This window comes from Coloeus monedula (genome assembly GCF_965178545.1).
Source record: "Coloeus monedula genome assembly, chromosome: 29".
NCBI classification, from domain to species: Eukaryota; Metazoa; Chordata; class Aves; order Passeriformes; family Corvidae; genus Coloeus; species Coloeus monedula.
In genome coordinates, this window is record NC_138809.1 from 3,120,073 (window position 1) to 3,254,018 (window position 133,946).

Below are 133,946 nucleotides of genomic sequence, written 5' to 3' on the forward strand. Positions count from 1 at the left end.
GGCCTTTGAGCTCTCCATTCCCTGCCCTCCCTCCCTGGAATGGTCTTTGAGCCCCTCCATTCCCTGCTTTCCCTCCATGGAATGGTCTTTGAGCCCCTCCATTCCCTGCCCTCCCTCCCTGGAATGGTCTTTGAGTCCCTCCATTCCCTGCCTTCCCTCCCTGGAATGGCCTTTGAGCCCCTCCATTCCCTGCTTTCCCTGGAATGGTCTTTGAGCCCCTCCATTCCCTGCCCTCCCTCCCTGGAATGGTCTTTGAGTCCCTCCATTCCCTGCCTTCCCTCCCTGGAATGGCCTTTGAGCCCCTCCATTCCCTGCTTTCCCTGGAATGGTCTTTGAGCCCCTCCATTCCCTGCTTCCCTCCCTGGAATGGTCTTTGAGCCCCTCCATTCCCTGCCTTCCCTCCATGGAATGGCCTTTGAGCCCCTCCATTCCCTGCTTTCCCTGGAATGGTCTTTGAGCCCCTCCATTCCCTGCCTTCCCTCCCTGGAATGGCCTTTGAGCCCCTCCATTCCCTGCCTTCCCTCCATGGAATGGTCTTTGAGCCCCTCCATTCCCTGCTTTCCCTGGAATGGTCTTTGAGCCCCTCCATTCTGCTCCAGGTAGAGTGAGGGTCACTTCTTGTGTTTGGACAACGCTCTCAGGCACAGGGTGGGATTTTGGAGTGTCTGTGCAGGGCCAGGAGCTGGATTTGATGATTTGTGGGTCCCTTCCAATCTGGGTATTCCACAATTCTGTTATTCCCTGAATGGCAGGGACTGGAAGGTGTGGGAGGAAGCAGGAGGCACCTTGTCCTCTTCTGCACCACCAACCACTCGACAACCCAACACCTGAGCAATGTTGTCCCCTGCCCGATGTCATGAGGCACTGTGAACTCCCGAGCTGTGCCTGCATCTCTGCCATCCCTGCTGACCACTGCAGAGGGGACAGGAGGGCATGGGGGATGGTGTGGTGGCAGGAGCGAAGGGTGACAAGTCCTTGGTATTCTGTCACCTGCAGGACATGAGCCATGGAAGGTGTTCCAGGAAACATTTTTCTACTGAGCAGTGAAACACATGGACCAGGGAGGTTATGGAGTGTCCATCCTTGGACAGAGTGAGAAGTCATTGGCATCTGGCTCAAGGTTGTCCGACCTGAATTGAGGGTTGGGCCACATGACCTCTCTAAGTGTATTCCAACCCCAATAACTGTGATTTTGTGACTTCCCATTTAGCAGCTTTAGCTGGGTATCCCAAAATGGGAGGAACTCCAGGAGACTCCAGTTCCAATGCAGAGTCAACTTTATTGAGTGTGAAGACAGAAACAAAGCAGGGGGGTGGGCAGGGCCTGGGGCCAGGCTGCCCCAGCAGCAGGGACAGGCAGGCAGCCCTGGGCAGCAGTGGGACACACGTCTGCCTCCCCCAGGCACGGGGACAGCGGGAGCAGCAGGACCCCGCTGCGCTGGCTTGGGGCTGAGCCCCTGGGCCACGAGAGCAGGGGACAACAGGGCCTCGGGAGGCGCAGAAGAAAGCAGGACAAGCAGAAGCCTCAGCTGGCCACGTTTCCCTCCCTCCTTGGCAGGAGGGCTCGAGGAGCCCCAAGGCCTCAGGAAACGCTGGCCAGCAGCTCCAGCCTCAGTCCAGCACCTGGCTTGGGGCTTCCTGGGGGAGGCACTCGCTGGACGTCCGGCTCGGCTCTAGCAGGGCAGGCACCTCCGGCCACAGTAGCGGCCACCAAGGCCAGAGAGCCCAGAGAGCCCAAAGCCCCCCGAGTTGATGGGGACACCGGACTCGCTCAGGATGCTGCCCACAGCAGCGGAGGTGGAGGATCCCACGGCGGTGTTCTGGGGGAAGGAGCTGAGGATGGGCCCGGGCAGGGTGACCACCACAGGCGAGGGCTGGATGACCACACGGGAGTCCTGGCACTGCCGGACGCAGGGCTCGTTGCAGCTGTTGGCCAGCGGGGTGGGGCCGCAGGGCCGGCACAGGTCGTAGCAGGACATGGCTGTGGCTGGAGGAGAGCCTGGAGAGAGGGCAGGGAAAGAACCAGGAGCGGAATGTGAGGCACAGCTGGAGATGCTGCTGGGCAGGAGGAAACACAGGCTGGGGAGAAGGGACAGCCTGGATAGGAAGATAGAAAGGACAAGGAATTGAAATCCCCTACAAACACAGACAAGGCCTTCTCCCACCTCCCTCCAGGGTGGCAAAGAGATTGGAGACGATCACCAACTGTCCCAGCAAAACATAACTGAGGCAAAGCCTCAGTGGAAGCCAGAAGAGACAGAGGAAAGAAAATAGAAGCTGAGGAAGGCACTCACCTGTTTCACAGAGCAGGAGAAGGCAGGAGAAGTGGATGAGGGATCCTGCGCTTGCTCTGCCTTTTATACTGTCCCACTCCGCCCTGGGCCCAGGGACAGCCTTTGCACATGGAATGTGTTTACCAAGCTCATCTTGCATGCAAAACATCCCAATTACAAAAATTAGTGGTTTTATTTTTGCCCTGCAACGCTGCCTTTTCCTTTCCCTGTGCAGGACGTGCCCAGTCAGCTTCCCAGCCTCCTTTCAAGTGCCAGGATTAGAGGCCTAAACATTTCCAGGGAAAATGATCTGTCAGCAGGGATGGGTGATGCAGCCAGGGCTGAGAAGTGTCCCACTGACCATCTGGTGCCAGTCCCTGGCCCTTCAGGGCATGACTTTCAGGTGCAGAGGCAGACCCATGGATGTTGGCACCATGGGACAGGACTGAGGATGGTCCCTCATCTGAAGGGATCCCTGAAGCATTAGATTGGAAAAGATCTCCCAGACCATCGCGTCCAACCTGTGCCTGATCCCCACTTTGTCACCCAGCTCAGAACACTGAGTGCCACGTCCAGCTTTTTCCTCGGACACCTCCAGGAACGGGGACTCCAGACCTTCCTGGGCAGCTCCTTCCAAGGCCAGAGCAGCAGTGCCCAGCCTGGAGAGGTGATGCCTCATTCAGGGTGAGGGATGGAGCCGACCCTTGCAGGGAGATGACCAGGCTGGAGCCTCAGGGCCCTGAGGAGTCTGGCCCCATTAGCAGGAAACACTTTAAAGTCATGCCCTGGAGGGCCAGGGTTGGAATTATTTGGGGTGTTGGACGCTCCTCAGCACTGGCTGCATCACCCATCCCTGCTGACGTGGCATTGCCCCCAGACACATTTTGGTCTCTAATCCTGGCACTTGAAAGGAGGCTGGCAGGCTGACTGGGCATGTCCTGCACAGGGAAATGAAAAAAGCAGCGTTGCAGTGTCCCCATTTCTCTAATTGGGATGTTTTGCATGCAAGATGAGCTTGGTAAACACATTCCATGTGCAGAGGGTGCCGGTGGGCCCGGGGCTGTGTGGGACGGTATAAAAGGCAGAGCAAGTGCAGGAGCTCTCATCCACTTCTCCTGCCTTCTCCTGCTTGGTGAAACAGGTGAGTAGGAAGGGTCTTTGCCTCACTCTTCTCTTTCTCTTCTGGCCTTGCTACAGCTTTTAGTGAGATTCTTGCTCTTTGATTGTTCCTGAGTCCTGGCTCCAGGTAACATCCATGGGAGGTGGGAGAAGGTCTTGGCCTTCCTTTGCTGGGAACACTTTGGGGCTGGGGCTGTTGAATTCCTCTCTTCCTTCCTATCCAGGCTGTCCCTTCTCCCCAGCCTGTGTTTCCTCCTGCCCAGCAGCATCTCCAGCTGTGCCTCACATTCCGCTCCTGGTTCTTTCCCTGCCCTCTCTCCAGGCTCTCCTCCAGCCACAGCCATGTCCTGCTACGACCTGTGCCGGCCCTGCGGCCCCACCCCGCTGGCCAACAGCTGCAACGAGCCCTGCGTCCGGCAGTGCCAGGACTCCCGTGTGGTCATCCAGCCGTCCCCCGTGGTGGTCACCCTGCCCGGGCCCATCCTCAGCTCCTTCCCCCAGAACACCGCCGTGGGATCCTCCACCTCCGCTGCTGTGGGCAGCATCCTGAGCGAGGAGGGAGTGCCCATCAACTCGGGGGGCTTTGGGCTCTCTGGGCTCTCTGGCCTTGGTGGCCGCTACTGTGGCCGGAGGTGCCTGCCCTGCTAGAGCCGAGCCGGACGTCCAGCGAGTGCCTCCCCCAGGAAGCCCCAAGCCAAGTTTCCCATGGAGCTGCTGGCCAGCGTTTCCTGAGGCCTTGGGCCCCCTCGAGCCCTCCTGGCAAGGAGGGAGGGAAGGGAGGTGCTGTCTGGACTTGTGGCCAGCCTGTCTCAGCCTTGAAAATCCTGCTTTTGAAGAGTTTCCTTGTCTCTGTGATTTTGCATTTCACCCTGACGTGGTTTAATGCTCTAATTGCCAACACTGAGTGGAGGGGTTTTACTCAGGAATTAAGGAAAGGTGGAGTCTTGCTTGCTGTCTCTCAGCTGGAACGGTTTCAGTGGCTTCTTTTCCCTTCATAAATATATATTTTCCTTTTGTTTTTGCTGAATGCTACTTGACTTTTTATCATTAAACTGATGTTGCATCTGATTTTGAGTTGCATTGTGGTTTTTCCCTCCTTTTTACCTCCCCTTGGGGCAGAATTATGTGAAAATCTGTGCAAGGATTTCGCAGAGGAAAATGTGAATCCAAAAGTCATCACAACCCACCTGATAAAGATAATTTCCTCATTGTTTATACTCTTGAGAAGCACTGAACAGGTTCACAAATATATTTCTCTTTTTAGGATTTTTTTCCCTGATTCTTTAATCCCACCTCTGTGTGTCCCTTTTTTTACCAAAAAACCCACTTTGAAACTCCTGTGTATCTGAATGTGAATATTAATATGGCAGAAGCAACACTTGCCATTGTGGCAACCAAAAGACATCTAAGAATAATAAAACTGTAAAATAAATTCTATTTGAAAATTAAATTATCCTAGAGCTGAGATATAAATATTTGAGGAGCTCAGGGCAAGGCATTCGGGTTCAGCATGGAGCCAGCCCAAATGTCCACAGAACAGGGAAAATAGGTGGGGTTCTTCTTCTCAAATGTTTCACACTTATGTTTAAAGTTTATTGAGAATGATCTACTTGCGAATTTACAAATTTGGGGGGAGCAGAGTTTAGCAAAAAGATCACATAGAATCCTAAACATCCTCATTGGAAGGGACCCTCAAGGATCATCTAATCCAGCTCCAGGTCCTGCACAGACCCATAAGAATCCCCAAATGCCCCTGGCAGCGCTGTCCAAACGCTCCTGGAGCTCTGGCAGCCCTGGGGCCGTGCCCATTCCCCGGGGAGCCTGGGCAGTGCCCCACCACCCTCTGGGGGAAGAATTTTCCACAAATATCCAGCCCCAAACTCCCTGGCAGAGCTCCAGCCATTCCCAGGCTCCTCTCCTTGGTCACCCAGGGCAGAGATCGGAGCTGCCCCTCCACTGGGTCCCCTTTTTAGTCTGTGGCTTGAGGCAGCAGAACCAAACAATGAAAGATGGCCAAGGAAAACGTCCCAGACTGAGAGGAGTCTGGGCTTGAAAAGAGGTGGGTGAGTTTTCCAAACAAATAATTGGAGGGGCTGGAAAGCCTCCACGAGCCCTGCTGGCGAGACTGGCGGGATGAGTTATTCTCCAGGATCCGGGAGGAATCGTCGAGCGCTCCCCCAGGGACATCAAAGGGTGGCTTCGTTCTGCATGGCAGGAAGGCGCCGTCCCGTGATGCAAATGGACACGGAGCTCAAGGGGTGGAGGAGTGGAATTTGGGAGAATGAAGAGTCTGGGTAAGGGGAAATAAACCCCGAAATTTTCCCCTTGCTGATCTAAAGGGAAAAAAGGGAGCCACGTCCTGGAGCCTTCCCAGCCCAGCATTGCAGGGGGTTGTGCAGGATGTTGATGTTTTTATTAAATGGAGGTGCTCATTAATATTTTGGGCAGAATTTTATACCTTTATGGGTCTTCTCCATCTCCTGGAGAGACAATTCCTGAAGAATGTGGAGATGATTTGGGAGCCACGTCCCCTTTGGATGTTCAGGTGGAGAAATGGGTGCAATAACTCCACAGAGATATTTATGAATTTATCAGGTTATTGAGGCATATTTGTTTTGCATTAATTAGTTCCCACGCATATTTTTGCAGGTGGAACCTTTTCTTGATAAAGAAATTGTCCTGCTTTTGTTTTCCAGTCTAGGTTTAGGCTGGCATTGCATGAGAAGCATCATCCACCCATTAAAAATTCTTTCATCTTCCCAATTTATGGGTACCTTTAATTTCTGGTACTTTTATACCAGCTCTAATAATGTCAACGTGAAATTACTCCAAGCACAGTCTAATAAAGAAATTTTTTTTCCAGCTCCTCAGCAATTTGTTCGCTTGTGGCTGCCTTGGGATCCAAGAGCAAATCCAAGAGGTGCCAAAACTCTTTGTGTGCCATTCCCAGCCTGACCCAGTTACAAACAATTGTCAGTTAAAATGTTCACATCTCCAAAAAAACTCTGAGGACCTTTCCAAGCCTGGAGAAGAGAAGCTTTGGGGTGACCTAATTGTGGCCTTCCAGGACCTGAAGGAGCCAACAAGAAACATGAGGAAAGAATTTCCAAAGGGCTGGAGTGACAGGACAGGGGAGAAAGGGGTAAAACTGAAAGAGGAGAAATTTAGGTTGGGTATAGGGGAGGAATTTTTCTCCATGGGGGTGGTGAGGCCCTGGCAGAGGTGATTCCATGGATTTCCCATCCCTGGAAGTGCCCAAGGCCAGGCTGGATGAGGCTTGGAGCAACCTGGGATAGGGGAAAGTGCCCCTGCCCGTGGATTGGAACACGATGAGCTTAAAGATCCCTTCCCACCCAAACCATTCCATGATTCTGATCAATATTTGTGAGCTGATACAGAAGGGCTTTATAGGTTCCCTTTCTAAAAGAACTGATAAATCAGGATTAAATGTCCCTTTGCTCTTGCAGCTGTCCCTCAGACTCTGTTACCCAAATTTAACACAATAAAACCATCTCCATTTGATGTGATAAAGTGGGAATTCGTCTCTGAGTTCCACAATTCTGGCGCTTCCTCCCTGAGTTCTGTGGGATTTCAGGGGTGGACGTGCTCTTTTGGCAGGGCCTTCCCCAACCCCAGAACTGAGATTGCTCTGACGCTCGGCTGGAGGCAGAGCCTGGTCAGTGGAGACAGGAATTTATTAAGGATTTACACTCATACCCTTAATAAAAGGACACCTTGGAATGATGAATTATGTATTATAGACATTCTTGGTATTTTTCTTTATGACTAAAGTCAAACATACACCAGAGTCTAGGTTTTGTTGTGACTGAAAGGTGGCCCTGAAATAAATTTGGTCCCTAATTCCCGAGATGAGAGAAACCTGCGGGATGGAATCTGTCTGTCAGAAGATAAGGAAATAAAAACAAGGTAAATAAGCACCGAGGAAAAGACATTTAATCAGGTGGAACATTTGACATTCAGGACATACTCGCTGGGAATTAATTCCAGCTACAAAGGCTGTCTGTGGTCCCCAGGCCATCAGGGCTGAGGTATAAAAACCAACTCGACCCAACTCCTTCCCACCACTTCTCTTCCCTCTTTCCTCTTTTGTGAGCAAGGTTAGTTCAAATCCACTTCTCTTTCTCTGTTTGCTGAGTTCTTGCCTTTTAATAATCTGGCTTTTTCCCCACAGTGTTCTGCTGGTTGCTGGATTCGTTGGGGGGAGATTTTTTCTGTTTAAGAAGTTGGGGTTTGCTGTTGGAATCATGGAATTTCAGAAGTCCTGACTTGGTTATAGAGATCCTTGAATTGGTGATAGAAATTTATTCAAACGTGGGATTTCAGACAAGTTAAGTGGTGTAGAAAATATTGGAAATAATAAAGATTAATAAATTGAATGGGTGGAACGATGGTTGGAACGATGGCACAAGGGGTTGGAACTCTAGGATCTTTAAAGGTCCCTTTCAACTCCAACTATTTATTAAAACAGAAAATCCAGGAGCTCAGTTATATTTTCAGCAGCATTTTATATCTTTGAGGGTCTTTTCCATCCTGGAATGCCAGCTGGGTCACCAAGTGCAGAAATTTTGTTCCAGAATGCAATGACATCTCCTGGAATGTTGAGAAATGGGATGAGGGATTGTGGGGATAAAGGGAAAGAAGGGGAAAACCAGAGCAGAGCTGAGCACCCACCAGACTGTGACGGGTGTAGGAATCAGAATTTTGTTTTCATTGCCGTGGTGGGACCAGACCCAGGGAGCGTGCAGGGGATTCCTGCCTTTTCTCACATCCGTGGACGAGTTGTCTGGGAAAGATTTCAAAGACCTCCTCTTCAAGGCTGCTTAATGACATTGAAATTTGTACCTCTTTGTAGGCAAAGTTGGAGCCTTGAAATGAAGTCTCCCTTTCATTTTTCCAGCTGCCCATGGAACTCTCTCCACAGGTACATTTGTGGTTGGGTTTTACTCCTAATTGCTGCTCCTACAACGCTCTGGGTGCACGGAGCTGGATCTCTCCAGACATGGAATTGAAATCCTACAATTAAATTAATGATACAGGTTTGTTTCTTTTGTTCTGCTGCCAGCTCTTCCCTGGATCAGCGTCAGCACAGAGGATGCTTCAGCCTCTGTCTCCTTGTAACATATTTAAGGGTTTGGTTTCCTTCGCAGCTCCTGGTTCAGCTCCTTAAAGGCTCCTTAGAAAGTTGTTGTCCTGATAACTGAACTGAGTAAATGTAGGTGCAACACGACTCCCACCTCGCACTCAGGTGTGGTCCTGTATTCCAGACCTCATCCCGAGCCATGTCCTGCTACGAGCGATGTCCCTCCACCTCCTGCGGCCCCACCCCGCTGGCCAACAGCTGCAACGAGCCCTGCGTCCGGCAGTGCCAGGACTCCACCGTGGTCATCCAGCCCTCGCCCGTGGTGGTCACCCTGCCCGGGCCCATCCTCAGCTCCTTCCCCCAGAACACCACCGTGGGATCCTCTGCATCCGCGGCCGTCGGGAGCGCTCTGAGTGCCGAGGGGGTCCCCATCTCCTCGGGCAGCTCCTTGGGGCTTGGGGGCTTTGGCTACCCCGGGCTGGGCAGTGGCTACAGCCGGCCCTACCGGCGCTACAACCCCTCCCGCAGCGGCTTCTACGGGCCCTGCTAAGGCGGGAGGGAAAGCGGGAGGAAAAGACCAGGAATGCTGAATCCCACCCCGTCCCTGGAGCAGGACTGAGCTCACGATTTGCAAAAGCGATGTTAGATCCCCGCAGCTCCACCTGAACGGAGTCAGTCAGCCCCTGGAATGAGGCCACTACTCCTGGTTTACTCCTTTCTGTTTCTAATCCATTTTGTAGCTCTGCTGCTCGGTGTATTTGGTACTACCTGGTATAAAAGTTTAAATTTAGGAAGTAGGTGGGGCTTGCTTCTCAGGGTGCACTGGAAGAAGAGCTCTGCCTGTGGAACACGTCCCCCTGAACCGAGCCTTTCCCCCCACACTGACCCCTGGTGCTTTGCAGGGCTTTAATCCTCTCGTTGGGATTAATAAAGCGATGCTTTTATTGTAACTCCAGTCTCCTGCTGGTTTTTTCCTTCCCCTCCTGTTTTCCTTTGAAACTTTCTCAGGGTGAAATTTATCACCGAGTAGATCATCAATAGTCTGAGGGAGTTGGGAATGTTGGGAATGTTCAGCCTGGAGTGTGGAGAGCTCAGAGCACGTGCAGGATATGATTTAGATTTGCAACAGCCACTGAAGGCACTAAACCAGTCGATTTTGAGGAAAAAATGTAGACATTCTCATGTTGGGAAGGTTTGGGTCATTCCAGTAACTCCAGTTATATAAATAATGTCTGCAGCACGTTGTCCCCAGGAGTTAAATTGCTCCCAGGAGTTAAATTGCTCATGGTTTATGTACCAGTCTGGCATCAGATGAAAAACCTCCCTCAAAGCTTCTTTCATCTCCAGGACCTGGGGTTCATTTCAATCCTTTGTTCCATCACACCCAGGACTCCGGAGTCAACACAAGGCTACAAATTTCAATTCACGCAGTAATTTGTCAACTCTTTGGTGCCTCTCCTGTCCTGGGAGCTCCGTGTTGTCGCACAGAGGTTTTAATTGAGGGTGGAGAGGGTGCAACTCCATTGCCGATCCATGAACGGGAGCTGGTGTGTCCTGGTTCCCCATCCAAAGGCTCCCAAGCTCTTGGATGAACTCCGGGTGTTAATTACGGAACTGGCAGAGTATCATTGCCAGGCTACTAATGAGGCTTTTTCCAAAATGTGATCTCCCCTCCAAGAGCAGCAGTTTCTGTGCCTGGAGGGAAGGATGAGGAGGAGGAAGCATTCCTGGCTTATCTCAGTTTTACGATGAAAGGGACACGTGAATTTTTCTTGGGAGTGATTCCTACTAGAAGGAATGAATTTTTTTAAATATCTAAAAAGATTACAGGATGTTGGATCGTAGAGATTTTGAGGAAAGGGAGGAGACAGACTCTCCTTTTAGAGAAAAACCTTTTGTAGAAAGGACTCTAATAGAAAAGAAGAGAATTTCTTTGTGGAGAGTTAAAGGGTTTTAGAAGACATGAAGATTTGGGCTTATTTTTTTCTAAAGATAAATTATAGAAAGGTTTAACAAAATAATTAAAGTTTCTGAAGGCGTTTACCTTGAATTAGGTGAAGTCCTTTGAGTGCTCCTGACTCACACACTTCGATTGAAGTCCTTACCCAGGGGATGTGGGCGCTGAGATCTCGCGTCCCTTGAACCTGGGGAGCCAAAACTTTGCATATTTGAGCCATTAGCGAGAAGTGCTGGGAACTTTGAAGTCCTTTGTTCCTCTGAAGGCCGAGCCCAGTCTTTGTACAAAGCCTCTTCGTTTGGAGTTAATTCCTATCTTTTGCTGAGTGCTCCCGATCCCAGCTTTTTGCATCCTTTCCGTGCAGGATTTTCCAGCAGGGACAAATCAAGCCATGATAAATGGGATGAAGAGCCGGGTGCAGATTCTCCTGACGCTGTCGTTTGGTTCAGACACAATACAGCCTCTAAACCCCAAAATTTGAATTAATCTCAAACATCCACCTTCACATTTAATTTGTTGTGAAAATTGCCTGCACATCCTGGCGACTTCCCGGGATTTCGGGCAGGAGTGGTGGTGACTCAGGCATGGAAATGATATTAAAATTCGTGTTTGGGTAAAGAAATGCATGTTTGTGGGTGCTTGGATTGGCTGAGTCCATAAAAAGTGGGAGAGCTGTGGCTTGGCCCAAGCAATTTCAGAACGTGTTTTGTTGCTCAGCAATTCTGGGTTTCATTTTCTTCCAGCTTTGCAGTCCTCAGGGAAAAGTGCTGCTCCTCTCAGCCGTGTGTTTGTGTGGGAAGTGGGAAATTTGGGAATATCCACTCTGCATCTTGTGGTAAAGCTTGGAACGAAACGCTGAGGCTCCACCTCAGAAAAAGAAAGGGATTATTCACCTAAAGGAGTGAAGTCTTGAATGAGGGCTAAACATCACAACACGCCCCTGAAGCAGTGTCTTAATGACTAAAACCAACCCTAAAACGTCCGCTGGCCTCAGGACTCGACTTAATTAATGCTGCCCTTCACCCGAGTCGCCACAGCCTCCCAAGCAATTAATTGGGAGCACAGGAATGAAGATGAAAGCTTCGGAATGGGAATGTAATAAGGGGAGCAGGAAAAGGGAGCAATCCCAAGGGGAGATTTCGAAACAAACAACAACAGGAGCCGATCAGTTTGGGGGGGATTTTTGCATGCAAAAGGATGGATCATTAAGGAATTCCATGCATAGGAGATGGCTCGGGATCACGGTATAAAAGCCTATAGGACAGAAGCCTTTTCCATCCACTTCTCCTGCCTCATTCACCCCGGGAACAGGTGAGTCTGAACCTCCCTGGTGCCTTTTTAAATGCTAAAGTGCCACTTTGATGGCTGCTTTTATTGTATTTTTTTGCTGTTGGGTGTTCTTAGTCCTTTATAAATATTTCTAGGTTGGTTTTTGTTGTTTTTTTTTTTTTTTTTTTTTTTTTTTACCTCGAAGGGAAATCAGAAAGGTTTCTTTCTACCAAAAAAAAAAGGCTTTATTTACCCGTGAAGCAGAGGGTGACAGGACAGGACTTGGAGGGTGCTGGGAATGTTGTCTCTCCAAACAAGCAGCTTTATCCTGCAGCAACATCTGCTCCAGGAACTCAAACCCACCTGGATTTCCAGGCTGGTGATGGATTTAAAAGTCCAGTTTTATGGCAATCAGCAGCTGCTCTGAATAGAAATACTAAATAAATGCTCCAAGCATCCTTTTCCAGCCTCCAAACACTCCAGTTCCTGGGAGGCCAGGGTGTCACCAGCCCCTTTTCCAGCTGGGGTGGCTCAAAACTGACCCTGGAGGAAGCTGGCAGCAGGAAAACCTGGATCAGCATCCTTCCTGCCTCTTAATTTGGAGGGATATAAACAATCCTTTCCCAAAAGAGGAGGATTTGGGTCAGGTTTAAGGTTCCTGGGACCCTGCAAGCGCTCAAGAGTCTGCAGGGAGGCAGGGAATGTTTAATCACTGCTCCTGGAGGCAGTAAAAAAGGGCAAAAATGAGTTTAATGCCTTGTCCAGGGGGAAACAAAGCCCAAATCCTGGGAAAGGATGCTCAGGGGGAGCAGAGGGAAGGAGAATACTGGCAATAATCCACATCCAGCCCCAAATCAAGGCTTTTCATGGCTAGCAGGGGATGGTGGGGGGTTTGACCTGATGAGTGACGACCTCTCCCCCCACCTTCTGTGTGTGCTTGGCTCTCTCTCACCCTCCTGGATGAATTCTAGAAATTTGCTCCAGCTTTGAAATCGGGTTTGATTTCTTCCCTGCATTCCAGACCTCCTTCCATCCCAAGAAATGTCCTCCTACGATTTGTGTTGTCCCACCTCCTGCGGCCCCACCCCGCTGGCCAACAGCTGCAACGAGCCCTGCGTCCGGCAGTGCCAGGACTCCACCTACGTGATCCAACCCCCACCCGTGGTGGTCACCCTGCCCGGGCCCATCCTCAGCTCCTTCCCCCAGAACACCGCCGTGGGATCCTCGGCATCCGCGGCCATCGGGAGCACCCTCAGCTCCGAGGGGGTCCCCATCAACTCGGGGAGTTCCTCAGGATTTGGGGGATTTGGGGGATTTGGGTACAGCCGGCCCTCCCGCCGCTACAGCTCGCGCTTTGGGGAGCCGTGCTAAGGGAAAAGTGGGATAAAGCAGCCCGGAATGCTGGAGCATGACCCGATGCAGGACTGAGCTTCTGCTCCAGATGTGATGGGAGATGGCCACAGCTCCGCCTGAGCTGTGGGAGCTCCTCAATCCAGGCCTTTGCTTGTCTTATTCTTTGATATTTCATATTTCTGATGAAGTATTTTTATTTCCTGTCGCTTTGTTTTCTCAGTCCACAGCAGCTCCGAGAGAAGAATCCCAGGATGAAAAGCCATAAGAGTCCTTGTTGAATCCTAGAAATATTTACTTACACTTTTTACTTTTTTATTCTGCTGTTTTGCTCTCATTAAAGTCCCAAAGTTGCATCACACTCCAAGTCTCCTGCTGTTTATTGGAAAAACTTGGAAAACTTTTAGCAAAAAGCTCATTTTCCGCAAAATTTTCTTATTGTTCCTCTGTTTTATACAGTGAAAGGGGGCAGCAGAGGTTGCAGGAATTCAGCCTAGAGAAGAGAAGCTTTGGGGTGGCCTAATTGTGACCTTCCAGGACCTGAGGGTCCTGGAAAAAACATGGAGAGGGAGGGCAAGGGCAGGGAGTGACAGGACAAGGGGGGATGGGTTTGGAATGACAGGGAGGGCATTTAGATGGGATATTGGGGAGGAATTCTTCCCTGTGAGGGTGGTGAGGCCCTGGCACAGGTGATTCCATGGATTCCCCATCCCTGGAAGTGCCCAAGGCCAGGTTGGACAGGTCTTGGAGCAAACTGGGATAGTGGAAGGTGTCCCTGCCCATGGTCCAGATGATCTTTAATGTCCCTTCCATGATTCCATGATCTCCAGAGTTCAAGGACAGGCTGAATTTTCACCTGAAATCCTTCCTCATTTTCCCGGGATGGAAAAGTGTTCCAGGAATCTGTCAGTCCTGGCTTTGCAGCTCCAAACAAGCCGGCCACAATCTTTTCCTTCCGGAATGAGTGAAGGAAAGAAACGGAAAGTCAGGGACCTGGGATGTGATTGCAGCAAAAGGCAGGTGAGGGGTAAACCATGGAAAAGAAAAATGCCTTGTGCACAGGGTTTATCCCGAATATTCCTGGCAAATCCTGGCTCCGAGTGGACGGATTAGAATCCCACATCCACCAGCCTTGGTGGCACCAAACGTTGTTCTGCAAGGAAGGTGGAGCTGACACCCAGGGCAGCGCTAATTGCACTCATCCAATTTGAAACATAATTAAAATCTGCATTTGAAAGCTCACGCAAACAGGTCTGAAAAAGAAACAAAACCCTCCCGTTCTGGGTGTGTTGTTTTGCCGAGCTTCTGGTGAGTAAATAATTTCTCCCCTCGAGTGTGAATTAATTTTTGGGGTTGTTTTCTGCTGTTCCCAGCAGAATTCCAGCCGGGAATTCCACACGACCCCAGCTCCTTGCAGGAATCCTCTGCAGATCCATCCAGGAGTGAGTGACATTTATTTCTGGACAAAACCAGAAGTCGTAACAGAAATTGTATATTTGCCACAGGAAGATGCCGAAGCAAACCTCGAGCCTGAATGATTTTAACATAGTTCGTGACAGAATTTGAATAAAATTAACAACTAAATGAGCTCCAGTCAGGTGTGAACCTGGAGGATTTCAGATCTCCCTGTGCCTTCAGGGGGGCTGTTTGAGGAGGGGTGAAATCCCAGGCTCTGCCTACCCCGAAAACCATCTCGGATCACACGTCCACAGCTTCATCTGCCTGGGTTGGGTGACAAATTCCAGCCAGGAACAAGGGGTGCCTTCGATAAACCCAAAATTCCAGACGGACATGGCCAGAGGGGCTGAGTGAAACGCCTTAAACCACAGGAACATCTTGAGGTTTGAACAATTCCCCATTCAGGGGGATCTGGGCAGGTTGGAGAGGTGGGACTGGGCCAACCCCAAGGGCAAAGTCCCAAAGCCAGGTGAGGGCAATCCCAGGAACCCAGAGAGGGGATTCTCTCCCTTGGCTCTGCTCTGCTCTGAGGACATCGACCCGGAATTGTGTCCAGTTCTGGAATCTGGCCAGATTATTGTGGGAACCTCAAATGGCTCCAGAAGGTCCACATGAGCTCAGTCCAGAATTAGGGTTGAGACAAAAGCAAAACCCAGCAGAGAAGGGAACTCGGGAGTTGCAAGGATTTTACAGAGGCTCCAAGCCTTTGAGGAACTAATTCTTCATAACGAGCTAATTAATTACAATTCAAAATGAATTGCAGATGCCACTCTTGCCAGGGAAATTCCCTCTGCTTCTCTGTGGATTTTGGGGTCACTCTGTCCCTGGAGACTTTACCCAGGGATGACTGTGAGTAACCTCCCAATTCCGTTTTGATTAAAAATCTCTTTTTTCAGACGTTCAGTCACTCACAGGTGTCTCAGGAGGATGTTCTCACATTATGCAAGAAGTCTTAATTATAATCTGAATATTTAGGTCTGGCCTTGATGGCAAAAATCTGTGAACTCTTAATTCACTCACTTTAATGCATCTCAAAATCAGGCCATTAAGTCATTCTGAGTGTACAATCAAATAAAGGCTGGAGTTAGAACAATATTTATTGCAATTATTTACCAGAAAGGCTCCAAACAGCTCTGAAAATGTTGCCAGATATATTTTTAAATTCTCAGACGGATTTTAAATGTGTTTTGTGTTATCAAGCAAATCTCGCACGAAGGAAGAATTTTAAAAATTGAGGAAAATAAAATAATGAAAATAAACTGTGGATGGTGTTATGCAAATTAATTCCTCAGCTAACTCCTTGAGAGGAAATAATTTCTGAAAACAGCTGCTAATTCCTTACAACATGGAGAAATACTGAAGAATGCACAACCAAAAACAGCCAAGGAAATATTTTTGAGAATCCCCTTGAAATAGGAGATGGCTCAAACCAAACCTTGAACTTTTCTTCTTGATTTAAAAGAAAGCAGCTGTAATTCCAGCAGATAGAAACAATGCCATCAATTTCACAGCCCAATCACTGCCCTGCACCCCCAAATCTTCAGAACATATGATTAAATAAGATACAAGAATTCAGATCTAGGTCAGGCATCTGAAATGTGCCAGGGACGGGACATTTGCATGGTGGCACTTGAATAAAGCTGCTGATAAACTTTGAAGTTCTCGGGAAGCTCTGCCCAAGCCAAACAAGTTTCTGTTCCCAGGGGATCCCCACAAAGCCAGCCCTAATTTAGGGGTGATTTACATGTCTCAGGAGTGGATGTGCAAGGAGAGCAAGAACCTCGGAGGTAATGCCTGGATCCAGGATTGCTCATGGATTTGGGGTTGGAAAAGAGCTCCAGGATCAATCCCAACCTGTGATTGATCCCCCCCTGGTCACCCTCGATGTCTCCTCGTTCCTGGGGCACCTCCAGGGATGGTGACTCCAAACCTCCCTAGACAGTCCCTTCCAAGGCCTGTCCGCCCTTTCCATGGAAAAATTCCTTCTTCCTTCCCTAGAGAGCCTCTCCATGCCTGGAGGTGTCCAAGGAATGACTCTATGTTGGGCTGGTGACAAGGCTGGGATTGGGAACAGCTTGGACTCAATGATCCTGGAGCTCTTTTCCAACCTCAGGGATCCTGGGATTCTGTGAAAAGCAGCTCAGACCTCCAAATACTCATGGCTTGCCTTCCAAAATCTGCAATTCTCCATTAATTCCCCCAGGATTTACCTTGCAGAGGAGTGCACAAGGGACTGCATTATGCAAATGAGGCTTAATCTCCTGTAATGACACCAAGCAGATCCCAAAGGGGTTTGAAGGCTGAATAAATCCTGCTGAATTAATCACTGTAGTGTTCCCAGGAATGAACCTGACCCAGAATATTTTAAGATGAAAGCAGCTTGTGGTCAGATAGACAAACCACAAGATAAGGAAGTGAGGCAGTAAAAAACACAAATACTGAGGCAAAAAAACCTGTAATCAGTCGTGGCCCATAAATCACGTCTGGCACAAAGAGTGGCCCAAGTTGTTGGGCAACTCAAAACTCAGTATAAAAACCCGACCAACTCCAGGCTGTCCCAGCCATTTCTCTTCCCTCCTTTGCCATCGTGAATAAGGTGAGTTTGAACCTATTTATTCTCTTTATATAGCCAGCTTTTGCCTTGATTTTGTAGTTTTCCCTCCCTCCTGTTGCGGCAGTTTTTTCTCAGAGGGAAGAAGGGGTTTTATTCCAAAGAGGGGGTTTTCTGTTGGTGGCGAGTTGTAAAAATCATTAATTAGCTGTGCTGGCCATTTAGGGTTATTTGTTCAGTTTTGGGATCCAAGCAAGTTTTAAGGTTGTGCAGCTGCACTTAAATATCAGCAGTGAATTCTTGGGCCTGTTCAGAGTCCTGTGACTGCGTCCCACCACAGCCCAAGCGGAGAATTCACCTGAGGCCAGAACACGAAGAGCATTGAAAATTCAGTTTCCTTCTCAATTTTCTCCTTGATCAACTCCTAAACATATCCTTGGGAAGCTGCTCTTTTCCTGATAAATGTGGGTGTAACACAGTACAGAATATTCCTGTATTCCAGAATTCCCTCCGGCCACAGCCATGTCCTGCTACGACCTCTGTGCCCCAACCTCCTGCGGCCCCACCCCGCTGGCCAACAGCTGCAACGAGCCCTGCGTCCGGCAGTGCCAGGACTCCACCGTGGTCATCCAACCCTCGCCTGTGGTGGTCACCCTGCCCGGGCCCATCCTCAGCTCCTTCCCCCAGAACACCACCGTGGGATCCTCTGCATCCGCGGCCGTCGGGAGCGCTCTGAGTGCCGGGGGGGTCCCCATCTCCTCGGGCAGCTCCTTGGGGCTTGGGGGCTTTGGCTACCCCGGGCTGGGCAGTGGCTACAGCCGGCCTTACCGGCGCTACAACCCCTCCCGCAGCGGCTTCTACGGGCCCTGCTAAGGCGGGAGGGAAAGCGGGAGGAAAAGACCAGGAATGCTGAATCCCACCCCGTCCCTGGAGCAGGACTGAGCTCACGGCTGTGGTTTTTGGATGCCGCATGAGACACCCCCAGGCTGGAGTTTAAGGAGCTGTGGGAGTTTGGCATCTCCCCAAACCAGGCCTTTGCTTGTTTTTTGTTGTGCTTTACTTCATATTTCTGATCAAATGTCTTTTCCTGCTTTTTTGTTTGTTTGTTTTTGTATTTGATAATAGGCAAAATATTAATTGTTAGCAATTGTTCTGCATGGCTGGATTAGCACAGGTCATTCATCAATGAAGAAGGAAGATTTCCGCTTGCTGAGTGTGCCACTGCGAGAGGGATGAGTGGGTTCTGTCCTTACTGGACCATGGAAATGTGTTCCTGACTTTCACATTGCTTCCTTCCCTTCCTCCACCCATTAAATTGGTGCTGCATCACACCCCGAGTCTGCCTGACCTTCTTTGCTCTCCCAGCCCCTTTTCCAGTGCCTTTGGAAGTCCCCACTTCCAGAAAACACGACGCAAATAATTAATTCCAACTTCAAAGGAGAATGAGTCTGAGTCCAGTGGTGGAAAATGTTTAAAATCAAGCCTGAGACCCATTACCAAAGGTAGAAAGGGACGACCTTCACCTGCAAGGGGTGTCTCCTGCTGGGACATAAACAGGGAATATTTAAAGATGTGATACTTGGGAGCTCAGCTGAGATGCCTCAAGAAAAAAGTGGAGGGAGAGGCAGCAAATGGGGCAGCCCTTTGGGCACAGCCTGGAGCTGTTTGGGTGCAGCATCTCCAGGCAGCTGAGCTCAGCCCCTGGCGAGTCTGGGAGGGGACGCAGAGAAGGACGGGAAGTACTCCTGCAGGGGAATGAGCCTTTGGAATTTGCTGGGTTGGGAAACAAGTCTGGGACAGGAGATGGGAAACAAGTCTGGGATAAAGAGATGAAAGGAGTAAAATTTAAAGAATTTTTAGTTCTAACCATTTCTTAGGGTGTTTTCTTAAGCGGTTGTGTCTGGCAGAGCTGAGCTTTATCAGGCACTGCTTTACTCCTCCTGGACTGTCTGTGCTGGGATCAAGGTGCTGTTTAGACACCAGAGCTTTGCTCCCTGAAGGAAGAAGGTTTGGAAAGCTTCCCCTGAAGGCTCTGGATGACTCAGTCTCCTGTCAGCCCATAAAACTCCTGATATCTCTGAAAAGTCTTGCTTGTAGTCTTTGTCTGCCTGTCCAGACTGAGGCTGAACTGTAATTAAAGATGTTGATGAGGTTGTACTGACTGCAGTCATTAGTGGAACGAAATTAAAGGAGGTAAACAAAAGAATTATTAATTTTAAGGAAGAGGTTTCCTTAATAAACAACAAAAGACAGTGGAAAGTTGGCAGTTTGATGTTCTATTACAGGAGGAGCTTGGTCTGGATTAAATGCTTAATTTAATATTTTTTGCCATCTCAGCCGAAGCTGTTCCCTGACCAAAGGTGATGAATTCCAAAAAGTCAATGGCTCCAAAGGGTTGTGACTGAGGCACTGCTGAGAAGGTGCCTTGGACATGTTAAGGTGGATATTCCTCATGACAATATTAATTTCCTTTACCCTTTCAATTCCCTTCTCATTAATTGAACCAAACTCCTTCCCAGATTGCAAAAAAACTCCCCTCAAATTTGGGGTGTTTCCTCCAAGCATTCGGAAATCACATCACGAGCATCTGATATGCAGCAAGCTTTACAAAACAAAATAAAAGACAATCCCCAAGCGTCACTTCCCCCCTTCATTCCTGTCACAAACGTTGTTTTTGGGTTAAAATGTGGTGCGGCAACAAGTAAAGCACAATTCTGAGGAAAAAAGGGAAATGTGGCTGGGTTTGCAGTCAATTAGAAAGTGATATATTCAGTGCTGCAGAAAATGAGTGGGATTTTTGTGTTAGACAGAATGTTTTTCACAGGGAAGAATTTTCTCTGAAGAGCTGGAACAACTTGGTCCCACAGAAATAAAAATAAACCCACGAGATGTTTTCGCAGTCCCCTGAAATATTTGCTGTCAGTGAAAATCCATTTCAACACCGAATTCTGAAAAGCTGAAGCCAGAGCTGCAGCATCTCCTGGGTTTACAGGGAGTAGGGAAGAGGCAGGAAGGCTCTGGAGAGCTTTTATGGCTTTCTGGGGCTGCCTGGAGGATCTGAGCCATTCCTGCACCTTTATTAAGCAGTCCCTGCAGGAATTGTTGGTTTGCTTTGCATTTGGCTGGGTTCCCAGCAGGGAAATTGGTTTATGTTTATTAGGGGTTTATCCTGGCCACGGATGAAACCCACGATCCACGAGGCCGCTTTCATCTCCTCCGTTTGCATCCATTAAATATTCCCGACTCCATCATGCCAACTCCACCTTCCAAAGTGGGGATGAGTCAAAATCCGATTTGTTTAGGAATTGGCTCTTCTCTCTGGCATTTTGGGCACACACCTGGGAGCAGCCCCTGCCGCGGCAGCGAGAGTTTTAATTGGAGTCCTGAGTGTGCAATTTCAGCCTTGATAAGCACCCAGGAGATTTTGGATCGCTGCTTCTTGTAATATTCCAATGAGCAACATCCTGAAGCTTTCGGCTCCAGGGAGGGGAGGATGGAGCCAGCCAGACAAGTGGGACTTAGGAAGTAGAATTGGGGCTCTTTTTATCTTCTCTGTGGTTTTTGATGAGTTGGCTTTCAAACTACACTCTTAGAGTCAATAGTTAGTTATTGTTATAAAGGAATGTCAGAGAATCAGGGAATGGTTTGGGTGGGAAGGGGCCTTAAAAATCATCTAAACCACAGGCAGGGACAACTTCCACTCTCCCAGGGTGCTCCAAGCCCCGTCCAACCTGGCCTTGGACATTTCCAGAGATGGGGCAGCCACAGCTGCTCTGGGCAACCAATTCTTTACCATTTCTGTGTGCAGTGAGAACACTGGGAAAGTCTGGTCAAGCTTAAAGGCCAGGAGAGTTTCCATCCATCGTGTCACTGGTGGGGGTCATCCCGAACTGGGGACATCTAGTGACTCATGGCTGAAATTGTGCAAATTCTGATTTGTATTTCAAGGGCAAGCTCAAGAAGAGCTGGAGCTGGTGAGGAAGTTCGTGACATCCATCAGGAACCTTGGCCACCCATTTGAACCCCTGGTCATGTTCAAAGAGTCCATCCCTGTCCATTTGCTGCTCACTCCCCATTTGCATGTCTGAGTGGTCGAGGGAAATGTTTTGGGAACTTGGAACACTTTTGTTCTTCAAAAGTCTCCAACCAGGGTTTCTTTCCCAGGAGATGTTGGGGAAGATACTCCCAGCTCAGGACTGATTTGCCTGTCTCTGCCTGGGAGATTAAACATGAGGAGGGACTGGAATGCTCAGCCCTGCCCTTCAGTCTGCTCCTGCATTGTCTGCAATAACTTTTTAATCTGGAAATTGCCTTTGAAAAGGAACTGGAATTGCTGCACACTGAGGTGCTCTTTGAGACGTGCAAAGTGAAAGCCAGGATTGGCTTTCAAAGAGGAAAAAAAGGAACAAGAACATTACAAACGTCTCTAAGTAACTGCTATTAATTTGGGGAACAATTTTGCATAATGGTGCAAGGCCTAGCAGGGGAAAGTAATAATTTAGTGGCAGATGTAAAAGGGTTTGGTGTCTTTGATGACCCCAAAGATGAGCTTGGGCAAGGCTTTGAGTGCCTCTGAGCAGCCTCAAATTCCCAGCCGTCCTCCATTTGACCTCAATTGTTGTCCTGGAGTTTGATGGAGGGAGAAAACCCAACCTGGAGACTCCTGAGATGAAGGACTTGGACACTCAGTTCCCAAATTGTGTCTCAGATTCCATCAAAGTGGAGTGCTTTGATATTAAAGGAATAGATCAGGCTGCTGATCCTCTTTCATCCTCTCTGCTGAGTCAAGAAAATAAAATCTATTCCCTCAAATAATCCATTTCCCAATACCTTTGAGAGTGGTGGAGTTTGATCAGCTCTAAATGCTTTCAGTAATAAAGTTATTTCCTTTATTTCCTCTGTTTGAGAGGAATTGGGCAAAATTCTGAGGCAGAAACAGAAATTTTCTGCCCTTTTCAGAGCAAGATGTGCCAAAAACTTATGCCCTCCATGCAGAGGCAAAGGGATTTCACAGGGAAGTTCACTGCATCTTTCCTGATGGTTTTATTCATCTGTGTCATGGTTCCTTAGGATGCAAAATAATTTCCTGAGTAACCCAGATGATTCAGCTTCTGACTGGGAATTAACCAGTCTTGTAAGATTTGAGGATAAAAGAAACCTCTCCAGAGGAATGCATACATTACAGGGAGGAAATGAAATCCAGGCAAGAAACACAAACAGAGGGGAAAAGTAAATCCCCTGCCGGGGGTATTTTGCATATGAGGAATCGTTAGCAATTGCCTGGTAATGGGCTACAAGCACAATTTGTGTCTCAGGTCCTCGGGCTCTCTGGGCTGGTATAAAACCAGCCCGGTCAGAGGAGCTAAAATCACTCCTGTTTTATTCTCCTTGGAGAAAAGGGTAAGTCTTGATCTGTTTCCTACTTTTCCATGTCCTGCATTGTTGTTGGTCTTGTATTTTCTTTTTCTACTGTTTGTCTGTAGCAGTGCAAGGTTTGTGCCCTTTAAAATTGTGGGGGAGGCCTCGAAGCAGCTTTTTCTCCAGGGAGGGACATTCTGTGAAGGGGTGGAGGTTGTTCGTGCTCTGACCCCGGATTCGGCCTCGTTTGGCATTTGCGTCACCCAAATCTTTTGGTTCCAAGGGGTTCCAACCTCTGCCTGGCCATTGCTCAGCATCTGGGAGTGGATGTGGGGAATCCCTGCAGAGGTTTCGGCTCTCAGAATGGAATCACAAAACATTTGGGGTTGGAAGGGACCTCTGGAGATCTCCCAGTCCATCCCCCGGGTCAGCCGGAGCAGGTGACCCAGGAAAGACTCCAAGTGGGTTTGGAACGACTCCGGAGAGGGAGACTCCAGGGCAGGAGGGTCTGAGTGTCTCCAGAGGGAAATTCCCTGAACTCCCTTGCTCAGAGCAACCTGTGCTGGGGCCTCACCTCTCTCATGGTGAAATTTCTGCTCCTCACTTTTACTTGCTGAGGAATTGTTTATTTTTCCCTCTCTTTTGGGGCAAAGCTTTCCCCTGCTTTTCTGACAGCCTGGTCCTCACTTCCCCACTTATTTCAGAGCTGCAGGAGGAGTGTGGTGGGAAAGGAGCTCTCAGAGCTGCTCAGGAGGAGGTGGAGCTGCCCTTTGTAGTGTGGAGAGGTTTGGGCTTTACTGAAATCTCCTTTCAAGCCAAGACCAACCCTTTACTCCATTCTCCACGTAGTCCTTTGTGCTCTCCATCACCGTAGCAGCTTAATTACGTGACTAATTACAAGCTGTTCCTTGTATTCCCTTCTTCCCTGTGTTCCAGACTCGCACCCCACAGCCATGTCCTGCTACGACCTCTGTGCCCCAACCTCCTGCGGCCCCACCCCGCTGGCCAACAGCTGCAATGAGCCCTGCGTCCGGCAGTGCCAGGACTCCACCTACGTGATCCAGCCCTCACCTGTGGTGGTCACCCTGCCCGGGCCCATCCTCAGCTCCTTCCCCCAGAACACCACCGTGGGATCCTCGGCGTCCGCGGCTGTCGGGGATGCTCTGAGTGCCGGGGGGGTCCCCATCTCCTCGGGCAGCTCCTCAGGGCTCGGAAGCGTGGGATATTCTGGTCTGGGGGGCCTTTATGGGAGGTCCTACCGGCGCACCAACCGCTGTGGGCCCTGAGGAAGCCTTGGGACAGCCGGGAAGGAACAACCAGGAGACGGAAAGCGCGATCCGGATGCAGGACTGAGCCCGTGCCCACTCGCTTGCTGACCCCCCGCAGCTTTGCCCTGAGCTCATGGGGCTGCAGGAGCTTGGCATTTCTGATTCGATGCCTTTCTGTGGTATCAGGGAGGTGAAAAATGTCACTCGATTGTTGCTGGGTGTCCAGCTGTAAAGCACTGCCTTGAAATGGGTGATTAATTTTAATCCATATTCAACCCTTCTGCTTTCTTACGCTGTACATTTTTTTTTAAATTCCACTTCTTGCTCATTAAATAGATGGTGCATCACAATTTGTGGTTTGCAATGTTCCTTCTCGCTCTTCCTCTTTGGAGCCTTCTCTGGGAGAAATTTGCCTGTGCAAAAATTGTGAGTACCAGGCAGATCTGCATTTAAGTTAGACCACGCTAATTACTGAGGACTTAAATATTCACAGATAAATATAAGCAATGAATAATATCCTTTTTTTTTTGGTAGGGAATATTTTCCCTTTGTCTCATTTCTGGAAGAACAATTTGAAATAATCACCCCTGGCTAACAACAAAGGGAGGGAAAGAGGTGGGAAAGCTAAAGCTGCTTTACAGACAAAGCAGGGAGGAATTTGCTCCCAATATCCCATCTAAACATCCTCTCCATTAATTTGAACCCATTTCCCCTTGTCCTGTCACTCCAGGGCTTTGGAAACAGTTTCTTCCCACATTTCTGGTGGGCTCCTTCAGACACTGGAAGGTGAAATTAGGTCACCCCAAGTCTTCTCCTCTTCAGGTTGAACAAACCCAGGCAGAACATTTAAAACCCAACAAATAAAATAAAAACTTAGGCCTGGTTCTTCCTTTGTTGTCTTGCTAGTTTAGAAAGGCTGCAATTATGTTTTAATTGCTTGCTAAATGATGTGGTGATTGAGGAGCCTTTCGGGTGCCACCAGAAATCCTCAGAGCAAGAACAATTACTCAGAACCTCGGGGAAGATAATGACGGCTAAATTGCTAAACAAACATTCCTCAACATCGTGTTGAGTACCCCAATTAAACTCCCATTCCACATTTTAAAGACATGCAGCAAGGGCAGATCCTTTGAAAAGGCTCCCTCAGCACCCTGGGGAGTTTTGCTCCCGGAGGAAAATAAAGAACAAATGAAAACCAGAGAGGCTTTTGTGCAACACAAACAGGGGTTTATTGTCAGAGAGAAGAGCAGCAGTGGAGCACAGGGAATCCAGGCAATCGCAGGGGCAGTAGGGGATGCAGGACTCCTGCTCTGGGAGCAGGGCCTCGCTCAAGACCAGGATACAGCAAGGGGATGGAGGGCTCAGGGCATTCCCGAGGGGATGGGGAGCTCAGGCCATTCCTGAGGGGATGGAGGGCTCAGGGTATCCCGAGGGGATGGGGAGCTCAGGGTATCCCGAGGGGATGGAGGGCTCAGGGCATTCCCGAGGGGATGGAGGGCTCAGGGTATCCCGAGGGGATGGAGGGCTCAGGGCATTCCCGAGGGGATGGGGAGCTCAGGGTATCCCGAGGGGATGGAGGGCTCAGGGCACACCTGGCACAGGAGCTCCTGCCCGGTGTCCCCATGGCCCGGGCTGAGCTCCAGGGCTGCCACTGCCCCTGGGGACTGCCACTGCCAGGGGGGCTTTAGAAAACCCCACAGCTCCCTCGGCGGGACCTGCCCCATCTCTGGAAGCCAGGCAGGGAATAGCCCAGGCCCCGGGAGGAGAAGCCGGAGCTGCAGGACCTCCCGCCATTGCCAAAGGAGCCCCCATAGCCCCCGAGGGAGCCCCCATAGCCAATGTCACCTCCATAACCCAGGGAACGGCCGTAGCCAAGGGAGCCCCCATATCCAAGGGAGTCCCCATAGCCCTGGGAGCCCCCATAGCCCTGGGAGCCCCCATAGCCTGAGAAGCCCTCATAGCCCCGGGAGCCCCCATATCCAAGGGAGCTTCCATAACCCCCATAGCCCCCATAACCTCCTAACCCAAAGTAGCCTCTATAACCACGGGACCCCCCCAACCCAAAGGAGCCCCCATAACCCTGGGAATCTCCATAAGGTCCCCACCCAAAGGAGCCCCAGTTGCCCCGGGAGCCCCCATAACCTCCAGAGCCAAAGGAGCCCCCATAGCCTGAGGAGCCCCCATAGCCCCTGTAACCCCCATAACCTCCCAGCCCAAAGGAGCTCCCATAGCCCTGGGAGCTCCGGGAACTGAAGGAACGCCCCAACCAGGCTGGGCCTGACGATGCCACAACGCTCTCCTGAGGGAAGGTGCTGAGGATGGGGCCTGGGATGGTCACCACCACGGGCGGGGGCTGGATCAGGGCTCTGGAGTCAGGGCACTGCTGCACACACGGCTTGTTGATGCTCTCGGCGATGGGCTGAGGGCAGCTCACCCCACAGGACTCACTGGAGCAGGACATTCTGCTGTGCTGGAAGGCTGCAACACATACCAGAAAGGACTTCTAAGCTAAATTGGCTGAGAGGAGATGAATTAAAATTATTAAGCATTGGCTCTGTGTCTGAAATATCAGAGGGAAACAGATAAATTCAAAGATGCTGTCAAAGAAATCTCACTCTTGTATCAACTCCACTTTTAACCTTCCTCTCACCATGATCATCCTTACGAGCAGAAATTCTGTGATGGATAAATGAAATAAATCTGTAGCAACCTGTGGCAAAGATTCACTCAAAAGTTTAAGACCAGCGAGACAGAAGCCAAGAGGAACAGAAAAAAAGACCCATCGACTTTATGTAGCAATTCAGATTTAAGAGGATGAGTGACCCCACTTACCTTGTTCGCTGCAGGGATGGGAACAAGAGCAGTGGATGAACGGCTGAGGGTGATCTGAGCTTTTATATCCTCCTCAAAGCCACCCTTTGTGCCTCTCATCCTCATTTATTACAAAACCAACGCGATAGTGGGTGCTCGATTCTGTCACCTCAGCACTGTCCCTCCCAAACTCGTGTGGGTATGATGCAACAGGTGATGGCAATCAGCTCCCTCTGAGGGCAACTTGAGGGGCTCTGAGGAACTTGCAGCTGAAGGGTGGTCACGGAGACATCGATTAAAGCCAGTCCTGCTTTAGTCCCATTTTAATGGGACATTTTAACGGTCAAGGAAGTACTTCCATGGTGTGAAGCCCTTTGTGATCCCACCTTCACCAGGTGAAGGTCACCCAACTGGACCTAAAATTTTGGCTCTGAGAGGACACAAATTCTCCTTGTAGCTGAGTAGGGATCTATAAAAGTTGCCCCCAAAGAGGCAGAAATTGGTACAGCCAGAATAGGCCTTGGCCTGGAGGTAATTCCAAACTTGTCAGTATTTAATTTGAAATCTCTACTTCCAGAAGTTCAGTTAGAAACACATTAAAAACCATGATTGTCTTTCCCCCACCCCCAAAGTACCAAGCACTATAGAAAAAGAGAGAATTTAATAAAGTAGTATTAAAATAAAAATAAATTTTATTAGGATGAGTCTGGGACATCCTGCAGTTATTTCTTTTCTTTCGTCTTGCAATTGTTTTCTAATTTTACAATATTGCAAAAGAGAGGCAATAAATTACTTCTAAATTGTAAAATAGCTCTGCTTGTGAAGTGTCATCAGGATTTGCTGATAATAATGAGAGGTACCTGGAGATAATGACTTTAAGCTGCCTCACAAATACTCATTAATAGTCAGTGCTTGCAATTTCTGTTATTATCCTATTAAATGAGGGCCAGGAGTTATGAGGATTTATTCTGAGTTAGGAGCTCGTTGTTATGAAACAGCATAATTTAAAAATACGCCAACCAATGTCACTCCTCTTGATTCCCTGATCAGCCTCTAATTAATAATTTCCATGCTGGCAATGATTTGATTTTCACTCCTGATATGAAATTCTTTATTTTATTAAGTGTTAATGCGTTGTGGGTGATTATGACAAGTCCATGGTCTGGACTATTGAATGCAGCTTCTTCTTAATGTATGAGGCAGCATTTTGCTGAAATGCCTTAAATTTTAGGAGAGAAAACAGAACCTAATTGCAAATTACCTGAATTTTCAGGCTTAACTATCGATGTTCTGCAAAAAGTGGTGTCAGACTGCTGTTCTAAAATCTCTACTCTTGGACTCTCACCTGGAAATGTTTTGTCTGTGAAGTTGCACCTCATGACACAGAGCCCTCAGCTCACACATCTCTCAATCGGCGCTCCTGCCCAAGCTTTGGGTGCTGACATTTCTGTGCTCGTGTCTAACACACCAAATACGAGTTTCCAGTGAGTGTTCATAAAGCCTCTCATCGTCCTGGAAGGATCTGGAACATCCTCGAAGTGTCCCTGCCTCCATGACATTCCAAAGCCAGCAGGGAATGGCACAATGGAACCCACCTTGGAATTCACGAGTAATTAGTGGTGTTTGAGCTGCAAACAGATCTTAAACCCCCTCATGTTTCTCAAGCATTTGGAGATAATTGATATTCTCTTTCTTTTTTGATACCTATTTCCCTCTTTTTGTGCAGCTTCTGTGGATTTTCACAGGATTCACTTAAAAACCACCGTTTCAAAAAGACAGATAAATTAATTAATTTGAGCTCATCGAACCTAAAGCCAATGCTCATGATGGGGATTACTATCTCATCATTCACCAGCTCGATGCCCTCAAGTCTGTCCTGACATCGTCTCACGCCCATTTTTGCGCGTGGGGAGTGGCAGTGCAAAGCCAGCAGAATTAAATCCCTCCATGTGAGGGTTGTTTTGCTGCTCTGTGGGACCTGAGGCACGGAGGGTGTTTCGTCCCTGTAAGCACTTTGGGAAATGTATAAAAGCTGTCGCGACTCGGAGCCTCTCCATCCACATCTCCCGAGTTATTCGCCTTGGTGAACAGGGTAAGACCAATTTGAACTCCTCTATCCTTCTCTATCCTTTTTTCCCATCCAATTCATTAATGTTATGGATTGGTAGATTAAAAAACCGTGGGTCTCAGAAGGCTGTTAGAGAATAAACGGTAAATTCTTACCATGCCACCGGGAATAACCATTTCCCAGTCACGCATTCCCAGTGCGTGACTATAAAATTTAAAAGTATTTGAGTGATCATTCCCACCTTGTGAGAATATTTCTTCCAGAAGGGTAAATTTTCTGGTTTGGAAGCTGAGGGCTACTTGGGAAGGAATATGAAACAATAAAAACTGCTGGTTTGTATCTGAAACTTCTTAACGTGCTGTAGATACATTGCTAGATTTCAGCTGCTCTTAATAAATTTATAAAGAGATGAAAGGAGACTTGTCACGGTATAATTAGTGTAGGAATCACCAGAGATTACACCAGACGTCTTCATCTGTGAGTGACATCTCAGGGATCCTGACAGCAGAGTCTAGAAGGTGATTTTTGTGGTCAGATAAAGGTCAGATTTGGAAGGCAATGAACTCTGAGCCCTCAAAATTTCCATTGGAAAGCACAGGCAGAGTCAGGTGCAAATTTCAGGATCTGAAATCTGTTTCCTGGTGTGTGTTGCAGCCTCCCAGCACAGCAGAATGTCCTGCTCCAGTGAGTCCTGTGGGGTGAGCTGCCCTCAGCCCATCACCGAGAGCGTCAACGAGCCGTGTGTGCAGCAGTGCCCTGACTCCAGAGCCCTGATCCAGCCCCCACCCGTGGTGGTGACCATCCCAGGCCCCATCCTCAGCACCTTCCCTCAGGAGAGCGTTGTGGCATCGTTGGGCCCAGCCTGGCTGGGGCGTTCCTTCAGTTCCCGGAGCTCCCAGGGCTATGGGAGCTCCTTTGGGCTGGGAGGTTATGGGGGTTACAGGGGCTCCCTGGGCTATGGGGGCTCCTCAGGCTATGGGGGCTCCTTTGGCTCTGGAGGTTATGGAGGTTCCCTGGGCTATGAGGGCTTCTCAGGCTATGGGGGCTCCCAGGGCTATGAGGGCTCCCAGGGCTATGGGGGCTCCCTTGGATATGGGGGCTCCCGGGGCTATGGGGGCTCCTTTGGCCTGGGAAGCTGTGGGGGCTATGGGGGCTCCCAGGGCTATGGGGACTCCCTTGGATATGGGGGCTCCCTTGGCTACGGCCGTTCCCTGGGTTATGGAGGTGACATTGGCTATGGGGGCTCCCTCGGGGGCTATGGGGGCTCCTTTGGCAATGGCGGGAGGTCCTGCAGCTCCGGCTTCTCCTCCCGGGGCCTGGGCTATTCCCTGCCTGGCTTCCAGAGATGGGGCAGGTCCCGCCGAGGGAGCTGTGGGGTTTTCTAAAGCCCCCCTGGCAGTGGCAGCCCCCAGGGGCAGTGGCAGCCCTGGAGCTCAGCCCGGGCCATGGGGACACCGGGCAGGAGCTCCTGTGCCAGGTGTGCCCTGAGCCCTCCATCCCCTCGGGATACCCTGAGCTCCCCATCCCCTCGGGAATGCCCTGAGCCCTCCATCCCCTCGGGAATGCCCTGAGCTCCCCATCCCCTCGGGATACCCTGAGCCCTCCATCCCCTCGGGATACCCTGAGCTCCCCATCCCCTCGGGAATGCCCTGAGCCCTCCATCCCCTTGCTGTATCCTGGTCTTGAGCGAGGCCCTGCTCCCAGAGCAGGAGTCCTGCATCCCCTGCTGCCCCTGCGATTGCCTGGATTCCCTGTGCTCCACTGCTGCTCTTCTCTCTGACAATAAACCCCTGTTTGTGTTGCACAAAAGCCTCTCTGGTTTTCATTTGTTCTTTATTTTCCTCTGGGGGCAATATTCACTCTTGCACAGGGAGGAAGTGCCTGGAGTTCCTCAGCTGGCCAAGGCCCTTGGGTCTTTGGGAAAAAGAGGCAAAGAGACACAACTTGTATGCAGGAAAACTTTATTGTGAACAGAGGGGCAGGAGAGGCTGGGAGAGAGACGGCGGGCAGGCCGCAGCCAGGCCGGGTGTCAGGGGCTGCAGGAGGCCAGGGCGGCTTGTGCAGAGCTCAACTTCTCCATGCTGGGCCGAGGCCGCCGTGGGTGTTTGGGGTGCGGGGCTGTGGTGGGTCTAGCAGGGCCCGCAGGTGTCCCAGAGCTTCTTGCTGTAGCGGGGCAGGACGCAAGGGCTGCAGGCGGGAGCAGCGTAGGCTCTGCCAAAGGTGCAGAGGCCCCCCGAGGCCTGGGTGGCGCCGGCGCCGTAGAGGCCGCCCAGCCCCAGGGAGCCGCCAAAGGCCGGTGCTCCGGAGGAGCCCACCACGGCTTGCTGCGGGAAGGAGCTGAGGATGGGGCCGGGGAAGGTGACCACCACGGGGGGCGGCTGGATGAAGGCTGAGGAGTCGGGACACTGGCGGGCGCACAGCTCGTTGCAGCTCTCAGCGATGGGCTGGGGCACAGCCACGCTGGTTTTGGGTGGGCACAGGTCGTAGCAGGACATCTTGGCGTGGGGTGAGAGTTGGTTTGCCACAAGCGGGGAACTTTAAACTATAAAAAGCAGAAAGTTTAGAGAGAAATTTTCAAAATCACTGTGTTGTGTTTTATGTTCAGCCTTGATCAACATGGTGAGCACCCAATAAGCACCTTGATCAAAAATTCCTGCCTGTGTAAAACCATCCCCAGAATGACTAGACCCCACAGACTGGTCTTTGTTCTGGCCCCACATTATCGTCTTTCAGCTCCTGGAAATGCACTCCCTGAAGAATATAAAAACCTCAGTCCCATGTCCCACAAACTTCCCCAAAGTGGGGAAATAGCCCTGATCTAGATGCAGCTTTGCTTGAAATAGGAGGGTTTATTATGACTCTCAGAATGTCACTGAACCCACCTGAAAAGGGTCTCAATTCTTGTCTTGAATTTTATAAAATACTAAGATAATCATCTGAAATAAATGTTTTAATCTATGCCTTTTTAAAGCTGCTAATTGGCTTGGAACACTCAAATTTCTCAGTTTCTGTGCTCATACTCAGACTTCCAAATCCTACATTTCCCACTGGTTTCATTAAGAGTAATGCCAGACAGAAATGGTGTAAAGCTGTTCTAAATCTCAGCATTCCTAAAGGAATATTCTACAACTGCTCTGGTACAGGCTCTGTTTAAATAAATAGAAAGAAATTAAACATTCATACTCACCAAGCTTCACAAGGCGAATGAGCTGCGAGAAGCGTCTGGATGAACCCAGACACTGGAGCTTATATAGAGGATCCCAACATTCCTGAGGGGCTGGAATCTCGCTTGGGCTGGGGGTTCTGCCTAAAAGAAATTGTTTACCAGCTTGAGTCACGAAAGTTTGGAGTTTGTGGCAGTTCTGATTTCATTCACATTCTCCTATCGTGTGATGTCGGCGTTTCACCATCCTGATTTCTTTAATCTTGGGTCTTAATTGGTGCTGGCAACTCCTGGCATCATTAGAGTGACCTCACTGGAATTACCATGTTCATTAAGCTGACTCCACATGTTGCTTCTTCCTTTACAACCTTGTCATGAGCTTGTCTGCGCCGAGATTTTGTAAGACTCGTCTTTGGCTGACATGGACATTTTTCCTTAACAGCCCTTTAAAATTATCTGATAAATTAATTAGAAGCAGAAAACATCTTATTCCAGAGCTACCCAGGAATAAATGTCTTTTCCCGCCCTAATTAAAGACACCTTGTTGGTCTGAGATGGATTTAAGGGGTCATGAATATCTGCTGAGATCGTCCAGGACACTCAGCAATTCCCCAATAGTTTTCCATTGAGAGGAAGGTTTGGAATCAATCCCACATAAAAATCACTTTGTTTAACTAAAAAAGTCTCAGTGGGAAATGGAATTCAGTTTTAAAAGGGTCTGTGGTGCTGAATGTTCCCGTATCAAGTCCTGTGATTCACAAAGGTCCAATTTTGAGGAAATATCAAAGAGGCAGATCAAGGTTTTTCTTTAATGTTGTGAGTGTAATCTCTTACCAAGCATGTTCTGGGCCTTCTTGAGAAAAATACTTTGTAATGATTTCACAAACATTCATTATCTGCTGTTCAACCCAGCTAATGTTTGCTGTTGTATGACATGAGTGATTTAGACATTTCACTCTTACACAACCCCACCTGCTTTAATGTGCAGGAAACAAGGTGGTGCCTGCCATTACTTTAATTAAATCGTGATTTGTGCCATTGGAAGTCAAGGGTTAATAATTAATGCAGCTCTTCTTTTCTTTCTTCAAAAAAATCCTTTCAATATCTGTGGTTGAATCCTCTGTGAGTTTAAGATGCCACCTTTGCTGTATTTGTCTTATTTCAAACTATACTTTCCATAAAAAAAGAAACATTTGTGATTATTTGCCCTTTTTCTGTGATTTTTCAGAGAACAGCCAGTATCTTTTATTCTAACTTTTAGGTTTTTACCTGTATCCAGTGCATTTTAGAGACCCTTCTTGTCATTCCTGAGAAATCCCCCCAGAGATGAAGTATCTGCTCTTAATTCCTACACTGAAGATTTGTTGTTGTGGTCCATGTTCACCCCAATATTTTCATTTTCTCTGCAAGTGATAAAGGATTTAGGTTTAGGTCTGTGTTTTGTTTGTTACCCCGACAAATTTCCCAGTATTTGCTGCAGGGGAAGGAAAACAAGATTCTCCAACCACAGAAAGGGATTGAGTGGTTCCCACATCTCCCAGCCTGGGGGTGTCTTCCTTGCCTTGAGATGTATTTTACATAAATCTCACAGTCAGAACAAGCTGTGCCTCATCCCTGGCTCAGGGCACAAACTCCCTTCAAATCCAACTCCTTGATTATTCCTGGGCTGTATCAAAGGCCCCGTGGGCAGCAGGGGAGGGGGGGATTCTGCACCTCCACCCCACTCAGGTGAGACTCCACCTGCAGAGCTGCCCCAGCCCTAGGACGTGGCACAGGGAGGACGTGGAGCTGCTGGAGAGAGTCCAGAGGAGGCTCCAGGATGGGATCCGAGGGATGGAGCAGCTCTGGGGGCTGGGGGAGCTGGGATTGTTGTTTGGAGAAGGGGAAGCTTTGGGGTGACCCAACTGTGGCCTTGCAGGACCTGAAGGGGCTACAAGGAACGTGGGGAGAGACTTCTCCCAAAGGATGGAGTGCCAGGACAAGGGGGAACGGGTTCAAACTGACAAGGAGGAGGTTTAGATGGGATATTGGGAATAAATTCTTCCCTGTGAGCGTGGGGAAGCCCTGGCACAGGTGATTCCATGGATGCCCCATCCCTGGAAGTGTCAAGGCCAGGCTGCACAGGGCTTGGAGCAACCTGGGGTAGTGGAAGGTTGCCTGCCCATGGCAGGGTGTGGAACAAGATGATTTTAGGATCCCTTTCCACACAAATGCTTCCATGAGTCCGTGATTGCCTCTCTCAACTTTGTATTAAAAATAAGCGCACTCTGAACTACAAAAGGTATTTTGGGGGTTCTTGTGAGGGAAACCCCTCACTATTTGCAGATTTTCTCGAGCCTCTGAGGAACAAGGACTGTGAGAGCACTTTGGAAGCACTGGGTAATGATCTCTGCTCCCTGTTTTGTTGTTTTAATGGGCCTTGCATATCCCAGGGCTGAGTAACAGCATCAGTCAAAGCAGGGAGGAGCTGCCAGGAACCTCAGCCCTGATCAGATTGTTCATAGCCGCTGGGTTTGGGCAAACCTGGCCCTGCCCTGCTCTTACTTTCCCTTTTGTGTCATCCAGGGCAGACTGCTCCTCTCAGAGTGGCTCCCAGGCCCTTTTCAGTGGCCCTCCAGAGCTTTAAGCAACCAGAAATGGTGAAGTTGAACAGTTCTGTTACAAGCAGGTAAAACCTCAAGTGAATAGTCATCATCATATAAAATAAAAAGAGATGAAAACAACAGAAAAATTTGATGCATAAAAGATTTATTGCAGGAACAACTTGAATAAATCACACAGAGAATACAAAGGACAGGATGGGAAAAGAAGAGGCACAAAGAGAATTGAAAAAATGAAGCCAAAAATTTAAAGTCATGAAGTTGTCAACAAGCAGAGTTAAATAAAAGCAAATATGACATGAGGTTGATATAAAAGACATAAAAAAGAAAGATCAAACCGACGGAAAGAAAACTGAAACTGTAATAGAGAATTTACAAAAGAGAACACTAAGGGTGAGATCTTCAAACTGGAGAAAAAGAAGAATAAAAAGAATCGTGAAAGAAAAGGTTTAAAGGAAAGATGAATGGCTGCAAAAATTGGGACAAATAAATTCAAGATTTCTCTGTTTCTGACAGATAAAACAGGCTTGGGAGTTGAGTCTAGCAGGGCCCGCAGGTGTCCCAGAGCTTCTTGCTGTAGCGGGGCAGGACGCAAGGGCTGCAGGCGGGAGCAGCGTAGGCTCTGCCAAAGGTGCAGAGGCCCCCCGAGGCCTGGGTGGCGCCGGCGCCGTAGAGGCCGCCCAGCCCCAGGGAGCCGCCAAAGGCCGGTGCTCCGGAGGAGCCCACCACGGCTTGCTGCGGGAAGGAGCTGAGGATGGGGCCGGGGAAGGTGACCACCACGGGGGGCGGCTGGATGAAGGCTGAGGAGTCGGGACACTGGCGGGCGCACAGCTCGTTGCAGCTCTCAGCGATGGGCTGGGGCACAGCCACGCTGGTTTTGGGTGGGCACAGGTCGTAGCAGGACATCTTGGCGTGGGATGCGAGGGTGCTCTGCAAGAGAGGCCAGCGATGGTGGGAGAGCAGCAGAGGCCAGCGGCCGAGCCACAGAGGGTTCGGGGCTGGAGCAGGGAGCTGCGAGCTGAAGCGCTCACACACTTACCCTTGTCCCCGAGGAGGAGAAGGTGGCCAGGGCAGTGCTTGGCCGAGTCTGGCCCCAGCAGGGCTTTTATAGCAGCCCCAGCATTGCTCAGTTCCAGCTGGGCCAATCTGCTCAGGGGACACTCCCTGCTGCTGCTGCTGCTGCTGCTGCTGCTGCTGCTGACAGCAGGGCTGTGCGGCCCCTGCCCCTCCCTGAGTCAGCATCCCCCAGGTGCCACCCCAGCACATCCCGCTGCCCAAGCCATCCTGTCCTTCCTGCCACGTGAGGGACTCAATAGCAGGGATGTCACCCAGAGTGGACTCCATGGACACCTGGAAGTATTTGGGTGGTCTGGGACAGGAGTGGAAGGACCAAGAACTTTGTGGGGATCTGTGCATCACTGGTCAGCGTGGGAGAGGCAGAATTCATTTATTTCTTGGCACTGCCCAGGCAGTTCTGCCAGGCTGAGCACAAAGAATCCTTGTGTCAGGCCTGAGAAACATTGGGCAAGGAGCAGAGATGTCCATCTGGCCCAGGCTGATTCCAGCCCTACCCCACCCCTTTGGACCATTAACGTTGTTCCTGGAGCCCATTCCTGGGTGACATCCCTGATATCAAAGATCTGACATGGCAGGAAGGAGAGGATGGCTTGGGCAGCGGGATGTGCTGGGGTGGCACCTGGGGGATGCTGACTCAGGGAGGGGCAGGGGCCGCACAGCCCTGCTGTCAGCAGCAGCAGCAGCAGCAGCAGCAGCAGCAGCAGGGAGTGTCCCCTGAGCAGATTGGCCCAGCTGGAACTGAGCAATGCTGGGGCTGCTATAAAAGCCCTGCTGGGGCCAGACTCGGCCAAGCACTGCCCTGGCCACCTTCTCCTCCTCGGGGACAAGGGTAAGTGTGCGAGCGCTTCAGCTCGCAGCTCCCTGCTCCAGCCCCGAACCCTCTGTGGCTCGGCCGCTGGCCTCTGCTGCTCTCCCACCATCGCTGGCCTCTCTTGCAGAGCACCCTCGCATCCCACGCCAAGATGTCCTGCTACGACCTGTGCCCACCCAAAACCAGCGTGGCTGTGCCCCAGCCCATCGCTGAGAGCTGCAACGAGCTGTGCACCCGCCAGTGTCCCGACTCCTCAGCCTTGATCCAGCCGCCCCCCGTGGTGGTCACCTTCCCCGGCCCCATCCTCAGCTCCTTCCCGCAGCAAGCCGTGGTGGGCTCCTCCGGAGCACCGGCCTTTGGCGGCTCCCTGGGGCTGGGCGGCCTCTACGGCGCCGGCGCCACCCAGGCCTCGGGGGGCCTCTGCACCTTTGGCAGAGCCTACGCTGCTCCCGCCTGCAGCCCTTGCGTCCTGCCCCGCTACAGCAAGAAGCTCTGGGACACCTGCGGGCCCTGCTAGACCCACCACAGCCCCGCACCCCAAACACCCACGGCGGCCTCGGCCCAGCATGGAGAAGTTGAGCTCTGCACAAGCCGCCCTGGCCTCCTGCAGCCCCTGACACCCGGCCTGGCTGCGGCCTGCCCGCCGTCTCTCTCCCAGCCTCTCCTGCCCCTCTGTTCACAATAAAGTTTTCCTGCATCCAACTCCTGTCTCTTTGCCTCCTTTTCGCAACTTAAGAGGACCCCAGGGCTGGGCATGTTCAAAGAGTGGGAGGGGAAATGGTGTTCCTGGGATTGCCAGGGGGAATCGGAAATGGAAGGGGACAGGGAAGGGGAAAGTGAAATAGAAGGGGGAAGTGGGCAGTGGAGGTTAAAGTGGAGAAGAAAATGAAATCAAAGGGGAAATAGCAGTGGAGGAGAGAGAATGATGCAAATGGGTTTGCTTAGGAGATGCAGAAAGAGAAGAAGGGGACAAAAGATTGGGTGAAGAAGAGGAAGGAGAAGGAGAAGAGGAAACAGATGATGAGGAGTGAGGAGAAATATAAAGAAGACAAAGACAAATGGAAAGAGAAGGAGCTGACGATAAGGAAATTCAATGTACAGGGCATGGTGAGGCTGAGGTGTCCCTCTGATTTCAGTCCCAGGTCCTTTAGGAGAGCCATGGTGGCACAGAGGGGCTGGAGGCTGGTTTGGAGCCCTGGTCCTTTGCCCCTGAATGGCTCCCAGCTCTGGGGCCCACTCCACTCTTTGACAGCACGGGTGCAGGTCTGCAAAAGCCTGTGGTCTCCGGGCCTACAAGCAGGGGATCTGTCTTTCTTCAGGAAGAGTCCTTGATGCTCCTTCTCCTTCTCCTTCTCCTCCTTCTCCTTCTCCTTCTCCTATCCTGTCCCCTTCCCCCTGTTCTCTTTCGTACTCTCCCACTTCCCCTTTGATAACATTTTCTTCTCAGGTTTAACCTCCACTATACCCGTCTGTTTTCTATTTTACCTTCCACTCCCCCGCCTTTTTCATTCTCCTGGACCATCCGTAGATCAGCAATTGCCCTCCCACTCTTGGAACTCCCCCATGCCCAGGGTCGTCCTGATTTCGGAAAAGGAGGCAAAGAGACAGGAGTTGGATGCAGGGAAACTTTATTGTGAACAGAGGGGCAGGAGAGGCTGGGAGAGAGACGGCGGGCAGGCCGCAGCCAGGCCGGGTGTCAGGGGCTGCAGGAGGCCAGGGCGGCTTGTGCAGAGCTCAACTTCTCCATGCTGGGCCGAGGCCGCCGTGGGTGTTTGGGGTGCGGGGCTGTGGTGGGTCTAGCAGGGCCCGCAGGTGTCCCAGAGCTTCTTGCTGTAGCGGGGCAGGACGCAAGGGCTGCAGGCGGGAGCAGCGTAGGCTCTGCCAAAGGTGCAGAGGCCCCCCGAGGCCTGGGTGGCGCCGGCGCCGTAGAGGCCGCCCAGCCCCAGGGAGCCGCCAAAGGCCGGTGCTCCGGAGGAGCCCACCACGGCTTGCTGCGGGAAGGAGCTGAGGATGGGGCCGGGGAAGGTGACCACCACGGGGGGCGGCTGGATGAAGGCTGAGGAGTCGGGACACTGGCGGGCGCACAGCTCGTTGCAGCTCTCAGCGATGGGCTGGGGCACAGCCACGCTGGTTTTGGGTGGGCACAGGTCGTAGCAGGACATCTTGGCGTGGGATGCGAGGGTGCTCTGCAAGAGAGGCCAGCGATGGTGGGAGAGCAGCAGAGGCCAGCGGCCGAGCCACAGAGGGTTCGGGGCTGGAGCAGGGAGCTGCGAGCAGAAGCGCTCACACACTTACCCTTGTCCCCGAGGAGGAGAAGGTGGCCAGGGCAGTGCTTGGCCGAGTCTGGCCCCAGCAGGGCTTTTATAGCAGCCCCAGCATTGCTCAGCTCCAGCCGGGCCAACCTGCTCAGGGGACACTCCCTGCTGCTGCTGCTGCTGCTGCTGCTGCTGCTGCTGACAGCAGGGCTGTGTGGCCCCTGCCCCTCCTTGAGTCAGCATCCCCCAGGTGCCACCCCAGCACATCCCGCTGCCCAAGCCATCCTCTCCTTCCTGCCACATCAGACATTCGATAGCCGGGATGTCACCCAGGAATGGGCTCCAGGAACATCCTTAATGTTCCAAAGGGGTGGGGCAGGGCTGGAATCAGCCTGGGCCAGATGGACATCTCTGCTCCTTGCCCAATGTATCTCAGGCCTGGCACGAGGAGTTTTTGTGCTCAGCCTGGCAGAACTCCCTGGGCAGTGCAAAAAGTAGATGGATTCTGTCTCCCCCACGCTGACCAGTGATGCACAGATGCCCACAAAGTTCTTGGTCCTTCCACTCCTGCCCCAGACCACCCAAACACTTCCAGGTGTCCATGGAGTCCACTCTGGGTGACATCCCTGCAATTGAGTCCCTCACGTGGCAGGAAGGAGAGGATGGCTTGGGCAGCGGGGTGTGCTGGGGTGGCACCTGGGGGATGCTGACTCAGGGAGGGGCAGGGGCCGCACAGCCCTGCTGTCAGCAGCAGCAGCAGCAGCAGCAGCAGCAGCAGCAGCAGGGAGTGTCCCCTGAGCAGATTGGCCCAGCTGGAGCTGAGCAATGCTGGGGCTGCTATAAAAGCCCTGCTGGGGCCAGACTCGGCCAAGCACTGCCCTGGCCACCTTCTCCTCCTCGGGGACAAGGGTAAGTGTGCGAGCGCTTCAGCTCACAGCTCCCTGCTCCAGCCCCGAACCATCTGTGGCTCGGCTGCTGGCCTCTGCTGCTCTCCCACCATCGCTGGCCTCTCTTGCAGAGCACCCTCGCATCCCACGCCAAGATGTCCTGCTACGACCTGTGCCCACCCAAAACCAGCGTGGCTGTGCCCCAGCCCATCGCTGAGAGCTGCAACGAGCTGTGCGCCCGCCAGTGTCCCGACTCCTCAGCCTTCATCCAGCCGCCCCCCGTGGTGGTCACCTTCCCCGGCCCCATCCTCAGCTCCTTCCCGCAGCAAGCCGTGGTGGGCTCCTCCGGAGCACCGGCCTTTGGCGGCTCCCTGGGGCTGGGCGGCCTCTACGGCGCCGGCGCCACCCAGGCCTCGGGGGGCCTCTGCACCTTTGGCAGAGCCTACGCTGCTCCCGCCTGCAGCCCTTGCGTCCTGCCCCGCTACAGCAAGAAGCTCTGGGACACCTGCGGGCCCTGCTAGACCCACCACAGCCCCGCACCCCAAACACCCACGGCGGCCTCGGCCCAGCATGGAGAAGTTGAGCTCTGCACAAGCCGCCCTGGCCTCCTGCAGCCCCTGACACCCGGCCTGGCTGCGGCCTGCCCGCCGTCTCTCTCCCAGCCTCTCCTGCCCCTCTGTTCACAATAAAGTTTCCCTGCATCCAACTCCTGTCTCTTTGCCTCCATTTCTGAAATTCAGAAGAACCCAGGCATGGGGGAGTTCCACGAGTGGGAGGGGAAATGCTGACCTACGGATGCCCATGGGGAATGGGAAATGGAAGTGGAAAGTTAAATAGAAGAGGGAAGGGGATAGTGGAGGTTAAAGTGGACAAGAAAATGTTATCAAAAAGGAAGTATGAAAGGAGAAGTGGGAAGGGGTAGGATGAGAAAGGTAGGATAAGGAAGAGAAGAAGAAGGAGTTGCAATGATTCTTCTTAAGTCAGATCCCCTGCTGGTAGGCCATGAGGCCACAGGCTTTTGCAGACCTGAAGCCGTGCTGTCACAGAGTGGAGTGGGCCCAGAGCTGGGAGCAATCCTGGGGCAAAGGACCAGGGCTCCATCCCCTCTGTGCCCCCATGGCTCTGCTAGAGGACCAGGGACTGAAATCAGAGGGACAATTCCCCCTCACCATGCCCTGTACATTTATCTTCCTCATCTTCAGCTCTATGTCTTTGTCTTTGTCTTTGTCTTTGTCTTTGTCTTTGTCTTTGTCCTCTTTATATTTCTCCCTCACCTTGTTCCACATCTTCTGGTTCCTCTTCTCCTTCTCCTTCCTCTTCTCCATGTCTTCCTCCTTCTCCTTCCTCCTTTTCTTCCACTTTTCCCTCTTTTCCTTCTCCTTCCTCTTGTCCTTCTCCCAATCCAATCCCTTCCTGACATTTTCTATCTTCTGCTATTAATCCACTTTGATATAATTTTCTTCTACACTTGAACCTCCATGGTCTCCTTCCTTCTCCTATTTTACTATCCCCTTCCCTTTCCATTTCCGATTCCACAGGGCCATCAGAGCAACACCATTTCCCTTTGTAGTGTTGGGGCGCCCCCAGCCCTGGAGTCTTCCTGGTTTTGGAAAAAAGCTGAGGGAGACAGGAGTTGGATGCAGGAAAACTTTATTGTGAACAGAGGGGCAGGAGAGGCTGGGAGAGAGACGGCGGGCAGGCCGCAGCCAGGCCGGGTGTCAGGGGCTGCAGGAGGCCAGGGCGGCTTGTGCAGAGCTCAACTTCTCCATGCTGGGCCGAGGCCGCCGTGGGTGTTTGGGGTGCGGGGCTGTGGTGGGTCTAGCAGGGCCCGCAGGTGTCCCAGAGCTTCTTGCTGTAGCGGGGCAGGACGCAAGGGCTGCAGGCGGGAGCAGCGTAGGCTCTGCCAAAGGTGCAGAGGCCCCCCGAGGCCTGGGTGGCGCCGGCGCCGTAGAGGCCGCCCAGCCCCAGGGAGCCGCCAAAGGCCGGTGCTCCGGAGGAGCCCACCACGGCTTGCTGCGGGAAGGAGCTGAGGATGGGGCCGGGGAAGGTGACCACCACGGGGGGCGGCTGGATGAAGGCTGAGGAGTCGGGACACTGGCGGGCGCACAGCTCGTTGCAGCTCTCAGCGATGGGCTGGGGCACAGCCACGCTGGTTTTGGGTGGGCACAGGTCGTAGCAGGACATCTTGGCGTGGGATGCGAGGGTGCTCTGCAAGAGAGGCCAGCGATGGTGGGAGAGCAGCAGAGGCCAGCGGCCGAGCCACAGAGGGGCCGGGGCTGGAGCAGGGAGCTGCGAGCTGAAGCGCTCACACACTTACCCTTGTCCCCGAGGAGGAGAAGGTGGCCAGGGCAGTGCTTGGCCGAGTCTGGCCCCAGCAGGGCTTTTATAGCAGCCCCAGCATTGCTCAGCTCCAGCCGGGCCAATCTGCTCAGGGGACACTCCCTGCTGCTGCTGCTGCTGCTGCTGCTGCTGCTGCTGCTGCTGACAGCAGGGCTGTGCGGCCCCTGCCCCTCCCTGAGTCAGCATCCCCCAGGTGCCACCCCAGCACATCCCGCTGCCCAAGCCATCCTCTGCTTCCTGCCACGTGAGGGACTCAATAGCAGGGATGTCACCCAGAGTGGACTCCATGGACACCTGGAAGTATTTGGGTGGTCTGGGACAGGAGTGGAAGGACCAAGAACTTTGTGGGCATCTGTGCATCACTGGCCAGCGTGGGAGAGGCAGAATTCATTTATTTCTTGGCACTGCCCAGGCAGTTCTGCCAGGCTGGGCACAAAGAATCCTTGTGTCAGGCCTGAGAAACATTGGGCAAGGAGCAGAGATGTCCATCTGGCCCAGGCTGATTCCAGCCCTGCCCCACCCCTTTGGACCATTAACGTTGTTCCTGGAGCCCATTCCTGGGTGACATCCCTGCTATCAAATGTCTGATGTGGCAGGAAGGAGAGGATGGCTTGGGCAGCGGGATGTGCTGGGGTGGCACCTGGGGGATGCTGACTCAGGGAGGGGCAGGGGCCGCACAGCCCTGCTGTCAGCAGCAGCAGCAGCAGCAGCAGCAGCAGCAGCAGCAGCAGGGAGTGTCCCCGGAGCAGATTGGCCCGGCTGGAGCTGAGCAATGCTGGGGCTGCTATAAAAGCCCTGCTGGGGCCAGACTCGGCCAAGCACTGCCCTGGCCACCTTCTCCTCCTCGGGGACAAGGGTAAGTGTGCGAGCGCTTCAGCTCGCAGCTCCCTGCTCCAGCCCCGGCCCCTCTGTGGCTCGGCCGCTGGCCTCTGCTGCTCTCCCACCATCGCTGGCCTCTCTTGCAGAGCACCCTCGCATCCCACACCAAGATGTCCTGCTACGACCTGTGCCCACCCAAAACCAGCGTGGCTGTGCCCCAGCCCATCGCTGAGAGCTGCAACGAGCTGTGCGCCCGCCAGTGTCCCGACTCCTCAGCCTTCATCCAGCCGCCCCCCGTGGTGGTCACCTTCCCCGGCCCCATTCTCAGCTCCTTCCCGCAGCAAGCCGTGGTGGGCTCCTCCGGAGCACCGGCCTTTGGCGGCTCCCTGGGGCTGGGCGGCCTCTACGGCGCCGGCGCCACCCAGGCCTCGGGGGGCCTCTGCACCTTTGGCAGAGCCTACGCTGCTCCCGCCTGCAGCCCTTGCGTCCTGCCCCGCTACAGCAAGAAGCTCTGGGACACCTGCGGGCCCTGCTAGACCCACCACAGCCCCGCACCCCAAACACCCACGGCGGCCTCGGCCCAGCATGGAGAAGTTGAGCTCTGCACAAGCCGCCCTGGCCTCCTGCAGCCCCTGACACCCGGCCTGGCTGCGGCCTGCCCGCCGTCTCTCTCCCAGCCTCTCCTGCCCCTCTGTTCACAATAAAGTTTCCCTGCATCCAACTCCTGTCTCTTTGCCTCCATTTCTGAAATTCAGAAGACCCCAGGCATGGGGCAGTTCCACGAATGGGAGGGGAAATGCTGATCTACGGATGCCCGTGGGGAATGGGAAATGGCAGTGGAAAGTTAAATAGAAGAGGGAAGGGGATAGTGGAGGTTAAAGTGGACAAGAAAATGTTATCAAAAAGGAAGTATGAAAGGAGAAGTGGGAAGGGGTAGGATGAGAAAGGTAGGATAAGGAAGAGAAGAAGAAGGAGTTGCAATGATTCTTCTTAAGTCAGATCCCCTGCTGGTAGGCCATGAGGCCACAGGCTTTTGCAGACCTGAAGCCGTGCTGTCACAGAGTGGAGTGGGCCCAGAGCTGGGAGCAATCCTGGGGCAAAGGACCAGGGCTCCAGCCCCTCTGTGCCCCCATGGCTCTGCTAGAGGACCAGGGACTGAAATCAGAGGGACAATTCCCCCTCACCATGCCCTGTACATTTATCTTCCTCATCTTCAGCTCTATGTCTTTGTCTTTGTCTTTGTCTTTGTCTTTGTCCTCTTTATATTTCTCCCTCACCTTGTTCCACATCTTCTGGTTCCTCTTCTCCTTCTCCTTCCTCTTCTCCATGTCTTCCTCCTTCTCCTTCCTCCTTTTCTTCCACTTTTCCCTCTTTTCCTTCTCCTTCCTCTTGTCCTTCTCCCAATCCAATCCCTTCCTGACATTTTCTATCTTCTGCTATTAATCCACTTTGATATAATTTTCTTCTACACTTGAACCTCCATGGTCCCCTTCCTTCTCCTATTTTACTATCCCCTTCCCTTTCCATTTCCGATTCCACAGGGCCATCAGAGCAACACCATTTCCCTTTGTAGTGTTGGGGCGCCCCCAGCCCTGGAGTCTTCCTGGTTTTGGAAAAAAGCTGAGGGAGACAGGAGTTGGATGCAGGAAAACTTTATTGTGAACAGAGGGTCAGGAGAGGCTGGGAGAGAGACGGCGGGCAGGCCGCAGCCAGGCCGGGTGTCAGGGGCTGCAGGAGGCCAGGGCGGCTTGTGCAGAGCTCAACTTCTCCATGCTGGGCCGAGGCCGCCGTGGGTGTTTGGGGTGCGGGGCTGTGGTGGGTCTAGCAGGGCCCGCAGGTGTCCCAGAGCTTCTTGCTGTAGCGGGGCAGGACGCAAGGGCTGCAGGCGGGAGCAGCGTAGGCTCTGCCAAAGGTGCAGAGGCCCCCCGAGGCCTGGGTGGCGCCGGCGCCGTAGAGGCCGCCCAGCCCCAGGGAGCCGCCAAAGGCCGGTGCTCCGGAGGAGCCCACCACGGCTTGCTGCGGGAAGGAGCTGAGGATGGGGCCGGGGAAGGTGACCACCACGGGGGGCGGCTGGATCAAGGCTGAGGAGTCGGGACACTGGCGGGCGCACAGCTCGTTGCAGCTCTCAGCGATGGGCTGGGGCACAGCCACGCTGGTTTTGGGTGGGCACAGGTCGTAGCAGGACATCTTGGCGTGGGATGCGAGGGTGCTCTGCAAGAGAGGCCAGCGATGGTGGGAGAGCAGCCGAGGCCAGCAGCCGAGCCACAGAGGGTTCGGGGCTGGAGCAGGGAGCTGCGAGCTGAAGCGCTCGCACACTTACCCTTGTCCCCGAGGAGGAGAAGGTGGCCAGGGCAGTGCTTGGCCGAGTCTGGCCCCAGCAGGGCTTTTATAGCAGCCCCAGCATTGCTCAGCTCCAGCCGGGCCAATCTGCTCCGGGGACACTCCCTGCTGCTGCTGCTGCTGCTGCTGCTGCTGCTGCTGACAGCAGGGCTGTGCGGCCCCTGCCCCTCCCTGAGTCAGCATCCCCCAGGTGCCACCCCAGCACATCCCGCTGCCCAAGCCATCCTCTCCTTCCTGCCACATCAGACATTTGATAGCAGGGATGTCACCCAGGAATGGGCTCCAGGAACAACGTTAATGGTCCAAAGGGGTGGGGCAGGGCTGGAATCAGCCTGGGCCAGATGGACATCTCTGCTCCTTGCCCAATGTTTCTCAGGCCTGACACAAGGATTCTTTGTGCCCAGCCTGGCAGAACTGCCTGGGCAGTGCCAAGAAATAAATGAATTCTGCCTCTCCCACGCTGGCCAGTGATGCACAGATGCCCACAAAGTTCTTGGTCCTTCCACTCCTGTCCCAGACCACCCAAATACTTCCAGGTGTCCATGGAGTCCACTCTGGGTGACATCCCTGCTATTGAGTCCCTCACGTGGCAGGAAGCAGAGGATGGCTTGGGCAGCGGGATGTGCTGGGGTGGCACCTGGGGGATGCTGACTCAGGGAGGGGCAGGGGCCGCACAGCCCTGCTGTCAGCAGCAGCAGCAGCAGCAGGGAGTGTCCCCTGAGCAGATTGGCCCAGCTGGAGCTGAGCAATGCTGGGGCTGCTATAAAAGCCCTGCTGGGGCCAGACTCGGCCAAGCACTGCCCTGGCCACCTTCTCCTCCTCGGGGACAAGGGTAAGTGTGTGAGTGCTTCAGCTCGCAGCTCCCTGCTCCAGCCCCGGCCCCTCTGTGGCTCGGCCGCTGGCCTCTGCTGCTCTCCCACCATCGCTGGCCTCTCTTGCAGAGCACCCTCGCATCCCACGCCAAGATGTCCTGCTACGACCTGTGCCCACCCAAAACCAGCGTGGCTGTGCCCCAGCCCATCGCTGAGAGCTGCAACGAGCTGTGCGCCCGCCAGTGTCCCGACTCCTCAGCCTTGATCCAGCCGCCCCCCGTGGTGGTCACCTTCCCCGGCCCCATCCTCAGCTCCTTCCCGCAGCAAGCCGTGGTGGGCTCCTCCGGAGCACCGGCCTTTGGCGGCTCCCTGGGGCTGGGCGGCCTCTACGGCGCCGGCGCCACCCAGGCCTCGGGGGGCCTCTGCACCTTTGGCAGAGCCTACGCTGCTCCCGCCTGCAGCCCTTGCGTCCTGCCCCGCTACAGCAAGAAGCTCTGGGACACCTGCGGGCCCTGCTAGACCCACCACAGCCCCGCACCCCAAACACCCACGGCGGCCTCGGCCCAGCATGGAGAAGTTGAGCTCTGCACAAGCCGCCCTGGCCTCCTGCAGCCCCTGACACCCGGCCTGGCTGCGGCCTGCCCGCCGTCTCTCTCCCAGCCTCTCCTGCCCCTCTGTTCACAATAAAGTTTTCCTGCATCCAACTCCTGTATCTTTTTACTTCCTTTTCTAAATTTAGGAAGACCCCATGGCTGGGGGAGTTCAAAGAGTTGGAGGGGAAATGTTTTTCCTGGGATTGCCAGGGGGAATAGGGAATGGAAGGGGACAGGGAAGGGGACAGTGAAATAGAAGGGGGAAGTGGACAGTGGATGTTAAAGTGGAGAAGAAAATGAAATCAAAGGGGAAATGGCAGTTGAGGAGGGAGAATGATGCAAATGGGTTTGGTTAGGAGATGCAGAAAGAGAAGAAGAACAGGACAAAGGGTTGGGAGAAGAAGAGGAAGGAGAAGGAGAAGGAGAAGGAGAAGGAGAAGGAGAAGGAGAAGAGGAAACAGATGATGAGGAATAAGCAGTAGGAGAAATATAAAGATGAAAGACTAAGACAAAGGCAAATGGAAAGAGAAGGTGCTGACAATAAGGACATTTAATGTACAGGGCATGGTGAGGGTGAAGTTTCCCTCTGATTTCAGTCCCCGGTCCTTTAGCAGAGCCACGGTGGCACAGAGGGGCTGGAGGCTGGTTGGAGCCCTGGTCCTTTGCCCCTGAATGGCTCCCAGCTCTGGGGCCCACTCCACTCTTTGACAGCACGGGTGCAGGTCTGCAAAAGCCTGTGGACTCCTGGCCTACAAGCAGGGGATCTGTCTTTCTTCAGGAAGAGTCCTTGATGCTCCTTCTCCTTCTCCTTCTCCTTCTCCTTCTCCTTCTCCTTCTCCTTCTCCTTCTCCTTCTCCTTCTCCTCCTTCTCCTTCTCCTTCTCCTATCCTGTCCCCTTCCCCCTGTTCTCTTTCGTACTCTCCCACTTTCCCTTTGATAACATTTTCTTCTCAGGTTTAACCTCCGCTATACCCGTCTGTTTTCTATTTTACCTTCCACTCCCCCGCCTTTTTCATTCTCCAGGACCATCCCAGGATCAGCAATTGCCCTCCCACTCATAGAACTCCCCCATGCCCAGGGTGCCCATGATTTCGGAAAAGGAGGCAAAAAGATACAGGAGTTGGATGCAGGAAAACTTTATTGTGAACAGAGGGGCAGGAGAGGCTGGGAGAGAGACGGCGGGCAGGCCGCAGCCAGGCCGGGTGTCAGGGGCTGCAGGAGGCCAGGGCGGCTTGTGCAGAGCTCAACTTCTCCATGCTGGGCCGAGGCCGCCGTGGGTGTTTGGGGTGCGGGGCTGTGGTGGGTCTAGCAGGGCCCGCAGGTGTCCCAGAGCTTCTTGCTGTAGCGGGGCAGGACGCAAGGGCTGCAGGCGGGAGCAGCGTAGGCTCTGCCAAAGGTGCAGAGGCCCCCCGAGGCCTGGGTGGCGCCGGCGCCGTAGAGGCCGCCCAGCCCCAGGGAGCCGCCAAAGGCCGGTGCTCCGGAGGAGCCCACCACGGCTTGCTGCGGGAAGGAGCTGAGGATGGGGCCGGGGAAGGTGACCACCACGGGGGGCGGCTGGATCAAGGCTGAGGAGTCGGGACACTGGCGGGCGCACAGCTCGTTGCAGCTCTCAGCGATGGGCTGGGGCACAGCCACGCTGGTTTTGGGTGGGCACAGGTCGTAGCAGGACATCTTGGCGTGGGATGCGAGGGTGCTCTGCAAGAGAGGCCAGCGATGGTGGGAGAGCAGCAGAGGCCAGCGGCCGAGCCACAGAGTGTTCGGGGCTGGAGCAGGGAGCTGTGAGCTGAAGCGCTCGCACACTTACCCTTGTCCCCGAGGAGGAGAAGGTGGCCAGGGCAGTGCTTGGCCGAGTCTGGCCCCAGCAGGGCTTTTATAGCAGCCCCAGCATTGCTCAGCTCCAGCCGGGCCAATCTGCTCAGGGGACACTCCCTGCTGCTGCTGCTGCTGCTGCTGCTGCTGCTGCCACTGACAGCAGGGCTGTGCGGCCCCTGCCCCTCCCTGAGTCAGCATTCCCCAGGTGCCACCCCAGCACATCCCGCTGCCCAAGCCATCCTCTCCTTCCTGCCACGTGAGGGACTCAATAGCAGGGATGTCACCCAGAGTAGGCTCCATGGACACCTGGAAGTATTTGGGTGGTCTGGGACAGGAGTGGAAGGACCAAGAATTTTGTGGGGATCTGTGCATCACTGGCCAGCGTGGGGGAGGCAGAATGGATCTACCTCTAGGCACTGCCCAGGGAGTTCTGCCAGGCTGGGCACAGAAACTCTTCGTGCCTGGTCTGAGATACATTGGGCAAGGAGCAGAGATGTCCATCTGGCCCAGGCTGATTCCAGCCCTGCCCCACCCCTTTGGACCATTAACGTTGTTCCTGGAGCCCATTCCTGGGTGACATCCCGGCTATCAAATGTCTGATGTGGCAGGAAGGACAGGACGGCTTGGGCAGCGGGATGTGCTGGGGTGGCACCTGGGGGATGCTGACTCAGGGAGGGGCAGGGGCCGCACAGCCCTGCTGTCAGCAGCAGCAGCAGCAGCAGCAGCAGCAGCAGCAGCAGCAGGGAGTGTCCCCGGAGCAGATTGGCCCAGCTGGAGCTGAGCAATGCTGGGGCTGCTATAAAAGCCCTGCCGGGGCCAGACTCGGCCAAGCACTGCCCTGGCCACCTTCTCCTCCTCGGGGACAAGGGTAAGTGTGCGAGCGCTTCAGCTCGCAGCTCCCTGCTCCAGCCCCGAACCATCTGTGGCTCGGCCGCTGGCCTCTGCTGCTCTCCCACCATCGCTGGCCTCTCTTGCAGAGCATCCTCGCATCCCACGCCAAGATGTCCTGCTACGACCTGTGCCCACCCAAAACCAGCGTGGCTGTGCCCCAGCCCATCGCTGAGAGCTGCAACGAGCTGTGCGCCCGCCAGTGTCCCGACTCCTCAGCCTTCATCCAGCCGCCCCCCGTGGTGGTCACCTTCCCCGGCCCCATCCTCAGCTCCTTCCCGCAGCAAGCCGTGGTGGGCTCCTCCGGAGCACCGGCCTTTGGCGGCTCCCTGGGGCTGGGCGGCCTCTACGGCGCCGGCGCCACCCAGGCCTCGGGGGGCCTCTGCACCTTTGGCAGAGCCTACGCTGCTCCCGCCTGCAGCCCTTGCGTCCTGCCCCGCTACAGCAAGAAGCTCTGGGACACCTGCGGGCCCTGCTAGACCCACCACAGCCCCGCACCCCAAACACCCACGGCGGCCTCGGCCCAGCATGGAGAAGTTGAGCTCTGCACAAGCCGCCCTGGCCTCCTGCAGCCCCTGACACCCGGCCTGGCTGCGGCCTGCCCGCCGTCTCTCTCCCAGCCTCTCCTGCCCCTCTGTTCACAATAAAGTTTTCCTGCATCCAACTCCTGTATCTTTTTGCCTCCTTTTCCGAAATCATGGGCACCCTGGGCATGGGGGAGTTCCAAGAGTGGGAGGGCGAATGCTGATCCTGGGATGGTCCAGGAGAATGAAAAAGGCGGGAGAGTGGAAGGTAAAATAGAAAACAGACGGGTATAGCGGAAGTTAAACCTGAGAAGAAAATGTTATCAAAGGGGAAGTGGGAGAGTACGAAAGAGAACAGGGGGAAGGGGACAGGATAGGAGAAGGAGAAGGAGAAGGAGGAGAAGGAGAAGGAGAAGGAGAAGGAGGAGAAGGAGAAGGAGAAGGAGAAGGAGGAGAAGGAGAAGGAGAAGGAGAAGGAGAAGGAGAAGGAGCATCAAGGACTCTTCCTGAAGAAAGACAGATCCCCTGCTTGTAGGCCAGGAGACCACAGGCTTTTGCAGACCTGCACCCGTGCTGTCAAAGAGTGGAGTGGGCCCCAGAGCTGGGAGCCATTCAGGGGCAAAGGACCAGGGCTCCAAACCAGCCTCCAGCCCCTCTGTGCCACCGTGGCTCTGCTAAAGGACCTGGGTCTGAAATCAGAGGGACACCTCAGCCTCACCATGCCCTGTACATTGAATTTCCTTATCGTCAGCTCCTTCTCTTTCCATTTGTCTTTGTCTTCTTTATATTTCTCCTCACTCCTCATCATCTGTTTCCTCTTCTCCTTCTCCTTCTCCTTCCTCTTCTTCACCCAATCTTTTGTCCCCTTCTTCTCTTTCTGCATCTCCTAACCAAACCCATTTGCATCATTCTCTCTCCTCCACTGCTATTTCCCCTTTGATTTCATTTTCTTCTCCACTTTAACCTCCATGGTCTACCTCCCTCTTGTATTTCACTTTCCCCTTCCCTGTCCCCTTCCATTTCCGATTCCCCCTGGCAATCCCAGGAACGCCATTTCCCCTCCCACTCTTGGAACTCCCCCAGCCATGGGGTCTTCCTAAATTGAGAAAAGAAGGCAAAGAGACAGGAGTTGGATGCAGGGAAACTTTATTGTGAACAGAGGGGCAGGAGAGGCTGGGAGAGAGACGGCGGGCAGGCCGCAGCCAGGCCGGGTGTCAGGGGCTGCAGGAGGCCAGGGCGGCTTGTGCAGAGCTCAACTTCTCCATGCTGGGCCGAGGCCGCCGTGGGTGTTTGGGGTGCGGGGCTGTGGTGGGTCTAGCAGGGCCCGCAGGTGTCCCAGAGCTTCTTGCTGTAGCGGGGCAGGACGCAAGGGCTGCAGGCGGGAGCAGCGTAGGCTCTGCCAAAGGTGCAGAGGCCCCCCGAGGCCTGGGTGGCGCCGGCGCCGTAGAGGCCGCCCAGCCCCAGGGAGCCGCCAAAGGCCGGTGCTCCGGAGGAGCCCACCACGGCTTGCTGCGGGAAGGAGCTGAGGATGGGGCCGGGGAAGGTGACCACCACGGGGGGCGGCTGGATGAAGGCTGAGGAGTCGGGACACTGGCGGGCGCACAGCTCGTTGCAGCTCTCAGCGATGGGCTGGGGCACAGCCACGCTGGTTTTGGGTGGGCACAGGTCGTAGCAGGACATCTTGGCGTGGGATGCGAGGGTGCTCTGCAAGAGAGGCCAGCGATGGTGGGAGAGCAGCAGAGGCCAGCGGCCGAGCCACAGAGGGTTCGGGGCTGGAGCAGGGAGCTGTGAGCTGAAGCGCACGCACACTTACCCTTGTCCCCGAGGAGGAGAAGGTGGCCAGGGCAGTGCTTGGCCGAGTCTGGCCCCAGCAGGGCTTTTATAGCAGCCCCAGCATTGCTCAGCTCCAGCTGGGCCAACCTGCTCAGGGGACACTCCCTGCTGCTGCTGCTGCTGCTGACAGCAGGGCTGTGCGGCCCCTGCCCCTCCTTGAGTCAGCATCCCCCAGGTGCCACCCCAGCACATCCCGCTGCCCAAGCCATCCTGTCCTTCCTGCCACGTGAGGGACTCAATAGCAGGGACGTCACCCAGAGTGGACTCCATGGACACCTGGAAGTATTTGGGTGGTCTGGGACAGGAGTGGAAGGACCAAGAACTTTGTGGGCATCTGTGCATCACTGGCCAGCGTGGGAGAGGCAGAATTCATTTATTTCTTGGCACTGCCCAGGCAGTTCTGCCAGGCTGGGCACAAAGAATCCTTGTGTCAGGCCTGAGAAACATTGGGCAAGGAGCAGAGATGTCCATCTGGCCCATGCTGATTCCAGCCCTGCCCCACCCCTTTGGACCATTAACGTTGTTCCTGGAGCCCATTCCTGGGTGACATCCCGGCTATCAAATGTCTGATGTGGCAGGAAGGAGAGGATGGCTTGGGCAGCGGGATGTGCTGGGGTGGCAACTGGGGGATGCTGACTCAGGGAGGGGCAGGGGCCGCACAGCCCTGCTGTCAGCAGCAGCAGCAGCAGCAGGGAGTGTCCCCTGAGCAGATTGGCCCAGCTGGAGCTGAGCAATGCTGGGGCTGCTATAAAAGCCCTGCTGGGGCCAGACTCGGCCAAGCACTGCCCTGGCCACCTTCTCCTCCTCGGGGACAAGGGTAAGTGTGCGAGCGCTTCAGCTCACAGCTCCCTGCTCCAGCCCCGAACCCTCTGTGGCTCGGCCGCTGGCCTCTGCTGCTCTCCCACCATCGCTGGCCTCTCTTGCAGAGCACCCTCGCATCCCACGCCAAGATGTCCTGCTACGACCTGTGCCCACCCAAAACCAGCGTGGCTGTGCCCCAGCCCATCGCTGAGAGCTGCAACGAGCTGTGCGCCCGCCAGTGTCCCGACTCCTCAGCCTTGATCCAGCCGCCCCCCGTGGTGGTCACCTTCCCCGGCCCCATCCTCAGCTCCTTCCCGCAGCAAGCCGTGGTGGGCTCCTCCGGAGCACCGGCCTTTGGCGGCTCCCTGGGGCTGGGCGGCCTCTACGGCGCCGGCGCCACCCAGGCCTCGGGGGGCCTCTGCACCTTTGGCAGAGCCTACGCTGCTCCCGCCTGCAGCCCTTGCGTCCTGCCCCGCTACAGCAAGAAGCTCTGGGACACCTGCGGGCCCTGCTAGACCCACCACAGCCCCGCACCCCAAACACCCACGGCGGCCTCGGCCCAGCATGGAGAAGTTGAGCTCTGCACAAGCCGCCCTGGCCTCCTGCAGCCCCTGACACCCGGCCTGGCTGCGGCCTGCCCGCCGTCTCTCTCCCAGCCTCTCCTGCCCCTCTGTTCACAATAAAGTTTCCCTGCATCCAACTCCTGTCTCTTTGCCTTCTTTTCTCAATTTAGGAAGACCCCATGGCTGGGGGAGTTCCAAGAGTGGGAGGGGAAATGGCGTTCCTGGGATTGCCAGGGGGAATCGGAAATGGAAGTGGACAGGGAAGGGGAAAGTGAAATACAAGAGGGAGGAAGACCATGGAGGTTAAAGTGGAGAAGAAAATGAAATCAAAGGGGAAATAGCAGTGGAGGAGAGAGAATGATGCAAATGGGTTTGGTTAGGAGATGCAGAAAGAGAAGAAGGGGACAAAAGATTGGGTGAAGAAGAGGAAGGAGAAGGAGAAGAGGAAACAGATGATGAGGAGTGAGGAGAAATATAAAGAAGACAAAGACAAATGGAAAGAGAAGGAGCTGACGATAAGGAAATTCAATGTACAGGGCATGGTGAGGCTGAGGTGTCCCTCTGATTTCAGACCCAGGTCCTTTAGCAGAGCCACGGTGGCACAGAGGGGCTGGAGGCTGGTTTGGAGCCCTGGTCCTTTGCCCCTGAATGGCTCCCAGCTCTGGGGCCCACTCCACTCTTTGACAGCACGGGTGCAGGTCTGCAAAAGCCTGTGGTCTCCTGGCCTACAAGCAGGGGATCTGTCTTTCTTCAGGAAGAGTCCTTGATGCTCCTTCTCCTTCTCCTTCTCCTTCTCCTTCTCCTTCTCCTCCTTCTCCTTCTCCTTCTCCTATCCTGTCCCCTTCCCCCTGTTCTCTTTCGTACTCTCCCACTTCCGCTTTGATAACATTTTCTTCTCAGGTTTAACTTCCGCTATACCCGTCTGTTTTCTATTTTACCTTCCACTCCCCCGCCTTTTTCATTCTCCTGGACCATCCCAGGATCAGCATTCGCCCTCCCACTCTTGGAACTCCCCCATGCCCAGGGTGCCCATGATTTCGGAAAAGGAGGCAAAAAGATACAGGAGTTGGATGCAGGAAAACTTTATTGTGAACAGAGGGGCAGGAGAGGCTGGGAGAGAGACGGCGGGCAGGCCGCAGCCAGGCCGGGTGTCAGGGGCTGCAGGAGGCCAGGGCGGCTTGTGCAGAGCTCAACTTCTCCATGCTGGGCCGAGGCCGCCGTGGGTGTTTGGGGTGCGGGGCTGTGGTGGGTCTAGCAGGGCCCGCAGGTGTCCCAGAGCTTCTTGCTGTAGCGGGGCAGGACGCAAGGGCTGCAGGCGGGAGCAGCGTAGGCTCTGCCAAAGGTGCAGAGGCCCCCCGAGGCCTGGGTGGCGCCGGCGCCGTAGAGGCCGCCCAGCCCCAGGGAGCCGCCAAAGGCCGGTGCTCCGGAGGAGCCCACCACGGCTTGCTGCGGGAAGGAGCTGAGGATGGGGCCGGGGAAGGTGACCACCACGGGGGGCGGCTGGATGAAGGCTGAGGAGTCGGGACACTGGCGGGCGCACAGCTCGTTGCAGCTCTCAGCGATGGGCTGGGGCACAGCCACGCTGGTTTTGGGTGGGCACAGGTCGTAGCAGGACATCTTGGCGTGGGATGCGAGGGTGCTCTGCAAGAGAGGCCAGCGATGGTGGGAGAGCAGCAGAGGCCAGCGGCCGAGCCACAGAGGGTTCGGGGCTGGAGCAGGGAGCTGCGAGCTGAAGCGCTCACACACTTACCCTTGTCCCCGAGGAGGAGAAGGTGGCCAGGGCAGTGCTTGGCCGAGTCTGGCCCCAGCAGGGCTTTTATAGCAGCCCCAGCATTGCTCAGCTCCAGCCGGGCCAACCTGCTCAGGGGACACTCCCTGCTGCTGCTGCTGCTGCTGACAGCAGGGCTGTGTGGCCCCTGCCCCTCCTTGAGTCAGCATCCCCCAGGTGCCACCCCAGCACATCCCGCTGCCCAAGCCATCCTCTCCTTCCTGCCACATCAGACATTCGATAGCCGGGATGTCACCCAGGAATGGGCTCCAGGAACATCCTTAATGTTCCAAAGGGGTGGGGCAGGGCTGGAATCAGCCTGGGCCAGATGGACATCTCTGCTCCTTGCCCAATGTATCTCAGGCCTGGCACGAGGAGTTTTTGTGCTCAGCCTGGCAGAACTCCCTGGGCAGTGCAAAAAGTAGATGGATTCTGTCTCCCCCACGCTGACCAGTGATGCACAGATGCCCACAAAGTTCTTGGTCCTTCCACTCCTGCCCCAGACCACCCAAACACTTCCAGGTGTCCATGGAGTCCACTCTGGGTGACATCCCTGCAATTGAGTCCCTCACGTGGCAGGAAGGAGAGGATGGCTTGGGCAGCGGGGTGTGCTGGGGTGGCACCTGGGGGATGCTGACTCAGGGAGGGGCAGGGGCCGCACAGCCCTGCTGTCAGCAGCAGCAGCAGCAGCAGCAGCAGCAGCAGCAGGGAGTGTCCCCTGAGCAGATTGGCCCAGCTGGAGCTGAGCAATGCTGGGGCTGCTATAAAAGCCCTGCTGGGGCCAGACTCGGCCAAGCACTGCCCTGGCCACCTTCTCCTCCTCGGGGACAAGGGTAAGTGTGCGAGCGCTTCAGCTCGCAGCTCCCTGCTCCAGCCCCGAACCCTCTGTGGCTCGGCCGCTGGCCTCTGCTGCTCTCCCACCATCGCTGGCCTCTCTTGCAGAGCACCCTCGCATCCCACGCCAAGATGTCCTGCTACGACCTGTGCCCACCCAAAACCAGCGTGGCTGTGCCCCAGCCCATCGCTGAGAGCTGCAACGAGCTGTGCGCCCGCCAGTGTCCCGACTCCTCAGCCTTGATCCAGCCGCCCCCCGTGGTGGTCACCTTCCCCGGCCCCATCCTCAGCTCCTTCCCGCAGCAAGCCGTGGTGGGCTCCTCCGGAGCACCGGCCTTTGGCGGCTCCCTGGGGCTGGGCGGCCTCTACGGCGCCGGCGCCACCCAGGCCTCGGGGGGCCTCTGCACCTTTGGCAGAGCCTACGCTGCTCCCGCCTGCAGCCCTTGCGTCCTGCCCCGCTACAGCAAGAAGCTCTGGGACACCTGCGGGCCCTGCTAGACCCACCACAGCCCCGCACCCCAAACACCCACGGCGGCCTCGGCCCAGCATGGAGAAGTTGAGCTCTGCACAAGCCGCCCTGGCCTCCTGCAGCCCCTGACACCCGGCCTGGCTGCGGCCTGCCCGCCGTCTCTCTCCCAGCCTCTCCTGCCCCTCTGTTCACAATAAAGTTTCCCTGCATCCAACTCCTGTCTCTTTGCCTTCTTTTCTCAATTTAGGAAGACCCCATGGCTGGGGGAGTTCCAAGAGTGGGAGGGGAAATGGCGTTCCTGGGATTGCCAGGGGGAATCGGAAATGGAAGTGGACAGGGAAGGGGAAAGTGAAATACAAGAGGGAGGAAGACCATGGAGGTTAAAGTGGAGAAGAAAATGAAATCAAAGGGGAAATAGCAGTGGAGGAGAGAGAATGATGCAAATGGGTTTGGTTAGGAGATGCAGAAAGAGAAGAAGGGGACAAAAGATTGGGTGAAGAAGAGGAAGGAGAAGGAGAAGAGGAAACAGATGATGAGGAGTGAGGAGAAATATAAAGAAGACAAAGACAAATGGAAAGAGAAGGAGCTGACGATAAGGAAATTCAATGTACAGGGCATGGTGAGGCTGAGGTGTCCCTCTGATTTCAGACCCAGGTCCTTTAGCAGAGCCACGGTGGCACAGAGGGGCTGGAGGCTGGTTTGGAGCCCTGGTCCTTTGCCCCTGAATGGCTCCCAGCTCTGGGGCCCACTCCACTCTTTGACAGCACGGGTGCAGGTCTGCAAAAGCCTGTGGTCTCCTGGCCTACAAGCAGGGGATCTGTCTTTCTTCAGGAAGAGTCCTTGATGCTCCTTCTCCTTCTCCTTCTCCTTCTCCTTCTCCTTCTCCTTCTCCTCCTTCTCCTTCTCCTTCTCCTATCCTGTCCCCTTCCCCCTGTTCTCTTTCGTACTCTCCCACTTCCGCTTTGATAACATTTTCTTCTCAGGTTTAACTTCCGCTATACCCGTCTGTTTTCTATTTTACCTTCCACTCCCCCGCCTTTTTCATTCTCCTGGACCATCCCAGGATCAGCATTCGCCCTCCCACTCTTGGAACTCCCCCATGCCCAGGGTGCCCATGATTTCGGAAAAGGAGGCAAAAAGATACAGGAGTTGGATGCAGGGAAACTTTATTGTGAACAGAGGGGCAGGAGAGGCTGGGAGAGAGACGGCGGGCAGGCCGCAGCCAGGCCGGGTGTCAGGGGCTGCAGGAGGCCAGGGCGGCTTGTGCAGAGCTCAACTTCTCCATGCTGGGCCGAGGCCGCCGTGGGTGTTTGGGGTGCGGGGCTGTGGTGGGTCTAGCAGGGCCCGCAGGTGTCCCAGAGCTTCTTGCTGTAGCGGGGCAGGACGCAAGGGCTGCAGGCGGGAGCAGCGTAGGCTCTGCCAAAGGTGCAGAGGCCCCCCGAGGCCTGGGTGGCGCCGGCGCCGTAGAGGCCGCCCAGCCCCAGGGAGCCGCCAAAGGCCGGTGCTCCGGAGGAGCCCACCACGGCTTGCTGCGGGAAGGAGCTGAGGATGGGGCCGGGGAAGGTGACCACCACGGGGGGCGGCTGGATGAAGGCTGAGGAGTCGGGACACTGGCGGGCGCACAGCTCGTTGCAGCTCTCAGCGATGGGCTGGGGCACAGCCACGCTGGTTTTGGGTGGGCACAGGTCGTAGCAGGACATCTTGGCGTGGGATGCGAGGGTGCTCTGCAAGAGAGGCCAGCGATGGTGGGAGAGCAGCAGAGGCCAGCGGCCGAGCCACAGAGGGTTCGGGGCTGGAGCAGGGAGCTGCGAGCTGAAGCGCTCACACACTTACCCTTGTCCCCGAGGAGGAGAAGGTGGCCAGGGCAGTGCTTGGCCGAGTCTGGCCCTAGCAGGGCTTTTATAGCAGCCCCAGCATTGCTCAGCTCCAGCCGGGCCAACCTGCTCAGGGGACACTCCCTGCTGCTGCTGCTGCTGCTGACAGCAGGGCTGTGTGGCCCCTGCCCCTCCTTGAGTCAGCATCCCCCAGGTGCCACCCCAGCACATCCCGCTGCCCAAGCCATCCTCTCCTTCCTGCCACATCATACATTCGATAGCCGGGATGTCACCCAGGAATGGGCTCCAGGAACATCCTTAATGTTCCAAAGGGGTGGGGCAGGGCTGGAATCAGCCTGGGCCAGATGGACATCTCTGCTCCTTGCCCAATGTATCTCAGGCCTGGCACGAGGAGTTTTTGTGCTCAGCCTGGCAGAACTCCCTGGGCAGTGCAAAAAGTAGATGGATTCTGTCTCCCCCACGCTGACCAGTGATGCACAGATGCCCACAAAGTTCTTGGTCCTTCCACTCCTGCCCCAGACCACCCAAACACTTCCAGGTGTCCATGGAGTCCACTCTGGGTGACATCCCTGCAATTGAGTCCCTCACGTGGCAGGAAGGAGAGGATGGCTTGGGCAGCGGGGTGTGCTGGGGTGGCACCTGGGGGATGCTGACTCAGGGAGGGGCAGGGGCCGCACAGCCCTGCTGTCAGCAGCAGCAGCAGCAGCAGCAGCAGCAGCAGCAGGGAGTGTCCCCTGAGCAGATTGGCCCGGCTGGAGCTGAGCAATGCTGGGGCTGCTATAAAAGCCCTGCTGGGGCCAGACTCGGCCAAGCACTGCCCTGGCCACCTTCTCCTCCTCGGGGACAAGGGTAAGTGTGCGAGCGCTTCAGCTCACAGCTCCCTGCTCCAGCCCCGAACCCTCTGTGGCTCGGCCGCTGGCCTCTGCTGCTCTCCCACCATCGCTGGCCTCTCTTGCAGAGCATCCTCGCATCCCACGCCAAGATGTCCTGCTACGACCTGTGCCCACCCAAAACCAGCGTGGCTGTGCCCCAGCCCATCGCTGAGAGCTGCAACGAGCTGTGCGCCCGCCAGTGTCCCGACTCCTCAGCCTTCATCCAGCCGCCCCCCGTGGTGGTCACCTTCCCCGGCCCCATCCTCAGCTCCTTCCCGCAGCAAGCCGTGGTGGGCTCCTCCGGAGCACCGGCCTTTGGCGGCTCCCTGGGGCTGGGCGGCCTCTACGGCGCCGGCGCCACCCAGGCCTCGGGGGGCCTCTGCACCTTTGGCAGAGCCTACGCTGCTCCCGCCTGCAGCCCTTGCGTCCTGCCCCGCTACAGCAAGAAGCTCTGGGACACCTGCGGGCCCTGCTAGACCCACCACAGCCCCGCACCCCAAACACCCACGGCGGCCTCGGCCCAGCATGGAGAAGTTGAGCTCTGCACAAGCCGCCCTGGCCTCCTGCAGCCCCTGACACCCGGCCTGGCTGCGGCCTGCCCGCCGTCTCTCTCCCAGCCTCTCCTGCCCCTCTGTTCACAATAAAGTTTTCCTGCATCCAACTCCTGTCTCCCTCAGCTTTTTTCCAAAACCAGGAAGACTCCAGGGCTGGCGGCGCCCCAACACTACAAAGGGAAATGGTGTTGCTCTGATGGCCCTGTGGAATCGGAAATGGAAAGGGAAGGGGATAGTAAAATAGGAGAAGGAAGGGGACCATGGAAGTTCAAGTGTAGAAGAAAATTATATCAAAGTGGATTAATAGCAGAAGATAGAAAATGTCAGGAAGGGATTGGATTGGGAGAAGGACAAGAGGAAGGAGAAGGAAAAGAGGGAAAAGTGGGAGAAAAGGAGGAAGGAGAAGGAGGAAGACATGGAGAAGAGGAAGGAGAAGGAGAAGAGGAACCAGAAGATGTGGAACAAGGTGAGGGAGAAATATAAAGAGGACAAAGACAAAGACAAAGACAAAGACCAAGACAAAGACAAAGACAAAGACATAGAGCTGAAGATGAGGAAGATAAATGTACAGGGCATGGTGAGGGGGAATTGTCCCTCTGATTTCAGTCCCTGGTCCTTTAGCAGAGCCATGGGGGCACAGAGGGGATGGAGCCCTGGTCCTTTGCCCCAGGATTGCTCCCAGCTCTGGGCCCACTCCACTCTGTGACAGCACGGCTTCAGGTCTGCAAAAGCCTGTGGCCTCATGGCCTACCAGCAGGGGATCTGACTTAAGAAGAATCATTGCAACTCCTTCTTCTTCTCTTCCTTATCCTACCTTTCTCATCCTACCCCTTCCCACTTCTCCTTTCATACTTCCTGTTTGATGCCATTTTCTTGTCCACTTTAACCTCCACTATCCCCTTCCCTCTTCTATTTAACTTTCCACTGCCATTTCCCATTCCCCATGGGCATCAGTAGGTCAGCATTTCCCCTCCCACTCGTGGAACTCCCCCATGCCTGGGGTCTTCTGAATTTCAGAAATGGAGGCAAAGAGACAGGAGTTGGATGCAGGAAAACTTTATTGTGAACAGAGGGGCAGGAGAGGCTGGGAGAGAGACGGCGGGCAGGCCGCAGCCAGGCCGGGTGTCAGGGGCTGCAGGAGGCCAGGGCGGCTTGTGCAGAGCTCAACTTCTCCATGCTGGGCCGAGGCCGCCGTGGGTGTTTGGGGTGCGGGGCTGTGGTGGGTCTAGCAGGGCCCGCAGGTGTCCCAGAGCTTCTTGCTGTAGCGGGGCAGGACGCAAGGGCTGCAGGCGGGAGCAGCGTAGGCTCTGCCAAAGGTGCAGAGGCCCCCCGAGGCCTGGGTGGCGCCGGCGCCGTAGAGGCCGCCCAGCCCCAGGGAGCCGCCAAAGGCCGGTGCTCCGGAGGAGCCCACCACGGCTTGCTGCGGGAAGGAGCTGAGGATGGGGCCGGGGAAGGTGACCACCACGGGGGGCGGCTGGATCAAGGCTGAGGAGTCGGGACACTGGCGGGCGCACAGCTCGTTGCAGCTCTCAGCGATGGGCTGGGGCAGAGCCACGCTGGTTTTGGGTGGGCACAGGTCGTAGCAGGACATCTTGGCGTGGGATGCGAGGGTGCTCTGCAAGAGAGGCCAGCGATGGTGGGAGAGCAGCAGAGGCCAGCGGCCGAGCCACAGAGGGGCCGGGGCTGGAGCAGGGAGCTGCGAGCTGAAGCACTCACACACTTACCCTTGTCCCCGAGGAGGAGAAGGTGGCCAGGGCAGTGCTTGGCCGAGTCTGGCCCCAGCAGGGCTTTTATAGCAGCCCCAGCATTGCTCAGCTCCAGCCGGGCCAACCTGCTCAGGGGACACTCCCTGCTGCTGCTGCTGCTGCTGACAGCAGGGCTGTGCGGCCCCTGCCCCTCCCTGAGTCAGCATCCCCCAGGTGCCACCCCAGCACACCCCGCTGCCCAAGCCATCCTGTCCTTCCTGCCACGTGAGGGACTCAATAGCAGGGATGTCACCCAGAGTGGACTCCATGGACACCTGGAAGTATTTGGGTGGTCTGGGACAGGAGTGGAAGGACCAAGAACTTTGTGGGCATCTGTGCATCACTGGCCAGCGTGGGAGAGGCAGAATTCATTTATTTCTTGGCACTGCCCAGGCAGTTCTGCCAGGCTGGGCACAAAGAATCCTTGTGTCAGGCCTGAGAAACATTGGGCAAGGAGCAGAGATGTCCATCTGGCCCAGGCTGATTCCAGCCCTGCCCCACCCCTTTGGACCATTAACGTTGTTCATGGAGCCCATTCCTGGGTGACATCCCTGCTATCAAATGTCTGATGTGGCAGGAAGGAGAGGATGGCTTGGGCAGTGGGATGTGCTGGGGTGGCACCTGGGGGATGCTGACTCAGGGAGGGGCAGGGGCCGCACAGCCCTGCTGTCAGCAGCAGCAGCAGCAGCAGCAGCAGCAGCAGCAGCAGCAGCAGCAGCAGCAGCAGGGAGTGTCCTCTGAGCAGATTGGCCCAGCTGGAGCTGAGCAATGCTGGGGCTGCTATAAAAGCCCTGCTGGGGCCAGACTCGGCCAAGCACTGCCCTGGCCACCTTCTCCTCCTCGGGGACAAGGGTAAGTGTGCGAGCGCTTCAGCTCACAGCTCCCTGCTCCAGCCCCGAACCCTCTGTGGCTCGGCCGCTGGCCTCTGCTGCTCTCCCACCATCGCTGGCCTCTCTTGCAGAGCACCCTCGCATCCCACGCCAAGATGTCCTGCTACGACCTGTGCCCACCCAAAACCAGCGTGGCTGTGCCCCAGCCCATCGCTGAGAGCTGCAACGAGCTGTGCGCCCGCCAGTGTCCCGACTCCTCAGCCTTCATCCAGCCGCCCCCCGTGGTGGTCACCTTCCCCGGCCCCATCCTCAGCTCCTTCCCGCAGCAAGCCGTGGTGGGCTCCTCCGGAGCACCGGCCTTTGGCGGCTCCCTGGGGCTGGGCGGCCTCTACGGCGCCGGCGCCACCCAGGCCTCGGGGGGCCTCTGCACCTTTGGCAGAGCCTACGCTGCTCCCGCCTGCAGCCCTTGTGTCCTGCCCCGCTACAGCAAGAAGCTCTGGGACACCTGCGGGCCCTGCTAGACCCACCACAGCCTCGCACCCCAAACACCCACGGCGGCCTCGGCCCAGCATGGAGAAGTTGAGCTCTGCACAAGCCGCCCTGGCCTCCTGCAGCCCCTGACACCCGGCCTGGCTGCGGCCTGCCCGCCGTCTCTCTCCCAGCCTCTCCTGCCCCTCTGTTCACAATAAAGTTTTCCTGCATCCAACTCCTGTCTCTTTGCCTTCTTTTCTCAATTTAGGAAGACCCCATGGCTGGGGGAGTTCCAAGAGTGGGAGGGGAAATGGCGTTCTTGGGATTGCCAGGGGGAATCGGAAATGGAAGGGGACAGGGAAGGGGAAAGTGAAATACAAGAGGGAGGAAGACCATGGAGGTTCAAGTGGAGAAGAAAATGAAATCAAAGGGGAAATAGCAGTGGAGGAGAGAGAATGATGCAAATGGGTTTGGTTAGGAGATGCAGAAAGAGAAGAAGGGGACAAAAGATTGGGTGAAGAAGAGGAAGGAGAAGGAGAAGAGGAAACAGATGATGAGGAGTGAGGAGAAATATAAAGAAGACAAAGACAAATGGAAAGAGAAGGAGCTGACGATAAGGAAATTCAATGTACAGGGCATGGTGAGGCTGAGGTGTCCCTCTGATTTCAGACCCAGGTCCTTTAGCAGAGCCACGGTGGCACAGAGGGGCTGGAGGCTGGTTTGGAGCCCTGGTCCTTTGCCCCTGAATGGCTCCCAGCTCTGGGGCCCACTCCACTCTTTGACAGCACGGGTGCAGGTCTGCAAAAGCCTGTGGTCTCCTGGCCTACAAGCAGGGGATCTGTCTTTCTTCAGGAAGAGTCCTTGATGCTCCTTCTCCTTCTCCTTCTCCTTCTCCTTCTCCTTCTCCTTCTCCTCCTTCTCCTTCTCCTTCTCCTATCCTGTCCCCTTCCCCCTGTTCTCTTTCGTACTCTCCCACTTCCCCTTTGATAACATTTTCTTCTCAGGTTTAACTTCCGCTATACCCGTCTGTTTTCTATTTTACCTTCCACTCCCCCGCCTTTTTCATTCTCCTGGACCATCCCAGGATCAGCATTCGCCCTCCCACTCTTGGAACTCCCCCATGCCCAGGGTGCCCATGATTTCGGAAAAGGAGGCAAAAAGATACAGGAGTTGGATGCAGGAAAACTTTATTGTGAACAGAGGGGCAGGAGAGGCTGGGAGAGAGACGGCGGGCAGGCCGCAGCCAGGCCGGGTGTCAGGGGCTGCAGGAGGCCAGGGCGGCTTGTGCAGAGCTCAACTTCTCCATGCTGGGCCGAGGCCGCCGTGGGTGTTTGGGGTGCGGGGCTGTGGTGGGTCTAGCAGGGCCCGCAGGTGTCCCAGAGCTTCTTGCTGTAGCGGGGCAGGACGCAAGGGCTGCAGGCGGGAGCAGCGTAGGCTCTGCCAAAGGTGCAGAGGCCCCCCGAGGCCTGGGTGGCGCCGGCGCCGTAGAGGCCGCCCAGCCCCAGGGAGCCGCCAAAGGCCGGTGCTCCGGAGGAGCCCACCACGGCTTGCTGCGGGAAGGAGCTGAGGATGGGGCCGGGGAAGGTGACCACCACGGGGGGCGGCTGGATGAAGGCTGAGGAGTCGGGACACTGGCGGGCGCACAGCTCGTTGCAGCTCTCAGCGATGGGCTGGGGCACAGCCACGCTGGTTTTGGGTGGGCACAGGTCGTAGCAGGACATCTTGGCGTGGGATGCGAGGGTGCTCTGCAAGAGAGGCCAGCGATGGTGGGAGAGCAGCAGAGGCCAGCGGCCGAGCCACAGAGGGTTCGGGGCTGGAGCAGGGAGCTGTGAGCTGAAGCGCTCGCACACTTACCCTTGTCCCCGAGGAGGAGAAGGTGGCCAGGGCAGTGCTTGGCCGAGTCTGGCCCCAGCAGGGCTTTTATAGCAGCCCCAGCATTGCTCAGCTCCAGCCGGGCCAATCTGCTCAGGGGACACTCCCTGCTGCTGCTGCTGCTGCTGCTGCTGCTGCTGCTGCTGACAGCAGGGCTGTGCGGCCCCTGCCCCTCCTTGAGTCAGCATCCCCCAGGTGCCACCCCAGCACATCCCGCTGCCCAAGCCATCCACTGCTTCCTGCCACGTGAGGGACTCGATAGCCGGGATGTCACCCAGGAATGGGCTCCAGGAACATCCTTAATGTTCCAAAGAAGTGGGGCAGGGCTGGAATCAGCATGGGCCAGATGGACATCTCTGCTCCTTGCCCAGTGTATCTCAGGCCTGGCACGAGGAGTCTTTATGCCCAGCCTGGCAGAACTGCCTGGGCAGTGCCTTGAGGTAGATCCATTCTGCCTTCCCCACGCTGGCCAGTGATGCACAGATCCCCACAATGTGCTTAGTCCTTCCACGCCTGCCCCAGACCACCCAAATACTTCCAGGTGTCCATGGAGTCCACTCTGGGTGACATCCCTGCAATTGAGTCCCTCACGTGGCAGGAAGGAGAGGATGGCTTGGGCAGCGGGATGTGCTGGGGTGGCACCTGGGGGATGCTGACTCAGGGAGGGGCAGGGGCCGCACAGCCCTGCTGTCAGCAGCAGCAGCAGCAGCAGCAGCAGCAGGGAGTGTCCCCTGAGCAGATTGGCCCGGCTGGAGCTGAGCAATGCTGGGGCTGCTATAAAAGCCCTGCTGGGGCCAGACTCGGCCAAGCACTGCCCTGGCCACCTTCTCCTCCTCGGGGACAAGGGTAAGTGTGTGAGTGCTTCAGCTCGCAGCTCCCTGCTCCAGCCCCGGCCCCTCTGTGGCTCGGCCGCTGGCCTCTGCTGCTCTCCCACCATCGCTGGCCTCTCTTGCAGAGCACCCTCGCATCCCACGCCAAGATGTCCTGCTACGACCTGTGCCCACCCAAAACCAGCGTGGCTGTGCCCCAGCCCATCGCTGAGAGCTGCAACGAGCTGTGCGCCCGCCAGTGTCCCGACTCCTCAGCCTTGATCCAGCCGCCCCCCGTGGTGGTCACCTTCCCCGGCCCCATCCTCAGCTCCTTCCCGCAGCAAGCCGTGGTGGGCTCCTCCGGAGCACCGGCCTTTGGCGGCTCCCTGGGGCTGGGCGGCCTCTACGGCGCCGGCGCCACCCAGGCCTCGGGGGGCCTCTGCACCTTTGGCAGAGCCTACGCTGCTCCCGCCTGCAGCCCTTGCGTCCTGCCCCGCTACAGCAAGAAGCTCTGGGACACCTGCGGGCCCTGCTAGACCCACCACAGCCCCGCACCCCAAACACCCACGGCGGCCTCGGCCCAGCATGGAGAAGTTGAGCTCTGCACAAGCCGCCCTGGCCTCCTGCAGCCCCTGACACCCGGCCTGGCTGCGGCCTGCCCGCCGTCTCTCTCCCAGCCTCTCCTGCCCCTCTGTTCACAATAAAGTTTCCCTGCATCCAACTCCTGTCTCTTTGCCTCCATTTCTGAAATTCAGAAGACCCCAGGCATGGGGGAGTTCCACGAGTGGGAGGGGAAATGCTGATCTACGGATGCCCGTGGGGAATGGGAAATGGAAGTGGAAAGTTAAATAGAAGAGGGAAGGGGATAGTGGAGGTTAAAGTGGACAAGAAAATGTTATCAAAAAGGAAGTATGAAAGGAGAAGTGGGAAGGGGTAGGATGAGAAAGGTAGGATAAGGAAGAGAAGAAGAAGGAGTTGCAATGATTCTTCTTAAGTCAGATCCCCTGCTGGTAGGCCATGAGGCCACAGGCTTTTGCAGACCTGAAGCCGTGCTGTCACAGAGTGGAGTGGGCCCAGAGCTGGGAGCAATCCCGGGGCAAAGGACCAGGGCTCCAGCCCCTCTGTGCCCCCATGGCTCTGCTAAAGGACCAGGGACTGAAATCAGAGGGACAATTCCCCCTCACCATGCCCTGTACATTTACCTTCCTCATCTTCAGCTCTATGTCTTTGTCTTTGTCTTGGTCTTTGTCTTTGTCTTGGTCTTTGTCTTTGTCTTTGTCTTTGTCCTCTTTATATTTCTCCCTCACCTTGTTCCACATCTTCTGGTTCCTCTTCTCCTTCTCCTTCCTCTTCTCCATGTCTTCCTCCTTCTCCTTCCTCCTTTTCTCCCACTTTTCCCTCTTTTCCTTCTCCTTCCTCTTGTCCTTCTCCCAATCCAATCCCTTCCTGACATTTTCTATCTTCTGCTATTAATCCACTTTGATATAATTTTCTTCTACACTTGAACTTCCATGGTCCCCTTCCTTCTCCTATTTTACTATCCCCTTCCCTTTCCATTTCCGATTCCACAGGGCCATCAGAGCAACACCATTTCCCTTTGTAGTGTTGGGGCGCCGCCAGCCCTGGAGTCTTCCTGGTTTTGGAAAAAAGCTGAGGGAGACAGGAGTTGGATGCAGGAAAACTTTATTGTGAACAGAGGGGCAGGAGAGGCTGGGAGAGAGACGGCGGGCAGGCCGCAGCCAGGCCGGGTGTCAGGGGCTGCAGGAGGCCAGGGCGGCTTGTGCAGAGCTCAACTTCTCCATGCTGGGCCGAGGCCGCCGTGGGTGTTTGGGGTGCGGGGCTGTGGTGGGTCTAGCAGGGCCCGCAGGTGTCCCAGAGCTTCTTGCTGTAGCGGGGCAGGACGCAAGGGCTGCAGGCGGGAGCAGCGTAGGCTCTGCCAAAGGTGCAGAGGCCCCCCGAGGCCTGGGTGGCGCCGGCGCCGTAGAGGCCGCCCAGCCCCAGGGAGCCGCCAAAGGCCGGTGCTCCGGAGGAGCCCACCACGGCTTGCTGCGGGAAGGAGCTGAGGATGGGGCCGGGGAAGGTGACCACCACGGGGGGCGGCTGGATCAAGGCTGAGGAGTCGGGACACTGGCGGGCGCACAGCTCGTTGCAGCTCTCAGCGATGGGCTGGGGCACAGCCACGCTGGTTTTGGGTGGGCACAGGTCGTAGCAGGACATCTTGGCGTGGGATGCGAGGGTGCTCTGCAAGAGAGGCCAGCGATGGTGGGAGAGCAGCAGAGGCCAGCGGCCGAGCCACAGAGGGTTCGGGGCTGGAGCAGGGAGCTGTGAGCTGAAGCGCTCGCACACTTACCCTTGTCCCCGAGGAGGAGAAGGTGGCCAGGGCAGTGCTTGGCCGAGTCTGGCCCCAGCAGGGCTTTTATAGCAGCCCCAGCATTGCTCAGCTCCAGCCGGGCCAATCTGCTCAGGGGACACTCCCTGCTGCTGCTGCTGCTGCTGCTGCTGCTGCTGCTGCTGACAGCAGGGCTGTGCGGCCCCTGCCCCTCCCTGAGTCAGCATCCCCCAGGTGCCACCCCAGCACATCCCGCTGCCCAAGCCATCCTCTCCTTCCTGCCACATCAGACATTTGATAGCAGGGATGTCACCCAGGAATGGGCTCCATGAACAACGTTAATGGTCCAAAGGGGTGGGGCAGGGCTGGAATCAGCCTGGGCCAGATGGACATCTCTGCTCCTTGCCCAATGTTTCTCAGGCCTGACACAAGGATTCTTTGTGCCCAGCCTGGCAGAACTGCCTGGGCAGTGCCAAGAAATAAATGAATTCTGCCTCCCCCACTCTGGCCAGTGATGCACAGATCCCCACAATGTGCTTGGTCCTTCCACTCCTGTCCCAGACCACCCAAATACTTCCAGGTGTCCATGGAGTCCACTCTGGGTGACATCCCTGCTATTGAGTCCCTCACGTGGCAGGAAGGAGAGGATGGCTTGGGCAGCGGGATGTGCTGGGGTGGCACCTGGGGGATGCTGACTCAGGGAGGGGCAGGGGCCGCACAGCCCTGCTGTCAGCAGCAGCAGCAGCAGCAGCAGCAGCAGCAGCAGCAGCAGCAGGGAGTGTCCCCTGAGCAGATTGGCCCAGCTGGAGCTGAGCAATGCTGGGGCTGCTATAAAAGCCCTGCTGGGGCCAGACTCGGCCAAGCACTGCCCTGGCCACCTTCTCCTCCTCGGGGACAAGGGTAAGTGTGCGAGCGCTTCAGCTCGCAGCTCCCTGCTCCAGCCCCGAACCCTCTGTGGCTCGGCCGCTGGCCTCTGCTGCTCTCCCACCATTGCTGGCCTCTCTTGCAGAGCACCCTCGCATCCCACGCCAAGATGTCCTGCTACGACCTGTGCCCACCCAAAACCAGCGTGGCTGTGCCCCAGCCCATCGCTGAGAGCTGCAACGAGCTGTGCGCCCGCCAGTGTCCCGACTCCTCAGCCTTCATCCAGCCGCCCCCCGTGGTGGTCACCTTCCCCGGCCCCATCCTCAGCTCCTTCCCGCAGCAAGCCGTGGTGGGCTCCTCCGGAGCACCGGCCTTTGGCGGCTCCCTGGGGCTGGGCGGCCTCTACGGCGCCGGCGCCACCCAGGCCTCGGGGGGCCTCTGCACCTTTGGCAGAGCCTACGCTGCTCCCGCCTGCAGCCCTTGCGTCCTGCCCCGCTACAGCAAGAAGCTCTGGGACACCTGCGGGCCCTGCTAGACCCACCACAGCCCCGCACCCCAAACACCCACGGCGGCCTCGGCCCAGCATGGAGAAGTTGAGCTCTGCACAAGCCGCCCTGGCCTCCTGCAGCCCCTGACACCCGGCCTGGCTGCGGCCTGCCCGCCGTCTCTCTCCCAGCCTCTCCTGCCCCTCTGTTCACAATAAAGTTTCCCTGCATCCAACTCCTGTCTCTTTGCCTTCTTTTCTCAATTTTGGAAGACCCCATGGCTGGGGGAGTTCCACGAGTGGGAGGGGAAATGCTGTTCCTGGGATTGCCAGGGGGAATAGGGAATGGAAGGGGACAGGGAAGGGGACAGGGAAGGGGAAAGTGAAATACAAGAGGGAGGAAGACCATGGAGGTTAAAGTGGAGAAGAAAATGAAATCAAAGGGGAAATAGCAGTGGAGGAGAGAGAATGATGCAAATGGGTTTGTTTAGGAGATGCAGAAAGAGAAGAAGGGGACAAAAGATTGGGTGAAGAAGAGGAAGGAGAAGGAGAAGGAGAAGAGGAAACAGATGATGAGGAGTGAGGAGAAATATAAAGAAGACAAAGACAAATGGAAAGAGAAGGAGCTGATGATAAGGAAATTCAATGTACAGGGCATGGTGAGGCTGAGGTGTCCCTCTGATTTCAGTCCCAGGTCCTTTAGCAGAGTCACGGTGGCACAGAGGGGCTGGAGGCTGGTTTGGAGCCCTGGTCCTTTGCCCCTGAATGGCTCCCAGCTCTGGGGCCCACTCCACTCTTTGACAGCACGGGTGCAGGTCTGCAAAAGCCTGTGGTCTCCTGGCCTACAAGCAGGGGATCTGTCTTTCTTCAGGAAGAGTCCTTGATGCTCCTTCTCCTTCTCCTTCTCCTTCTCCTCCTTCTCCTTCTCTTTCTCCTATCCTGTCCCCTTCCCCCTGTTCTCTTTCGTACTCTCCCACTTCCCCTTTGATAACATTTTCTTCTCAGGTTTAACCTCCACTATACCCATCTGTTTTCTATTTTACCTTCCACTTCCCCGCCTTTTTCGTTCTCCTGGACCATCCCAGGATCAGCAATTGCTCTCCCACTCTTGGAACTCCCCCATGCCCAGGGTCCTCCTGATTTCAAAAAAGGAGGCAAAGAGACAGGAGTTGGATGCAGGAAAACTTTATTGTGAACAGAGGGGCAGGAGAGGCTGGGAGAGAGACGGCGGGCAGGCCGCAGCCAGGCCGGGTGTCAGGGGCTGCAGGAGGCCAGGGCGGCTTGTGCAGAGCTCAACTTCTCCATGCTGGGCCGAGGCCGCCGTGGGTGTTTGGGGTGCGGGGCTGTGGTGGGTCTAGCAGGGCCCGCAGGTGTCCCAGAGCTTCTTGCTGTAGCGGGGCAGGACGCAAGGGCTGCAGGCGGGAGCAGCGTAGGCTCTGCCAAAGGTGCAGAGGCCCCCCGAGGCCTGGGTGGCGCCGGCGCCGTAGAGGCCGCCCAGCCCCAGGGAGCCGCCAAAGGCCGGTGCTCCGGAGGAGCCCACCACGGCTTGCTGCGGGAAGGAGCTGAGGATGGGGCCGGGGAAGGTGACCACCACGGGGGGCGGCTGGATGAAGGCTGAGGAGTCGGGACACTGGCGGGCGCACAGCTCGTTGCAGCTCTCAGCGATGGGCTGGGGCACAGCCACGCTGGTTTTGGGTGGGCACAGGTCGTAGCAGGACATCTTGGCGTGGGATGCGAGGGTGCTCTGCAAGAGAGGCCAGCGATGGTGGGAGAGCAGCAGAGGCCAGCGGCCGAGCCACAGAGGGTTCGGGGCTGGAGCAGGGAGCTGTGAGCTGAAGCGCTCGCACACTTACCCTTGTCCCCGAGGAGGAGAAGGTGGCCAGGGCAGTGCTTGGCCGAGTCTGGCCCCAGCAGGGCTTTTATAGCAGCCCCAGCATTGCTCAGCTCCAGCCGGGCCAATCTGCTCAGGGGACACTCCCTGCTGCTGCTGCTGCTGCTGCTGCTGCTGCTGCTGCTGACAGCAGGGCTGTGCGGCCCCTGCCCCTCCCTGAGTCAGCATCCCCCAGGTGCCACCCCAGCACATCCCGCTGCCCAAGCCATCCTCTCCTTCCTGCCACGTGAGGGACTCGATAGCCGGGATGTCACCCAGGAATGGGCTCCAGGAACATCCTTAATGTTCCAAAGGGGTGGGGCAGGGCTGGAATCAGCCTGGGCCAGATGGACATCTCTGCTCCTTGCCCAATGTATCTCAGGCCTGGCACGAGGAGTCTTTGCACCCAGCGTGGCAGAACTGCCTGGGCAGTGCGAAGAAATAAATGAATTCTGCCTCCCCCATGCTGGCCAGAGATGCACAGATTCCCACAAAGTGCTTTGTCCTCCCACTCCTGCCCCAGACCACCCAAATACTTCCAGGTGTCCATGGAGCCTACTCAGGGTGACACCCCTGCAATTGAGTCCCTCACGTGGCAGGAAGGAGAGGATGGCTTGGGCAGCGGGATGTGCTGGGGTGGCACCTGGGGGATGCTGACTCAGGGAGGGGCAGGGGCCGCACAGCCCTGCTGTCAGCAGCAGCAGCAGCAGCAGCAGCAGCAGCAGCAGGGAGTGTCCCCTGAGCAGGTTGGCCCGGCTGGAGCTGAGCAATGCTGGGGCTGCTATAAAAGCCCTGCTGGGGCCAGACTCGGCCAAGCACTGCCCTGGCCACCTTCTCCTCCTCGGGGACAAGGGTAAGTGTGCGAGCGCTTCAGCTCGCAGCTCCCTGCTCCAGCCCCGAACCCTCTGTGGCTCGGCCGCTGGCCTCTGCTGCTCTCCCACCATTGCTGGCCTCTCTTGCAGAGCACCCTCGCACCCCACGCCAAGATGTCCTGCTACGACCTGTGCCCACCCAAAACCAGCGTGGCTGTGCCCCAGCCCATCGCTGAGAGCTGCAACGAGCTGTGCGCCCGCCAGTGTCCCGACTCCTCAGCCTTGATCCAGCCGCCCCCCGTGGTGGTCACCTTCCCCGGCCCCATCCTCAGCTCCTTCCCGCAGCAAGCCGTGGTGGGCTCCTCCGGAGCACCGGCCTTTGGCGGCTCCCTGGGGCTGGGCGGCCTCTACGGCGCCGGCGCCACCCAGGCCTCGGGGGGCCTCTGCACCTTTGGCAGAGCCTACGCTGCTCCCGCCTGCAGCCCTTGCGTCCTGCCCCGCTACAGCAAGAAGCTCTGGGACACCTGCGGGCCCTGCTAGACCCACCACAGCCCCGCACCCCAAACACCCACGGCGGCCTCGGCCCAGCATGGAGAAGTTGAGCTCTGCACAAGCCGCCCTGGCCTCCTGCAGCCCCTGACACCCGGCCTGGCTGCGGCCTGCCCGCCGTCTCTCTCCCAGCCTCTCCTGACCCTCTGTTCACAATAAAGTTTTCCTGCATCCAACTCCTGTCTCTCTGTATATTTTTCTGGAGTTCTGTTCCCACCACAGTGGGATGGTAGATTCTGATTTCTGCGTATCTCACCATGCCATATCATCTTCTTTTTACTCCTTTGAGAGGTCAGGTAATTTCTGCTTTCATTGTATTCCTTCCTGTTCCGCATTTTGGCTTAATTAGGATAAATTCCATTCATTTTTCTTGTATCCACCATGTCTGTTTGACAAGTCAGGCCATGTTTTCAGTGAAAGGGAAATTGGTTGTGCTCTTTCCCTTGGTTTTACAGGTTGTGCTTATATTACCATGACTCTGGTATTTTATATTTTCATTGTATTCACTCCAGAGCATGTAGAGGTCACAGGGGCCTCTGGCCCAGTCAGGTGACTGGACACTCCCAGTCACAGCAGAAGCTTATGTCCCCAGGCTTTGAGGTTGTAAAACCCCAACCTGCCCTTTGTTTGTCCCTCCTCAGACGCATCATCCTGAGCAGTTATTCTGTTTTTGCACCATGATTAAATTATTTTAAGGATCCAGAGGTCTGACACTCTGCTTGGAAAATCTGGGGTTGAGGCAGTGCGGAATCCTTTGGTAACTGTGAGTGTGAGGGATGTGAGGATTCAAGCAGACGTCACTGGAACCAGTGGTCTTGGCTCAGATGATTCTACTGGACATGACCTTCAGTGCTCTGGTCTGGTTGACGAGGTGGGGATTGGTGCCAGGTTGGACTCAATGATCTTGGAGTTGTTTTCCTGGTTCCTGGGATTCTGAGGGTGGCTCCTGGGAGGTGGGACAGGAGAGTTTCCTTGCCGTTGCACCACCTCCTTTCCCCATATTCAGCAGGTCCCCAACTCTGCCCCGTCCCATGATGATCACCGCGTTACTGCTGCTCCCAGCAGTTCAACCACCTCGTTTTTCCAGTCTGAAACTCTGATTCCCTCCTGCTCCGTGCCACTCAGCTTTCTTTCTGTTATCAGGGCTCCCAAAAGATGTGCCAATGCCAGGAACGCAAATGAATAATTAGAGGTTTTTTGGGATGGATCCTTGAGTAACGAATGGAGTAAACTCCCTCCACCCCGTAACTCCCGTGTAGACACTGAGAGAAAGGTCAGCTCTGTGTAGGATTTTGCAATCAGACATGAGCTCACTCTGAGCAGGCATCCAGCCCAAATTAAAGCTGTGTAATCGTTGTTCCCTGGGTGTTAATGGCTCTCTCCAAGGGTGTTATCTTGGGCTGAGCACTTGTCTGACACAACACCTAATTAGGCTGGTACCTGCCTGGCACAGCCTCGCTGAGAGGATCAGGTGAAATTTGGCAGTCGCAGCTCAGGTGTTCGGCTGGGCTCACGACTGACACCCAAGCACCTCTTGGAGGCTGCGTGTGGAAGCAAAGAACAGAAGAGAAACAGAGAGAAAAGCATTCGCGTTTTGTAAAATTGTCCCAGGAACTGCCCTGGATGAGAGGAAGGAGGGGACAGGGAGGATGAAGCAGGGACAGAGAGGAGAACCCATCAGGGAAGAGCTTTTTGAGCTGCACCAGGGGAGTGTCAGGTTGGACATAAGAATTTCCTCCTGGAAGGGGTGGTCAGGCCTTGGAAGGGGCTCAGGGAGGTTTGGAGTTCCCATCCCTGGAGATGTCCAAGGAATTCCTGGATGTTGGGCTGGGTGACCAGGTGGGGATCAGGCACAGCTTGAATATCTCAAAGGTTTTTTCCAACCTAAATAATTCTGTGATTTTTGGACAAAATATTCTCAGTAAGTGTTTGTTTACCCATAGAAACAAAATCTTGTTTTCTTAAGCAGCATTCATGGGTACCATGGACTAATTTCCACTTCAATTTATTACTTACAGCCCTCTGACAGATCCAGTCCCATATGAGGAAGAATATTGAAATTACCTGTGAAAAATAAGATTTGCTCTTCTTTGACACTCAAGATATTTTCTTTGAAAGAGTCCCAGTGAAGGAAGAGGTAAATCCTCTCTAATGCATCAGTTAATGTTCTTTTTACCTCACCTGCTGACAGGTTCAAGCAAACCTTCCCTGAGGCAACTTTATCATGGCAGTGATTAACGAAAAAAGAGAAGGTAATGCCTCATCTTTGCTCATCAGATACCTATCTCAAAAATTGTTTCCTTTTGTTCACCTTCCTCCTATCATTCCTTTTCAGAAGACGCTTTGGCAGAACTTCAGGCAGTATTTTTTAGCCTTGTCTTTGAAGGCAGTTGGGTGATTTCTAAGACATCTCCTGGAAGATGTAAAATTAAAAGGAATTCCAGCACTGAATTAACCACTTAAAGATAGAATCATGGAACATCCTAAGTTTGAAGGGCCCCACAGGGATTGAGTCCAACTCCTGGCCCTGCACAGGCACCCCAAAAAACCCACCCTGTGCCTGAGAGCATTGTCCTTGAGCTCTGGCAACCTTGGGGCTGTGACTATTCCCTATTCCAGTTCCAAACTGGATGGAAATAATTGGAATAACTACTGGAAGTCTGACAACTGGAATAATTAGTCTAAGGCAGAGAGGATTCTCAGGTGCATGTCTGACCAAAGGCCTCTCAGCCTGGTTCTGATGGTGATGAGAGGGAGCCCTGAACACCACTCTGGGGCTTAACAGGAAAAACAAAGGCAGGTGTTGGATGCTGGATTTTTTTATTGCAAAGGCAGGGAAGGCTCCGTTGGACAAGAACATGTGAGGCAAAGACAGGCAGGTTGTCCCTCCCTGCATCACGAGAGCTGCTCCCTCAGCCTTGTCCCAGGAGGCAGCAGTTCAAGGGAGAAGCCAGTGGATGGTGGAGCCCCACATTTGGCCACTGGCAGGAGTGGGGAAGAGGAGATCAAGCAAAGGAAGGAGGAAGGGAGAAGAGGGATTTCTGGAGGGGTTCTGACTCCACAGTGTGAAGTGAAGTCTGACGCTGTGCCCCTTCCTCAGGAGCTCAGGTGAGGATCCAGTGGTGTCATTTACTGAGTTGAGGAATTTTTCCATCAGGTTTAGCAGGAGCCGCAGCTGCCGCGGCCGTAGCGGCTGTAGCGGGAGGACCAAGGGCTCCAGGAGCCAAAGGATCCAAAGGATCTCCCAGAGCCATACAGGCCCCGGTAACCCCCACAGGACCCCAAACCCCCATAGCCCAGGGAGGAGCCCCCATAGCCCCACAGACCCCCATAGCCCTGGGATCCGTAACCCCCATATCCACAGAGACCACCATAACCCCCAGAGCCATAGCCCCCATAGCCAAGGGATCCATAGCCCCCGTAGCCAAGGGATCCATAGCCCCCGTAGCCCAGGGATCCATAGCCCCCGTAACCCAGGGATCCATAGCCCCCATAGCCCAGGGAGCCCCCAGAGGCTCCAAGGACGGGCGCTCCAGCAGATCCCACCACGGAATCCTGCGGGAAGGAGCTGAGGATGGGGCCGGGGAAGGTGACCACCACAGCGGGAGGCTGGATGACGGTGGTGGAGTCGGGGCACTGGCGCACGCACGGCTCATTCCCGCTGTCGGCGATGGGCTGGGGCCGGATGAGGCCGGAGCCAGAAGTGGAGCACAGGTCGTAGCAGGACATTTTGCAGGGATTGGAGGTTAATCTGTAAAAGAGTTGGTTTGAGCAAGTACAAGATGTTATTTACCGACAGAATTGGGCTCTGGTGTTGGCTGCCTTTCCCCACTCAGGAGCGCTTTGAAGCACCGGAATTTCCCCACGTCTATTAAAGATGAGAATTGAATAAGAACAGCCAAATGATTTGTTCGGGTGCTTTGGTGAGTCAGCGGATCAACAAGGAATGGGACTCTGCTCCGAAAGTTGAGTGTGTTGTTATTTTGGATTTCATGAGTCTGGCTCTTCATTCCCACTGATCTCCTTTATGCTGATCCTTGTCAAAAGAGGGATTATAACTCATTGTCTTTTCAGATTCACTCTGTAGCTCATTGGATGAGACCATTACAAGGGAATTACAAAGATGATTGTCCCAAATCTCCAAACATTGAATCAGGGCTTTGAGATCCTTACAACGAGCTTAACACCCAGCATTTTGATTTTGAGCTCTGAACTCTGAAAAATTCTCACACCAAACCCCTTGCCCTCATTAACTCAGAAGAATCCAGTGCTTCACATTTCAGCTCCCTGAATTCTGTCCAGGATCCCTTTTAATCTTAAATAAATGTCTTACAGGGTGTTTTAAACAGTTCTCAGTTCTTCTCTGTGCCCTACTCCAAGACAGTGCCTGATCTTTGGGGGTGTTCATGACCATTTATCTTGAACTAAAAGCATTTTGGGTGATTTGTAATAGAATAAACTAGATCTAATGGCAGGTTTGCCTCTAGGCTCAACATCCCCTGTTCCCAGGATTTAAACTTTCCAAATAATTTCCAGTCACCCATTTAACCAAACAGAAAATAGGAATAAACGCTGAACCAGTCACATCATGGATAGAACTGGTGAAGGCAACCCAACATCCAACCGAATTTTCTGACAAGAAACTTTCAGTTTGATTTGGAATCAAACACCAACCTTGAAAGCAAAGAGCAGCCGTCCCTAAGGTTTTTGTAAGGTTTATCTCTTCACCTAAAATTTTGCCTAAGAGTTCCCAATGGAAGAGACCACCCCAGAGTAATTGTATATCAAAGAGAGATTCCAAAAGTACCAAAGAGCAGTTCCAGAAGTAGCGAAGAGCAGCTCCGGACTTACCAAGCCGTTGAGAAGAACGAGTGAAGGGAAGATGTTGGGAGAACCCCAAGTGGAGACACCTTTTATACAGTTCAGACTTGCCTGAGGGCTCAGAGGAGCTCATTAGTTGACACAGAACATTTTTTGTATTGATTGCACCTCAAAGTGATGAAATTATTGCTCTTTCTGTGTTTATTCTTGATTTCAATTATCGCGTTACGTCACACGAGGTCCTTTCATCTAAAAGGTTGATGGGTGAAATTAGTGCATCTCTCATCCTAAAACATGATTCACGAATTAGTATTGGTTTTCTGGAGTGGCACCACATACTGAGCTGTTTATACATCAATATTCTTGTCCTGTCTTATAAGAAAATTATGCTCAGACATTTACAGAAATTACAAAATCATGGAATGGTTTGGGGACACAAATATCCAGAAAAGCCTTAGGTTTTACCTGACCCTCAAACCACAGCTCAAACCTGAGTTTAGTTCTGAATGGGGAGAGATTTGTGATTTTAAGGATTAGAATGGAAAGCTCAAAATAATCAGAGTGTACATTGAATTAATAATTGAATTTATGTTTTATTGAGATGGCTCCATCTCTGGAAGTGTTCAAGGCCAGTTTGGATCAACCTGGGATAGTGGAAGGTGTCCCTGCCCATGGCAGGAGTTGGAACAAGATGGTCTTTGAGGTCCCTCTGAACTTTAAATCATTCCATGATTCTGTATAGGAGAAATCCCAAATTTAGCTGTAGTGGAAATAAAAATTCTTTGTTTTTAGAGAGGATCTTGCAGCTAATCCCATCCTTGATGGCGTCTTTCAGCACAGAGCAATTACAAGGTGGGAATCTGCTGGGAAAAGCAAATGTTGGATTTGCTGAGGTTTCTTTCTCTGTTTACACCATGATTGTCCTACTCTATCATTATCATCGTTATCATAATCACCCATGTGGTTATCTTCACACCATGAATTATTTATAAATTATGAGCTTTTCAAATCTGGAGATACATATGAGGATTTCCTGAGCCATTGTCCTGGAAAAAAAAAGCCATGTCGAAGTTTTACAAGAACATTCCAAGGGATTTTCAAATACCTCCTGAACACCCATTACTGACTTGTTCCTACTGTGTCAGAGTTACATAAAACCTGTGCCTGGGTGTAAACAACTCACAATTATAAGAGATTATCATATTAAAAGATATAAATTGAGGCCACTTGAGTTTTTCCCATAATCAGCTCATGGTTTATAACATTGACCTTTCTGTCTTTGACCTTAAGAATAAAATCTATTTTTCTTTTTTATTTAAAACACAGAATGTTGTGTCTTTAACACGTAAAAATAGGAGGGAAAACATGAGAAAGGAAAGCAAAGCTCGATGAAACAACTCAAAATCTCAATTTCCATGGAATTGTGGCTGCCAGGTAAAATATTTCTCTGTTTCCAGGGACTGAAAGAGAACTAGAAGAGAAATGAGTTTAACAAGGAACATGGAGAGAGACTTTTTCCAAGGGCTGAAGTGGCGGGAAAAGAGGGAATGGACTAAAACTGACAGAGAAGGGGTTTAGATGGGATATTGGGAAGGAATTTTTCCCTCTGAGGGTGGTGAGGCCGTGGCACAGGTTATTCCCTGAATTCCCAGTCCCTGGAAGTGTCCAAGGCCGGGATGGATGAGGCTTGGAGCAACCTGGAATATAGAAGGTGTCCCTGCTCATGGCAGGGGGTGTCACTGGATGATCCTTAAGGACCTTTTCAACCCAAACCATTCCAAGATATGATTTTATGATATAAAATCCATTCAAAGATGCTCCTGATGATTGTGTTTGCCGTGCCTTGTGTAGGTGGAGGGAGAAATGCTGAGCCTGCAGAACCAATGTTTTTCCCTTTGTTATTTTTCCCCAGTCCTCATTCAAGTTCCTAAAAGAAATTCCATTGGCTTCAGGTCTCCTGTTGATCACACTCAAGGACCTGTACCTGGACAAAAAATGAGTGTCCTTCAATCATCCTAATTAAGAAGGACTCATAAATAAATCAAGTCAGCTTTATTTCCTCCCCTAACGCTAAGGAGAGCACCAGGATCATAAAAAATAATTCCCCACATAAGCCCGGAGACAATAGAGGTCTGGGGTGGAATGTGCAGCTCATGCTATGTGTGGGTTTGAAGTGCACCAGCAATAAGCAAAGACAATTTCAGCACTTTGAGGAATTATGTGTCCTGCAATTTGGGGTTGGGACCTAATTACGAACTCACGCATCAGGTGCCTGGTGCCCTCTGGGCAAGCAGGGAGCTCTATAAAAGGTGTCTGCATCAGGTCCTTCCATCCACTTCTCTCACCTGTTCAGCCTTCGTGAACCAGGTAAGTCGCTTTTCTCTCAAACTTCTCTAAATTGAACTTCCTGTCAAGAAATCCGGATTTTAACCAAGTGCCCTCCGGTTGCAGTCAGGCTGCCACTGCTCTGTGGGATATTTGGCGTTTAATTTCTCATTCATGTCAAGGTCTTGTAGGAGAGGGGTTCCTCAAGTGGTTTTGAACGCCAAACTTGTATTATTTTAGCACTCCAAAGGATTCCTTGGCTGTGTTTTAGGACATAAAGAATAACCTGTATATGTGGCTGTATTTGGTAGGGCTTTGCTGACTTTGTAACAGGAAAGATCAAATCCAAGTAGAGATCATCAACTAAGAGTGATGTAATACTGAAGAAATTATCTGATCTGGAAATTAAAGATGCAACTGAAGTGTACAGAGTGTGTTGGACCAAAGTCAGGAGTAACCTGGAGATCACAGTCATGGGAAAAATAGGAATAGGAAATGTATTTACTTCCCAGATTTATTACTGACACCCTTGGACTGCTCCAGCACAGCCTAAAGTTTGCTATTCCTTTAAAATTAACATAAATTGACATCTTTTACAGATTAACCTCCAATCCCTGCAAAATGTCCTGCTACGACCTGTGCTCCACCTCTGGCTCCGGCCTCATCCGGCCCCAGCCCATCGCCGACAGCGGGAATGAGCCGTGCGTGCGCCAGTGCCCCGACTCCACCACCGTCATCCAGCCTCCCGCTGTGGTGGTCACCTTCCCCGGCCCCATCCTCAGCTCCTTCCCGCAGGATTCCGTGGTGGGATCTGCTGGAGCGCCCGTCCTTGGAGCCTCTGGGGGCTCCCTGGGCTATGGGGGCTATGGATCCCTGGGTTACGGGGGCTATGGATCCCTGGGCTACGGGGGCTATGGATCCCTTGGCTACGGGGGCTATGGATCCCTTGGCTATGGGGGCTATGGCTCTGGGGGTTATGGTGGTCTCTGTGGATATGGGGGTTACGGATCCCAGGGCTATGGGGGTCTGTGGGGCTATGGGGGCTCCTCCCTGGGCTATGGGGGTTTGGGGTCCTGTGGGGGTTACCGGGGACTGTACGGCTCTGGGAGATCCTTTGGATCCTTTGGCTCCTGGAGCCCTTGGTCCTCCCGCTACGGCCGCTACAGCCGCGGCAGCTGCGGCTCCTGCTAAACCTGATGGAAAAATCCCAAGTGAGGTCTCACCAACAGATGAAATGTGATGGTTTCACAGCCAACGAGCTCGGAACCACTGCTGCTCTATCCCAAGACCACGGATTTGTAGCTGTTCAGCCCCTTTTGAATTTCTCCTCTTTCAGCTTCTGCCGTAAAGCTTCTCCTGCCCCATTTCTGTGTTGCCTGGGGGAAATATGGAACAAAAGGGCTCAAAATGGGTCCTGGTTGTTCCCATCAACAGCTGGGATTTGGAAGAGAACCCAAATCAAACACATGTGAATGTGCCTCTGGCTGGAGAAGAGTTTTGTACTTCTTGGAGACTCTGAAAATGCATTGCTTTGCTTGCTATCATTAAAAGTTTGTTGCATCAAAGTTGACATGTTCTGGTGTTCTTTTCTCCTGTTTTCACCATTATTTGCCTTTGGACAAGCTTCACCTGTGCAGGTGTCAGTAACAGCATAAAATATCCTGGAATCATGGAATGGTGTGGGTTGGGAGGGACTTCTAATCTCATCTCGTTCCACCCCCTGCTATGGGTGGGGACACCTCCCACTGGCCCAGGTTGCCCAGAGCTTCATCCAACCTGTCCCTAAACTATGGAGATGAATGTCCTGCCCAAAAAATCAGGGAAGATTAGACTTCAGTATGAATTTCTTCCAGGTAAAACTTTTATCTCTCTGAGTTTCAGGTTTTCACTCAAATATTTTCTCACCCAAATATTTAAGCTCTGTCTTCAGGAATAACCTCGGCAGGAAGTTAAATCAATTTCCTGTCAAAATTTTAAGTAAAGTTTTCTGGGCCACAGAGTGGAACTTTGAAATCTGAAATCTTTCTGTGTAATCATGAAATGTAAAGTGTTGGATGGTTTTTGACAGAAAAACAGCTCCTTCAAGGGTTCATCCACACCAGCAAGAAAAGCTGGAATAGACAGAACCTGGAAAAATTAAAAAGTAGAAAATGTCTTAACCTGTGAGCAAATCTCCCCCTTCTACTCTGCTATGGTGATATTCGACCTTCCAGGATCTACAGGGAAGCTGGAGAGGGACTTTTCCTCAAGAACTGGAGTGACAGGACAAGGGGGAATGGATTCAAACTGACAGAGGGCAAATTTAGGTTGGATATTGGGAAGAAGTCTTTCCCTGTGAGGGTGGTGAGGTCCTGGCTCAGATTTTCTAGGGAATTTCTGGATGCCCCATCCCTGGAGGTGTCCAAGGGTAGGTTGGAGCAACCTGGTCTAGTGGGAAGTGTTCCTGCCCATGGTGAGGGGTGGAATGAGAAGATCTTTAGGGTCCTTTCAACCCAACCCATTCTGTGAGTCCATGGCTCTGTAATGGTTTTATTGTAGTGCAGGAAAGGTAGGGAGGGAGGATCCCTGCTCCCAAATACTGGATCAAGGAACAGTGACTGACTTCACTCCCAGCTGGGCCATCCCTGGGGATTTCGAAGTCTGAACCTCATCCTGTTGTAAGGATATGAATTTTCCCCCTGTGCGGAGAGAAGTCTCCCACAGCCAGAGAAATTAAAACTAAAACTTCATTTGTTTTTTGCAGAACAGAATCACTTTAATGAGAAAAAAGCATTCACAGAAAAGCATTTCAGAATATGAAGAATATCAGATCACAGGCAACTCCTTCCATGGTTGTTCTTCTCCAGCTGGACAGTGAAGTTGCATTTTAGGAGAATATAAATTGTTGTTTTATCCCACACATTACACACACACAGAGATGGAAAAAAAAGCCCAGAAGATGGCAAGTAGAAGGTGAATGAATCAAGGAGGAGTTGTGTCCTTCCAGCTCCACCAGAGTGGGGTGGCCGTGGTCACAACATCTCCTTTGGGGCCAGGACTGTATCTCTCAGTTGTCGGTTTCCTTACTCTGGGATATTTCCGCAGGGTTTAGCAGGACCCCCAGTAGCCACGGCCGTAGCGGCCGTACCAGGAGGAGTAGGGGCTGCAATAGCCAGAGCCAAAGGCTCTGCCAGAGCCGTACAGGCCCCGGTAACCCCCACAGCCCCACAGACCCCCATAGCCCAGGGAGGAACCCCCATAGCCCCACAGACCCCCGTAGCCCAGGGATCCATAGCCCCCATATCCATAGAGACCACCATAACCCCCAGAGCCATAGCCCCCATAGCCCCACAGGCCCCCATAGCCCAGGGAGGACCCTGAGGCTCCAAGGACGGGCGCTCCAGCAGATCCCACCACGGAATCCTGCGGGAAGGAGCTGAGGATGGGGCCAGGGAAGGTGACCACCACGGCGGGAGGCTGGATGACGGTGGTGGAGTCGGGGCACTGGCGCACACACGGCTCATTCCCGCTGTCGGCGATGGGCTGGGGCCGGAGGACACCGCAGGCAGAGGTGGGGTACAGGTCGTAGCAGGACATTTTGCAGGGATTGGAGGTCAACACAGGCTAAAAAAGAAGACAAGGACTTTAAAATTCAGCAATTTACATTAAAATAACAAGTACAGTATTCCGAGTATTCCTCACTTTGCTATCTCAGTGCTCTCCTTTTCCAAAAAGTGTCTTTTCCAAAATTCTCTAGAAGGTGTTCACACACAAGAGCAAGTGGGAAATGTTCTGAAAATCTTGTCCCTCATAACACCCTGAAAAGAACTACAACTTATTTCTCCACATTAAATTGAAAACTGGGAAGCAAAAGCAGCAAGAGCAAAGTGACTTTGTCCAAGGTCATTGGATGAGTCATTAGGAAAACACAGATTTGGGTTTAGCTGGTTTACGTGAGATGGAGCTTATATAGAACTTAATTACAGTAGCTTGATCTTCCCACTCATCCCAATTTTGCTGAGAGTCAAGGGAACAACAGATTATAGGATTGTGAGAGCCTGGGTTTCCCAGAAAGGCATTTGACAAAACAATAAAGGACAAATCTCTAACCATGTTTGATAAATCCTTAACAGAGTTTTGAGGAGGAACTTGAAAGCAAGAAGGTGAAGGAGAGCCTGAAGATTTGAGGTAGCAGGACACAAATGACTTTATCACGTGTGAACGGCTGCAGGGGTGACAACCTCATCAAACCTTGAACCTTTTATGCAAATGTTGGGATGGGTTAAATGTATCAAAAATGAGGATCAGAGAATCATAGACTTTCTCAAGTTGGAAGTGACTCATAAGAATCAGGTCCAACTCCCTGCTTTTTTGCAGGATTACTTAGAACTAAACCAGAGAACCTTGGAATTACCCGGGGTTGGAAGAGATCCTAAAGATCATCCAGTCCCACCCCCTGCCATGCGTGGGGACACCTTCCACTACCCCAGATTGCTCCAAGCCCTGTCCAACCTGGACACTTCCAGGGATGTGGAATCCATGGAGTGACCTGTGCCAAGGCCTCTCCAGCCTCACAGAGAACAATTCCTTCTCAATATCCAACCGAAATTTCCCCTCTGTCACTCTGACCCCATTCCCTGTGTCCCGTCCCTGCAGTTCCTGAGGAAAAGTCCCTCTCCAGCTTCCCTGGAACCCCTGCAGATCCTGGAAGGTGCTGTGAGGTCTCCACACAACCTTCTCTCCTCCAGGCTGAACATTCCCAGCTCTCCCAGCCTGTCTCCAGAGGGGAGGTGCTTCAGTCACCTCAGTTGTCTCAGAGCATTGTCCAATTGCTCCAAGGTCTGGTGTTCCTGACACCAAGAACTCCACAGGGTCCCACACACCAAAAAGTTGTATCTGCCACCCCAGAGACAGAAAGATGCTTGATCTTTCACAAGTCCATGCAGACAGAGCCAACAGAAAGGATGGTGAACATCAACTCAAGTTGAAACCAACAATGAAAAATACACAGAGAGCAACCGAGAAGATTCAGACTTACCCAAGTCTCCAAGAAGTCAAGGGAAGTGTTTGGAGGAGAGAGGAGACAGAGGACCTTTTATATCAGCTGGAGGTACCAGATCAGCATCTCTTGCCCGCCCCAGTTTCAAATTCATGCAACCATCAGGATGATGAAATTGTTGGGTTTATTATTGGGGTTTACAAGGCCTTTCAAATTTGTTTGTAATAATGATCTAAACATCACTTGAGATCATAGAGAATTCTTTCATCTTGTGACGACTTGGGAGGAAATTAACACCCAGCATTATTCCTGTCACTTCCTTGGAATCACATCAGGAATTGCCAAGCCAGCTCCTCTCGGTATTAACTGAACACCTGGAGGGGGCTCATGGGTTTATTGGAATTACAAAGTGCAACGTCATGAGTGGGATATTTGTCTAAGTGCCTGTACAGGATGGAAGTTAAAGACTGTCAGTGGCATACACAGCAAGTCTGGGGGAGGTTTCTTCTTGTTTGGCTTCCCCACCTGCAGCTGGAAGTCACAGCACCCTTGGGAAGGGGTGATGTTTCCAGTGGGATTTGACGAGGGCTGTAATGGGGACAATTCCATTCAGAACCAGAGAATCATGGAATGTCCTCAGTTTAAAGGGATCCACAAGAATCATCAAAGTCCGACTCCTGGCCAGGCATGGGAAAGCTCCAGGAATCCCACCATGGGCCTGGGAGCATTGTCCAAACTCTTCTTGACCTCTGGCAGGCCCAGAAGAGCAGTAGCAACTCAAGGGACCTCCAACATGTGCTTCAATGTCTTATGTGGGTGCTGGAATTTTGTCTTGAGCAGGAAGAACAGTGAAATCCTTAATTTTGGCCAAGTCCACAGAATTCCATGGAGGAGACAGAGGGGAACCTTTGTCTTCCTGAGGGTTGTCTTGGTTTTGGAGATAAACAAGGAATGAATTCACAAAGTTAACTAAAGCCACAATGGGATTGGAGGTCCTGAAGAGACTTTTCCCAGGTGTCGATGGTCCGATGTTGTCCAGACAAAGACGGTACCTGAGAACACTGAACAGGCCTGAGGAAACGTGGGATATTTTAGGAAAAATGGGTCCTCCGGTGCAGAAGTCGAAATGTGATGGAATTGCTTTGAATTATTGCCTCGGATTCTTAGGAATTCATGAGCTCCTGTGATACACAAGTCATAAATCCCAAATAGGGCTGAGCTGGAAGTTTCTGGGATGAGGGAACAATCAGGAATTTGTAATGTGGGACACAAAGGCTCCTTCTTACCTCGTTTATGGATGGACCATTTTAATATGCAGACTCCACACCAGAAATTATCCCTAAATGCTGAGGTGGGGTTCTCAGCCTTTGTGGGGTGGGGGGTTTTGAACAATAATCTTTTCAAGCTTCCAAGGAACAAGTCCATGCAAATCCTGTAGATGATCCAGTAGATTAAAGGCATGGAGCTGGATTTAGGTGCCTCACAATTATTCAAACACCTCAGTCAAGATATTTGTGTCCTTGGTATCCTTGGTATCATCAGTTCAAGGCCAAATACTGGGGGTGTTTGCACTTTTGGGTTTTTTCACAATGAAAAAGAATTAGAAATAAAAAATTCTGTATAAAACCTGGAATTTCATGAGCTGTATTTTATTCTAAACACTTCCAGGGATGGGACAACCACAGGGTCTGCTCCCAGGGAACAAGGGACAGGAAAACAGGGAATGGCCTCTAGCTGTACCAGGGGAGGGTCAGGTTGGACATGAGGAGGAATTTCCTCCTGGAAAGGGTGGTCAGACCTTGGAAGGGGCTGCCCAGGGATCTATGGAGCTGCTACCCTTGGAGGTGTCTGAGGAATTCCTGGACATTGGTCTGGGTGGCCAGGTGAGGATCGGGCACAGCTTGGACTCGATGGTCTTGGAGGGCTTTTCCAACCCAAATAATTCCAAGATTCTGTAGCAGAAACCACTTAAGCACCACAGGATGCTTTCCATGCCTTCCTTCAGGTTCCATATTGTCCTTGTATTAAGCAGCTGAGACTGATGATGATAAAGATAAAAATTATGACCCCAAAGTTGCTCTAAATCATTTTATCTCCAGGTATTTTTTGAAATGGAAAAAAAGCTCTGCACATCAGGTGACCCCAAGTGAGCAGATGGGTTTTGCCATTAATGATGGAGAAGCTCTGGAAGAGCGTTGGGATAATTCCTGCTGTAACGCCAGGGCTGTGAGTGGAATGATAAGAGGAATGAAGATGACTTGTCCCCAGTGGAGATGAAAGAGGGCTCTGTGATGAAATGCACTTATCACATTTCACGAGACTTCGGACCAGCAAACAAACAAAGAGTCAGCAGAACTTTGAGGACCTACGTGTCGCATTCATTTGGGGTTTGCCCCAATTATGCACATCCCCAAATTGCACCTTAGATGATCCCTGGGATCTTGGGAATGGTATAAAAGCTCTCCCAGCCCAGGGCTCTTCACTTCGCCTTCCTTGCTTCAACCACCTCGGTGAGAAAGGTAAGCACCATTCTATGGGATCTCTTCTCTAAAATTCCGGTCTCTTCTCTGCTGGTTTTAATTAAGGTTGGAATCAGCCATACAGATTCTAAGATTCTTAATAATTGGATTATTTTGCCATGGTTTTATTTTTACTTGGTGTTGGACATTCATGAGCTTGAAATGATAAAACCATTGTTTCTGGAGAGTAGAAATTAGAAAAATTACCAAAGCAGCTTCCAAAACCTTACAGAAGGTTTGTTCAGTCCATGGGAATTTTTTCATGGGTTATATCATGAAAGTTCTTGATATTTGTCTATCAAGAAGTGGTAGAAGCTTAATTGGATGATATCTTTGCATGGTCTGGCAGTGGGGTAGAATGAAGAAGTGCTTTTTGGTGGAAACGAAGTACAAGAAATTAGGAATGAGACCCCAGGAGAGCTGACAGCTCAGAGTGCAAGTGATTTACAAAAACACTGGCGAGAAGGAGTGATCAGAGAGATCACAATTATTTCCATCCACACGTCCAAATATCAAACCTTTTAACCATTGAATTTCTTTTTTGTTCACTCCTCAGTGTCTGTTGACCTCCAATCCCTGCAAAATGTCCTGCTACGACCTGTACCCCTCCTCTGCCTGCGGTGTCCTCCGGCCCCAGCCCATCGCCGACAGCGGGAATGAGCCGTGCGTGCGCCAGTGCCCCGACTCCACCACCGTCATCCAGCCTCCCGCCGTGGTGGTCACCTTCCCCGGCCCCATCCTCAGCTCCTTCCCGCAGGATTCCGTGGTGGGATCTGCTGGAGCGCCCGTCCTTGGAGCCTCAGGGTCCTCCCTGGGCTATGGGGGCCTGTGGGGCTATGGGGGCTATGGCTCTGGGAGTTATGGTGGTCTCTATGGATATGGGGGCTATGGATCCCTGGGCTACGGGGGTCTGTGGGGCTATGGGGGTTCCTCCCTGGGCTATGGGGGTCTGTGGGGCTGTGGGGGTTACCGGGGCCTGTACGGCTCTGGCAGAGCCTTTGGCTCTGGCTATTGCAGCCCCTACTCCTCCTGGTACGGCCGCTACGGCCGTGGCTACTGGGGGTCCTGCTAAACCCTGCGGAAAACCCTCTAGGTGATGTAGAAGGGCAAAGCAAAACACAGATTCTTCTTGCCTTTAAATTCTTCCCTGATAGCTCCATGGGTTTAATTCCTTTTTATCTCCTGCTTTATCACCCCTGTGACTGAATGCGGTGACAGACTGAAGTGCCTTTCAAGCTCTGCCGTCTTGCATTTACAATCCCGATGTTACAATGTTGTTTGTGTTCTTTTCATTCTCATTAAAACTCTGTTGCATCACTGAAAATCCTCGTGTCAGGCTTTTGTGTTCTCACCCACCCCACGTTTGCCAGCCTCGCTGGGTGAAGCTCCCTGCTCTGCATGAGGCTGCAAAAACATTGAGCAAACCCTGCCCAGAGGGGGAGAGTCTCCATGGAGAGCCTTCCATGGGGCTGTTTTCCCACTGAATTACAGTGTGGTCACATCGTGGTGGCAAAAGATGAGCAGGAGTTTCCTCTACATGTTGAGCTCGGTGTGCAGAGGGGGCTTCTTTAAATCCTCAGCAAGGACCTCATGAGTGGTCATGGAATCATAGAATTGGGTTGGAAGAACCTTGAAGATCATCAAGACCATGGGCAGGGCAGGGACACCTTCCACCATCCCAGGTTGCTCCAACCTGGCCTTGGGAAATTCCAGGGACGGGGCAGCCGTGGAATCACCCATGCCAGGGTGTCTCCACTCTCAAACGGAGGAATTTCATCCCAGTATTCCATCTAAACCTCCCTTCTTTCAGTTTTAATCCCTTCCTCCTTCTCCTGTTGCTCCAGACCCAGACAGAAAAAGTCTCCAGACAGAAAAAGTCTCTCCCCATGTTCCTTGTGGCCCCTCAGGTCCAGGAAGGCCACATTTAGGCCACCCCAGAACCTTCTCCAGGCTGAAAAATCCCAATTCCCTCAGCCTTTCACTTTGCACCCCCTACATCTGGGACAACTTTGGTTCTGTTTGTTATTTATATATTAAATAGAAATAGAAGTTGGGTCCATATTTTATAAGTAGCCTAAAACCCAAGAAAAGCACTGCATCATATACGTCATTATCTTTTTATGTTATCAGCAAAGCACAAAACTACCTCCTGAGTCAGGCTGATCCTTATCTCACAAGGAGTTTTCCTTATCTGGTTCAGCGGCCAAAAGATCTCAGGGTACGTATTTTCCGACAGCAAAAGGAATTGTTGAACATCACCGTCTTTAGAGAACTTCTGACCAGAAACTGAAGGAAAAATGTGACTTAAAAAAGGCAAAAGCTTCTGCAGTGCCCAGCTCCCCTCTCTGTAATGGAACAGCAAATTTCTTAGTGTTTTGATTACCTAAAAAAGCAGTGAAAAATCAGGTTTTTATTTGGTTTTATTTCATTGTTTCTGGAAAATGGAATGACTCCCAGCAAAACCCAGAGCTTCCCCAGTGGTATCCAAGTTACAGCCAGAGGGGATGTTCTACCTCCTGCCAGGACCTGAAAAATCAGTCAGAAAATCTGTCTACCTCCTGCCAGGACCTGAAAAATCTGCTAGAAAATCTGTGGTGGTAAAGAGATCAGTAAGAAAAGATCAGATTACAAAAGGAGCCCTTAAGCAGGGTTTAAGCCAGGCTCTAACGGAGATCCCAATGTGCTTCCGGAGGGAAGGGACAAAGGATCTGGGTGATGACACGGGATGGTGGCTGAGCCACCACCCTCGGGTCAGGGCAATCCTCGAGTTGGTCATCAGGAAACGTGACTGAGTGTGGCTGTCACCCAGCAGAGCCTTCTGTGGGACAAGGGGAAAAGCCTGGAAATGTCACGGAAGTGGGAAAATCCGGTGTCCAGTTCTGGGTCCCTCATGGCAAGGGGGGCATTGAGGGGCTGGAGAATGTCCAGGGATGAGAATGGAGCTGGAGCAGCAGAGGAAGGGTCTGGAGCATCCTGAGGGAGCTGGGGGAATTCAGCCTTGAGAAAAGGGGGATTCAGGGGGAATTTGGGCTCTTCCAGGGGGGATTTGGGATCTGATCGCAGGGAACGGGGCCAGCACAAGAGGGAACGGCCTCGAGCTGTGCCAGGGGAGGCTCAGGGTGGATATTTGGGAAAATCCCTCCCGGAAAGGGTGGCCAGGCCTTGGGAGGGGCTGCCCAGGGAGGGTTGGAGTGGCCATCCCTGGAGGTGGCTGAGGGATCCCTGGACACTGGTCTGGCTGACCAGGTGGGGACCAGGCACAGCTTGGACTCGGTGACCTTGGAGCTCTTTTCCAACTTAAATAATTCTGGGATTCTGTGAACCTCCAGGCAGTTTCGAGGAGGGGCTTTTGATACATCCTTTAAGCTGCCTGAGGAGCCCAAGGCTCCCATTAATGCATTTATCACACCTGGGTCACCTCACGGTGACGAAAGAGTTTTGCTCAATATTTCTGTTTATGAGTTGATTCAAATTCTGACGCTGCACGAAATGCAAATTACAACCCAAAGATTTCTTTCATCTCAGCACTTAATTGGCCAAGATTCACGCCTGGTAATGTTCCATGAAATACATTTGGAATGACAGCACGGATTCTGCTGCTTCATTTATTCACCTCTCATTAGCTGGCATAATGATGCTGGCTCAGGTGTTAATCATCATTTTCATCTGCTTGAAGGTGCAAGATTTTTTTCTTTCTTCTTCACCAGTGGTAGATAAAAAAATTGATTAAAACCTCAGTGTCTTCTGTGTGAAATCAGCAACTTTTACGTGAAGTTGGAATTCAAATTTGGACAAAGTCATCCTGCACCTTTCAAAGGAAATATCAATAATTTTTTAAACCATCCAGATCCATGTTTTGTCTCCCAGATGTTTGGGCTATAAAGAGAAATGAAATGTGAATTAAAACATCAGCACTGAAGGAGAAACCCAAATAAATGAAAATTTAAATGATACGAGAAGATAACACTGAAATTCTGAGGTGAGAAACCATGAGCTGGTGAAGGCAACAGGAAGAGTTCACTTGGGCAAATCATTTATTTTTTTACATTTTATTTTTAATATTAATTTAAAAACTAATTCTAATTGCATTTCAAAATGCTGGGCTGTTAGAACACAACCACATATTTATATTGCAATAATCACACCCCATTTCGTGGATAAACCATTAAGGAGGGTTTGGGAAGTGCTTAAAAACACACCCAAAAAATATTTGGACACCTTTTGGGGGGGGGGGGGGGGGAGTTACTCCTGTAATCCCCTGGGGACATCTCAAAGTTTGGGGGAAAGAACCTCCCAATTTCAGTGTAACTTTGGTAGAAATGTGTTTATTTAACAACGCATCCACAGCAAATGAGGGGTTTGGCTCTGTTCATCACCCAGAATTTGGGAATATGGGAATAAGGGTGGGACACCTCATCAAACATTCCCTGTTTACGAGCTGGGCCTTTTGGCTGAGCTGGTTCTGTGTCTCCCCAGCCAATGAAAGCAAAATTGGGGTGTTTTGGGTGTGATCCCAACTCGGGCCGGGTAAACACCGGAGATAGGGTGAAGTGTCCTGCAGAAATTCCTGTCCCTCCCCACTGAGGATTGGGGAAGGCTGAGTAATTCCAGGTGGTGAAGGGAAATGTTTGATCTCAGTCCAAAAGGACTGAGGAATTTGCCCGAATCCACCTTTTTTCTTGTGTTTTGTGGAGAAGGTTGTGTGGAGACCCTTCCAGGATCTACAGGGGCTCCAGAGAAGCTGGAGAGGGACTTTTCCTCAGGAACTGCAGGGACAGGACCCAGGGAATGGGTTCAGGCTGACAGAAGGGGAATTGAGGTTGGATATTGGGAAGGAATTGTTCTCTGTGAGGGTGGTGAGGTTTCCAACTCTTTTCCAACCTTTTTCCTCTTTTCCAACCTCAAAGATTCTGGAGTTCTGTGAAAAACACACTGACATCCGTCCAGAAAAAAAGCTTTGATTTAAGCCCCGTTTTACGCACTGAAATACTGTATTTTCTGCATCGAGGGAAATCAGGAATTTCCCAATCCTGGTGGGCAAATCCACGATTCCCACAACGACCTGAGGTTTGTGGCTGCAGGTGTGAAAAGCGTCAGGAGCATTCCTTCCACCACTCCAAGCATTCCATTGCAAAATGTGGGAGCAGAAGTGACGAGAGTCGAGACCTGGAGCCCTTATACCCAAACCTGTCCACGGCAGCAGGTTCTGACTCCGATTAAAATCATTAGGGAAAGGTAATGAAGGAAGTGCCCAATAAATGGGAGTTTAATTCCCGCTGGGTGGGATGATCCTGGCGGGAAGCTGCTCCATCAGGCTCCGAGATGAAAGGGAGCCGAGAACTGGAATGTGCCGATTGTGCTGGGCAGAGATTTAGGGTGGTTTTGCAAACTGCAAGCGAGAAGAGTTTCGTCACTTTGGGGAGTGATTTGGGCTCGTTGGAGGTGGCGACTCCGGAGCTCGGTGTGGTTCAGCCCCGGGGCATCCCAGGATTTGTATAAAAGCAGCAGCTCGATGGAGCTTCTCCATCCTTCTCCTGCTTTCTTCTTCTCCATCAGGTAAGTCTGATGCCTCTTCACTCCTTCCCCAGCTCCAGAATGCCTTCGCTTTTTGATTTTTTTATTCCAGTTCACAACTATTACATTAATTTTCAGGACTTTATTTTACCTTTGTTCTTCTTTTTATTCTTTAAATTTTCATTCTTGTAGTATCCTGGCAAGTGTTTTACTGCAAGGCTTTAGGACCCAAACCCAGGGTTTGAGACATCTTTTATTTAGGAAGGATTTATTTCCCTGTAATTTGTATTTGGCCATTCTTGGATCGACAGCAGAGTGAAAATGTAGGAAGTCACAAGCTTTAAAACATTGAATTTTCCTGCATTTCATTTCATGACTGAATTAGGGAAATTTGGCCATCCCACCTCTCCCAACACCAAGCGTGCTTCTGTCCCATCCCAATTTTTCACCTGGGGATGTTTTCCCCCATTCCCCAACTCCCCCTAAGCTCCACCTGCCCTTTCCCAGTTTTCAGCAGCTCCTTCTCTGTATTCCAGGACCGCCTCCACCCCTGCCAGAAAATGTCCTGCTACGACCTGTGCCCCACCACCGGCAGCATCGCCTGCCCCCAGCCCGTGGCCAACAGCTGCAACGAGCCGTGTGTCCGGCAGTGTCCGGACTCCACCGCCCTCATCCAGCCGCCCCCCGTGGTGGTCACCTTCCCCGGCCCCATCCTCAGCTCCTTCCCGCAGCAAGCCGTGGTGGGATCTGCAGGAGCACCGGCCTTTGGAGGCTCCCTGGGCTATGGGGGTCTCTACGGCACCGGGGCTTTCCTGGGATATGGTGCTCGCTCCGGATATGGGATCTCAGCGCTGGGCAGCGGCTCCTGCAGCCCCTGCGGCCCCTCCTCATCCCGCCGCTTCAGCCGCCTCTTCCGCGGCTCCTGCGGGCCCTGCTGAGGGCACGGGAGCCTCCAGGGAATCCCAGGAATGCCCAAATCCACGGCCACGAGGGTGAGGGGTCGGAGTTCCCACAGCCCCTTCGCATTCCCCATCTTTCTCCTACTTCTTGTTCGGCATCTCCTCGTTGTTTGCTCTCACTGCCTGTACTGGCATTCCCGGTTTATTGGACCAGCGTGGGACAGCCCATTCCCTATGGATATCACCCACAATGACCAATATCCTCAGCACCAGCTGCACAACAGCCAGGAGGAGCCAGCTGAGGACGTCTCGGAGCAGGACTTTGGTTGGACTTTGCCCGAAATTGTCCAGGAATGGATTTTCCACGTTCTGTGATCTCTGGCTTTGCAAAGGGACATTTCTTGCTCATTAAAACTTCGTTGCATCACACAGCAGCCTCCTGGTTTCCCTTTTTCCCCCCTTTTTTCCCTTCACCCACAGCCTGGCCTGGGTGATCTCCCCACAGGCAGGTCCAGGCTGCTCCCTGAGGAGGACCACGGCCTGATTTTCCAAGGTGTCCCAAATGTTTCCATAATGAAACCCCTCGGTAGCAGTTTTCCATTCTTTGAAGGTAAAAAAACCCCAAAAACATTAAAATAACAGAATTCCAGAGTCATTAAGGTTGGAAAAGGCCATCGAGTCCAAACTTTGACCCCCTGTGTGGGCAAAATTGATGGGACATAGGGAATTTAACAGGTAGAATTAATCTGTTATTTTATTTAACAAGGAATTCTGGAATCGAGGAATGGTTTGGATTGGGAAGGACCTCCAAAGGTCATCCAGTCCCACCCCTCTGCCACGGGCTGTTCTCTCACTAGGTCAGATCGCTCAAAGCCCCTTGAACACTGCAAAAATTAAAAGATTCCAGACATTCCTATTAAATTATTTGGGTTTTAAGTAAAAAAAGAGGGAATGAGATAAAAAAGAAACTTTTCTTTGGTGTGTCTGATGGAGAATTTCATACAAAACACCTGAAAAATTGAAGTGCAGCTCCTCCAATCACAAAACCAAGAAAAATCAAATCCTCCCTTTGCCAATCCCACCAGAATCTGGCCCTGGAAGAAAGGTGGAATCCATCCCTGGGCCTTTGTGCCTGCAGGGAATTTGCTAGCCTGGAGCACCCAAAACCCATTAAATACAGTATTGAAATCAAACAGGAGAGGATTAATTGGCACCGGGATCTGCCCCGAGCTGGGTTTTGCAACGCCTTTAATGAGTCAGCTGCTGATTGCATCTCAATTAACAGCACTGCCCTCGTGCTGGGACCTGAACACGGGGTAAGACAAGAGTGCAGTGACCTCTGGGGTTCAGGAGGAGAGTTTTTCTCCTCCTGAGAGTTTTCTTCCCGCTCCTGGGAATTCCCTGTGCAGCTGGCAGATGGATCAGGAGTCTCAGCTGAAGGTGCAAACTCCCAATGGAATTTTTCTGTCCCGTTCTTCTTCAAATTCTGCCCAAGAACTGCAGGAAATGTCACAGTCAGACACATTCCTCTGTTGAAGTGGCCAGAAAATGGTGATTTTTGTATCAAATTGGCTCCATAATCAGGAGTCAAAGGAACAGAGGCTGCTCTAGAGCAGAGAAGGGCAGCAGAAGATGGAAAAAAGGAGGAGAAAAACCCCCAAACTTTGAGCCGCTTCCTGATCTTTTTCCTGTCTTTCTTTCTTTTTCGTCCAAGCCCAGGGAGAATTAAGGAATTAAAGGGTAAAGAATTGGCCTTTGGGGTTCCATAGAACCAGAAAATCGTTTGGGTTGGAAGGGACCTTAAAGATCTTTCATTTATGGGCAGCGACTCCTTCCACAATCCCAGGTCGCTCCAGCCTGGCCTTGGAGACTTCCAGGGATGGGGCAGCCAGAAATTTCCTAGAAAAGCTGTGCCAGGGCCTCCCCACCCTCCCAGGGAAGAGGGGGTTGCTCTGCAGGGAACACGTAACAACTCTAATTTCATTTCATTTCATTCAGGCAGATAAATGGGCAAGTTCAAGGAACTCACAGAATTCCAGCAAAAGTTTTGCCGTTCGGTTAAAAATTCCTGTGGGAATTTCCAAGGGAAGTTTTCCAAGGGAAGTTTTTCCCCACAGATCATTCCAGGCTATTTTTAAACAATGAAAAAAAAAAAAAAACATTAAATGGCCGTGTGGGGATGGAATTAAATTGCAGCCTGGGGCAGGGATTGAGACACCAATAATCCGAGTCACCCGTGTTTAACTTTCTTTGGGAACAGGGAACAGCCACGCCTGTCCTGAGGGAAGACCCAAATGGAATTGGAAGGGTTGCAAAACGTCTTTATCCCTCATGGAATGACTTTGTGTCACCGCACTTCCTCCTGCCCAAGGGACCTGGGCACCTTCCAGGTGTGGAAAGGCAGCAAACACTGCTACGCTCATCCAGAATGGGGGAAACCCCCCAAAATTAGGGATAAAAACCACAGGAAAACTCTGGGGTTTGATGCACAATGGTTTAATGAGAAAGGAGGAAGCAAAATATCACAGTGGGGATGGAAAACACCGGGGGAAATCTTGCTGGGGCAAGGAAAGGATTGCTCCAGGGCCGTGCATTCCACGGGGTGACTCCTGGATTTTCACTTCCTGGGAAGGTGACACAACCTCATCCCACTTTCTGCCGGCCAGGAATCATGGATAGGATGATTCTGAGGTTGTTATCAGCAGGAGCCACTGGAAAAAAGAGTCAGAAAAATGAAAGGAATTTACATAAAAATGTGGGACTGAGGATGCTCCAGGAAATTGCTGGGATTTGTGGAGTCTCCTCTTCCTCCGTGGTGGCCTTTGGCTCCTTCCTCCTCATTCCTCGGGTGTTTAACAGGGTCTGCAGCTCCCAAACCCGTATCCAGAGGATCCATAGGAAGAGTAGGACCTCCCATAGCTGTAGGATCCGTAGGAGCCCCTGGATTCCAGGAAGCCCCCGGAGCCGGACGGTGCAGAGGATCCCACGACACTCTCCTGGGGGCAGGAGCTGAGGATGGGGCCTGGGAAGGTCATGACCACGGGCGGGGGGTAGATGACAGCCCTGGAGTCCCCGCAGGAGGTGACACAGGGCTGGTTCCAGGTGCTGGCCACGGGCTGGGGGCAGGAGATCCCGCAGGGAGCCAGGCAGCGGGAGCTGGAGCTCTGTCTGTAGGAAAACATCTTCGGGAATGGGGATAGCTCTGGAATATTCGAGCCGGAGGCAGCAGGAAGGTCAGAGACCAGCTGGATGGAGATCGGGCTGGGAAGAGAAAGAACGGACAGCAAAAAGGTCACAAAGAGGCTCAGAATTTGGGGTTTTCCATCTTCTCATGTCCTTGTCTCCCATTTCTCCTGACTCCTAATTATGGAGTCAAGTTGACACAAAAACCCCCCATAATTAACAGTAAAATAATTCTGTATTTGGCCTCACGTTGTCCCTGTTGTTCCCGTTTCTCCTTCCCCCCGTTCCTTTTGAAATCTGACTTAACAGGACTTTGGGTTTATTTTATAATTAACTGGAGGGAAGAACAGAAATCCCTGTTTTATTTACTGACACCCTGTGCTGGTTCTGCACCTCCTGGAATCAGGACAGCTCCAAGAGGGAAGTCAGGAAGAGCCCGAAATTCCCCCTGAATCCCCCTTTTCTCCAGGATGAGCCCCCCCAGCTCCCTCAGGATTCTCCAGACCCTTTTCCTGCTGCTCCAGCACCGTTCCCACCTCTGGCCCCGCTCCAGCCTCTCCATGTCCCTCTTTCCATGCTTGTCCAGCACTGAACACAGCCCTGGACATTCCCCTCCCCATTCCCAGCACAATCCCTACCCTGGCCCTGCTGGCCCCATGGTTCTGGATCTGAACAAAGCTCATTTCAGATGCTGACAGTTCCAGAAACAATTCCAGGTTTGGACTTACCCCTGTGGAGCACGGAGAGGGCTGGGAGGATCGGATGGAGCAGCCCAGAGCCGAGTGGGTTTTTATACCTTTCCTTGGGCAATCAGCTGGAGCTGAAACATGTACGGCTGATGAATGAGCCAACAAAAATTCCCTCCGCCTGTCACTGCCCCAGATAAAGTCATTATTTGGCTCAGCAATTATTGTTGTTGTCTTTACATCGCGGCATTACTCAGGCAGAGTAACGATTTTTTTTTTTTTTTGAACTTTTATTATTGCTTTTCCCTACTTCTGGGATTGCCTCACAGAGCAGGGATTGCTCAGAGCTCGATCCATAAACACGAGCTGCTGACATAGCTCAGCTCCCACCCCACTTTTTCCAAGGAAAGGGGGAATTGTGCAATTTCTCCCATGATTGACCCACAGTAACTCCCGTGACTCTGATACGAGGCATGTTCATCCATAGGCACCTTCCTGCTAAATTTGGGAATGGGAAGAGCTCATTCCCATCCTCCTGGCCAAGGAACACACCCAATTCCTGCTTGAAATGTCCAGGTGGAGTAACCTGGGAGCCGGGGAGTTTTGCGGGGGAAATCCACGTCCACTTTTTAGGGAATCCATGGGATCAGCGCTGAGCTCGGGGGTGCTGACTGAGGAGGATTCACGGATTGGGGTGAGCCAGGTCAGGGAGGGGACCCATGCATCACCCCCGGAAAACCTTGGAATATTCAGGTGCAGCTCCAGCTGATGCAAAGGTTTGGCTGCAACTTCAGCAGATTTATTCCTCGGATTCCTCCCTCTCCAGTCATTCACTGGGTAAATATCCTGCTGTTTCTCCACATTTTCCATACCCAGCATTATTCCCAAAGCCTTTTTCAGCCTCAAGAAATGAGCTTTTCCCCTCCAAAATCCCTCCCCTTTATGGAATTATAATTTGAGCAACTGGTTTTGAGTGCACCTGGGATTTCTGTCCTAAAATGCCCATTTTATTCCGGTTTTTCTGTTGGTAACTGTTAGGGTACGAAGCCTGAGGAAGCCTTTCTTGGGGTTTCCCCAAGTGTTGTTTCCCAAACCTTGAAATTTACAGTTCAGAGCACCCACCCAAACCAAAAACAGGATTAGAAAAAACAGGGAAGGGGGAATTTGTGGGGCCACAACCCCCAGGAGCTGCTCCTGCCCCAACCACACCTGGTTTCACTTCACCTGGCACCAAACGGTGACAGAGGCGCCACATCCCAGCAGGTGAATCACAGAACCCTTGGAAATCGTCCCTGTCCCAACCTCCCCATCCTCCTGAAAGGGCAAAAGGAGAAGCTCGGCAGGACCAATCCAAATAAACCCCAAAATTCTTTGTTTCAGCTCGTGGTGTTTGATTTTTCCCCTCTGCTCCTCTCTGGTGAGATCTCACCGGGAATTCTGTGCCCGGTTCAGGTGTCCCCAAGCCACGAAGCTGCTCAGTGGATTGGAGCCCCTTCCCGATGGGTCCAGGCTGGGAATGTTGGGAATGTTCAGCCTGTGGAGACCTCAGAGCCTCTCCCAGGATCTTCAGGGGCTCCGGGGAAGCTGGAGAGGGACTTTTCGTGAAGAACTACAGGGACAGGACACAGGGAATGGGTGATGGAGGAGGAATTTCAGTTGGATATTGGGAAGGAATTGTTCCCTGTGAGGGCCTGGCCCAGGATATTCCATGGATTCCCCATCCCTGGGAATGTCCAAGGCCGGGTTGGAGCCACCTGGCCCATGGAAACTATCCCTGCCTGTGAAGCAATTCCACAAAGAAATTAATTCCCCAACATTTTCACCATCTTGGCAAAATCAGCAAAAAAACGCTGCAGGAAGTGAAACTGCTTCCAAAAAAATCAAGGAAGAAACTGGAGGGTGTTGGGGGAAACTGGCAATTGTCCCGAGGCGGATAAAACAATCGGAGCCCGGGGAGGGTTGGGAAACACCAGGGATGTCTCAACCCCCGCGGGCAATCCTGGGATGGGATAAAAGGCTCCTGGCTCCCAATTCCTCACATTCCAGCTCCGAATTCCTCGGATCACAGCTCCTCCGGCTTCTCCTCTTCAGGATCTGAGTGAGTCTGGGGGATACTTCGGGGGTGGCTGGGGTGGGAATCGCTCCGTGGGGGAGATCGGGAGGAGCTGCCTGGGAGGGATGGAGGGAGGGAAAGGGAGAGGGAGAAGCGAGAGAGAGAGAGAAAATCCTGAGTTTTTGGAGAGGGGGCTACTTAGGAGGGAGGGAGGGAGAGAGAGAGGGACTGGGAGAAGGGAAAAAGAAAAATCTGAGATTTTGGAGAGCAGCTGCATGGGAGGGACGGATGGAGGGAAAAGGAGAGAGGGACTAGGAGAAGAGAGAGAGAAAAATCTTCTGGGTTTTTGAAGAGTTTTTGGAGGCAGGGAGGGAAGGAAGGAAGGAAGGAAGGAAGGAAGGAAGGAAGGAGGAAAGGAGGGAGGAGGAGAGGACAGGGAGAAAGGAAAGAAAAAACCATCTGAGCTTCGCAGCGCAGCCCCTCCCAGCACATCCTGCCTGGTTTTCCAACCCTCTCTCCTTCCTTCCTTCCTTCCCTCCCTCCCCGTTCCGCAGCAGTTCCACCCTCTCCTCCCAGGATGTCCTTCTCCAGCCAGCTCAGCTCCCGCTGCTCTGCGCCCTGCGAGGTGTCCTGTCCCCAGCCCCTGGCCAGCGCCTGGAGCCAGCCCTGCGTCACCTCCTGCGGGGACTCGCGGGCCGTGGTCTACCCTCCGCCCGTGGTCATCACCTTCCCGGGGCCCATCCTCAGCTCCTGCCCCCAGGAGAGCGTCGTGGGATCCGCATTCCCATCGGGAGTGGAGCGCCCCATGGGCCTGCAGGGCTCCCTGGTCTACGGGGGCTTCTTGTCCTCCTCCTCCTCCTCCTCCAGGAATGTCTGGAGCCAGCGCTCCGGGGGCTGCGGGCCCTGCTGAATCGGGAAGAAGGGATGGATGGCGGGAGGAACCTGGGGGGAACGGCAGCAGGAGATGTAGCAGCAGCTGAGCAGGGGGACACGGCTCCAGGGGGCTGGGGAGAGGCCTGGGAGCTTCTCAGCATCCATGGGAGCTTCTCAGCATCCATGGGAGCTTCTCAGCATCCATGGGAGCTGCTCAGAATCCATGGGAGCTTCTCAGCATCCATGGGAGCTTCTCAGCATCCATGAGAGCTGCTCAGAATCCATGGGAGCTTCTCAGCATCCATGGGAGCTGCTCAGAATCCATGGGAGCTTCTCAGCATCCATGGGAGCTTCTCAGCATCCTTGGAAACCCTTCAGCATCCCTGGAAGCTCCTCAACACCCCTGGGAGCTGCTCAGAATCCCTGGGAGCTGCTCAGAATCCCTGGGAGCTGCTCAGAATCCCTGGGAAATGCTCGGAATCCCAGGAAGCTCCTCAGCACCCCCAGGAGCTGCCCTTCCTCTCACCCTTGCTGTTTCCAGTGTCAGTTTTCTCCAAATTTGCCTTTTCCCTCCTCAAACCCCGAATTGTTTGGTCACAACCCACATGTTCCTCGTTGTCTGAGCACAGAATTCCTGGGAATATGTCCGTGGATGGGTTTAATTGTTTGGGATTGTGTATTTTATCCCTTTGTGGGTTTTTCCTTGGATACCTCCGTGTCTGACAGGATGAGCTGTGCCCTTCCCCTGGGATTTGTCCGGGCCCTTTGAAACATGACTCAAGCCGGAAGAATGTGATGGAAATTAATTGGTTTAATTAATTAAATATTTAGAGTATTAATTTGGATCGAGTGCACCTTGCGCTTTTCCGCTTCTATCCCAATAAACTCCTGTGTTTGCATCCAAATCTCTTGGATTTCTTCTCTTCTTTTTGGGATAATGAAACCTCTGCTAACCCATGGAACCAAACCATCCCCTTACCCTGGAGATCTGGGGGTGAGGGTTTGGGTCTTCCAGTGAATGTTCTTTTGGATTCATCCATCACAAAATTCCCTGCATGCCCCATTTCACCTTCCCAGGGAACCACAAAATCCTTGGATAAAACAGGGGCGGTTCCACCCGGGGACTCTCGGCACCCCAGCCCCGTCTGCTGTCCTTGGGCTATTCCCAGATTTCCCTCACGCCTCGCCAGGTCATCCCTGGAAACTTTGGGATGGCGTTCAGATTCATCAAATTCCAGCCTCTCCGAGCCAATCCCGGCATTTATCCCCGGCAGGAACGAGAGGCGCTCCAGGAAAGCTGGAACTGTTCCAGTTTCTGTATTTTATACTTTAGAATTTGCTCAGAGATGGGGAAAAAACCAAGAAATTCTTCAGCCCTCGAATTTCCCTGGAATCCACAAAATACAAGAGACACACAGAGAGCGGAAATTCCCTTTTTAAAAAATTTTTTTTTAATATTATCACCCTGCAATGGGATTCTCCAGGGCAAGATTTTGCATGTTGGCATCAGAGCCTCGGACACTTCCAGGCATGGAGCAGCCCCAAATTCCCTGGAAAAGCTGTGCCAGGGCCTCCTCAAACTCTGAATTTCTTCCCTGAACTTGTATAAAGTTTATGCTGTGAAAGTATAAAGTGTGTCAAAAGTAAAGACGTGCATTAAAAGATATAAAAAGTAAATATATATTTATATAAAGTGGGGAAAACTGAAGTCTAAAGTGTATAAAGTTTTATTCTGTAAATGTCTGTATAAATTCCAGGGCTGTGGAATTTTTAGGATTTATAGCAAGGCCTGGGAAGTCCTTTTAACACCTGAATTAATGGAAGAGACAATTCCTGGAAGAACGGGGTTAAACATTTAGAAACCACCCAAATAACAGAGGAGAACTCCAAACTGTGATGCAGAAAGGATTTTATTGGGGCCAACAAATGGGATTTATCCCACAGCAACAGCGCCAATGGGAATTACAGAGGAATTTGGGTAAATTTACACTGAGGCAGAGCCAATCGATGGGAATTGTGATCCGGGGGATCCGATCCAGAGGGAATCGCCGGCCTGGGATCGTTCCTCGGGATGAAGGAGCAGCCCCGGCCCCTCTCGGAGCGCTCCCCACTCACAGCTTGCGAATTTGCTCCTTTTTCTGCTGGATTTGCTCATCCAGGGAATCTTTGCCGGGCTTGGCAGGGTGGGAATAGCCGGGGTAGGAATTTCGGGAATAGCAAGGGTAGGAATTGCGGGAATAGCAGGACGAGGAGGAGGAATTCCAGCCACCAACAGCGACTCCGGGCTCGCAGGAGTTCTGGACACCGCCGTAGCCAAAGGAACTTCCCATTCCCGATGGGAATGCGGATCCCACGACGCTCTCCTGGGGGCAGGAGCTGAGGATGGGCCCCGGGAAGGTGATGACCACGGGCGGAGGGTAGACCACGGCCCGCGAGTCCCCGCAGGAGGTGGCGCAGGGCTGGCTCCAGGCGCTGGCCAGGGGCTGGGGACAGGACACCTCGCAGAGCTGCTGGCAGGACATCGCGGGGGCTGGAGGTGACCCTGGGACACAGAGAGGGGACAACGTGGGGGACAGAGCAGGGCACCCAGCCTTGGACACTTCCAGGCATGGGGCAGCCCCAAATTCGCTGGAAAAGCTGCGCCAGGGCTGACCCAAACTCTGAATTTCTCCCAAAATTTGCAAAAAGTTCATCCTGGGAAAAGGGCAAAGGGGAGCCCTCATCGATCCCATTTATCTAAAGCTGAAGTGCCCCGGGTAAAGCTGTTTTAAATTAAATTAATGTCAGGATTAATGCGTTTTACCCTTTTTTATTTCCTGTAGTTCTGTTTCCAAAACTTGAAACATCTCCCACCACTCCTTAGGGATTTTTTTGAGATAAATGAAACAATATTCGAGCTCAAACCCTCCCCGCTCCCCCAAAACCTGACTTACGTGGTCGCACAGCAGGAGATGAGATAAGAATGGCAGATAAATGATTTAAAGTCTCGCTGAAGGAGCTTTTATACAACTCCTCACTTCACCCCGAGGGAAGGGAAGGATTCCTGTCCTCCTTTGTCCCCATTGTCCCTCAAATACCTTTTTCTTTTTTGCTTCTGTCACTCAATCAAGGTAATTGTGGCCATTGTTTCTCCCAAAACTCCACCTTGAGTGGTTTTAAATCCCGGAGATTTTGGGATGTCAAACAGGGAGGGCGATTCCCATCTTTGGCACAATCCCCGGGACAGAGGGACCTGAAGATTTATTTTGCTATGAGTTTTCATAGCAATTTTTCCAAATTTTATTAAAATCCTACTATTTCACATCTCCCCGTGGATTGGCCTCTCCATCTCCTGTTCATGTTTCTCACAGGGCCCCAAACAAAGGTCCCTGACTCAGAGCCGGGGCAGGAGATGAAAGAGTGAGGCCTTGGTGTGCCGAGGGCTCCTCCCTGGATCTCCTTTTCCACTGAATCAACAGCTGGGGCTGGGATTTCACCTCAGATTTTAATAACCCCCGTGAAGAAACTGGCACGAAAAATTACCCAATTCCTGCGGGGTGTTGGACAAATGAGGGGTTAGGTGCAAGGTGGAGGAGAAACAAGGGTTTGATGTTGTCTCAAGATAAGAAAACACCGAGATGGAGAAGGGAGGATTGGGGAATTAAAATGAAATTGTTTTGGCAGCAGCTGGAGCAGGTGTGAGCACAAAGGAAATGCTATTTCCAGGGAAGGAGTTAAACAGAAATCCAGGGATCATTCCCAGCGTCTGAGGAGGAGGAGAAGGAAGGTTTTGGGATGAGGATGAAGGAAAAAAAAACAATGATTCAGGAATTTGGAGATGTTTTTGACAGAGATCGTTGCTTCCCTTGGCTTCCCCCATCGTCATCCTGACTCAGGACCCCGCGCCCCGTCCAGACTTCCCCCTGGAAGGTGCTGAGCCCACAGAAAATCCCGCTTTATTCAGCATTAATTTGTCATAATCATGTTTTCCCAGCAGGTAAAAACTGCTCTTTCCAGGCCCTCGACTCCCACGCGAGACAGGGAATCACGGGAGGCTCCGCTGATGATTTTTTTGTTCTGGCGGAGATGATTAAAGAGAGGCCCAGAGGATTTACAAAACATCCCGTGGCAATGCAGGGAGCCTCTGGGAGGAGATGTCGGGCACGGCTGGGACTTGTCAGCGCGATTAATTGTAATTATAACTCCATCATCTCCTGGAAATGGGGCTGGCGCTCGGATACCGCAGAAACAGAGCTCAGGGAGCACGAAACGAAACCGGACGGGTTTGGGTTGGGTGAAAGGGAGGATTCTCCTCCCCAGGAGTGCCCAGGGTGGGATGTCCCCACCCCAAGGGCAACGAGGGCATCAAAAAACCTCTCCCCAAATTCCCGGCCAAGGTCATTTCCCGGCTGGAAATTCATCCCAGCCCGCTGTGCCTCAATCTTTATCTTCCCCCGGGTCTAGACTTGATTTTATTTCTGTTCTCCGTGGATTAATCACCCTGATGAATTCAGCAGCGAGGCCGGGGCAACGTCTGTGTTTATAATAAAGGAAAGAAAGCATTCCCATCCCACTCGGAAAACCCTCAGGAATGCCGATTCCAGCTCCTGGCGGGGCAGGGACGCGGCTCCTGCTGCAGGAGGGAATGGCCACGGGCGATCTAAATCAGCTCCCCAATCACCCGCAGCTGTGCGAGCAATTATTTTGATTTTTAATTAGTTCAAAGTCATCAAGTTCCGGCGCGGAAGGACCCCAGAACTGACCCTGCTCTCCGCTCTGTGCTCCCTATGCCGCGAGAGGATGGGATTTTCCAGCAGTAAATGGATTGAATTCAAACCCCTGTGATGTTTCAGTACAAAAGAGTTGTTAAAAATGTTACATTTGGGGGTTTTCTGCTCTGAAGCTGGGAAAAGTGGAAGAAGGAAGTGAATTCCTGGGGTGAGGAAGAAGAAGCGAAGGGTGAATCCCCTTTTGAGATGAAAGCTCGCTGCCCGGGCGGTGATACCATCCCAATAAACAAGAATTGCCCAACGTGCCGGGATTCCTCCGCCCCTGGAGTGACAAATCCGGGGAAGTTTTGGGAAGGGCCGCGTGCCCCAAGTGTGGCTCAGACCCCGCAGAAGGGTATAAAAGTCCTTGGAAAACGGAACCCTTCACTCTCCTGCGCTCCTTCTTGGTGCTGACCTGAGTAAGTCCGGCTTAGAGGTCGTTTTAATGAGATTGATAACGCCGTGGGTTGGAAGGGACCTGAAAGTTTGGGTTTTATGCGATTATAGAGTGGTTGTTTAATGCGTTTATTTGAGCACTAAACAGTTCTTTTTATTTTAAGAATATTCATTAAAAATATATATTCTGTAATTTCTTCCATCCTGGCAGGGTTTGGGGTGGTTGGGATTTGGCAGGGATGGATTCAAGGAATCATGGATTGGTTTGGGTTGGAAGGGATCTTAAAGCTCATCCCATTCCAGTGGCCAGGGACGTCCTCCCCTATCCCAGGTGGCTGAGTTTGGAATCAATATTTAATTGCCAGGTTAATTGTTAATTTTCACCTGATCTTAACGAGATGTTGTTGATTTTTAAGAGTTTAGTCTTCATTATTTCTTCATAGGAACTGCAAAAAACACTTTCTGTTTAGCCATAGAGGAGTAAATTTTGGAATATGAATGTTGGAAATATGAATGTTGGAAATATGAAATTTGGAAATAGGAATAATGAAAATATTAATATTGTAAACATTAAATTTTAATAGGATTATTGGAAATATGACATTTTAAATATGAATTTTGTAAATATGAATATTTGAAATATGGATATTGAAAAGATCAAGAGTGTAAATATTAATTTTTAATAGGAATAGTGGAAATATGAAAATTTAAATATGAATTTTGGAAATATGGATATTTGAAAATGTGAATATTGAATAGATCAATATTGTAAATGCTAATTTTTAGATAGGAATATTGGCACGATGAACATTTAAATATGAATTTTGGAAATATTAATATTGGAAATATGAATATTGAAAAGAAATATTAGAAATAGGAATTTTTGAAATATGAAAATATGAATAGTGGAAATATGATTTAAAAAATATGGCTATTGGAGATACGACTTTTGGAGATACGACTTTTTGAAATACGAATATTGGAAATACGAATGTTGAAAACACGAATTTTTGAATAAATGAGGGCTTCCCTCTGCCCTCCCCTGCTCTGTCCCCCACGTTGTCCCCTCTCTGTGTCCCAGGGTCACCTCCAGCCCCCGCGATGTCCTGCCAGCAGCTCTGCGAGGTGTCCTGTCCCCAGCCCCTGGCCAGCGCCTGGAGCCAGCCCTGCGCCACCTCCTGCGGGGACTCGCGGGCCGTGGTCTACCCTCCGCCCGTGGTCATCACCTTCCCGGGGCCCATCCTCAGCTCCTGCCCCCAGGAGAGCATCGTGGGATCCTCATTCCCATCGGGAATGGGAAGTTCCTTTGGCTCCTGCGAGCCCGGAGCTGCTGTTGGTGGCTGGAATTCCTCGTCCTGCTATTCCCGCTATTCTTACCCCTGCTATTCCCGGTACTCCCGGTATTACCGTGGGAGCTGCTGAGCCCTGCGGGGATTCCCTGGGAATGCAGACCCAAGGAAACCCAGACCCAGGAAAATCCAGATCCATGAGGGAGCAGAGGCTGTGAGAGGAGCAGGATCCCGGTGGGCAGCAGCAGATCCTGGGAATGTGGATCCTGGAGCAGGCGCTGCTCCCATGAAATCCTGGTCCTGTTTCAATTAAAGATGATGTTGCACCGCAACGATTTTTTGTTTGTTTGTTTTTCTGGTTTCCTTTTCTCCTGAAATTTCTGGAAATTCCGGGCCAAGGATGCTCAGATGGGGCCTGATTTGAGCCCCAGGCTCGTGGGAGTGTAAAACCACAGCAAAGAAAAAGTTCTGGGGGCTGCTGGGGCGTTGTCCCTTCATCCACAGCATGGGATGTTCCTAAAATTTTCTGGAAGGATTCCAGGTGAAAAGGGTGGGAGAAGGAGGCTCAGGGGGGAATTTCGGGCTCTTCCAGGGGGGGATTTGGGATCTGATCGCAGGGAACGGGGCCAGGACAAGAGGGAATGGCCTCGAGCTGTGCCAGGGGAGGCTCAGGGTGGATATTTCCAGGGAAAATCCCTCCTGGAAAGGGCGGCCAGGCCTTGGGAGGGGCTGCCCAGGGAGGGTTGGAGTGGCCATCCCTGGAGGTGTCCGAGGGATCCCTGGAGGTGTCCGAGGGATCCCTGGAGGTGACACTTGGGGCTCTGGGCTGGGTGAAATGATGTTGGTCTATCAAAGTTTGGGGTTCTTTTCCATTCCAAAGGATTCTGGAATTAAATAACTGCACTGAACTGTGGGATCAGGGATTCTCTCCATCCCGTCAGCATCTCAGGAAGAGGAAGGAGTTGGCCTCAGTGTCTTAATGACATTTTAAAAGTGTTCTTTTCTCCCTCGAGGCTCCTGCTCATTCCAAAGGAATAGATTTCCAGTCTATCCCGGAAAACTCCTGGCTCCAGCCTCTGCACGGGCAGGGTGTGTGTACACAGCTCGATTTTCTCCGGATATCGAGAGAATTTTATTGTTTCTGACACTGAAGGGCCAAAATTCCCCCTTTACAAAGTTACCCAGAACTTGTGGCTGGAGGGAAACCGCCATCAGTGATTCAGGGAATTAAATTGAGTATCTGGGAGGGAAATGAGGGAGCTCAGGAGGAAGAGAGAGGTGGAATAAACCCCAGGCCAGGGTGGTGCAATAAATGGTTTTTAATGAGCACGAGAAGCAGAGCCAAGACTCACAACAACAGAGAATTAACACAGACACCTCAGGACCTTTAATACCCCAAATCCCTACAAGAATTCCTGCTTTCCTTAGCGCCGCCCCACAATTCAAGCCCCACATCCCTGGAACTGAATCCCCGGGAAGTTTTCACCAGGAGCCACAACTCCCTCGGCTGCAGGAGCTGTACGGGCGGTGCAGGAAAGGGCCGCAATTCCCCCTTCCCTGCGAGGAACACCCGCAATTGGAGGACCGGCTGGAATTCCAGGCACCCCCGTAGGCATTGGAGGAGCCTCCGAAGAGGATGGAGCCCCTCAAGCCGACAGCATTCCCATAACCCCGGTACCCCAAAGAACCCCCGGAGCCCACGGAGCGGCCGAGGGCGAGGGGGCTGCAGCTTCCCACGATGCTTTCCTGGGGACAGGAGCTGAGGACCGGCCTTGGGAAGGTCAGGACGACGGGCGGGGGGTAAATGATGGCCTTGGAGTCGTCGCAGGAGGTCACGCAGAGCTCGCTGCAGGCGTTGGTCAGGGGCTGGCGCAGGTCCCCGCAGTGAGACATGGCTCTGCAAAGCCCGCGAGAGGGTTTAGGTCAGGTCCGAGCCTAAAACACAGCGGGGAAATCAGGACGCCCATCACCTTCAAATTGGGGCGCAGCTCACGGCGAAGAGTTGCAAAATAACCATCCTAAAATTCAAAGTGAGGCTGTTTAAGCGCAGGAGAGAGTTTAAACCCGCCCCGTGCTCAGAGCAAAGTGTTTAAAAGCCTTGGAGGGCTCTAAATCTCAGTTTACCCCCCCAGATTCAGCATTTTCAAAGCTCTCAGTGGAGCGTTTGTAGCAGCAAAGAGCTCGACAGCAAAGCTTCACACTAAAATAAGATAAAACCAGAGTTTTACACTGGAAAGATAACAGCAAAGCTTCACACAAAAATAAGATAAAACCAGAGTTTTACACTGGAAAGATAACAGCAAAGCTTTACACTAAATAAGAGATAAAACCAGAGTTTTACACTGAAATAAAAGATAACAGCAAAGCTTTACACTAAATAAGAGATAAAACCAGAGTTTTACACTGAAATAAAAGATAATAGCAAAGCTTTACACTAAAATAAGAGATAAAACCAGAGTTTTACACTGAAATAAAAGATAATAGCAAAGCTTTACACTAAATAAGAGATAAAACCAGAGTTTTACACTGAAATAAAAGATAATAGCAAAGCTTTACACTAAATAAGAGATAAAAACAGAGTTTTACACTGAAATAAAAGATAATAGCAAAGCTTTACACTAAAATAAGAGATAAAACCAGAGTTTTACACTGAAATAAAAGATAATAGCAAAGCTTTACACTAAATAAGAGATAAAAACAGAGTTTTACACTGAAATAAAAGATAATAGCAAAGCTTTACACTAAATAAGAGATAAAAACAGAGTTTTACACTGAAATAAAAGATAATAGCAAAGCTTTACACTAAAATAAGAGATAAAACCAGAGTTTTACACTGAAATAAAAGATAACGGCAAAGCTTTACACTAAATAAGAGATAAAACCAGAGTTTTACACTGAAATAAAAGATAACGGCAAAGCTTTACACTAAATAAGAGATAAAACCAGAGTTTTACACTGAAATAAAAGATAACAGCAAAGCTTTACACTAAATAAGAGATAAAAACAGAGTTTTACACTGAAATAAAAGATAATAGCAAAGCTTTACACTAAATAAGAGATAAAAACAGAGTTTTACACTGAAATAAAGGATAATAGCAAAGCTTCACACTAAAATAAGAGATAAAACCAGAGTTTTACACTGAAATAAAAGATAATAGCAAAGCTTTACACTAAAATAAGAGAGAAAAACAGAGTTTTACACTGAAATAAAAGATAACAGCAAAGCTTTACACTAAATAAGAGATAAAAACAGAGTTTTACACTGAAATAAAAGATAATAGCAAAACTTTACACTAAATAAGAGATAAAAACAGAGTTTTACACTGAAATAAAAGATAATAGCAAAGCTTCACACTAAAATAAGAGATAAAACCAGAGTTTTACACTGAAATAAAAGATAATAGCAAAGCTTTACACTAAAATAAGAGAGAAAAACAGAGTTTTACACTGAAATAAAAGATAACAGCAAAGCTTTACACTAAAATAAGAGATAAAACCAGAGTTTTACACTGAAATAAAAGATAACAGCAAAGCTTTACACTAAATAAGAGATAAAAACAGAGTTTTACACTGAAATAAAAGATAATAGCAAAGCTTCACACTAAAATAAGAGATAAAACCAGAGTTTTACACTGAAATAAAAGATAATAGCAAAGCTTTACACTAAAATAAGAGATAAAACCAGAGTTTTACACTGAAATAAAAGATAACAGCAAAATTTTACACTAAAATAAGAGATAAAACCAGAGTTTTACATTAAAATAAAAGCTCTAAATGTTCAAAGAATGAGCCCGGGCTCACCTGATTCCAGCGGAGAGGGAAAGTTGGGAGAAGCGGAAAAACAGCCCCGAGCTGCGAGCGCTTTTATCCCGTTCCTGCAGCGCCCCGAGGCTCCGGGCCCGATTTGTCGCTGATTTTTATCTCATTTAGCTGCAAATCGGGGGTTGTCGGCTCGTTCCGGAGCCCTCTAATTACCCCTGTCCGCGGTGGGTGTTAATTGCGAGCCCCGCGGAGCGATATCCATCTGCCAAGGGATGTGGGATGCTCCGGGATCGCTGTGGCAGGGATCGAGGAATTATTTAGGTTGGAAAAGACCTGGAGATCATCGGGTCCACCCTGTGGTCACAGAGCAGGAGCGACACGTTCCAGAGGTTTAGGTCAGCAATTAGGGATAAATCCTTCCCTTGGGAGAGAGGGGAGGCCCTGGCTCAGGTTATTCCATGGATTCCCCATCCCTGGAAGCGTCCAAGGCTGTGTTGGAGCCACCTGGGACAGCGGGAAAATGTCCCTACCGGGGAACTGCATCTCTTTAAGGTCCTTCCAACCCAAACCGTTCCATAATTCCATGAAAACCACGGAAAACTCCCATTTTCCAGGCACGAACTGCATCTCTTTAAGGTCCTTCCAACCCAAACCGTTCCATAATTCCATGAAAACCACGGAAAACTCCCATTTTCCAGGCACGAACTCAGGGATGGGGCAGGAGGAAGCAGAATTTGGGCACCTTCCTCTCCCCTGCCTCATTTCCACCCCGGATTTTCTGGCAGGGATCCAATCCCGTGGGATGGTTCTGAGGAAGGCGACACTTCCCGGGGTCGTTCCTATTTTATTTTATTTTATTTTATTTTATTTTATTTTATTTTATTTTATTTTATTTTATTTTATTGTATTTTATTTTATTTTATTTTTATTTTATTTTTATTTTATTTTATTTTATTTTTTAATATTTTACTTTATTTTATTTCATTTATTTTATTTTATTTTTATTTTATTTTTTAATATTTTACTTTATTTTATTTTATTTATTTTAAAATATTTTATTTTATTTTATTTTATTTTATTTTATTTTATTTTATTTTATTTTATTTTATTTCATTTCATTTCATTTCATTTCATTTCATTTCATTTTATTTCTTCCCCCCTCCCCCCCACCCCCCACCCCCCCCATGGATTTAAGGACTTCAAAGCGCCTCGGTTTGATTAAAGCACTCTGCTGTCATCAAATTAATGACGGGTTGCTGCACGTTCAGAACTTGATAATGAGTAATAGTTTCACTTTAAAACCTGATCTCTTTTTCCTCTGAAGGACACCCCGCAGAGCTCTGCAGGTCAAGGTTATTTTCTTTGACATAAACCCCATTATTTTTCCTCAAATCTTACGAACTTCTGGTCTTTGTAGGGTGAAAATTTGTTTTATCAATGGAAGAGAGGCATAAGGGGATTAACCCAGTTTAAAATCGGAGTTTATGCCTTTAAAAAAGTTTAAAACCCAGCCCGGCAGCTGAATTAATCTTTTCGAATTAAAAACATAGAGCATAAATTATATAAACCCTCCTTCTCCAGGGATAATTTTGTTATTATCCCTGGTGCAAAGAAATTTATAATTCACCAAAGAAATTGAGAGCCCACGGATTTATTTATCCTCAAACTGCAGGATTTGGATTCCTTCAACACCGGCGCATTTAAGCCGAAGTTTTCCCAGATCTAACGAGGAATTTTACACAATTTTGGGGATAGAAATGTTTTGTCTCTGCAAATGCCCGACGTATTTCAGGGCCACTCACTTCTAAAAGATGCTGAGGTGAAATTCCATTATCCTGTCCCTCCATCCCTTGGAAATTGCCTCTTCCCTTGGTTTTGTTTGGTTTTTTTGTTGTTGTTGTTTTGTTTTGTTTTGTTCTGTTTTGGGGTTTTTTTGGGTTTTTTTTTGTTTGGTTTTTTGGGGTTTTTTTTTGCTTTTTGTTTTGTTTTGTTTTGTTTTGTTTTTGTTTTTTGGTTGGTTGGTTGGTTGGTTGGGTTTTGGTGGGTTTTTTTGTTGTTTTTTTTTTTTTTTTTTTTTTTTTGTTGTTGTTGTTTTGTTTGTTTGTTTGTTTGTTTTTTGTTTGCTTGCTTTTGTTTTTGGTTTGGTTTGCTTTGGTTTGCTTTGGTTTGCTTTGGTTTTTTGGCTCCTTCAGGTCCTGGAAGCCACAATTAGGTCACCCCAAAGTTTCTCCTCCCCAGCCTGGGCAATCCCGATCTCCAATCCCAATCTCCAGCCTTTCCTCGCTCCATCCCCGTGTCCCTCTCACACCCAAACCCCTCCGAGCCTCCGTCCGAGGTAGCAGCGCGGTTCTTATCACCTTTATCCTTATCTCGAGGGGACGCTGCCTTCAGCCAGCCCCGGAGATAAGAGATAAGATAATGATGGAGGTGCCAGGGGTGCATTGATATCCCAAATTCCTGGACTCGTCCCTGATCCCTGGGGAATTCAAGAAGTGACCCGACCGCACCAAGATCTTTGTTAGGATTTGGGGGTGACTCAGTGACCCCAAACCCGCCCAGCTGGTTCAAAATCGCCCGCGGAGAGAGGGGGACACCCCCCAAAAATGCTTCCGAGCAGCCCGAGAATGGAGATCCCAAAATCCTCCCCTTTTTTTGTGGATTACAGAGGGAACCCAGCCGGCTGCCCTGAGTTCGGGGTCTGAGGAAAATCCGCTTTGTTTTCTCTCATTTTGCACTAAAAGTCGTCCTTGAGGAGGTGAAGTCGAGTCCTGGAAGTTTGGAATGTGCGGGGAGGATAAATCAGGGAAAATACTGGGCAGGAATGAAAGATGCGGGGAGGATAAATCAGGGAAAATATTGGGCAGGAATGAAAGAATTCCGGGCCGCTCTGAGGAACCAGCAGTAGATTTGGGATTAGCATTTATGGGCTCATTATCTCCTTACTGAGCCCGTAAATCCCGGTAATTGTTGGATGCTCCCGTTCCGTGGGACACCCTAAAGGAACAAATCCTGCACAATCCAGCAGGAATTGCCTTCCCCGAGGGCTTTTCCTTCTCAGCACAAACCAGCAGCCTACGAAAAGAGGAGAGGGATTTATGGAAATTGTATAAACCCGGTTGTGGAGGCCCAAATGGATCCAAAAATCCCGGATTTACCGAACATTTAATATTTATAAAGCCATGGAATTTTGTGGAGCCCCAAATGGATCCAAAAATCCCAGACTTTCCAAACGTTTAATTTTTATAAACTCTCCTGAAACTTTATTACTTCTGAGTGTCCCTCCCTCAAAATCCAAATTAATTCCCCTCCCAATGATCTCTTCTTCCTTCCTTGTCTCCTTTTTTTTCCCTGCTGCCAGACCAAATTTAATTATTTGTTATTTATTTGGGTTATTTAATCAATCTCAGGGCAGCCAAACATCAAAACCTCCCTTTGGGGTTGAGGAAATCCTATAATTTATGCCAGACGTGGCGGGAGATACCAAGAGCTGGATCCTGTCCAAGCTCCTCCATGGAATCAGCACGATTCCCGGAGGGCAGCAATTATCTCCTCTATAAAAAGGGATTTAATAACCCCACCGTGCTTTCCCTAAAATCTCAGCAGCGATGCCAAAAAAATAAACCACTGGGAAAGTGTTGGGAGCGGCCTCGGGTCATAAACAGGGATTTAGGGACATTCCCGGCAGTGGGAAGAGGAATTCCTGACTTTTTCCAAGCGTCTCTCCAGTGGTTTTGGTGGTTTATCCACAGCTGGGTTATCCTCAGGTTTTCCTGTTTTACATCTCTCCTCAAATATCCCATTTTTTTTTGCCACTAAATGTTACAGTTTTTCAAGGATGTCCACAAAGAAGTTGGAGGTTTCCTTTCTCCAAGGAATTTGGTGGGGAATTGCTGGAAATGGAATTTTCCTAGCCTGGTAACTTGGGGTTGGTTCTCAAGAAAATGTTATTTATTTTTATTTATTTTAATTTTTTTCAATGTTAAAAAATCCAAATTTGTTTCAAAATGTGAAGGGAGTGAACTTCTGGAATGACTGGGCTGGGCGATTCCAGTGGATTTTGGGAGCCCCTATTTAAAACTTGACCTTACTGGAAACATTCCCAAATATTGATTATTGGCACCATAAAATAAAAGAAGAGCAACTTTAGGGTGAAAACCATCAATTTACTTTAAAAAAAAAATATATATATATATATTTGGAGAAGATAAAGAAATAAAAAGGTGTGAAATGATGAAATGATGAAAATTATGACCTTTTCTTTGCCCCCCAAATCACTTATTCCAGTCTTAGGGAACATAACCCAAATAAGAGCTAATTAATATTAAATTAACATTCCAGGTCCAGGTGTGTTTGGGAAGCGTCCTGGCTCCCTTTGTTCTGCCTTGGGATATTTTGGGGTGCGGGTAATTGAGGTAATGACCTGGAATTCCAAAGCCACTCCAACGTGGCCATTAGGGAAGAATGAACCGAACATAATTTTTAGGATAAAAACAGCGCCTGGAATTGCTTGGAATGGGACGAGCAGGACACGCCTGACATCCCAAACCGCCTGGAGGGATCCACTGCTGGCACCGGCTCTTGGAATCTGGGCCTTTGACCGGGAGCAAGGAAGCTCCAGGTCCCTCCCTGTCACCACAGAGAGGTGGAGAAGAGTCCTTGGAAAAGCAGCTCAGGAAAGTTTGGATGCAGAAATGTGGAGGAAAGCTTGGATTTGGCTCAATTCCCTTTGTTTAGAGGGAAGAAAATCCCCAAACAGGGCTGGTTATGAGCAGGACATTAAAAATTCCCATTTTGCTGCAATCTGAAGGTTTTATCCTGGAAATTGCAGAGCCAGGAATTTTTAGGAATAAAATCTTTTATCCCAGAAAATGCAGAGCCAGGAAATTTAAGGAGTTTTGCTCACAGGTTCCTGGCTCATGTGACTGAGAGCCCATTTCGGCACAGGGACCTCTGGAGCAGAACCAAACCCTAAATTTTACCTTTCATCGAGTTTGGAGCAGTCTGGGAAGAGCCTCGAGGTCGCCTGTGCCTCTATCCAAGGCTGAGTGTCCCCAAGAGAGCCCAAGGAGCAGAGGAAAAAGGGAATTCGGAAGGCCAACGGGGTTTGATGCAGAAGCATTTTAATTGGAATGCAAAGTGGAGTCAACATTGGCAGAGAGAATAATGCAAAGAGGAGCCAACTCCTAGAAAAGCCCGAACCAATCACCCGCTCCAGCCTGCCCCTTTCCAGCCCGACATCCCTCCCCTTGCACTTGCTGAGACCTTCCAATCGCTACCATTCCCAAAATCCCTCGGTTTCGATCCACGCTTGGTGTCGAACTGGGCAGAGAAAGTCCAAAGCACAGACAGAAGATGCAAAGCCCCAAGAAGAAAAAAAAGCCTGAACTAAACTAAAGCTCTATCCTAGACTTAAACGCAAGGTCCTGGTTTCCAGCGGCGCTTCCCTCTCCGGCAACCTTCGGATCACATTCCGTATTCCTTCGCTTCTTCCCTTGTTCCTTTCCAGGGTTATTTCCTCAAAAGCGCTCAGATCTTCTTGCAGAGGCCCCTCTGGCACGGGTGCTTCCAGCGGGTGGAGAAGGTGTAGGAGCGCTCAGGGACGCACTTGGTGGCACACGGGGTGGCACAGGGCGGGGCGCAGGTGGGGACGCACTTGGTCACGCACTTGGTGGCACAAGGGGTGGCACAGGGGGTGGCACAGGGCACGGGGCACGGCGGGGCACACTTGGTGGCACAGGGGGTGGCACAGGGTGCGGGGCACGGCGGAGCGCACTTGGTGGCACAGGGTGGGGGACAGGGTGGGGCACAGGGCGGGGCACAGGGCGGGGCACAGGGCGGGGCACATTTGGTGGCACATGGGACAGCGCACGGAGCGGCACAGGGAGTGACGCAGGGCGGGGCACACGGGGTGACACATGGGGGGTCACACTTGGCCACGAACTGCGGCACACAGCAGGACTCCAGGCACTCCAGGCCCTTCTGCCCCGTCCCGATGGGCACGCCTGCCTCCAGCGCCCCGGCCAGCTCGGCCGACTCCGTGGAGCCCACCACGGTTTCCTGCGGGTACGTGGTGAGGATGGGCCCCGGGAAGGTGACGACCACGGGGGGCGGGAAGATGATGACCCGGGAGTCGGGACAGGCCACCACGCAGGGCTCGGTGCAGGCGGTGGCGCGCGGCTCAGGGCCGGACAGCGAGCAGGGCTCGGCGCACACGGTTTTCTCACAGGACATCTTGCGGCTGGGCTGGACCTGCAAGGAGGGGATAAATGTCAATCCCAAGGAGCCAGTGGGATGAGATCAACCCCTGGAAAGGCACAAGGTGGTGGATGGGTCAATAACCACCCTGCTCTGCTTTGCTTGGCTCTTCTCGGTGACCTTCCAGAACCCTGGGAACCAAACCACCTCTGTGGGGACACCAAACCACCTCTGTGGGGACAACAAACCACCTCTGTGGGGACAACAAACCACCTCTGTGGGTGGACACCAAACCACCTCTGTGGGGACAACAAACCACCTCTGTGGGGGGACACCAAACCACCTCTGTGGGGACAACAAACCACCTCTGTGGGGGGACACCAAACCACCTCTGTGGGTGGACACCAAACCACCTCTGTGGGGACACCAAAACACCTCTTTGGGGACATCAAACCACATCTTTGGGGACACCAAACCACCTCTCTGGGGACACCAAAACACCTCTGTGGGGGGACACCAAACCACCTCTGTGGGGACAACAAAACACCTCTATGGGGACATCAAACCACCTCTTTGGGGACACCAAACCACCTCTGTGGGGACAACAAAACACCTCTATGGGGACATCAAACCACCTCTTTGGGGACACCAAACCACCTCTGTGGGGACACCAAAACACCTCTTTGGGGGACATCAAACCACCTCTTTGGGGACACCAAACCACCTCTGTGGGGACACCAAAACACCTCTATGGGGACATCAAACCACCTCTCTGGGGACACCAAACCACCTCTTTGGGGCTGTTGTTTAATTAACATCTGTTTTCTCCTGTAATTTGGGCTCCAGAGGTGGAGCTCAGTAAAATGAGGGTAACGCATAAGTCGTTGTAGGAATGGACAACCTGAGAGGTTTTACTGGACCAAATCTGGACAAAGTCTGGGCTAAGGAGACAAAACCCCCAAGGAATATCATCCCTATGATGGAATTGATCCATAAGGATATCAATAATTATGGATTTAGAGCAGTCAGTTCCTAACAGGTGCCTTTAACTCAGATATTTAGCACAAAACTCACTTGGAAAATTCAATAAGAAAACCTTTTGCAAGATCGTGAGGAAAAAGTCAAAGCACAACAAAACTTGAGAGCAGCTCTCCCAAATTTAAATTCCAGAGGGATTAAAACCATTCTCAAACCTGGGCTGAATTCTCCACCTTCTTTCTGGTTTTGAAATAAATAGAAGGGTGGGGATTTGGAAAACTGCACAAAAGTCCATTTCAAGTTGTCATTTCAACCTCATCCAAATTCCACCTCAAAGCACCGGCTGAAGGAGCCGCTTAATCTGTTGTTGCAGATTAAATGGAATGTGAATTCTGGGTTCAGCCCAGGTGATTATTTCTTTTTTAGCTGCATATTGGAGGAGCCTGGGTGGGGCTGAGTTTGACTCAAGCCATTTTTGTTTTCTTTCCTCATTCTAAACACCATGCCCAAATATCCATTATTCATCCAAACTTTAAACCCCAGTCCAGATGCTCTCCTGAGCTTCCCACCCTTTAAATCTGCTACAACTCTGAATTCCCTGTCCTTGACTTGACCCTAATCAGAGACCAAATCAGAGGAAAGGAATCATTTGAAACCAGACCTAAACACAGAGCACACAACATCCCGAGTGGATTCGAATATTCTGGCTTTGCATAAAACCAAAGCTTTGCATAAACAGAATGAAAGCACCCAAAGCAGCTTCCCAAGCTGACATTTTTTGGGTTGTTCCCACATCTCCTGCACTGGAAAACCAGGAATTCTGCAGGGCCACATCCACAGGGATGTTGTGTCCTCATCCACATCTCAATATTTATAAAACCTGCGTTGAAATTTCCACACCACCTCTGCCCAAAATCAGATAAAAATTGGAAGCCACAAGGTCAGAACCACCCTCCTCCCCCAGGTGGAAGCTGCTGGCTGAGGTATTTTAAGGTTACCTAAAGGTTGTACCCATTAAATTTCCGTAAAACAACAGAATTAACTGGTTTTAATATTATCTAGATTGCAAATACATTTTTAAACCTTGATCCCGCAGCACTTCTGGATGAATAATCAACATTATTTTGATTATTCGGTGAAAATAAACAGAATTGCTTTCCAGAATGGCGGAATATGAATCCAAAATTCAGCCCTGACTTAAACGCAAACGTTGTTAAAATGAGGCTCTTTTTATTTTATTATTGTAGGAAGAAGTTATATCAGAATCCAACTTACTCTGTTCACCGAGGAGAAGCCAACAGGACCCGCTGGAAGCTCCCTGAGTCAGGAATGGTTTTTATATCCCCGGCTGGACCACCAGGCTGATGCAAGAAAATAACGTCATATTTGGGCATTAGGCCCCATTACTCCCCAAACCAAATTTGAGGGGTAATTACAGTAATTGCTTTGTCTTGCTCATGTTTGTGTTGATTACCCTTTTCTCACCAGCACGTGACCGCCGTTGTTTGGCCTCGGATTCTTCTCATTTCAGAGTTTTGAGGCTCAAATTTACTCCTGCAGCTCTAAACCCGGACTGAGCTTGGCTTTGTGGGAGCTCGTGAGTTTTGCAAGGCTCGTCCTTGCAGCTCCTTAATGTCAGGATTTGTTTTCCTGGCCTCCAAGAATGCAGCAGAGCCTAACCCAGCATTAGCCATGAGTGTTCCTGGCTGTTTCCAAGCTTGTTGGGACGTGTTTATGGGAACTGCTGGACTGGAGTGGCCAAGTCGGCTCCCAGAGCCACTCCCGGCGGAGCCCGTGGGGCCCTGGCTCCTCATTTGGCATCCGAGTCCAGGATCCGACTCATCCCAAGTTTATGGCCATGGATGAAACCTTGAGGAGTTCCACCTCAGCGTGAGGGAGAACTTCTTTCCGTGGAACTGCTGCCCAGGGAGGAGAGAATTCGGATTCTCCCTCTCTGGAGTCATCCCAAGCCCACGTGGATGTGTCCCTGTGTCACCTGCCCTGGGAGATCTCCAGAGGTCACTTCCAACCCCAACAATCCTGGGATCTGGGGACGCAAAACAGCACCAGGGGTTGGTGTGGCTGGTGGAGCCCCAGTTCAGCACAAAACTCCTCCTCTGCCGCACAATTTGTGCCCGGGAAGAAATAGGAAAGGAGGAAAGTCCCTTTTGGGAAAAGTGGGATGGTCAGAGGGATCCTGGTATGGAATAAATCACTCTGTCCCCAGTTCTTTTCCTGGTGGTTTTGGTCACCAGAAAAATGTTGGAGTGTGGAGGAGTGTGGGAAACTCGGGGTGAGAGAGAAGCCACCGGCGACAATCATTCCCTGTCTAACACAGGGAAAACCAGGAAAAAGCTTTATTCAAGGTTGCTGGGGACAGCTTTGGATCCAGAGGACAAAGAGTTACAGCCCCAGTTTGTGCTGGGGTGAAGCAGAAATTCATGGCATGCTTGAAGCTCAGCCCCTGAGGTGAGAGAAGCCCAATCCCATTTAAATCCCCAAATATGCCCTGATTTGGGAAGGTGAGTGCTTGGCCAAGTGGATTGAAATGGTATCATTAGGAAAACAAACACAGGGGCAGGCTTTTAATCCCAAAGAACCAGAGGGATCCAAATTCCCGAGGTGTTTCTCGCTGTCTGAGTCAGGGAAATCACGTGGGTGGCCCTGACACATTTATTTGGAAGGGACGCTATGATTCAATCCTGATTTAATATCTGTGGCCTGTCATTAACTTCAGAGAGCCATGGCGCTTTGCATGGATAAAACATGAGTGGGTGTTTGCAAAACCATCCCCAAGCATTTCCTCACAACATTCCCAATAGGTTCCTTGGCCCAGGAGAGCCTCCAGAATCGCTTCTTGCAGGAGGGAATGGAGAGCGCAGAGGTCGAGACAAAAATAAGCAAAAAAAAGAAGTTGTGTATGAGCAGAAAGGAGGGAAATGAGCCCAGGAAATGTTGGGGGTGCTCAAAACACCTGGTGTGGGGTGGCAGGTCCTGAGATTGTGGTGCCAGCCTGATCCAGGGCTCCTCACCAGAGTTTGACACAAAGTTCGGGAGCTGGGAAGGTGGAATGGGCCCTTGAGAGGGGATTTTAAAGGAATCAGAGAAATGGGATGGTTTGGGTGGGAAGGGACCTTAAAAACCACCTCATCTGCCCCCCTGACACCGGCAGGGACACCTCCCACCATCCCAGGTGGCTCCAAGCCCTGTCCAACCTGGCCTTGGACACTTCCAGGGATGGGGAATCTATGGAATAACCCCTGACAGGGCCTCCCCACCCTCACAGGGAATTGCTTCCCAATATCCCATCTAAACCTCCTCCCTGTCAGTTTGAACCCGTTCCCCCTTGTCCTGGCACTCCATCCTTTGGGAAAAGTCTCTCCCCATGTTCCTTGTAGCCCCTTCAGGTCCTGCAAGGCCACAGTTGGGTCACCCCTGGTCTCTTCCCAAAGCTGAACAATCCCAGCTCTTCCAGCCTTTCCTCCCAGCAGAGCTGCTCCATCCCTCAGATCCCATCCTGGAGCCTCCTCTGGACTCTCTCCAGCACCTCCACGTCCTCCCTGTGCTGGGATCCAGGCTCAGGATCTGTAGGTCCTGTCAGGGGCTGCTTTTACTGGACCAGCCCAACCCAGCAACTTCTGGGAGCTCTGGAAAAGCGTGGAGCCACTGGAATTCCTTTCCCACTCCTTTCAGCAGTGCCAGCCCTGCCAGGAGGATTCCTCCTCCTCTCTCCTTAACAGCAGCAGCCTCCTGCAGCTTTTATCCCATTTTTGGCTGTCTCAGGGGAATTCCAGCTCCAGCTCCTCATCCCTTGTGAGGTTCCAGCCTCAGGAATTCCTCACAAAGCCCCCTGGCAGGAGCAGGGCACCGGGAAGAGCCGCTCTGCCTTTCCTGGCACAAATTCCCTTCCCCAGAGCAGCTCCAGAGGGAGCTTTTGGACCGGCCCAAATTCCACAGGCAGAAATGAATTCATTCTCCTGCATATTTTTATTTATTTACATGGATAATATCAGGGATGAGGAAGTGGTTGTACAATCCCACTTGGAAAAGGGTTCCAGACTCCAAACTGGTGAAGTAACAAAACGTGTTGCGACGAGGAAATATAGAGCAGTCTGAATTGTTTGAGAAGTTTGGGAAGGGGAAGGGTCTGGAGAACTCCTGAGGGAGCTGGGGGGGCTCATCCCAGAGAAAAGGGGGATCCAGGGGGAATTTGGGGCTCTTCGAGGGAGGATTTGGGATCTGATCGCAGGGAATGGGGCCAGGACAAGAGGGAACGGCCTCGAGCTGTGCCAGGGGAGGCTCAGGGTGGATATTTGGGAAAATCCCTCCTGGAAAGGGCGGCCAGGCTTTGGGAGGGGCTGCCCAGGGAGGATTGGAGTGGCCATCCCTGGAGGTGTCCGAGGGATCCCTGGAGGTGTCCGAGGGATCCCTGGACGTTGGGCTGGGTGGGTGGGGATCAGGCACAGCTTGGATTTGGTGGCCTTGGAATTCTTTTCCACCCTTATTAATCCTGGGATTCTTCAAAACCATCACTGAGCAATGCCACGGCCTTAACAAACATTGTTTGGGAATTCATCTCTATTATTTTTATCTCTCTATTTTTGTTGGGTTTTTTTTTTTCTCTGATTCACATTCAGGTCTCACACAGACACATCCAGAGGCAGCAGAGTCGTCCAACCAGATCCAGCAGGATGGGGCACGTTTCCCTGGGAAAGTCTCTTCCTGACAAGAGGCTCGGGGAGCACTGAGCCGAGACAGAGCTGAAGGGCCTGTGTGCTCACAATCCCAAATATTCCATGATTCTTTAGGAAAAAAACTCAAAACAGAGGCCTCCAGGTGAAAAATTCTTCTGCTTCATCTCAAACTGGGATTTCGTGTTCCTGTTTCCAAGAGGAGTCTGTCTAAAACCAGCTCCTATTTCTAGGAATGCTCAGCTCATTTATACTTTTTTTTTTTTTTTTTCTGATTCCAACAGGAAATATTGAAGGATGTGGTGGAAAATTTGTTGTCCCCCCGCTCAAACCCAGTGCTGAGTGTGATAAAGGGGCCTCCCATCCTCCCAAATTCCCACATTAGGCAAAAAGATGAGTTGGAAAAAGGAGTCACAAGCAAAACAAAACCAACGATGGGAATTTGAATGCAACAGAACTTTAATGGCAGGGAAGTGTTTGGGGCAGAGTCACACGGAGGGAGCACAAAGGACGATTCCCAGGACTTCGGGAAGCGATGTGGATCCACAAAGGCCGGAAAAGGCGATTCCTTGGATGCCCCTGGCTTGCAGCTTCCCCAGGAGCTGAGACTAGCCTGGGGCTGCTGCCGGGGCAGCCGGGGCCGCCTCAGAAATAAAAGGTGCAGTTTCCTCCTCCAAACCTCCCGGAGCTGGAGCTGCCCCCTCCATAGGAACCCCCTCCAAAGGAGCCCCCCCCAAAAGAGCTGCCCCCGCCAGAGGGGCCCCCAAAGCCCCTGCTGGAGGGGCCCCCAAAGCCCCCACCAGAGGAGCCCCCGAAGCCCCCACCAGAGGAACCCCCAAAGCCCCTGCTGGAGGAGCCCCCGAAGCTCCTGCTGGAGGAGCCCCCGAAGCCCCCACTGGAGGGGCCCCCAAAGCCCCCACTGGAGGAGCCGAAGGATCTTCTGTTCCCAAAGGATCGGCCCCCTCCATAGGAGCCTCCAGAGCCGAAGGATCTGCCCCCCCCATAGGAGCCTCCAGAGCCAAAAGATCTGCTCCTTCCATAGGAGCCTCCAGAGCCAAAGGATCTGCCGCCTCCATAGGAGCCGCCCCCAAAGGAGCTGCCGCCTCCATAGGAACCCCCAATTCCCCCTATGGAGCTGCCGCCTCCATAGGAACCCCCAAATTCACCTATGAAGCTGCCCACTCCACAGGAACCCCCAATTCCCCCTATGGAGCTGCTGCCTCCACCATAGGAACCCCCTGATCCCCCCATGGAGCCGCTGCCTCCGTAGGATCCCTCAATGGCGCCCCCGGATCCAGAAGATCCCATGGCCCCCAACGGGAAGGAGGTGCCCACGATGCTCTCCTGGGGGCAGGAGCTGAGGATGGGCCCCGGGAAGGTGATGACCACGGGCGGAGGGTAGACCACGGCCCGCGAGTCCCCGCAGGAGGTGACGCAGGGCTGGCTCCAGGCGTCCGCGTAGGGCTGGGGACAGGACACCTCGCACGGGGACGAGCAGCCGCTGCTCACCATCTCTCCTGAAGACATTTTTGGGATGGACAGCAACCTGCAGCAGCACAGAAATCAGAACTACAACTCCCAAAAGGCCAGAGGGAAACAAATCCCGCTCTGGAGTCTTCCGTGAGCAGGAAAAAAGGGCCAAAGGAGAGTTTGGGAAGAGTCAGGTTTGTCCCTTTTCTGCATTTGGCTGCACCGAGCTCTGCTGCTTCCCAAAGGGTTTCCTGCTGCCCTGGCACTGCTGGGAACCTGGAGAGCAAAGGCAGCCTCCAGGGCCCTTTGGAAGCAGCTCATCCCCAGCAGTTTGCAGGATCAGGAGATAAAGTTGTGGTGGGAACCAACAACCTTGAATTGATCCCAGTGCCTGGGAAATTCCAGTCCCGTCAGCGATCCCGTGCCTGCAAACGCAGACAGGGATGGGGCTTTGGATTTTAAAGCCTGGACAAGGCAAATGGAGTTGCTGGGCACCACAGATTCTGCAGGAGAACCAGCCCCCAGTGAAGGACTGTCCTGGAGACCCCTTTTGGGATGGGGATGAGCTGGAAGCAGGGGATAAATCACAACTACAATGCCCAAAATTCCAGAGGGAAAAAATCCTGCTCTGGAGGCTTCCTTGAGCAGGAAAAAAGGGGGGAAAGGAGAGTTTAGAGAGATTCCCGAAAACATCTTTTGGGAAGGAGAGAAAAGACAGAAAACATTTTCCCGTATTCACGCAGAGAACAAGGAAGATCCGACTCACCTGGTCTGGAGAAGTGGACACGAGGAGCAGCTGTGGATGGTGCCGCAGAATTCCAAGAGCTCTTTTATACTTTTCCTGACCCTCAGTGGGATGGGAGCCGCGCTTTGTGCAAGAGCTTCCCACGCCTTACCAAACCATGTTTTGCTGGCTGGATTGTTTTATTAATTGTCCTAATTGTTCTCCTAAGTGCGGTGATAAATTTATTATTAATCTCAAGTCACGTTCCAAGCGCTGCATCCCTTGGGTTTGATTCCATTTACTCCACATTCCGACCCCCAGGAAGTCTCCTCGGAGCTGATGTTTGGTCCCTGGGCCTCGCCGGAATTGAAGCTGGAATGAGTTTAGATCTGTTCGAGGGATTTATTGATTTATAAACAGGTTTTGTACAAAATATTTCACTTTCCACCCGAAAATCTGGATTTTGGGCGGTTGATGGAAGCGCTGCCACTTCCCAGAGCTGCCGGAATGGGAGACCCAGCAGCAGGATCCAGGATTTTCCATGCAAATGGATATTTCCCAACCCAACTGGAGGAACCCAGAAAGTTTCACGTTAATTGAGGAGTCAAGGAGGAATTGCTGACTGGCAGAGCTGTGAAACCCAGGGATGTCATCGGGGCCTGACAGGGCTTGTTCAGGTTCTGTTGCAAGATCTTAACCCCGATATTGGCTCCTCGTGTTCTGTTTTCCAATCGGGTCTGGAAACACCAGAAATGTCGGGGTAGGAGCTGTAGGAACACCGAGTATAAACTTTATCACGATAGAAATGTGAAATATGGGATGATCACAGAATCCCAGGATCCCGGAGGTTGGAAAAGAGCTCCAAGGTCATCGAGTCCAACCCGGGACCCATCCCCACCTGGTCACCCAGACCAACGTCCAGGTGTTCCTTGGACACCTCCAGGGATGGCGACTCCAAACCTCCCTGAGCCCCTTCCAGGGCCTGGCTGCCCTTTCCAGGCAAAAGAGGATGAAATTCCAGCTCCAGGCTGGAGTCGCTTTCTTCCCACAGCTCTGACTGAGAATCAAATGCCAAATCTTGGATCTCAAATCTTGGGTCTCAAATCTTGGATCTCAAATCTTGAATCTCAAATCTTGAATCAAATCTTGAATCGCAAATCTTGAATCGCAAATCTCAAACCTCTTCAGTTGACTTTGATTTAGAACCAAAACCGCCCTGGTTTGGGGTTTGATGACACCAATATTTGTGTGACACATTTGTCTGTGACAGCCACCCCAAAATATCCATCATGTCCAAAGTTCTCCTGATGTTTCTGGTGACGGATAAAGGGAATTTTGCTGGGAGATTTCTCCTCCTATTGATGCATTTCTGCCTTTCACCAGATGGGGTTTAAGTCCAGGAATTTTGCTGTGGCTTCCCTGGAAAAATAATCCTGGCCAGTCTTAGGATGCTTTTACTTTGTTTTAGATGGAATCATCTTCGTGCACTCAAAAATATTTGGGGTTCTTTCTCCAATGGTGCCTCCTCTGGACCCACATCTCCCCCAAACAAATGGGGACAAAAGGAGAATTAGGATAATTAAGGGGACAAAAGGACAATTATGAAAATTAAGGTAACAAAAGGAGAATTATGATAATTACAGGACTCAACGCTCTCACACGGAGCTTCCTTGGATGACAATGAACATGCAAGGAATTAATTTAAGTCCTTTTAAACCAGTTCCTTGCATTAAACAGATACAAAAAAATGACCATTCCCATTTGAGGATTTATAAAGACAAAAATCTGTGGTTTTCCCAATTCTGAATTTCCAGGGAATTCTTTTCTGCAGAACCGAAAACACTTGCCCTGACAAAACCAAACTGATTTTTGACCTTGCTGAGGGAATTCCTGATCCTTCACCCTTCCAAGCCAATTCCCAAGTCAAGCCAGGTCAGGAAATGGCAGCAGTCACAAAATCATCTAAAAATTATTTAAGGATTAAAGGAAGACAAAGGGTGTGTGCCCATATTGGCTGATGAGGAGTTGCTTTAATAATCATTAGCACTTATCAAAGCAATTATTACAATTAGAGGGCGCTTATACAGCAAAAAGTGTTGCTGGTGATGTCCCAAAGTTGTTTGCATATCCTGGGAGCCGTCGGGAAGGGTATAAAAACTGGGATTTTCCTCCAGGTTCTCCAGCATCTTCTCCTCAGTCCTGTTCTCCCTGTGAGCCCGGTGAGTTCTCTGCCTTTGATTCCGTGTTTATTGACTGGGGGGCCGCTGTGGGTGCTGAATTGGGAAAGAATTCTTTGTCAGGGCTCTGAAATGATCAGGAATATGGATTTGGGCTCTTTTCCAAGCCAAATTATTCCATAATATCAATCCTGTCTCTTGGGTAGGGACGTTTCTTGTGGCTGGAACTGTTGGGAGATGCAGATCTCAAAATGCGAGGTTGTGTTGTTCCAAACCACGAAGGGAAAGTGTCAATTAAACCTTGATTATTTGATGGGGAGGTTACAACTTAACTACTCCGAGCCTGGCTTTTATTCAGGATGCAGGGAAATGGGAGGAGATCTTGGATTTACGGGACAATAATTCCTTCAATCATGAAATTATTGATTTTATCTCCCTGGTGATTGTGTAAAGGCACAGGTCTCGCTGTACGTTTTCATTTTACTCCTTTGCTGCATTGCAGGTTTCCCTCAATCACAAAAGATGTTTTCGGGAATCTCTCTAAACTCTCCTTTCCCCCCTTTTTTCCTGATCAAGGAAGGCTCCAGAGCAGGATTTTGTTCCCTCTGGAATTTTGGGCATTGTAGTTGTGATTTATCCCCTGCTTCCAGCTCATCCCCATCCCAAAAGGGGTCTCCAGGACAGTCCTTCACCGGGGGCTGGTTCTCCTGCAGAATCTGTGGTGCCCAGCAACTCCATTTGCCTTGTCCAGGCTTTAAAATCCAAAGCCCCATCCCTGTCTGCGTTTGCAGGCACGGGATCGCTGACGGGACTGGAATTTCCCAGGCACTGGGATCAATACAAGGTTGTTGGTTCCCACCACAGCTTTATCTCCTGATCCTGCAAACTGCTGGGGATGAGCTGCTTCCAAAGGGCCCTGGAGGCTGCCTTTGCTCTCCGGGTTCCCAGCAGTGCCAGGGCAGCAGGAAACCCTTTGGGAAGCAGCAGAGCTCGGTGCAGCCAAATGCAGAAAAGGGACAAACCTGATTCTTCCCAAACTCTCCTTTGGCCCTTTTTTCCTGCTCACGGAAGACTCCAGAGCGGGATTTGTTTCCCTCTGGCCTTTTGGGAGTTGTAGTTCTGATTTCTGTGCTGCTGCAGGTTGCTGTCCATCCCAAAAATGTCTTCAGGAGAGATGGTGAGCAGCGGCTGCTCGTCCCCGTGCGAGGTGTCCTGTCCCCAGCCCTACGCGGACGCCTGGAGCCAGCCCTGCGTCACCTCCTGCGGGGACTCGCGGGCCGTGGTCTACCCTCCGCCCGTGGTCATCACCTTCCCGGGGCCCATCCTCAGCTCCTGCCCCCAGGAGAGCATCGTGGGCACCTCCTTCCCGTTGGGGGCCATGGGATCTTCTGGATCCGGGGGCGCCATTGGGGGATCCTACGGAGGCGGCGGCTCCATGGGGGGATCAGGGGGTTCCTATGGTGGAGGCAGCAGCTCCATAGGGGGAATTGGGGGTTCCTATGGAGGCAGCAGCTCCTTTGGGGGTGGCTCCTATGGAGGGGGCAGATCTTTTGGCTCTGGAGGCTCCTATGGAGGGGGCCGATCCTTTGGGAGCAGAAGATCCTTCGGCTCCTCCAGCGGCGGCTTCGGGGGCTCCTCTGGTGGGGGCTTTGGGGGCTCCTGTGGTGGGGGCAGCTCTTTTGGGGGGGGCTCCTTTGGAGGGGGTTCCTATGGAGGGGGCAGCTCCAGCTCCGGGAGGTTTGGAGGAGGAAACTGCGGCTTCTTTTATTTCTGAGGCGGCCCCGGCTGCCCCGGCAGCAGCCCCAGGCTAGTCTCAGCTCCTGGGGAAGCTGCAAGCCAGGGGCATCCAAGGAATCGCCTTTTCCGGCCTTTGTGGATCCACATCGCTTCCCGAAGTCCTGGGAATCGTCCTTTGTGCTCCCTCCGTGTGACTCTGCCCCAAACACTTCCCTGCCATTAAAGTTCTGTTGCATTCAAATTCCCATCGTTGGTTTTGTTTTGCTTGTGACTCCTTTTTCCAACTCATCTTTTTGCCTAATGTGGGAATTTGGGAGGATGGGAGGCCCCTTTATCACACTCAGCACTGGGTTTGAGTGGGGGGACAACAAATTTTCCACCACATCCTTCAATATTTCCCATTAAAGCTCTTTTATATCCCTATTTTTGCCTCACGTTTTCTTTTCCACCTTTTCACCTACAAATCCTTCGGTTGGGAAACACTTTGCCCTGAGCCAGCTGAAATCCTCCTGTCTTAAATCTTGGAGCGACTTTCAGGCCACTTGAGCAGGGATTTGGAGCGCTGGAAAACGCTGCGCCCTGTGACACATTCCAGGATTTGCTGAACTGGAATTCTGTGGGATTTTGCCTCCTCTCCCCAGAGCTTCCCCATGATTGCAAACAAATTATCCAATTGTTTTCCAATTGGGCCCGTTCCTTCAGCCCCATTAAGGTTTTGCTCGCAGCTGATGAATTTATTGTGTGCCATCATTAAATTAATGGCAGATTAAAATTTCTAAACCTCTTTAGACACACGGGAACTTTAAGCAACTTTAGTCATGTGTCATCTAATTTCCTGTTTCTTTCTCTACAGGGCTGTCAATTAAAACATCTTAAAGCCATTTTCAGCTTAAACAGAGAGTGAAACATTCGGTTTTTCAAGTAGGAATCTCTCATAGGGACATCCTCTTTTTCCTGATATTTCCCATATTTCAGTTCATCCTTCTTGACTTAACAAATATTAACGGTTCTGTAGTTCAATATGATGTATTAAAATAGAATTTAAAATTTCGGGGGGGGGGGGCGGTTCCTGACCTCCCTCTTGTGTTTTCCAACGGAGTAAAGCCGGGTTTTAGGGTTAAGTCACCTTTAGGGCATCTTTAGACCTGGGACTCACCCATGGGCCTCTTTTTGTTCCTATCCCGGCAATAAAACAACAACACCGGGGTGGGATTTGTGCTCTTGTGTCACTCCTCCCTTGGGCAATTCTCTCTTGCACAGCCCGGTGACATTTTGCTGTCACATGAAAGCAGCCCTCTGATGATGCCACAGTCAGGAGAAATTTCTCCACGTCCTGAAGCATTTGGCACTGCAAGCTCAGGGTGACGGCTCAGAATTCAAGGAGAGGTTCTTTGGTGGATTTTCTTTCGTTCCCATCCCCAGTCCTCAGATGTTTGTATTGATTTATGTTCTCTATCACTCCTGAAAATGTGTTCAGCTTTCCTGAACCTCAGAATTCTGCAGGGAATCACATGAACTCCTAAAAACTGGTTCTAAGTATGGTGACAGAATGCATGGGGTTGGGCTCTGCTCACAGGGAACAGGGCCAGCACAAGAGGGAACAGCCTCGAGCTGTGCCAGGGGAGGCTCAGGGTGGATATTTGGGAAAATCCCTCCTGGAAAGGGCGGCCAGGCCTTGGGAGGGGCTGCCCAAGGAGGCTTGGAGTGGCCATCCCTGGAGGTGTCCGAGGAAGGACTGGACATGGCACTAGTGAGAGGTGGAGATTGACCAAAGGTTGGACTCGATGACCTTGGAGATCTTTTCCAGCCTCAAGGATTGGATTTTGTGATTCCATGAACGAACAGAATCCTTCAGGGGGGAAGAGCTGAGCTAAACCCCAGACTTTAACACAAAAAACTCCATGACTTTCCAGTTTTTAGCTGACCACGTCCCACCCCTCACTTGTTCATCCTCCAGCTCAGAGTCGTCACCTCCAGAGACCCCCGTGTCCCCCAGGGAACAGCTGAACTCCTTTGTGCTTAAAGTTTGGCTGCTTCATCCAAGCCTCCATTTCACAACCCCAATTACTTAAACAATTACCGCCCAATTACCATAAAACCTCATAATTGCTGCTCCCGGAACCAGCTCGAGGAAGCCTAAGGAAGCAGAGGAAAGGATGGGACCGAAACGGTCCCGCAGCGAAAGGAAATCCCAACACAACGTGACGATGCAGGAGGATTTTAATAGGATAAAGACAGAATGACACAAACCAGACCCTCCTTCCTTCAGCTTCACCGTCCAAGGAGAATTCACCTTCCACCCATTGCTCTTCTCCTGTCAGGGCTGCACTGACAAACTCCTGTCAGGCCTTTCAAATTGTTCTTCCTTTCTTCTCTCAGCACAATGAAAAGAAGGAGCTGGCACAGAAGGGTGATTAACAGAGGCTGTTACTAATTAAAGACAAAGGGGAAATGCAGGGAAAAGGTGTGGGCCCAGCTTCCAGAGGTCCCGAGCAAGGGTGGCTCCTGTTGATGTTTTTGCCATCTCCAAAAGCTGGTCCCAGCTGCGGGTCTGGGTCATGGGGCTCCATCTCCTGGCTCTGTGGATCTTCCGCTGCCTCAGTTTCCCAGGCGGGATCCGCGGCTGCCGCTGGTGTAGAACTTCCTGAGGTAGCAACCCCCCGAGGAGGAACCCCCACACCCAGAGGAGCCCCCCTTCCCTGACATGCCCCCAGAGGAACTCCCACATCCATAGGAGCCCCCAGATCCATAGGAGCCCCCAGAACCATAGGAGCCCCCAGAACCATAGGAGCCCCCCACCCTTGAGAGGCCACCATAGGAGCTTCCCATCCCTGAGCTGTACGAGGCTGTGTTGAGGGCCGGAGGGTTGGGGCAGGGATGATGCCACGATGCTTTCCTGGGTGCAGGAGCTCAGTATGGCGCCCGGGAAGGTGATGTACACGGGTGGGGCGTAGACGAGGGCCGTGGAGTCCCCACAGGAGGCCACGCAGGGGCCGAGGCCTCTGCTGTAGGTGCAGGGCTCGGGAAACGTCACCTCACAGCCAGGCAGGCAGCGGGAGCTGATGCAGTTCATGGTTCTCAGGGTTGGAGGAGGAGCTGGGAAAGAAAAGATGGAGTCAGGGAATGTCAGAGCCCCGTCACACACACGGGACAGCAAAGGAGATCCTTGTCCTTCCTGTTCACCGAATGCCAACACCACTGAGGTTGGGAAAGAATTCCAAGAGCATCGAGTCCAAGCTGTGCCTGACCCCCACATGGTCACCCAGACTAATGTCCAGGAATTCCTCGGACACCTCCAGGGATGGCCACTCCAAACCTCCCTGGGCAGCCCCTTCCGGGAGGGAATTCCTCCTCCCATCCACCCTGAGCCTCCCCTGGAACAGCCTGAGGCCGTTCCCCCTTGTCCTGTTCCCTTCTTCCCCCTGTAGAGGACCTTTAGGACTTGGTCTTTCAGTAAATTGAAGTTTTGAAAGCCACAAGAAAAATTCAAATAACTCTTAAAATTCTATCTTTAAGTATCAAATCGATTTCTGCCACCATCTCCAGGTCACTGCGGCGAGACTTGGATGAAAAGCAAGATTTCACCGCCACATCTCCAGGCTAAAACCCCCAAAGCCAAGGAACGAGTCCTCGTTTAAAACTATCGCTACAGAGAATGAGAGAGAGCAAAGATCAGCTTAAATCCAACTCACCTGGAGTAGCAGGAGAAGTCAGGAGAAGGTTTGAGGAGACCCCGGAGATGTTCCTGCTTTTATACCTCTTTGAGGCAGCTCCTGGGATGTGAAGCATCCCATAAAATCTCTCATTCTTAACAAATTCTGATTTTTTTTCCTCTGTGTGACTCCTCTAATGCCTGTAATTATTTTCATAGTTTCCAATTAGCAAATCAACCATCGACATATACAATCTGACTCTCGTATCGTAAATTCAGCTTTTTCATTGTGTGGGAATTTTACAGCCCCATTTCTGTGCAATACCCCTGGGATGACTGGGTTTACAGTGGAATCTGACCCCTGCCTGTTATTTTTTGTTAATGATTTAAGTGAGGCCTGGACAGATCAACCCTGCAAGTTTGCACTAAAGAACGGCTTGGGTTGATGATGAGATAATTTTGAAGGTCAACCTCGCTTGTGGAGAATTTCAGGAGGAATTTCCTCACGGAAAGGGAGGTCAGGCTTTGGAATGGGCTTCCCAGGGAGGTTTGGAGTCCCCGTCCCTGGAGTTGTCCGAGGAACAACTGGACATTGGTCTGGGTGACCAGATGGTGATGGGTCAAACGTTGGACTTGATGACCTTGGAGGGCTTTTCCAACCTAAGCAATCCCAAGATTTTAAGTTTGGGATCCACCTTGGAGCACAAAGGCCTGGTGATCTTGGGCTGTGCCCTTGCAGTGGCACTGGTGACATCCTGGTGACAATGCTGAACTCAGCATCCCCAAAATGAGTTTTGATTAAAATTACTCAGAGGCTTCAGAGCTTAGAGGACCTCGCGTGTCACTTCAATCCCTTTGAAATACGTTTTGCTGTCTCATCCCCACAATCCACGGGTGCAGGGATGGTTGCAAAGAGCACTGACCCCCATCCAAGGTCGGATGATTCTGTTTGGGAGGGATTGGACCTAAATCTGAGGCTTACACCCCAATTGTGTGAGTGACACATGGGGAGCCACCTTTCTTCGAGTCACTGAAGGAAAATAAACACAGAGATCAGCTCCTGTTTCCTTTGGAACCACAATGATGCCGAAAGGATTTTTTTCCCTGAAGTTTGAGACAAAAGGAGACTTTTGGGTGTTGGGTTTGTGTCACTCAAAGCAGGGCTGGAAACGATCACTAATTATGAGCTGAAATGAAGACAATGGCGAGGCTTAAGAGGATCTTTTTCTTTGTAGGTGAAAAGAATTTAGTAAATGATGGGTGACCTCACATCCTCCTTATTGTCTGAAAATGGGATAAAAGGGGAGAGACCTGGGAAATCTTCCATTCTTCCAGCTCTGCTGATTTATCCCTCCAAGACACCAGGGTAAGTCTGACTTCATTGTACTCCTCAGTACTCAAAAATTGCTCCTTTTTTATCTTGCAAAATTCCAGCAGTTTTAGAAAAGCTGAGGTAGAGAGAAGTGGATTTAGAAAAGTTGGGGGAAAGGGAAGAACAGAGCAAGGAAGATTTTCCTTGGGGACTTTCTGAAGGTAAATCTTCCTGTGCATCAACTTTGAGAAGGGAATTAATGGGATTTTTCTGAGTGAAGAATTGTTTAAGGACCAGGTAGTTCAGTCCCAGAGAAAGGGGAAGATTTTTTTAAGAGATTCAGAAGAAAAAGGGATGTGGTGGTAGGAAAGGAAGAACTGAGACACCTCAAACAGGCCAGGAAGGAAGGAAAGAGCAGAAAAAATGGGAATTTGCAAGGGAGGGTTGAACTGGGAGCAGCTGGAGGAGAAGGACAAAGTACAACTGGTTCGTACTGGGAACCTGTGGCCTGACTGTGCTGCTTCCTTGGCCGCACTTTGTCTTTCCCAGCTTGATCCCAAATCCCAAGCAACGATGCAGAACAACATCGGCTCCGAGTGCCTGCAGGGCTGTGAGGTGGCCTGTTCCCAGCCCTGTGCCTACAGCAGGAGCCTGGAGCCCTGCGTTGCCTCCTGTGGAGATTCCAGGGCCGTGGTGTTCCCTCCTCCCATCATCCTCACCTTCCCGGGCCCCACTCTCAGCACCTGCTCCCAGGAGAGCGTTGTGGGAGCATCCCTTCCCACCGTTTTCGGCGCTCCGATCCCAAACGGCTCCGATGAGTCCTGTGGGGTGGGCGGCTCCTTTGGGCCTGGGGGCCTGGCAGGGATGGGAGGCTCCTTCAGATCCGGGGGCTCCTTTGGGTACGGGGGCTCCTCAGGGATCGGGGGTGCCTCTGGATGGGGGGGTTCCTTTGGTTCTGGGGGCGTGGCGGGAATGCAGAATTCCTCTGGATCCTGTGGGTACGGAAGTGTGCTGGGGGCGAGGGGTTTCTTTGGATCTGGGGGTGCCTTTGGCTACGGAGGCTCCCTGGGAATGGGGGGCTCCTGGTACAGCCGGAGGTCCCACAGCAGCCGCCGCGGATCCCGCCTGGGGAACTGAGGCTCATCCTAAGGCCAAACAACCTGGGAGATGAAAACCCCGGATCCAGATCCACAGCCAGGCCTGGAATTCCGAGGCTGCTCCCTGAAAACCAGGCTCACATCTCCTCCTGCTCTGCCTCACCTTCAATCAAAAGCTGTCCCGTGGGATGATGTCTCTC

At 52.2% G+C, this 133,946-nt stretch overlaps 36 protein-coding genes across 36 annotated transcripts; 19 read left to right on the forward strand and 17 right to left on the reverse strand.

Moving 5' to 3' along the window:
• Positions 1-1,672: 1,672 nt before the first annotated feature.
• On the reverse strand, positions 1,673-1,978 carry LOC309583158 (feather keratin 1-like; the record flags this gene model as incomplete). The annotated part of the gene is made up of 1 exon (XM_082298705.1): positions 1,673-1,978. The coding sequence occupies one exon, from the start codon at positions 1,976-1,978 to the stop codon at positions 1,673-1,675; it is 306 nt and encodes a 101-aa protein (XP_082154831.1).
• Positions 1,979-3,733: 1,755 nt separating this feature from the next.
• On the forward strand, positions 3,734-4,039 carry LOC309583159 (feather keratin 1; the record flags this gene model as incomplete). Its single annotated transcript, XM_082298706.1, has 1 exon — positions 3,734-4,039. The coding sequence occupies one exon, from the start codon at positions 3,734-3,736 to the stop codon at positions 4,037-4,039; it is 306 nt and encodes a 101-aa protein (XP_082154832.1).
• A 4,652-nt stretch (positions 4,040-8,691) lies between these two features.
• On the forward strand, positions 8,692-9,042 carry LOC309583152 (feather keratin 4-like; the record flags this gene model as incomplete). The annotated part of the gene is made up of 1 exon (XM_082298699.1): positions 8,692-9,042. The coding sequence occupies one exon, from the start codon at positions 8,692-8,694 to the stop codon at positions 9,040-9,042; it is 351 nt and encodes a 116-aa protein (XP_082154825.1).
• An 8,557-nt stretch (positions 9,043-17,599) lies between these two features.
• On the forward strand, positions 17,600-17,950 carry KRTAP13-1 (keratin associated protein 13-1; the record flags this gene model as incomplete). The annotated part of the gene is made up of 1 exon (XM_082298700.1): positions 17,600-17,950. One exon carries the CDS (start codon positions 17,600-17,602, stop codon positions 17,948-17,950), a length of 351 nt encoding a protein of 116 aa, XP_082154826.1.
• A 5,438-nt stretch (positions 17,951-23,388) lies between these two features.
• On the forward strand, positions 23,389-23,721 carry LOC309583154 (feather beta keratin-like; the record flags this gene model as incomplete). Its single annotated transcript, XM_082298701.1, has 1 exon — positions 23,389-23,721. One exon carries the CDS (start codon positions 23,389-23,391, stop codon positions 23,719-23,721), a length of 333 nt encoding a protein of 110 aa, XP_082154827.1.
• A 6,990-nt stretch (positions 23,722-30,711) lies between these two features.
• Positions 30,712-31,088, reverse strand: LOC309583175 (scale keratin-like; the record flags this gene model as incomplete). Its single annotated transcript, XM_082298722.1, has 1 exon — positions 30,712-31,088. Exon 1 carries the CDS (start codon positions 31,075-31,077, stop codon positions 30,712-30,714), a length of 366 nt encoding a protein of 121 aa, XP_082154848.1. The 5' UTR covers positions 31,078-31,088.
• A 3,797-nt stretch (positions 31,089-34,885) lies between these two features.
• On the reverse strand, positions 34,886-35,277 carry LOC309583161 (scale keratin-like; the record flags this gene model as incomplete). The annotated part of the gene is made up of 1 exon (XM_082298708.1): positions 34,886-35,277. Exon 1 carries the CDS (start codon positions 35,249-35,251, stop codon positions 34,886-34,888), a length of 366 nt encoding a protein of 121 aa, XP_082154834.1. The 5' UTR covers positions 35,252-35,277.
• A 1,107-nt stretch (positions 35,278-36,384) lies between these two features.
• On the forward strand, positions 36,385-36,750 carry LOC309583142 (scale keratin-like; the record flags this gene model as incomplete). The annotated part of the gene is made up of 1 exon (XM_082298688.1): positions 36,385-36,750. The coding sequence occupies one exon, from the start codon at positions 36,385-36,387 to the stop codon at positions 36,748-36,750; it is 366 nt and encodes a 121-aa protein (XP_082154814.1).
• Positions 36,751-38,029: 1,279 nt separating this feature from the next.
• On the reverse strand, positions 38,030-38,421 carry LOC309583162 (scale keratin-like; the record flags this gene model as incomplete). The annotated part of the gene is made up of 1 exon (XM_082298709.1): positions 38,030-38,421. Exon 1 carries the CDS (start codon positions 38,393-38,395, stop codon positions 38,030-38,032), a length of 366 nt encoding a protein of 121 aa, XP_082154835.1. The 5' UTR covers positions 38,396-38,421.
• Positions 38,422-39,504: 1,083 nt separating this feature from the next.
• Positions 39,505-39,896, forward strand: LOC309583160 (scale keratin-like; the record flags this gene model as incomplete). Its single annotated transcript, XM_082298707.1, has 1 exon — positions 39,505-39,896. Exon 1 carries the CDS (start codon positions 39,531-39,533, stop codon positions 39,894-39,896), a length of 366 nt encoding a protein of 121 aa, XP_082154833.1. The 5' UTR covers positions 39,505-39,530.
• Positions 39,897-41,193: 1,297 nt separating this feature from the next.
• Positions 41,194-41,585, reverse strand: LOC309583163 (scale keratin-like; the record flags this gene model as incomplete). The annotated part of the gene is made up of 1 exon (XM_082298710.1): positions 41,194-41,585. Exon 1 carries the CDS (start codon positions 41,557-41,559, stop codon positions 41,194-41,196), a length of 366 nt encoding a protein of 121 aa, XP_082154836.1. The 5' UTR covers positions 41,560-41,585.
• A 1,093-nt stretch (positions 41,586-42,678) lies between these two features.
• LOC309583172 (scale keratin-like) lies at positions 42,679-43,070 on the forward strand (the record flags this gene model as incomplete). Its single annotated transcript, XM_082298719.1, has 1 exon — positions 42,679-43,070. The coding sequence occupies exon 1, from the start codon at positions 42,705-42,707 to the stop codon at positions 43,068-43,070; it is 366 nt and encodes a 121-aa protein (XP_082154845.1). The 5' UTR covers positions 42,679-42,704.
• A 1,285-nt stretch (positions 43,071-44,355) lies between these two features.
• Positions 44,356-44,721, reverse strand: LOC309583147 (scale keratin-like; the record flags this gene model as incomplete). The annotated part of the gene is made up of 1 exon (XM_082298693.1): positions 44,356-44,721. The coding sequence occupies one exon, from the start codon at positions 44,719-44,721 to the stop codon at positions 44,356-44,358; it is 366 nt and encodes a 121-aa protein (XP_082154819.1).
• Positions 44,722-45,839: 1,118 nt separating this feature from the next.
• Positions 45,840-46,205, forward strand: LOC309583150 (scale keratin-like; the record flags this gene model as incomplete). Its single annotated transcript, XM_082298697.1, has 1 exon — positions 45,840-46,205. One exon carries the CDS (start codon positions 45,840-45,842, stop codon positions 46,203-46,205), a length of 366 nt encoding a protein of 121 aa, XP_082154823.1.
• A 1,379-nt stretch (positions 46,206-47,584) lies between these two features.
• On the reverse strand, positions 47,585-47,950 carry LOC309583143 (scale keratin-like; the record flags this gene model as incomplete). Its single annotated transcript, XM_082298689.1, has 1 exon — positions 47,585-47,950. The coding sequence occupies one exon, from the start codon at positions 47,948-47,950 to the stop codon at positions 47,585-47,587; it is 366 nt and encodes a 121-aa protein (XP_082154815.1).
• Positions 47,951-49,066: 1,116 nt separating this feature from the next.
• On the forward strand, positions 49,067-49,458 carry LOC309583164 (scale keratin-like; the record flags this gene model as incomplete). Its single annotated transcript, XM_082298711.1, has 1 exon — positions 49,067-49,458. The coding sequence occupies exon 1, from the start codon at positions 49,093-49,095 to the stop codon at positions 49,456-49,458; it is 366 nt and encodes a 121-aa protein (XP_082154837.1). The 5' UTR covers positions 49,067-49,092.
• Positions 49,459-50,817: 1,359 nt separating this feature from the next.
• Positions 50,818-51,209, reverse strand: LOC309583166 (scale keratin-like; the record flags this gene model as incomplete). Its single annotated transcript, XM_082298713.1, has 1 exon — positions 50,818-51,209. Exon 1 carries the CDS (start codon positions 51,181-51,183, stop codon positions 50,818-50,820), a length of 366 nt encoding a protein of 121 aa, XP_082154839.1. The 5' UTR covers positions 51,184-51,209.
• Positions 51,210-52,286: 1,077 nt separating this feature from the next.
• Positions 52,287-52,652, forward strand: LOC309583144 (scale keratin-like; the record flags this gene model as incomplete). The annotated part of the gene is made up of 1 exon (XM_082298690.1): positions 52,287-52,652. One exon carries the CDS (start codon positions 52,287-52,289, stop codon positions 52,650-52,652), a length of 366 nt encoding a protein of 121 aa, XP_082154816.1.
• Positions 52,653-53,951: 1,299 nt separating this feature from the next.
• Positions 53,952-54,343, reverse strand: LOC309583167 (scale keratin-like; the record flags this gene model as incomplete). Its single annotated transcript, XM_082298714.1, has 1 exon — positions 53,952-54,343. The coding sequence occupies exon 1, from the start codon at positions 54,315-54,317 to the stop codon at positions 53,952-53,954; it is 366 nt and encodes a 121-aa protein (XP_082154840.1). The 5' UTR covers positions 54,318-54,343.
• Positions 54,344-55,434: 1,091 nt separating this feature from the next.
• On the forward strand, positions 55,435-55,800 carry LOC309583145 (scale keratin-like; the record flags this gene model as incomplete). Its single annotated transcript, XM_082298691.1, has 1 exon — positions 55,435-55,800. One exon carries the CDS (start codon positions 55,435-55,437, stop codon positions 55,798-55,800), a length of 366 nt encoding a protein of 121 aa, XP_082154817.1.
• A 1,305-nt stretch (positions 55,801-57,105) lies between these two features.
• LOC309583168 (scale keratin-like) lies at positions 57,106-57,497 on the reverse strand (the record flags this gene model as incomplete). The annotated part of the gene is made up of 1 exon (XM_082298715.1): positions 57,106-57,497. Exon 1 carries the CDS (start codon positions 57,469-57,471, stop codon positions 57,106-57,108), a length of 366 nt encoding a protein of 121 aa, XP_082154841.1. The 5' UTR covers positions 57,472-57,497.
• Positions 57,498-58,577: 1,080 nt separating this feature from the next.
• Positions 58,578-58,954, forward strand: LOC309583177 (scale keratin-like; the record flags this gene model as incomplete). The annotated part of the gene is made up of 1 exon (XM_082298724.1): positions 58,578-58,954. The coding sequence occupies exon 1, from the start codon at positions 58,589-58,591 to the stop codon at positions 58,952-58,954; it is 366 nt and encodes a 121-aa protein (XP_082154850.1). The 5' UTR covers positions 58,578-58,588.
• A 1,303-nt stretch (positions 58,955-60,257) lies between these two features.
• LOC309583146 (scale keratin-like) lies at positions 60,258-60,623 on the reverse strand (the record flags this gene model as incomplete). The annotated part of the gene is made up of 1 exon (XM_082298692.1): positions 60,258-60,623. The coding sequence occupies one exon, from the start codon at positions 60,621-60,623 to the stop codon at positions 60,258-60,260; it is 366 nt and encodes a 121-aa protein (XP_082154818.1).
• A 1,113-nt stretch (positions 60,624-61,736) lies between these two features.
• Positions 61,737-62,128, forward strand: LOC309583173 (scale keratin-like; the record flags this gene model as incomplete). The annotated part of the gene is made up of 1 exon (XM_082298720.1): positions 61,737-62,128. Exon 1 carries the CDS (start codon positions 61,763-61,765, stop codon positions 62,126-62,128), a length of 366 nt encoding a protein of 121 aa, XP_082154846.1. The 5' UTR covers positions 61,737-61,762.
• Positions 62,129-63,433: 1,305 nt separating this feature from the next.
• Positions 63,434-63,825, reverse strand: LOC309583169 (scale keratin-like; the record flags this gene model as incomplete). The annotated part of the gene is made up of 1 exon (XM_082298716.1): positions 63,434-63,825. The coding sequence occupies exon 1, from the start codon at positions 63,797-63,799 to the stop codon at positions 63,434-63,436; it is 366 nt and encodes a 121-aa protein (XP_082154842.1). The 5' UTR covers positions 63,800-63,825.
• A 1,104-nt stretch (positions 63,826-64,929) lies between these two features.
• On the forward strand, positions 64,930-65,295 carry LOC309583151 (scale keratin-like; the record flags this gene model as incomplete). Its single annotated transcript, XM_082298698.1, has 1 exon — positions 64,930-65,295. One exon carries the CDS (start codon positions 64,930-64,932, stop codon positions 65,293-65,295), a length of 366 nt encoding a protein of 121 aa, XP_082154824.1.
• A 1,315-nt stretch (positions 65,296-66,610) lies between these two features.
• On the reverse strand, positions 66,611-66,976 carry LOC309583149 (scale keratin-like; the record flags this gene model as incomplete). Its single annotated transcript, XM_082298696.1, has 1 exon — positions 66,611-66,976. One exon carries the CDS (start codon positions 66,974-66,976, stop codon positions 66,611-66,613), a length of 366 nt encoding a protein of 121 aa, XP_082154822.1.
• A 1,119-nt stretch (positions 66,977-68,095) lies between these two features.
• Positions 68,096-68,487, forward strand: LOC309583170 (scale keratin-like; the record flags this gene model as incomplete). Its single annotated transcript, XM_082298717.1, has 1 exon — positions 68,096-68,487. Exon 1 carries the CDS (start codon positions 68,122-68,124, stop codon positions 68,485-68,487), a length of 366 nt encoding a protein of 121 aa, XP_082154843.1. The 5' UTR covers positions 68,096-68,121.
• A 1,303-nt stretch (positions 68,488-69,790) lies between these two features.
• LOC309583171 (scale keratin-like) lies at positions 69,791-70,182 on the reverse strand (the record flags this gene model as incomplete). The annotated part of the gene is made up of 1 exon (XM_082298718.1): positions 69,791-70,182. Exon 1 carries the CDS (start codon positions 70,154-70,156, stop codon positions 69,791-69,793), a length of 366 nt encoding a protein of 121 aa, XP_082154844.1. The 5' UTR covers positions 70,157-70,182.
• A 1,084-nt stretch (positions 70,183-71,266) lies between these two features.
• On the forward strand, positions 71,267-71,658 carry LOC309583174 (scale keratin-like; the record flags this gene model as incomplete). The annotated part of the gene is made up of 1 exon (XM_082298721.1): positions 71,267-71,658. Exon 1 carries the CDS (start codon positions 71,293-71,295, stop codon positions 71,656-71,658), a length of 366 nt encoding a protein of 121 aa, XP_082154847.1. The 5' UTR covers positions 71,267-71,292.
• Positions 71,659-74,826: 3,168 nt separating this feature from the next.
• Positions 74,827-75,396, reverse strand: LOC309583136 (uncharacterized protein; the record flags this gene model as incomplete). The annotated part of the gene is made up of 1 exon (XM_082298682.1): positions 74,827-75,396. The coding sequence occupies one exon, from the start codon at positions 75,394-75,396 to the stop codon at positions 74,827-74,829; it is 570 nt and encodes a 189-aa protein (XP_082154808.1).
• Positions 75,397-79,434: 4,038 nt separating this feature from the next.
• Positions 79,435-80,004, forward strand: LOC309583137 (uncharacterized protein; the record flags this gene model as incomplete). Its single annotated transcript, XM_082298683.1, has 1 exon — positions 79,435-80,004. The coding sequence occupies one exon, from the start codon at positions 79,435-79,437 to the stop codon at positions 80,002-80,004; it is 570 nt and encodes a 189-aa protein (XP_082154809.1).
• Positions 80,005-81,900: 1,896 nt separating this feature from the next.
• On the reverse strand, positions 81,901-82,389 carry LOC309583138 (scale keratin-like; the record flags this gene model as incomplete). The annotated part of the gene is made up of 1 exon (XM_082298684.1): positions 81,901-82,389. One exon carries the CDS (start codon positions 82,387-82,389, stop codon positions 81,901-81,903), a length of 489 nt encoding a protein of 162 aa, XP_082154810.1.
• A 4,504-nt stretch (positions 82,390-86,893) lies between these two features.
• On the forward strand, positions 86,894-87,382 carry LOC309583139 (scale keratin-like; the record flags this gene model as incomplete). The annotated part of the gene is made up of 1 exon (XM_082298685.1): positions 86,894-87,382. One exon carries the CDS (start codon positions 86,894-86,896, stop codon positions 87,380-87,382), a length of 489 nt encoding a protein of 162 aa, XP_082154811.1.
• A 5,002-nt stretch (positions 87,383-92,384) lies between these two features.
• LOC309583024 (uncharacterized protein) lies at positions 92,385-92,762 on the forward strand (the record flags this gene model as incomplete). Its single annotated transcript, XM_082298523.1, has 1 exon — positions 92,385-92,762. The coding sequence occupies one exon, from the start codon at positions 92,385-92,387 to the stop codon at positions 92,760-92,762; it is 378 nt and encodes a 125-aa protein (XP_082154649.1).
• A 2,813-nt stretch (positions 92,763-95,575) lies between these two features.
• LOC309583023 (feather keratin B-4-like) lies at positions 95,576-95,905 on the reverse strand (the record flags this gene model as incomplete). Its single annotated transcript, XM_082298522.1, has 1 exon — positions 95,576-95,905. The coding sequence occupies one exon, from the start codon at positions 95,903-95,905 to the stop codon at positions 95,576-95,578; it is 330 nt and encodes a 109-aa protein (XP_082154648.1).
• Between the last annotated feature and the right edge of the window lie 38,041 nt (positions 95,906-133,946).